The following is a 132,635-nucleotide window of genomic DNA, read 5'->3' as shown; positions in this document are numbered from 1 at the left end:
CATCAGTATGTGATTCCTTAGTATTATACTTCAGAAGAGTTTTTAAAATTGGATAACATTGCTATCACTGAAAGTCTTCTGTTCCATCTGTATTGTCTACTGCCATATAACAATATTACCATGAATAGAAGAGTTTGAAAGAACACATTTATTGTCCCATAATTTCTGTGGAGTCCAGGCAAGGCTTAGGTAGGGCCTCTGAAAAGTAAGGCTCTACTGGGGGAAAAAATCTGTTCCGAAGCTCATGTAGTTGTTGACAGCATTTAGTTCTTTGCAGGTTGCAAGTTTGAGGGCCTCAGTTCCTTGACAGCTGTCACCTGGAGGCCCCTTCATTTCCTTGCTATGTTGTCCTCTCTGTAGGGAAGCTCACAATATAGCAGTTTGCTTCTTCAGAATCAGTAAACTGGATAGTCTGTTCAGGACACTGGTTACTTGTTTTAAAAAAAAAAAAAAATTTAAGGCACAGTATCTCCAGGCCAGCCCTGACTCAAGGAGTTCTGCCTCAACCCTGAACTGGGACTATAAACAGGTGTCACTAAGCCTGGGTTGGTTACAGTCTTTTGTAACATAATCATGTACACATAAGCACACAAGGCCCAAAGCAAATCACGGGCCTCATTTACACTCAAGGGGACAGGACCACACAAGGGTATGAACATTAAGAAGTAGGGATCATATGGGTCTATGTTAAAATCTGTCTACCACATCATCTATTTATTTATGCAAATGATATTTCCTACAAGTTCAGCCTCTTCTCCAGCAGTGTACTGTGTTTCCTTTCAGGTTCCCTTTACCTTTTTACTTAAGGGAACCTGGATTTTCCCCTGAGATAGCTGCTGCCCCTTCCACTGCTTATATAGTGGCAACTGTGTTTTCAGCCATTTAAATGTTTTCAACCATTGGCTAAGCCTCTTAGCCAATGCCTAGAGGTAAAGTAAGTCTCTGCTCCTCAACAATCTTGTTATCCAGGACCCCTACCAGTGCCCTCCCTCATTCCCCTTTTTTCACCATCTGCTGCTTTCAGTTACTAGGTGCCACTTCTGTCCTAATCCTAGGGTAGTTATAAAGTATACTTAAGGGGCTGGGGATGTGGCTCAAGCAGTGGCGCGCTCGCCTGGCATGCATGCGGCCCGGGTTCGATCCTCAGCACCACATACAAACAAAGATATTGTGTCTGCCGAAAACTAGAAAATAAATATTAAAAAAAAAATTCTCTCTCTCTCTCTCTCTCTCTCTCTCACACACACACACACACACACACACACACTATAAATAAATAAATAAAATAAAGTATACTTAATTGATATTCCTAATGCCCCGGTCTCTCAATTCCTCGACTTCTCCAAGGATCTTGCCCTCTAGCCTAACTCAGCCACTCACTCCCTAGGTCATAGCCATGAGAGCCTTATCAAACTCTGCAGCTTTTTCATAACCATAGTTCCAAACATCACACACTCTGATCACCATCTCCTATTTCTGGGTCACTCTGTGTAGTACAATAATCCTTCAGCTTTCACCTCTGCTGCCTGTCATTCTTATCCATCTCAAATCCCTGGCCAATCATTGTAATAACTCTTACACCTACCCTCAACCCCCCTTCTTCCTCCCTGTGTCTTCATTGCTTGGCAGAACCACCATCCTGATTCAAGCCAGCTCTCCACAGATTTACTCCACACCAGCACCCATGGATCTGAATATGGCTAGAGAAAGACAATCATACTGACTTGTTTCACTTGAATTTCATCACCATGAACCTTGAACCTTAGTGCCATCCAGCAATCCTACTTCCGTCCTCCATTCTTTCTAGATTTCATATTTTCTCTTTCCTCTAACCTACACATCCTCTCCTCCATCTCATTCTCAAAGAATAACCTTACTTCCTGTTTCATTGACAGCATTGAAACAATGATACAAAAACTACCACAATTCTACAATCACATCCACCCATACCCAGATGTCAGCCTCTTCTCAGCCTCCCCCTCCATTACATAGTTGAATTTCCATGGTGCTACCTAAGGTCATTCCATCCACTAAGAAAATGTGTTCCAATCCTTCTTGTCTAATCCAGATCATCACCTTCACACTATTTCCATATCTACTGGGTCATTCCCATAACCTTGCAAATGTTATTTCTCCAGTCCTAAAAAATTTCTTTGTCCCATTTCCACTGTCAGCTACTACCCATTTCTCTGCTTCCTTTGCAACAAAATTTCTATAGGAATTCTAATATTTTGTCCTAGTTCTTCTACTCTGAAGCAACATACACACAATATGATTCTGTTTATATAAAGTTCAAAAACATGTCATACACTATTTGTACATGCAGAACACACATACATGTAATAAAATCATATGAGGTTACATATGGAACATAAGTTATCAGGTGAAGTGGTAGGTCTCCCACCATCTCTTCACCCATTCCATCATGGTTTCCTCCTTACTATTCTATGAATATTACTCTTTTCGAGGTCAACAACAAAAATCATATTGGCTAAATCCAATGACCTGGTCTCAACTCTCATCTCAACTGACTTGTCTTTAACAGTTGACATAACTAATCACTTGATTCACCCCTCCCCCACCATCTTGGTTTTCCTCCTCCCTGATACATCCTTCCCTTTCCTTTTCTCTCACACCCCTTAGTCTTATAGTGAGTGACCCAAGACTCATTCCTTGGTCTTGTCTTTTTTAATCTATACCTACTTCCTTAGTGATCTCCTCTAGACACCTGACTTCCAGTGCCATCTAAGATATATGTTATTGAAGCCAGATTTAAAATTAGGTAGTCAGTGTAGTTAGGTAAATCGGGTGTAATATCGAGTGAAATCTAAAATGGAGGCCATGCTGAGAATGAATTCCGGGAAAAGTTGAGCAACTCCTGGAATGTTAATGAAGTCCAGGAAACAGCCCCCAACAGATTTAAAGATAGCCCATCCCAAAGAAATGTTAATGAACAGCCCCAGCAGATTTGAAGACAGCCCATCCCAAAGAAGTGTTAATGAAGTCCTTCCTGCCCAGATTACTTCTTTGGCCCACCTGTGTCCCATCCCTCGGGCCTTCCCACCTACCTTCCATCACCGAAAATTATAAAATGGAGAGACAACCGCACTTCCACAGATTCCACCTCTTGGGTCCCCTTCTTCCTCCGGGAGAAGTCTTTTCTGCTGTCCTTTAATAAACTTCTAATTTCTACTCTGACCTTGCCTCAGCGTGCTTCTCTGGTGTTATTCTTCAACATTGGGGAAGCAAGGACTCACCAGTCAACAGCAGTAACATTATCATCATTATGATTACAACTCCCAAATTTTTATATCCAGCTCCAACCTACCCACACCCCAGACTCTGATATCCAGCAGTGTACTGTGTTTCCAATACTTAACATATCACAAACTGAACAATATTCTCTCGAACCTTTTCAATCCACCAGCTTTTCTATCTCAGTTGATGACAACCCCATCCTTCAAGTGGCTCAAACTAGGACCCCTAAAATCTTACCCCTAAAATCATCCCTCTTTCTCCTACATTCCACATTTTGTTCCAAATCTGAGCATCCTTCACCCCTTCCCTGCTACCTCCTGGTCTCAGCTACTATCATCTCATACCTGGATTAGTCCTCTCAAAGTTTTCCCTGTTCTGTGCTTGCCCCCTCTCAATCTAATAGCTTGAATGACCCTCTGAAAATACAAGTCATCCCTGCATTAAATGCTGCTTATTTCATTCAGAGTAGGAATCAACTTCTTTACTATAGTTCAAAAGTTTTTGTAAGATCACCACCTTACCCAGATCATTACCTGTCCAGTCCTATTCTCCTCTCCTCTCACTCTGCTCCAGACTTTCTGACCTCCTTTTTTGACACGGGAGGATGCCACATATGTTTCCATGGCCCTCTGGTACACATTTCTCCCAGAAACCTTCACTGCTAACTCCTTGCCTCCTTTGGTAAAAAGTCCACCTTTCAATGTGATCCATCATGACCTTCTGAAAATCACAACTCATAACTCTCACTCTGTGCCACAAATCTGCCTTACCTAGCTCTCTCTTTTCCCATGGAACTTGTTTATTATTGCCTACCACTCCTGCACGCTCGAATATAGGCTCTAGGAAGGGATTCATCTGTAGTGTTTACCAATGTATCCCAAGTGCCTAGAGTAACTATTGACATATAGGAGGTCCTCAATAAATATCTGTGGAATGAATGAAGACTGTTTTTATACTTCTATCTATAAAAATTAAAACTAGGAGTAGAGTTGACTGGATACTATTACACTTGGGCAAAGATACTCTATACTTTTAATTTTAACAATATATCAAAATTTTTAATATTTTATATGATTTAGGTCGGTTAGGAATTTTTATATTAATTATACAACCAAGATGGGTTTCTTAAGCTTAAGAGACTCCATTTTAAAAAAAGAATTTTGTGGAGAAATATGATAGGCTAATCAATAAAAAACATTCCAGCTTAAAATATTATACTAACATACTCAGGGACAAGTGTAATGAAAATACAAGATAAGGGATGAAACAGTGATATGAAATTTCTTTTAAAGAACAGCTTGTTCATGTATTTTTTAAGTGGATGATAGATGCATTAGGATATTTAGAATCCCTTGGATACACTTAAAGAATGATGTAACAATCTTATTTTTAAATGCCAATACTTAGATTAAGACAGAAATAACAATAGCTTGCCATTATTTAAACCTATGATGAAACATTTTAGATGTAACCTTTAAAGGTCCAAGAAGAAACAAAGTTTTTCAGATTTCTTTTAGGAGGAACGCAAGCAAGAAACGTTGCAGACCACAATCCAAAGCACTGGAAGTGAGCCTCAAACTACCTTCTGTCCTGGGGCTTGTCCAAATGGAACATCTGGATTCCCACATGCTCTCTGACCTGGACAGGCAGAGGCTCAAAAGCTTTCTTTTCCTTTGTTTTCTTTAGAGGCTCCACCTCCCAGGAGTAGGAGCTTTCTTTCCCAGGGTGAGGGGAATGCCTGGCATTAACTTCTTCATCCCAAGGGTTGAAGAGTTCCCATCTCCAGCCCTGCCCATCTAGGCAGGACTAAAAGGAAATATTCTGTGGAAACCACCTAGCCATTGACAGCTTCAGGCACTCATGATATTTTAATGTTAACACATAACACTGATTAACTAAACGCTTCAGAGTTTTTCCCACAGTCCTAAAAGCAAAGTAATAAACTGTCATCACCTTTGGCTTGACATGTAGAAGTAATATTTGAGAATAACTTTGATGTACATTTGACCATGAAGCTATTTGTCTTCTTAACTTTAGAGGCCACAGATCTGATGAAGAGAGAACATGGGTGGAGCTAGGTCTCCATTTTTATTTTTATTTTTATTCTTTTTTAAAAAAGCTATAAGAGCTGCTGTCCAATGCCAGATCCAGCAGAGGCTGCAAGGCAGCTGTGGACAGAATCCCAAGGGGGGAAAGGGGTGGACCAGGAAGGAAGGAATTAGGTGGGTGGGGAGGGAAAATCCCAGCCCACCTTTGTCCTGCATCAGTCCTCAGTGTTCACAGAGGCTGGGAGGCCAAGGACAGTGAAGGATGCTGCAGTTCCACACCCCTGGGTGGACCCCAGTCCCTCCATTCATGCAATACCAGTGCCTACAAGGTGCCAAGTTCTGAGGGATTCAGAGAAAAATCTCCTGCAGCATATGTCCTTAGGCAGCTCCCAGTCTAGTTGGGGAAGAGAAGGATGTTAAAAAAATTAAAAATTTCTGAAGATGTGGGAGTGGAATATTTCCAAAAGTAAAAAGGGAGTGGGGAAGAGAGAGAAGGAATCTGGCCCAAGGGGGTTCAAAAGTCTTCAGAGATAGTAACATTCCAGCTGGATCTTGAAGTGAAATAGGAATTGACCAGCAGAAGAGAATGGAGTGGGAACTTTCATGGCAAAAGAAACAGCCTGGAGATATGGACACATTGTATTATTTGCCATAACAGATATACAAAGCTCAACTGTTTATCAAAAAAGGGAACTATACTTGAATATGACATATCTATAAACAGAAAACTACATAAGATAAAGATGTTCTCTGTTACCATATGGAAAAGTCTTTTTTTTTTAATATTTTTTTTTAGCTGTTGATGGACCTTTAAGGTTTTACTACCAACTGAAAGAGTAGAGTCCAAGAATAATGCAGATATTATGCTATCTTTGTATTTAAAAGGAGGAGAAATAATATTTATTTATAACAACTATAGTTGTACAAAGTGGGATAAGAACTGGGCCGATAGGGAAGGGATAAGAAAATTTTTTTCACTGTATAATTTCTTTTTAAACCATGTAAGTGCATTACCTTTTTAAAAAAATTGATGGAAACTTGATTCAAACTTGAAATTCAAAGTTCCAGATTGTCTGCAATACATATTCTTTCTTGGGGGGAGCGGGGGATACTGATGCTTGAACCCAGGAGGACTTAACCACTGAGGCATACTTCCAGCCCTTTTTAATTTTGGAGACAAGTTGCTTGGGCCTCTGTAAGTTGTTGAGGCTGGCCTAGGGCAACACATATTCTTATTCCTCTTTGTTAAGACTCAGAGAGCCTCAGGAATGGCTGATGTTTATGAGAGTTGGCTACCCTTCCTCCTGCTCCAGACTCTGGCTCCCTAATGACAGGTCCTCCTTCACCTTCTCCAGGTCCTAACACCAGGCTTGTGTGCAGCAGTGTCAGACAATGCTTAGTGAATGAATGTGTGGAGCAGAGAAATGGGAGATGAGACTAGGAAGACAGCTTTGGGGGAAGACATGATGATGAATTGAACTCCACTTGGGCCAGATATGTTTGCGCATCTTGAGTTTTATTGAGATATAGTTTACATATTTAAAACTTTTTCAGTATTTTATTGCATTTCAATAAATGAATATGCCATGTAACCACCACCACAATCAAGTTCAGAGCACTTCATCATCCCCAAAAAGCTTCTTATGTCTCTTTGCAGTCAGTGCCAACCCCATCATCTGATCTTGCTCCCTGTTCCTAAGATTTGAGTTTTTCTAGGATTCCACAAAAAATGCAGTCTTACAGTATGCAGTCTTTTGCATCTGGATTCTTTAACTCAGCATGTTCTGAGATTCAAAATGCTGTGTGTATCAGCTCCTTTTTATTGCTCAATAGTGTTCCACTGTATGTGTATACAAACCATAGAAAAAGATTCACAGCTTGGTTGTTGTCAGAGAATGAGAGTAGGGAAATGGGAGATATAGTCTCCCCCCTGACACTCTTTCTTTCTTTCTCTGGTGCTGGAGATTGACCCCAGTGCCTCACATATGCTAGGCAAGTGCTGTACCACTGATCCACACCCCCAGCCCTATGGTCTCTTTTTTGGGTTGATGGAAATGTTCTGGAATTAGCTAGTGCTGATGGTTATGCAATATTATGAATATACAAAAAGACACTGAATTATATACTTTTGAAATGGCTAAAAGGGTGGGTTCTATGATATATAGACTTTATCTTTAAAAAATTCAAGCATGATTACTGAACAAACAGTCTTTGTAGGCAGACTGACATGGTTGGGGTCCGTATTTCATGAGAACCTGGCAAAAATTCTAAGTCTCCATTTCTTCATCTGGAAAAATGATGGTAAAAATAGAGCCCATCTCACAGGGGGTGGAGAGGACTGAATGAGGGGACGGATGCGTGCAACTAACTCCACATGGTACTGACAAGTGCCTAATCGGTGGCAGCTACTCCTTAAGCCACCTACACCTGCCATATGTCAGGCCTGTCACATGTCTTATTTGATCCAGCCTGAAGCAGGGACTATTCTCAATCGACAGGTGGTGAAACTGAACCATGAAGAGATTAAAAAGTAACTTGTTCCACATTGGGGGACATTCTATCACTGGTCTATAATTTTCAAAAATGTCAGTGCCATAAAAGATAAAGACAGACTAAGGAACTGTTCCAGAGTGAGGAAGATTAAATAGATATGACAATTAAATGCTCTGTATAATTCTGCAGTGAGTCTGAGGGAAAACATTTTTTTGCTGTAAAAGACATTATTGGGACAATTGAGAAAATTGGAAAACGGACTATAGGTTAAATTATAATATCGAATGAATTTGATAACTGTGGCAGGCAGTGCCAGGACTGCAGTGAGACAAGAAAGACTCCTCAGGTGCAGAATCAAAGCACCCCATAGAGACCTTCCTTGCCTCCTCTGGCTCTTACTGGGTGGTGTGGTTGTCACAGAATGTCCTGTTCTTAGAAAGTACACATTGGGGTTTTGAGTGTAAAGTCATACCAGTGTAGGCAACTGGCTCTCCAAATAGTCCAATAATAATATTGATGGAGGCGGAGAGAGAAAATGTTAAACCATGTGTGGCAAATGTTAATAAATGATGAATCAAGGTTAAGGGTATACAGAAGTTGTACTATTCTTGCAAACTTTAAGTTTCAACTTAAAAAAAAAAATTTAGGTCACTTTTTAGGGTAATCAAACCAAGGACTCCTGCAAAGCCCACACTCTTCCATTCAGCCACATCCCCAGCCCCAGAGCTGGAAATGAACTCTGCACAGCTCCAGCCTTCTACTCTGTACCCCAAATAACTGTAGCATGAAGCCAGGGCCTCAGAGGGCCTCCTGACAGGTGCTTCAGAGCAGCATTTCTCCAACTTTAACATGCACACAAATCGCTTGGGAATCTTGTTGAAAGGTGGGTTCTGATGCAGTGAATGGGAGGTCATTAAGACTGGAGAGTCTATATTCCTAACAAGCTCCTTGAATGAGGACAATGTTGCTGGTCCCTGGACCGTGTGGTTCCAGAGGCAAGGCTCTAGACTATGGCCTATACCTGTAGGGCTTCAAATACAAAATGTATTGGGGAGGGAAATGAAGGAAAGGAAATTGAATGATACAGGAGACACTCCACTTAAGATGCTTTTTGATGATAAATTGAGCTTTCTTTTTTCTTTCTTTTTTTTTTTTTTTTTTAGTTACAGATGGTTTATTTTATTTATTTATTATTATGTGATGCTGAGAATTGAATCCAAGGCCTCACAGTGCTAGGCAAGTGCTCTACCATTAAGCTACAACCCCAGCCCTGAGCTTTCTTTTTTCATATGCTCTATCATTCTATAAACATGCAGAGTGAGCCCACCAGGTGCATAATTTAGAATCAGAACCGGATGGTGACAAACATTAATTGAACCAGTTATAATTCAGCCAGTCTTTCCCTTCCCCCAGGAGTCTCCAAATCAGTCTCCAAGCAGTTTTTAGCCCAACGAGTGAACCTGGCAACTAGCAGTCACAAGAGAGAACATTGCACGCAGGGAGTGCTGAAATGACAAGTTCATCAAGAACAACAACACAAAATTAAAAGTTGGCAATTGTGCAACAGAATCACGTTAGTGATTAAAAGATTCTTCTAATGGGGATTTGTCTTGCATCTCTTTTGTTTTCAACTTTCAGGGGGAAACTATCCTAACACTGCTGAATTCCTTTTTTTTTTTTTTTTTTTTTTTGGCAGCAGTGGGTATTGAACCCAGGGGAGCTCTACCACTGAGCTACACCCCCAGCTCCTTTTAAAATATTTTTTAGTTGTCAACGGACCTTTATTTTTTATTTATTTATATCCAGTGCTGAGAATCGAACCCAGTACCTCCACACATGCTAGGCAAGCACGGTACCACTGAGCCACAACCCCAGCCCTTAAATTATATTTTAAGACAGGTTCTTGCTAAATTGCTGAGGTTGGCCTGAAGCTTGTGACCCTCCTTCCTTAGCTTCCCAAGTAGCTGGAAATACAGGCGTGTGTCACCCCGCCAGGCTGTTTTCATATTTTTAAAATGTTATTCTTGGGAGATAAACCTGAGGAAAATAATTAACTTAACTTAGGACCAAAATCACAATCACATTTTTTTTAAAGATCCAGGGATAATCCAGGGCCACACTTTAGCAGTGGAAATTGGGCCCAGCAGACAGGCACTCAAGAGAGATGGATACTGAGAGCATCCAAGCAAGCTTCTACATCTCACCTCCTCAGCAGGCACTGCAGGAAGGGTGATGGGTGGTTTTAAGAGTCCTCAAGAAAAGGTGGCTTGCAGAACCCTCACCTCCCTGAGCCCCCAGGACACTGACCTCTCTGAGATCGTCTGTCCCTTTCTCTCCACAGCTGCTGCCTATCTGCTTTTGCTTCTTCCCCTTTCCTCTCCGTGGCTGACTTTCACTTCCCTGGCACTTCTGACCAGCTTCACCAGCTGCTGCCTTTGAATTTGTCCCCACACTTCCTTCCCTCTATGCTGCCATCGCCTGCACCATCCAAGGGAGCCAGGTTCTGAGAAGAGCTGGGGCCTAGGGAAGAAATGAGAACAACATACCCCCAGTCCCCACCTCCACTCCAAGGCCACTGACTGTGGCTATTTTCCTCTCTCCATTTCAGGGAGGCTGATTCCCAGGTCACCTCCCACCTGGTTTAACAGTAACACTGAACCTCTTTAAGAGAAATGCCCCGGTCAAAAGCCCTCTTTCCCAGCACACAGATAATTGACATCACCAAGGAGTTGTGAAATTGGTCTGAACTTAACAGAGGCTATATCAGTTAAAATGCAAAGTTGGATTCCAGTCTGAACCACAGTCCAGCCTCCTTGGAAAATATTCTTGGTTGGAGGGTTTGACACAAAGATCCGGGAATGTGGGTTTAGGAGTCCTGCCCCTACAGCCTACTCTCCATCCTCACTGCTCTGCTGAGGGGAAAATCCAGATGGGAATCTTCAGCCAAGGCCAAAGCCACAGAGGACAATCACAGGCCCAAGCTTGGGGGGAGAGGAGAATTGCCTTTCCACCCTCCTCCATCTGTCCAAGTCTCATTCATCCATGAGGCCCAGCTCTCCTCCTACCGATGACTCCTTCCACTGATCTCACCCAAACAACCACAAGCCACTCCTCAGGCCCTTGATTCTGCACTGTCTTATCTGTTTGTATTCTACTTCATTAGAAGACAGTAGTGCAGAGGCTAAGGTTACACATAGGCTTTGAAGTCCAATGGACGAAGCCACTCAAATCCTTGCTCCATTGCTGTGTACTCCTGGGCAAGTTACTGACCCTAGCTCAGATTCAGTGACTTCATCTGTATAAGTGGGTATCGCAACACGAGTTAATTTATTTTCCCCAGGGGTTAAATAACACTCCCAACAAAAATGTATTGAGTGTCTACTGTTTTCCAGACACTACCCTAGATGGGGACAGTGCATATGAGGCAAATGCCCTACCTATAAAGAGCTTCCATTCTAGTGGGCGATACATATGATAAGCATGTAACCAAATGAAAAATATAACTAATCATCTACTATTGCCATTTTTGAGACCATAGAGTGATTATTATATTTGGAGGAAGAGTAGAGTGCTATTTAATATAGGACAATTGGGGAGGTTCTCTGAGGTAACATTTGAGCAAGAGCCTGGATGATGTAAAGGAGTGAGCTATGCACAAATCTGGGAAGAGCAGATGTAAAGATCCTGAAGTAGAAATAAGCTCAGTGTATTCACAAACCAGGAAAAAGGACAACACGGTGAGGGCAGGTCAAGAGAGAAGGAGCCGGGGAGGAGGTGAGAGCAAAATAGACCTTAAGGTAGAAAACATCATAAGGGACAAAGAAAACTTTATATACATTACAGATTATGAACTATATCCACCCAATAATAGAGCTTCAAAACATATAAAGCACCGATAGAAAAACCAACAAGTGTAATTGGAGAAATTAATAAACTCCCTTAGAAACTAACAGATCAGTTTTTAAAAGTGAAGATAAAATGGTTTTGAATGACTCTTTTGGTAAGTTCAGTCTAATAGGTTTGTTTGTTTGTTTGTTTGTTTGTTTCATTCTGAGAAAATGTAATTTTTAAATTTAAAAGACCTTTGGTTTTGTTGCTGTTGTTGTTCTTATTAGTTATACATGACAGTAGAATGTATTTTGACATATTATACATATATGGAGTATAACTTTTCATTCTTCTGGTTGTACATGATGTGGAATTATTTTGGTTGTGTGTTCATACATGAAGATAGGAAAGTAATGTCTGATTCATTCTACTACCTTTTCTATTCCCATTCCCCCTCCCTTCCTTTCATTCTCTTTTGTCTAATCCAAAGTTCTTCTATTCTTTCCTAACATCCCCACCCCACCCTTATTGTAAAGTAAGTATCCATATATCAGAGAAAACATTTTGGTCTTTGGTTTTAGGGGATGGGTTATTTCACTTAACATGATATTCTCCAGTTCCATCCATTTACCGGCAAATGCCATAATTTCATTCTTTTTTATGGCTGAGTAATATTACATTGTGTATATATACCACATTTTCTTTATCCATTTATCTGTTGATGGGGACCTAGGCTGGCTGCATAGTTTAGCTGTTGAAAATTGAGCTGCTATAAGCATGGATGTGACTTAGTCACTATAGTGTGCAGATTTTATTTATTTTTTTATTTTTTTAAAATATTTATTTATTTTTAAGTTTTAGATAGACACAATATCTTTATTTTACATTTATGTGGTGCTGAGGATCGAACCCAGTGCCTCGTGCATGCTAGGCGGGCGCTCTACCGCTGAGCCACAACCCCAGCCCCTAGTGTGCAGATCTTAAATCCTTTGGGTATAAACTGAGGAGTGGGATAACTGGGTCATGTTTTCTGAGGAATTTCCATACTGCTTGCCAGGGTGGTTCAAATGAAGAATATTTCTCTTGTTCAAGAACACATGGAATAATCACAAAGATCAGTCTTTTTTTTTTTTTTTTCAGAGTAGAAATTAGAAGTTTATTAAAGGACAGCAGAAAAGACTTCTCCCGGAGGAAGAAGGGGACCCAAGAGGTGGAATCCCAAGATCAGTATTATATTAGTCATTTATCTCAAAAAATCCCAAAGTCTTAATATCATATAGCCCATATTTTCTGACCACATGCAGTAAATTTGAAAACCAATAGAAAAATTAAAAACTTTGAATGTTTTTCTCCTTTTGTTTTGTTTTGAAAAACAACAAATAGGCAACTGTAAAAAAAAATTTTAAAGAATAGCTTAAAATTCAAAAACGTTTGGAAATGTAAAAAAAACTACCACTTAATACTGAAACAAAGAAATTATAATAAATACATTCTTACAATGAAATCTTCATGTGTCAAAGTGTATTTAAGTTTGTATATAAAGGAGATTTATAGCATTGCATATGTTTATTTATCAAATAAAAATCTCTCAAGTCAAATGAGCCAAGTGGTCAGTGCAAACATCCCAAAGAAGTAAACGGGAAGTAAAAAATAAAGAAGGAAAAAAAAAATCAATGATATAAGGTACTAGGGTAGGGGAGAGAAAAGCAATAAAGAAGTACAGCCAAGAGTGGTAACACACTCTTGTAATCCCAGCTACTCAGGAGACTGAGGCAGGAGGACCTTGAGTTTGAGCCCAGCTAACAACATAGTGAGACCTCCATCTCAAAAATAAATAAATAAAAAGGAAAAACAAAATCAGAAGATGGGGTGCTGGGATTGTGGCTCAGTGGTAGAATGCTTGCCTAGCATGCATGAGACACTGGATTTGATCCCGAGCATCACATAAAAATAAATAAATAAACACAATAAATGTATTTTTAAAAATGACACCATGTTTAAAAAGAAAAAAAAAAAAAAACAGAAGATGTTTGTTGCAAACACTACTAAAACTGACCAGCCTCTGATAAGACAGATCAAAAACAAACCAAAAAAAAAAAAAGTAGGAAAATGTATACAAGTAAACAATGCAAAATAAAAAATAATTTACAGACAAAATTGTCATTTAAAAAATTATAAACTACTGTATGCTTGTGTATTCAAAAACTAGATGATAGGGATACATAGTTGACAAAGTTAAAAATAACTAAATGGCACAAGGAAAAACAAATATTGAAGAGAAGAATAACCATTAAGTAACTTAAAATCATAACATTAAAAAATAATGGGAGATTAAACCCATAAAATTAAAAAAAAAATCTTGTGGAAAGGAATGGGACAGGGACAGTTCTCTGAATGTACTTTGTTTTATAGATTTTACATTACGTAAATATTTTGTAATTATGTATTTTGTATTACATTATGTAAATATTTTACATTATGATAAATTAAAATTAAATTGAGCCAGGCGCAGTGGCTCACACCTGTAATCCCAGAGGCTCAGGAGGCTGAGACAGGAGGATTGTGAGTTCAAAACCAGCCTCAGCAATGGCAAGGTGCTAAGCAACTCAGTGAGACCCTGTGTCTAAATAAAATACAAAATAGAGCTGGGGATGTGGCTGAGTGGTTGAGTACCCCTGAGTACCCACCCCACACACACACAAAAAAATTAAATTGAAATTGAAAAGCAATCCCTAAAAAGTTAAAATTATGCTACAGGCCCTGACTTCAATCCCCAATATCAAAACAACTAACTAAATAAATAAATAGAACAAAATGAAATAAGTGAAAACTCCATATCACATTGGCGGTACATAGAGAGGTGCTATTCCAAATGACTTTAAAACAAATAATTCAACTCTACAATTCTAGTGAGACATATCCAAGAACAAAAGAATGGTAATACACATATACATATATGTGTCTCTCATATATATATATGTATGTGTGTATACATATATATACATATGTATATAAAACTTTTTATAATATCATTGGTAGAGTTTTGATATTGTTATTCAGTGAGTGTTAGTGTGTAGAAAAGAATAAAGCAATGAGTAATTATATTGGCATTACTGAGAACATTTTTTAAAAATATTTATTTGTAGTTGTAGATAAATACAACACCTTTATTTTATTTATGTATCTTTATGTGGAGCTGAGGTGTCAAACCCAGGGCCTCACACAAGCTAGGCAAGCACTCCACCACTGAGCTACAGATCCATCCCCTTATTAAGAACATTTGACAGAATATTTTGTACTGGCTTATGTTAAGACCTCACCCCTAGAAATATGGAGGCAGATGCTTTGACTAAGTTGTATGCCCTGACGGAGGACCTAACCCTATAGGTATATGGAAAGAGTAAACATGAAAGTGCTAAAGTAGGATGGAACATAGTTTAGGAGACAGGAATGCCTCAAAAACATAGTGCCTTGGTTGATGGCATCTGTGTTTTTACTCCTCCAGAGTGACTGTATTGATTATATTGACCCTTTGCCAAACAGTAAAGAACATCAATATGCTTTGACATATGTAGGCGGAGTTCCTGGCCTTATGCAAGCCTTTCCTAGCAAGAGAGCTAACCAAACTGCTACTGTCAAAGCTTTTGAGAAAATGGGTATAATGGCATATGCCTGTAATCCCAGCAACTCAAGAAAGGAAAGGCAAGAGGATCACAAGTTTGAGTCCAGCCTGGACAACTTAACCAAGGGTCCAACAGGATCAATGGGGACCAAGGTAGAAGGGTCACGTCTGTGGACTAAAGAAAATACCTCAGGGCATTACAGCCAGCCTCTTGGTCTGTCATGCCATTGGCTGACAGTTTTAGAAATCACTTGTGGATGTTGGCCATATCATTGGCCAACATGTAAATATGCTCCACCACATCAGCCCCCAGCTGCTGCCACCGTGTGGTCTAACAGAGACGATGACACTAGGATTTATCTTGCTGGATGGTGCAGATGGACCTTTACAAGGCCCTAATAAACATTTATTATTCCGTCTCTAGCTGCAGCCTTTTTGCTGTTTTTGCCATTTTCTCTGAAACCTATGCTTTTATCAAAACTGAATAATGTATTCATAAACTTGAGACCAATGCTAATATATTTGATTTATGTCACATATAAAAACTCAAAGTAACTCCTTATCTGATCCTGCCCTTTCTATAGGGGACATACGAGGCCTGTTTAGTTCCTGGATCTCCTGGTGGGAAAAACTGGTTGCTATTTTCATTTGTGTAGCTGTCCTCTCTTTTCACTCCCATGTGGACCCTACAAGCCAGACAAATGGCCTCACGCTGAAACCCCTTGCAGGCTCACGGCACATCACAGAAAAGGAAGCACATGGATTTTAAGAGTCAGATACAAGGGATGGAACATAGGGGTTCAGCTTGACCCACTGCAGCCATCTTGATGCCTAACCACCATGATTGCCTCTGTGTAACTTTAGTCTATTTCCCCCCAGTTTCCCAGTACTATAAAAAAACATACCACTAGAATGGCAAGTGGAACTTTACACTTGTACCCTGGCACCATCAGTGCCAGGAATGTGCCTGACATCTTTGATATTAGCTTGAAATAAACCAAGTACATTCTGACTTAAATGTGCTTTTATCCTGATGACTTTAGAAGCCCCCTACTTTTATCTATCTATCTATCTATCTATCTATCTATCTATCTATCTACTTATTTATATGCAGTACTGAAACCAGGAATGCTCTACTACTGAACTACATTCCCAGCTTTTTTTTTTATTAGGGTCTCAATGAGTTGCCCAGGCTGGCCTCAAACTTACTATCCTCCTGCCTCTGCCTTCTGAGTTGCTAGGATTAGAGGTGTGTGCTACCATACCCAGTCTCTAGAAGCTCCCTCCTTTTGACCCAAGGCATAGGAATTAACTGATCTTGCTGCCACTGAATACCACACTTCTGTCAATAAGTCCCCAGTATATTGCACTCTGTACAATTCTGGAACTGTCTGCCTCTTTCTTTGATCTCAGTACCTGGCAACAGTTTTTATGTGCTGGGACTGGGTAGCTCTAAAACACTTCTTATAAAAAGGACACAGGATGAGTCAGAGTCAGAGAAGGACTTGATATGGTGATGAAAGCAGAGATTGATATGATATACTTCAAAGATGGAGGAAGGGACCATAAGCCAAGGAATACAGGCAGCCACTGGAAGCTGAAAAAGACAAAGAAATTGTACCTCTAAAGAGGAAAGCAGCCCTGTCAGCAAGTTGACTTTAGGACAGTGAAACTACTTTTGGATTTCTAATCTCCAGAACAATAAGATAATAAATTCATGATTTGGGGGTTTTGGGTTTTATTTGGAGGGGTACTGGAAATTGAATACAGGGGAACTCAACCACTGAGTCACATGCCTAGCGCCCACCCCCCTTAAAAATTTTAATGAACACAGTACCTTTTTATTATCTATTTATTTATTTTTTACATGGTGCCAAGGATCGAACCCAGTGCCTCACATGTGACAGGCAAGCACTCTACCACTGAGCCACAATCCTAGCTCCCAGCGCCCCCCCTTTTCCCCTTTTTGTATTTTATTGGAGACAGGGTCTCACTGAGTTGCTTAGGGCCTCACTAAGTTGCTAAAGCTGGCTTTGAATTTATGATCCTCTTGCCTCAACCTCCCAAGCCACTGGGATTACAGTCGTGTGTTACCATACCTGGCTTTCATGTTTTAAGTCACTAAGTTTGTTGTAATTTGTGATGGTAGCAATAGAAAACTAATATACCTGGGGTTCATTATTGCATATAAGCATTTTCATCCCTCTCCCCTGTAAATTCTGAACCCATAGGTCTGAGTTGGGAGTACAGTCATCTGTTTTATAACCCCAGCCAAATTCTGCACCACTGCTTTTCTGATAACAGACCTCCATCTGTTTTGGCTACAAGTGTGGAGATGTGATTGGCCACCCTGGCACTCCATTGCCCTGGAGCTTGCACCTGGTCAACATATGAACCTATGGCTCACATTGGCCAATCACAAGCCTTTTCTGGGAATTTATATCTGAAAGTCAGAAGAGATGAGTGTTGTTTCTTTGGGCTGGAATTTGGTTGAAGACTCAAAGATACCATGCTAGGACTGTCTGCTGTGCCTGGCAGTGATCTTCTCTGACTAGATGGAGAAAGCAAATCTGCAGTGGGAAAGAAGATAGATAATAAACAGAGAGAAGCAGAGTTGAATGTTAGAGAGAGAGAGAGGAAAAACCTTAGTCCTTTGATCTTCTGGACCCAGTTGCATGTGTTACTGATACTATCCCTATTCTTTTGACCTATGAGAAATCAATAAACCCTGCTATCATTCATGTTCATTGAACTGGTTCTTAGTTCCTTGAAATATAAAGACTTCACCTAGTCTGCCTTTCTCTCCACCTACTTCTGTGTCCAACATCAACCACTTCGTCCTTGACTGTGCTAGTGTACCCTAGTCTTATCAGAATTTATATACAAATTGTGTGGAGATTTTAGTCTTTGGTGTCTGCCACTCATTCTAGTGCCTTTGCAGAACTCTTTCTGGCTCAACCACATACACTTTCCAGCAACTGCATGTTCAGGCTGACTTCTTCTCTTCCTCCTTCACTACCTTCTACTCCTCCTTCTTTTGTGTTGCTGAGGATCAAAACAGGGACCTTGTGCAGCTAGGTTCATGCTCTAGCCCTAAGCTACATTCCCAGCCCCTCTTTCTTCTTCTGATTCTTACTCCTTTACATCTATTTGATGACAAGAAATTCTGAAATTCTCTTCCAGTGAAAACAAATGCTGCAAAACCCATATGATTGCTTTTGTTCAAGGTTTTGTTCTACAAAATACCTTCAGTTTTACATTTTGTGGGGGGTTATAGGCATCTTTAGCTTGAAGTGAATAGTAAAAAGGTTGAGTATTAATTAGAAGATTCTCCCCCACTTACTTCTAGTAACTTCCAGTTACTTCATTGATGATTCTTGCCTGTCTTTCATTTCTAAAGTTTCTGAGCTCTAGAAGATGCAGGTAATCATACACTATTATCTAAAAGATTTGCCTGGTGTAAATCCTCATTTCCAGGAAGATGGGCCTGTAGCACATACAAGGTGGGATTTACCATAGACTTTACTAAAGGCGGTCTTTGCTAATACCACCATTTGTAAGTACTACAAGTTCTTTCTTGATTTGGGCTGTAAAACTTGGTAAAAGTAAATGGAAATTCCTATTATTTCCCTCTGCAAATAAAATGGAAAGGACACTTGGCGACTAATCAGGACACATGAATATATCAGGTTTATCATGATTTATCACAATTTACAATTTATCACAATTTAGTAAATGTACACAGGTCAGTTAATACCTATTGCTTCTAATTTCTTCATCTTTAAAATGGAATTTGTGATATTCCCCTGCCTATTTAACTGACTGAGTGGTTGTAAACATTAAACAAAGTACATAAATGTAAGTTGTTATTATGTACTATAAGAATGTAAGGTGAAATTATAATGCCCTAGTCCTAGACATCTTTATTCAAGCCTGGGACTATAGTATTGTGTCTTTCCTACCTACCAAGATTGAAAAAGTAGAGCCAGGCATGGAAACTCACACCTGTAATCCCAGCAACTTGGGAGGCTGAAGCAGGAAGATGGCAAGTTCAAGGCCAACCTGGGCAAACTTAGTGAGACCCTATCTCAAAACAAAATTTAAAACTGGCTGAGGATGTGACTCAGTAATAGAATGTCCCTGGATTCAATCCCTACAAAAAGAAAGAAGGAAAGAAATGCTTCTTATAAACCAGTTAATCAATATCCATACATCATAAGTTAAGAATTGTGCAAGCCTACATATTCAGCAACAGCAAATTTGTAACATTAGGATACTACTATATGCAAACGGTTGAAGATTCAAAGTAGGGAAGCACATAACAATCTAAATAGATGCTACAAATTTCTGCAAAACATGACTAAAAATGCTCTTCAGCAGATGCTTCAAAAATCTCTCTGAATTACAGCTTTTGAACAAAACAGAAAAAAAAAAACCATTAGATTTGGACCACAGATCTCTAAAATTCCCTCCACCCCCACAACTGTCTTTACTTAGTACTAAATTTAGAGCAGATGGAGAAACCAGCAAGCAAGACAATGCTTGCATCTGCTAATAAATTAATACTGCTGAGCCAAGCAAGTAGAAAAATCTCAAGGGGTCTGTACATGTTAGCACAGCTACAAATAATGCAAGCATTCCTGCTTTTGAGGAATTTATAATGTATACAATTTAGACATAATAGTGTTTACTAATACTTATTGAGGTCTTTGCTAATACTTATTAAGGACTTCTCAATTCATTGAAGCTTCCCAACAACCCTGTAAAATAGTTATATTATCCAGTTTATATAGAAAGTATTAATTCTCTTAATGTGCATGTACATACATTAAGTGTCTTTGCCCTCCAATCATATGGGTCATAACAGAGTTGGGATTTTGAAGCCCATGCTCCTAATCATGATGCTACTCTTCTAAAAAGAAACAGAGCTAGGAAGGAATGCAATGTTTTATGACTTCATTTTATACTTATCATGTATTCCTTATTATTTTTTAGAAGTGTAACATACTCCAGTTATAATTCTCTACAGGTCTGTATCATAGCACTTATGGTGAGCCTTGCACATGGTAGATGCTCAGTATACATCTATTTGATCATGGAGATATTATTTTGGATACTTAGGTTACTTTGAATATAAAATCACCACAAAAACTTATGGAAGATGACCAAAGTCATGAGGGATGTGCCATAACTCTGAATTCTGGCAAGTCCCTGCCTGATACAAGTATTTATACTGTACCGTATGGTCATTTTCCCTTCTTGAGGACAAGGGGAGTTTCCAGGTCATCACTGCATCCTCAGTCACCAGCCCAGCACCAATGTATCCTATTAGTGAGGAGTTTTCATTGTGACAGGAACCCAGCTAGCATTTGGTAAAGCAGAGGGAGTGGGTTGAAGAATGCTGGTGGAGCTTGTGGGTTGAAGAAAGAGCAAGACTTGTGGGAAGCAGTGGTGCTCTGGAAATTGGGTTCCAAGCTACTGGAACTGCCTTTCCATCAGTCCACAATTTTCTCTGCCTGGGAAAACAGGTATGTAGGCAGCGTGCATGTGTGCAGTGCATGTATACACACACACACACACACACACACACACACTGAACCCTTAATTCTTGGCCTTCTAGCTGAATGATGTGACACAAGTCAATGGACTACTTTCCCTCCACCAGCTCCGATGAGAATGATCCAAAGGAAGTCATGGATTGGCCAAGGGTAGGTCAACAGCTCATCTCTGACCAAGCATTCTAATTCCAGTTGGTCTTGCCTAGAGTGTGTGCCCACCCCTGGGGGCGGAGAGTCTCCTACCAAGTGAGATTAGGTGAAAGGATGACATTGAAGAATGCCAACCAAGCATCCCAAAACAATAACTACCATGTACCAAGTGGGTTCTTGAGAATGATAATTGGAGAATACAGGCTAGGGATGTGAATTATTTCCTTGAAGAATCTATTCCATACTGAAAAATAATAAGGCTTTCATGCAACACATATTCATTCACGCATTCATTCAACCAGGACATTTTGAGTGTCCATCAAGGGACAGGCCTTGTTCCAGGTATATTTATCAGAAACAAAACAAGTCCTTTCTGAATTTTCCATTCTAAAGAAGAGAGACAAACAATCAATAAACAGAAATGTAAACACATAAGTTCATTATGGTGAGTGCTGTGGAGACAATTAAAACAGAGTAAAGAGAACAGGAAGTGCAGGAGGAATAAGTGCTTTTTATAGGAATATCAGCCCAGGCTGCTCTGATGATGAGACATTTGAACAGAGACCTGAAGATGAAAGAGTGAGCTCTCTGGATAAATGGGGATGGAATATGTCAAGACCAGAAGAGCAAATGGAAACACCCTAAGATGGGCACCCATGTGATGCTATGTGGAAGAGCAAGGAGGAAGAAAAGAGTGGGGAGGGCCTGGGAGTACAGCTCTGTGTAGAACCCAGGCACAACACCCTGATTTGGGAGAAGTAATAGGCAGTGAGGTCTGAGTAGGGGAGTAAGGAGGAATTTTACATCAAAGCCAAGGGAGCTTTGGGAGCTCCCTCAGTCCAGGCCAAGGTTCCTGAGGTTGTGGAGGGTTCTAGATGGGTTTGGGGAGCCAGGTTGAAACCTGGAAGCATTTCTCCATGAACATGTCTGGTAAATTGTGTAGAGTGATCAGAAGAAAGGGACCTGAACTTCAAAGAGTCCAGTAAACCATGATTTATTTTCTCATCCTAAATTAACATTCAATTATTCACCAATTTTATATTTATAATTTTATAGTCATAATCCCTCTTTTCCTTAGCAAGGACCCACATCATTCTCCTCTTTCCCCACATGATATAAGCTTCAGGTCCACCAAAATCTGGATCTGACCATGAGTGGGCAGACGGGGTATGAGGCAGGGGAGGCAAAGTTTGATCCTGTAGGACCTAATAGACTTGGTGGGGATTTTGATTTACTAGTGAGATGCAGTGAGTAAGATGCAGAGGATTTTGAGCAGAGTAGTGACATGATTTGAATTATATTTCTCGAGGAGCACTCTGACTGCTAGCATTGAGACAGACCATCTTAAGCAGCACTGTCCAGTTGAAATACAATGTGAGCCACTCATGTAATTGTCAATTTTCTAGTAGTCATATGAAGAACCTAAAAACCGACAGGTGATGGGCTGGGGATGTGGCTCAAGGGGTAGCGCGCTCGCTTGGCATGCGTGCGGCCCAGGTTCGATCCTCAGCACCACATACAAACAAAGATGTTGTGTCCGCCAAGAACTGAAAAAACAAATGTTAAGATTTAAACAAAACAAAAAAAATTAAAAAAAAAACCAAAAAACCGACAGGTGAAATCAATTTTAATAAAGTATTTTTATTTAACTTAATGTATCCAAGCTATCATTTTAATACAAAGTAAATATTTTTAAATGATTAAACTATCTTACATTCATTTTTTCATATTGTCTTTGAAATCCAGTGACGATTTTACACTTATAGCACATCTTGGTTTGAACCAGCCTTATTTTAAGTGCTCAGTAGCCACATGTGGTGTAGTTAATGGCTTTAACACATATAGAAAGCATGTGTCCTGGTCCTGCCTCCCAGAGCTGGGAGGTTATAGGTACTCCCTACCACACTTGGGCTGGTGGAACATTATAAGAGCAGTTTCCAAAACTCCATGAATTAAAACTCATCTAAATGATGAAGGAATACTCCAGGCTATCCAAAACTATTCAAAACTGAATAATGATAATGTCTGATCTGTATATAGCACTTTCTGTTCTAAGTGCATTACATATATCATTTGATTGTCATATAAATTATTCATAAAATACTATTACTACTCCAGATTTACAGATGAAGAAATTGAAGCATAAGAGAGAGAAAGCAGGGGCTAGGGATATAGCTCAGTTGGTAGAGCGCTTGCCTTGCATGCACAAGGCCCTGGATTCAATCCCCAGCAACACACACACACACACACACACTCACAAAAGTAAAAGAGAGAAAGCAGCTGGGCGCAGTGGTGCACTCCCGTGATCTCAGCGGCTGGGGAGGCTGAGGTAGGAGGATCACAAGTTCAAAGCCAGCCTCAGCAAAATCAAGGCATTAAGCAACTCAATGAGACTGTGTCTCTAAATAAAATGAAAAATAGGGCTGGGGATTCGGCCCAGTAGAGTGCCCCTGAGTTCAATCCCTGTTACCCACCCCCACCCCTCCAAAAAAACCAGAGATTTTTCCAAGGTCCCATTACAGTCTTATTTTGGTCTGTATTTTAATCTATTACACTAATGGCCCTTATATTTTTTGTGCATGTGCCCTCAGAAGGAATTTTTTAAATATAGACCACCCCCAGGCATCTTAAAGGTGATGATCCATACTTTTCATCATAAATCATAGTTGTTGCAAAAGATGCAATTTCCTGAATGTTTATTATTGAGGTATAAGAATAAATTTTATTTTATTTTTGAAGTACAGAGATTGAACCCAGGACCTTATGCATATAAAGAAAGGACTCTACCACCGAGCTATACCACCAGTCATTAATTCTACTTTGAGACAGGGTCTCACTAAGTTGCAGGATGGTTTCAAACTTGGAATCCTCCTGCCTCAGCCTCCCAGGTAGCTGGGATTAAAAGCATGTGCCACGGTGTCTGAAAACATTTATTTTCTTTACATTGACTATGTATTGAGTGGCCTTGCTAAATTCCTTTGTAAATCCTGACAGGTTATATGTTTGCTCTTTTGGATTTCCTATGTACATAATCATATTACTGCTAATAGTGAGTTTATTTCTTCCCTTCCAATCCTTGTATATTTCATTCATTTTTCTTGTTTTGTTGCATTTGAAACCTTCAAAGGACTATACTACCTAAGTGGAGCTGAGTGAGCATCCCTATCTTTCCTAGCTCAGAGGAAAAGCTTTCAATATTACTAAGTATAACATTTACTCTATTTTTGCAGATATATATCAGAATAAGTTGAAGAATCCTTCTTACTCTTAATGTAAGAGTTCTTATTATAAATGAGTATCATATTTATCAAAAAATGTTCTGTATTTGTGGAGATCATCCTACCACTTTTTTCCCTTTTTTTTATTAATGTGGTGAATAATACTGATTTTTAGGGCTAGGGATGTGGCTCAAGCGGTAGCGCGCTCGCCTGGCATGCGTGTGGCCCGGGTTCAATCTCAGCACCACATACAAACAAAGATGTTGTGTCCACCGAAAACTAAAAAATAAATATTAAAAAAAAATACTGATTTTTAAAATTTAACTTTGCATTCTTGGAATAAACTCCTGGAATAAATTTTATGAAAATGTCTTATTCTTTTATATTTATAAAATATAAAAAGTTTTACATTTTCTTTTTATATTTATGTCACTGGATTCAGTTAGCTAATTATTTTCTTTAGAGATTTATGAGAGATTTGTATGTAATTTTTCTTTCTTTTAATGTCCTCAACTTTTGTCATTAAGGTTATGCTGACCTCATGAGTTGGATCATTTTCCCTCTTTTTCTACTTTCCGGAAGTGTCTGTAGGAGGAGTGTTTTTTTCCTTAATTGAATTGTTTAGAATGATTTACTAATTAAGGGATGGAGAATTTATTTATTTATGTATTCACTACTTGGAACTTTAAGACTGGGCTGAATTCCCAGACCTTTTTGTTTTTTATTTTGAGACAAGGTTTCACTAAGTTGCCGACGCTGACTTTGAATTTGCCATCCTCCTGCCTCAGCCTCCTGAGTTGCTTGTATTATAGGTGTGTGGCAACATTCCTGATTTTTTTTGTGTGTGTAAAGAGTTATTAATTACAAATTCAATTATTAAGTAGAACATTTGTATACTATTTTTTCTTCTTGTGACAGTCTGGCAAACTGTGTTTTGGTTTTCTTTTTTTTAAATAGGGTCTCACTGTGTTACCCAGGCTGGCTTTGAATTCCTGACTCAAGAAATCCTCTTGCCTTAGCCTCCCAAGCTACTTGTATTATAGCTGTATACTACTGTTCCTGGCTAAATTGTGCTTTTTGTTTTGGGTTTTTTTTTGTTTGTTTAGGGACTGGGATTGAACCTAGGGATTATTTACCCGCTAACCACATCCCCAACCCTTTTTTATATTTTATTTAGAGACAGAGTCTTGCTAAATTGCTTAGGCCCTTGCTGAGTTGCTGAGGCTGGCTTTGAATTTGTGATCCTCCTGCCTCAGCATCCTGAGTTGATGGGATTACAGGTGTGTGCCATCATGCCCAGCTCCAGTATGGGTATTTTAAAGAAAATATTTTTAATAATCTATCAATGGATCAACTGATGCCAACTGATGAATAGATATAGTATATCCACACAATAAAACATTATTTAGCCATAAAAGGAAACAAAGTACTGATACGACATGGATACATCTTGAAAACAATCTAATAAATGAAAAAGGTCAGTTACAAAGGAGCAGCTTGTATGTTGTACAATCCCATTAATATGAAATGTCCAGAATAGATAGATCTATGGAGGCAAAAGAGCAGATTAGTGGTTGCCTAGGGCTAGGTGGAGAATGGGAGTGACTGCCAAAGAGCATGGAGGATATCTGTGGGGGATAATAAAAATATTCTAAAATTAGTAGTGGTGATAGCTGTACAACTCTGTGAATATTTGAAAAAAAAGTGAATTTTGTGGTATGTGAATTGTAGCTGAATAAAGTTATTTTAAAAATCTATCATTATGGGTTCAATTCCCAATACCCTCTCCCCCGCAAAATAAATAAATAAATAAATAAATAAAAAATAAAACATCTATTGTTGGATAAATTCCTCTCTCAGTTTTGTTCAAAACAACAAATTGGTGCTGGCATTATGACTCAGTGGTGGAGCACTTGCCTAGCATGTGTGAGGACCTGGGATCTATCCTCAGCACCACACAAAAAAGAAAGAATAAACAAATAAAGTTATTAAAAAAACAACAACAACAAATTGAAAACTGTCTAACTTGCATGAGAATTTGTTACCTAATCATTCCGGTTTTTTTCAACTTCATTACCAGTATTTCAATTATCCCTTTCTTTGACATCCTGGAGGTGTTTCATTCTGGAATGCTGCACAATAGTATCAGCAAGATACTGACTACACAAGTTCTCAGGAAGATCAATTTTAGGAAATCTTCCATATGACAGTATGCCTGTGTATCCTTAGAAAAAAGTCTTTGCACATTGCTAGAAGCACATACGCAACTTTGAAGCCCACTGCATTAGGCTGCACTGCCCATCAGGATGGCGTATGGGGAGGAAACAGATCATGTTCTAGTCTGTTTGCCGCTTGGCAAGTCATTTAGCGTCAGCACTCAGGTTGCATCCCCAGACCTGGGTATTTCTACAAGGTCAGCTCCAGTTCAAAACATGTGACAGAGATATGGTCAGACAAGCCTATCATCTCTGGAAGCCACAACAATATAGAAAACAACCTAGACAAGATAACCTTGTTTTCATTTGGTGACACTGAACTAAATGTTGCTTAGCTCTGCCTGAGGTTGCCTGAAGCTTCTGGCAATTAAAGGGGGATTTATATAGCTGAAAAACTCAATCGCTCACCTTTCTGCTTTTACTTTTTTCATGGGTGAATTTAATCTTTGTACCTGCCATGTCTGCTGAGTGTATAATTAGCATGCTGACATCTGAGCAGCGTGTTTCTCAGTAAGCTTTATTTAGGGGTGGAAATATTTTTTACTTTGCATAAACTTAGTTACCCCTCCTGCAACTTCCTTATTGTCCTGAATATGACAGAATTTTAACCCTTGGAATATGCCAAGGAAACAGAAGATCTGTGATCTGTGTTGATTGGAGTTATTTTGTCCTTTAGGATGAATATGAGCTGGGCGAGGTGGCTCATGCCTGTAATCCCAGCCACTTTGGAGGGACAGGAGGATCGCAAGTTCAAGATCAGCTTTAGCAATTTAGCAAGGCCCTAAGCAACTTAGTGAGAACCTCTCTCAAAAATTAAAAAAAAAAAAGGTTGGGGTTGTAGCTCAGTGATAAAGAATAAAGCACCCCTGGGGTCAATCCCTATTACCAAAAAAAAAAAAAAAGATGTACATAAAATTGGCTCAACTCGACTCCCCTTCATTCCATGGGCTATATAAATTTCAGTGCCCTCCTATCAATTTCCTGAAAATGTCTTGAGTTCCTTGGTCACCGCTGGCTTCAGCTTCTGTGAACTGTATTCCTTTAGGAATTATCCACTCTTCCCTCCTGCTGTCCATGCCCTCAGATCAACCCAGCCATGGAATTCAGAAGTTATTCTCATTTGGTGATGTTCAGGGTTGTATCCCCCCCACCCCAAATCATGTGCCTAGCAGACTTTGGAGAAAGTATGAGGAATGGGGACTTACTTCCAGGCAATAGGACCAGCATAAAATCTAATTTGTATAAAGATTCTCCCACAATTCTCCTACCCACCTAGGGCTCCGAATTCCTACTGAGGCCCCAAATCTTTCCACTCCTTTCTTACATTTGCTTTGATATTCCCATACATAGCAAAAGTCAACATCCAACTTTTTAGGCAGGAAAACATTTTCCCAATCTCTCCCCAGCTCTAGTTCTGTCTTGTTTATCTTAGGACATTAAATTAGAGTTTTAAAACTATAAGGATCTGCCCCATAAAGTCACAGGCAACCATTTTCCTTCTCCTCAGTTTTAGTTCAGAGATTAGGGAAGTGGATTTTGTTTGTTTTTAATATTAATTAGGAAAAAAATCCCTAAGTTTTGCATATTGATAGAATAACAGAATGACAAGGAAATTTGAGCCAGTCAACACTATTTATTGAGCGCCTAATTTGTTCCAGGCACCAAGGGAAACACAAACAGACATAGTTCTGCTCTTGTGAGAATTACAGAGCTGGTGGGAAAGAGAAACATCAGTCAAATACTCACAGAAGCAAAATGAAGCTATGTGCAATGAGCACCAGGAAGGTCAAGTGCAGGTGCTGTGGGAGTAATATGCTACCTGGTAAAGGACCTGACAAGCTTTCTGTGAGACTGTAACAGCAGAGTGGTGATCTAAGACCCAGTGAAAGTCACCATAGGAAGAAGGGAAAGAGCATTCCAGGCTGAGGAAGCAGGCCATGCAAAGCTTTGTGACAACAGCAAGCCCTGTCAAAAGACTGACAGAAGGCCCATGTGGCTGGGGCTGCAAACATGGGCAGCACTGTGGAGTAAGTTGGAAAGGTGGGTAAGGCAAGACCATTAACAAGTTTCAAGCAGGGAAAGTGAGGTGGCTCAAATCTGCATTTTGGAAAAAAAAAAAAAATCCCTCTGGCTACAGGATGAATGGATTGGAATGTTACAAACACTTGAGAGGAACTGTCAACTGCCTAGAGCGCCCATACGGAGAAAAGAATGATTATTGATGACTGAGAGCAGCGTCTTACATGTGTTTTAATGTGATTTTTACAGTAAATTAATATATACAAATAATTCAAACTATCCAATAGTACTAGTACTGTAAGCCTTATAAAAGACAGCAGTCCAAGGAGGGCATGGTGGCGCATGCCTGTAATCCCAGTGGCTCGGGAGACTGATAGGAGAATTGTGAGTTTGATGCCAGCCTCAGCAACAGCAAGGCCCTAAGCAACTCAGTGAGACCCTGTCTCTAAATAAAATACAAAATAGGGCTGGGGATATAGTTCAGTGGTCAAGTACCTCTGAGTTCAATCCCCAGTATCCTCCCCCGCCCCCCTCCCCTCGTCCCAAACAGCAGTCCAGCCCTCCTCAAGCCCCTTTCTCCCTCATTTTAATTTATTATTTTGGTACCAGGGATGGAACCCAGGGGTGCTTAACCAATGAATCACATCCCCAGCACTTTTTATTTTTTGAGACAAAGTCTTGCTAAGTTGCTTAGAGCCTAAGTTGCTGAGGCTGACCTTGAACTTGGCAATCCTCTTGCCTCAGTCTCCTTAGTTGCAAAGAATATAGGCATGTGTCACTGTGCATGGCCTCTCCTTTAAAAATCCCTTTTTCTTAGGGGTTGGGGATTTTTGCCATGCAAGCCCCTAAGTTTAGTCCAGGGGGGGAAAAAAGCCCCCCTCCACTCTTAACCATTCATCTGATAAACTGGTATTTTCTTCCCTTCCTCTTGCTTTTTAAAAATTTTTTATTTTTTGAGGGGGGAGGGGGTAGTGCTGGGAATCAAAACCCAGGGTCTTATGCATCCTAAGCTACATTCCCAGCCCTCCCCTTGATTTTTAGAACATAATACGCTTAAAGTGCTATTTGTTTTTCAGACACTATTTACTTCCTATTAGAAAAGAGTTTCACTCTATTATCCAACTCCCATCCCCAAATCTACTCTTGGTTATTTATTTATTTAGTTAGTTAGTTGTTGATGGTTCTTTATTTTGTTCATTTTTATATGCAGTGGTGAGAATCGAACCTAGTGCCTCACACATGTGAGGCAAGCGCTCTACTGTTGAGCCACTACCCCAGCCCCCCAAATCTATTCTTACCTTATCAATAAAGCCATGATCAGCTCTTGCTTTTTAGTATGTCCACGTTAATAAAAACATTCACTCGTTCATTACCTGAAAAATCCATCAATCAGTAAAGATAGACCTAGTATATTTCACTAAAAATTCATATCTTTGTGAGGACAAAAGTACCATCACTGTACATTTTTCATCAATATACCTGAAGCAATAAAAGGATTTTTATCCTTTCAGTATAGTAAAAACTAGCAAAATCTTAAGTTGGCTTAAAAATATTTAAGGAAATCACAATTGAATTATATGTGCCTAGTTAAAAGACATAACAAAGTTATTTGTGCTCTGAGGGCAAAAGTAATCTTTGTAGGACTGATGTCTTGGGAAGGAAGTATCAGAGAGGATATGAGTCAACAATAATCCATGTAATCTATCAATGGAGCAAGGAAAACAGGCCTCAGCTATACGTCTCTAGGAATGCAAATGAACATAAAAACAAGCAAGTGATTTCTACTTGGGGCCTAAAAACCTAAGCCAGATGTTTTGAACCTCACAGAAATCAATTCCAAGGAAGGAAATACTCAGAAATACAAAGGTTTGTGGACAAGAACATTCACAAGTAGTATAATTTATAATCATGGAAAACAATCTTTATGTACCAAAATAGAAAAATTGTTAAATGATACTAGATCTGTAGAATCCAATTATATAAAATCACCAAATTCATGCTTTCAGAGAATACTTAATGCTATGGGAAAATGCTCATGAAAAAAAAATTAAGGAAGGTCAGCCTACATGTAAAAATATGCATGTGTATATAATATATACACATATGCAAATACATGTATAAGTATATATAAAATATCTATACACACCCCAACTTAAGTTCACAGGAAAAAGACAACTTTTTTCTCCTGGCTGGTCCACCATCCTTTTACTTCAGAATCACCTGGGGGGCTTATTAAAAATGAAAATTCCCTATTGACTTAGGAAGCAGAACCTAAGGATCTCTGTCTACCTATAGACACAACTCACACCTCAGTTTGAGACCCCTGGACCCAAAACACTAGCTCTCTCTGAGCAGTGGAATTATGAATAATTGCCTTCTTTTCTTGAATCTTAATAAACAATTCTTTACTGAGCAAACATCACTTTTATGATTCAAAGTTTATTCAAAGCACATTAATGAGGCATGAGTATTAGCAACAGTTGATTTAGGTTCCATTTGAACAAGTCTAAACAACTTCTGAGAACTAGAAAGTGCATTTTTTTTAACCTAAAATAAGTAGGTATCTATGAATTCCTGGCAACTGAAAGTCAATGTAGGACAAAGAAAGCACTATACCAAGTGTAGATATGGAAATCATTACCTCCATAAATCGAGCTGGTAAAACATAAAACTATAATCATTTTAGAAGTAATAAGGAATAGTATTTCTCAATATCCCAAGATGTTCCTTGGCAAAAAGAGGGTTCAGTGATCAAATAAGCTTGGAGGAACATGGCACATTATTACCCCTCTTCCCTCCTACTAATGTATCACCAGGAGTAGATTACAGGTTAAGTTGAACATACACTTCATTCTTAATTCTAGCTCCAAAAATTCTTAGAATTCTCCTAGCATTAAAAACAAACTCAAGGCCAAAAGAGGGTCTAGAAAGAATTCTCACCATGGAAAACAACATCTCAATTCCTTTCCTTGGTGTTGGAGGGCTCAGCCCACATACATTTATAAAGCCTGAGTCTAAGAGCATGGCTCAAGCTAGCTACCAAATAAAGCCCAGAAGCAGCAAAACTAAGCACCAGGCTACTAGATATTTACTTTTGTTTATTATCCACCCTTACACTATGAGGTCAGGGCTAGAAATGTGTCTCCTTTTGTCTACTCATTTTATGTACACCCAACACAATAAAGCTTAGCACTTGTTTGGTACTCAGTGAAGCGGGCGCACCTACCAGGTGGTTTAAGTTCCTGAAAAGTACAGTAATGAAATGAGCTTGGCACATAAGTATGTTCTAATTTGTGCACTCTCATGACATCAAGGCTTTATTCATTCAGAAAACATTTCTGAGTGCTCACTGTAGGTAGGCATTTCTAAAAATATAGAGGTGACCAGGACATAGTCTCTACCCGTAAGGGTTTCGTGCAGTGGAGATACTAGTCCTAGGCTTTCCCTATGTACAGGTTTGGGCTCATAGTAGATGTCTAATTAATGCTTGTTTAGAAGCAAAGATACACTATGCTGATCAAATTTGGGCACTTTGGGGGCAAAGTCTAGTCAGAATCCAACCATTCTAGAGATGCCTGAAAACTGAAGCAGAGCTTTTTTTTTTTTTGGTACTTGGGATTGAACTTGGCCCTTGTGCATGTGAGGCAAGCACTCTCCCAAATGAGCTATATCCCCAGTCCCAAGCAGAGCTGTCTTGATCATCACTACTATGCCATCTCCATAACCATCCAGGAGTCAAAATTTTTGACCAGAGAAACCCGAGAACCCAAAGAATTTTGAGAGAACACACTCTGACAATGTTTCTAAATTTGTGTAGCGTAAAGCTCTTTAGGTTCTTGTGATGTTAATACACAACATTGAAAAAGGAGTTCATAAAAAGTTGACAGCCCTCTACTGCAGGCCTCCTCAATGCCTTTACCCAATGGGCTCCTTATCTGCACTGTCACATGTAATCGTCACAACAATCCTGTCAAGCAAGTCTCTCCATCCCCATTTTGGAGATAAACAAGCTCCAGAAGTTAAGAGAGAATAAGTAATCTGCTCTAGACCACACAGAGGTGCTACACAAAGTACAAAATGGGACTCTAAAATCAGGTCTTTCTTGCACCCAACCTGGTTTGTGATCATTCCAAAGAATACTGTTTTTAATAGGTTGATGGGCACGAACCCAGTCCCAGAGGGGACACAGAGCATAAAACATTCCCCAAACTGATTTAATTAGGGAGCCCTTTTGAATGAATCAGCATTCTATATTAATTTTCCACAGAACATAAGATCATAAGGAAAGGCTATTCTACGAGGAACATTTATTAAGTTTGTGCTCAAAGAATTATTCTCTCCTTATTCTGTATGTTAGGAATTTTCATTATAATGTGCCTTGGTGTGGATCTCTTGTGATTTTATACATTTGGTGTCTTGTAAGCCTCTTAAATTTGATTTTCCAATTCATTCTTCATGTTTGGAAAATTTTATGATATTATTTCATTGAATAGATTGTTCATTCCTTTGGTTTGGAACTCTATGCCTTCCTCTATCCTGATAACTCTTAAATATGGTATTTTTATGGTATCCTATATTTCTATTATTAATGGGGACATGTAAATTAAATCTCAGTAATAAATACCACTTTTTACCCCCAGATTCATAAGCTTCACTTGATGACTCATTTCTTTCAAAAAATATTTGATAGAGCATTCCAATTCTGACATATTCAATCTTCAGGATCTGTTGTTGGATCAACTTACCTAGTAATTCAACTCAATATGTCACTAATTTTGGTAAAGCATATTCACATTGGAAGTATAAATTTTAACTTGCTGTATAACTCAACAGGCCTGCAATATGCATTTGGGGATGAGGTTATTCTACAGGACTAACCCAAACTTTACAGGGCATCTAGCATTCCTGACCCCTGCGGATTAAAACCAGTAATATTATCACTACCACCCCTCTGTCATTGTGAGAAGAAAACATTCCCACAATTTCCAAATTCCTAGGACAGTACTCAGATGAGAATTGTGGGCTAAGAGCAAACCAAAAATTTCAGCAAAACACTAACATATCACTTAGCCCAGCCCTGAATTCAATAATCCAGTAAAACCACTGCATGCTATTGGTAATATTACATATACAAAGTCTTGTAACTCGCTCTTTCTCTTCTGTTAATAACATGAGCAGATTCAACACAAACTGACAAAATACCATTTCTAGCCAAGAGGCCGATTCCAGTGTACTTTGCCAATTACTACAATAAAGCTGGGCAGAAGCTAAGCCCAGGACTGCATGGCTTACATCTGTGGCAGTAGTCAGAAAATGAGAAGAATACCTGCAAAATCTATCTTTTTGTCAAATATGCACTTTAAGAAGGATGCTGGGTGGTTTTTTTTCTTCTTCTAAAAATGATTTATTATCAAAAAGCTTGCTCCCTCTCACTAATGAGTCAGATCAATAATGCAGCTCCATCCTTTTTAGGATTATCAGGGCCAAAATAATTTCAGACCAAAAACAAAAACAAAAGAAAAAAAAAATCTGGACTGTAGGTTCAGTAACATTTACAGACATGTCAATATGTTTCATTTCTTGATTGGAATGCCAATCACCATAAAATCTTCTGCTAGAGTCACTTCTTGGAGATCTAACACTGATTCTGCTTGCTTTTTCAGTTCCGCAATGCCATCTGTTTCTCCTTCTCTGGCCAAGGCAACTGGTTTGTACCTCTGACTGAAATGAGTAAGAACCAGCCTCTTTGCTTGGCACATTTTTGCAAACGTTGCTGCCATCTGAGGTGTGCTATGGCCATGCTCCTTTGCTTTGTCCATCTGGGTGTCATCCAGGGTTGCCTCATGGATCAACAGGTCTGCTTCAAAGCACAGTTTCACTCCTCCATCTCCTACAACCCCAGAACAATCACCCAATATGCATATTTTTCTTCCAACAATAGGCTTTTTTAAGACATCCTGGGGAGAAATTGTAATCCCATTTTCCAGAACAACAGAGATCCCATTTTTCAGCTTCCCATAGGCAGGACCTGGCGGAACACCTAATGATGAAGGCAGACAATGTTACATCATGGATATGGAATTTATGACTGTTTAAAAGAGTCTATTTTAATAGCATAGCAAATAGAAGATGGAAAAGGCATCAAATTCTTTTCATAATTATTATAAATGTTTTACTACTGTGGAAACTCGAATATTTATACATTTTAAAAGTTCAGTGTTGACTCCTAATACAATGTCTTTATATTTAAAACATTTCTCATGCACATGTACCAGATGTCTTTTAAACTCCTAAGTCCCTCTAAGATTTTGTTATAGTCAAGATAAAAGTTTTGATTCTCTGCTGTGCATAGGAATTACAGCTTTTAAGGGTATTAAATAAATTAAATATATCATATATTAAATATAATAAGGTCATCTTTGGGTAAAATTAGAAAAGTCATCTAAATAATGACATAATCAATGCTAGTCAAGACAGGTACCTACAAACTAACATAATAAAAATGTGTTAGAGAGAACTGTTGGATCACAAGATCAATGAGCATTTGGACAACTGTACACAATCAATCTTCTTCATGAGTTGGTGAAGTCCTATGTTTACCAACCTGGAATTAAATCTCACATCAGTTTAGAATAACATCTGATCATCATTCTGGACAACTGCTTACAAACAAGTGTAATGATAGTGATAACCAATTCCAACACTGATCATGTTTAAAATTTCCAAATATAACAGTATTTCCATAGGCTTTTAGATAATGAAAATAACTTTGACCTAAGTTACTTTTCCTCATCTAGCATCTTATTTAGAGTGGAGAAGAGACTGCATATGTAAAGAGACAAACATAAAAAATATCATCATGCTTTTTATAGGCACAGTCACACCATGTTAAGGAAGGTAGAGATGGAGGCAGAATGGACTGGGCCTCTGCTCCCTAAGAGGTATTAAGGATCCCCTCATGCATGATGGCTAGTTGGAGGAAGTGTGAAGCCTTCCATGGCCCTAAGACCATCTTGGTGTACTTCTTCCCCACTGTGATGAACCCTGGTATGTAAAACTGGTTGAGGTGTAATATGCTAAACACCAAATTAATCAAGGTTGCATGAGTAGACAAAGTAGATTGAGCAGGAAACCATGGAAGTACTTGGTTGCAGTTTAAGTTGTAAGGTTAAGAACCAAGGAAAAAAATTCTCAGATCAAAGATGTCACTGAAAACATACTTCAAAAGGAAGCCATGAGGGTTAGGGAATAGCTTAGTGTTACAGTGTACAGCATTTACCTACCATATGGGAGGCCCTCAGTGCTTAAAAAAAAAAAAAAAAAAAGAAAAAAAGAAAACTGAAGACAAGAGACCTAAAACCATCACCATTACCACCACCTAAACCATCTTACCAACCAAGACAGTACAAGGCAGATTAAGAGTGTGGATCCAGGCAGGTATGGTAGCAGATCCCTATAATCCCAGTAACTCAGGAGGCTAAGGCAGGGGGACCGCAAGTTAAAGGCCAGCCTTGGCAACTTAGAAAGACTCCATCTCAAAATAAAAAATAAAAGGGACTGGAAATGTAGCTCAGTGGTAAAGCAACTCTGGGTTCATTCTTCAGTACCAAAATAAAACAAAGCAAAAAACAAAGGAATATGGCTCCAGGAAGTTAAAGAGAGAAGGATTCAAATATACTACATATTTGACTTTTATTCTGAATAAAATCTTATGGCCCCAAGGATTTTCCTTAATAAACAAACTTTGGGCAAAGGAAGTGAGTACAGAAAATGTAAGTTTCAGGCCTGAGACACAGGAAAGGAAGTTACTATGATACTTCTAATGGCTTCAGTAAAAAACAGTTCAATTGATAAAAAAAGAAAAAACACGGGCTGGGGTTGTGGCTCAGTAATAGAATGCTTGCCTAGCACAAGTGAGGCACTGGGTTCGATCCCCAGCACCACATAAGAAAACTAAATAAACAAAATAAAGGATTGTGTCCATCTACAGCTAAAGAAAGAAGGAAAGAAAAAACAAAGCAAAACAAACCACTTACCAAGGTCTTTCAGCTTCTGTGCATTGAGTTTACCTGGGCGTTTCTTTTCTACAACTGAAAACCCAAAGGAGGGAATTCTGTGAAAGAGGCGAAATGCTTTTACAACAAACTGTTCATCATCAACCAGAAGGTATGAGTTTTCTTCTGAATCTAATAGGATCGTTCTTCCTTGTCCCTCTTTGGGAGAGGGGGGGCTCTCTGTTGCTTTATCGACATGTGAAGATTCTTTTAGTACTTCTGTAGGACACTGATCTTCTGTGGGCACCAGCTCATGGACCACGTAAGGGAACACCAACTCTGTGTGAGAGAGCTCCATGGTTCGCCAGATAAAGTCTCGAAGTCCTACAGGGCCATAGATTTCAATTGGCTGTTTGGTGACCACAGAGCCACTCTGCAGGCTGATTGTGCAGAGGAGGCCGGGAAGGCCAAAGAAATGGTCTCCATGAAGATGTGTGATGAAAATCTTGGTAATTCTCCCTTTTGATTAAGACAAAGAAATATATTTGGAAATTTTTAGAAGTAAAACCTCAGACAAAACTATTTGAAACAAACCAAACGACTTACATAAAAGCAGGAAGTTGAATTTACAAGTTCTATTTACCATCATAAACTTATTCCTTTACATTATACGACATGATTCCAGAAGTAAGACAGTCTTTATTTCACTGGATGGTTTTAAATAAGATGAACTTTTTTTTCCACAAAACATTTTCAAATTACATAAGTTTTACAGTATTTTCCTATATATGTTCTCTCATTTAAAAACAAGAAAGAAAGAAAGAAATGAAATATGTGTACCAAAATAATTCACTTAACTAGATGGGACTAAGTGTCGAAAGCATTTGGCAGTCACATTGCCCCCTACTGCCCCCTCTGGGAACAGGGAATGTGTATTCCAACAAAACAAAATGTTCCACCAACTACTCTGAATGATTGGACCAGTGCCCGAACCTAAAACTGCCTTTTAAGGACTCTACTCTGGACAGGGATTAGCCAACCAAGTCAGGGCCTGCCTATGCGGGTGAGCTTGTAGGAAAAGGAGAAAAAGGATGGGGGTGGGGGGTACAGGAGGGGGAGAAAAGGAGGAAGAGAGTAACCGAGTAAGAAACAGGGGAAGAAGGTGGGCAACTATAGATGCCACAATGTAGACTGGAGAGCAGGTCCTCTGGACCTATATCTTGGACCTATCTCTTGCTTTTAGTCTGAACGAATACAATAGCTTTTTCAGTGCACTATTGGCTAGGTTATAACTTTATTTAGCCAATAGTAAACTGAATTTACTGCTGGTATGTGGCAGGATGCCACATCACCATTTTCTGAGGTGCACCACAGGCATTTTGAAAGTAACAATCACAACTAGCACATTTCCAGTATAACAGGCTTTTGGGCCTACTTCAAGACCCACCTATTTTAAATATTTGATACCATAAAAGTACAGGATCTCTTTATTGATACCATAAAAGAACAGGAACTGTTTATTGCAATGTGATTTGTGCTACGTCAGCAAATGGTCTCCAGTTTCTCCATTCTAGACTCTTCCTAGAACGACTCCGCCCAACCCAGGCTGCAGTGGCAAGTGGCAGAGAACAATGGATTGGGCAGAAGTTGATTTTGGACCCTGAGAACCCCCTGGAGGCATTCTCTAACTAGAAATCTCAAAATGCTCCTTTCTCTTTTTAGTCCTTGTTGTCACTGTTTATGACTTCGAGAATCCTTTCATTTCAACTACCTGTCTAGGCTGCCAAGCCACCTCCAAGTGGGACCTGAAGACTACACAGACATAAGGATGGCAGCAGCTAAGCCCAGATCACACGCTGGCCTCAAAACTGTTAACATCAGACTTTCTGGGTCCTCTCCTATCTACTCCAAAACAAAGCCAGAGTAGAACACCAAAACAGCCTGTGAACCCAAAGCACGCAAGACAAATTAAGTAAGTGGAAAATTGCTTCCCACAGTTATCACAATTTCAGGGAAGATAAACATTTCATTTTTCAAGAAACTTGATTTTAGAGGAAGAAGTAACAGTAACCACAATTATCAGAGGTATGAGGAAGCTATCAAATGAAGAACACATGCATTCCCTTTCATTTGAGAACAAGGAAGTGATGGAGAAACACTGCCAAAAACAGTAGTGGAATACAAAGCATCCCCAGAAAAGAATGATAATAAACACCCTCTGAAATAATTATTCTTACAGCAATTAAAGTCATTAATTTTCACAGGAAAAGTTCTGCAACAGATTGTATGTATATATGCTCAGCTAAAAAAAAAAACAGGTTATGCAAAGTACAGTGTGATTCCATTTATGCAAAACGACACATACATACATACAAATATACCCATACCGTTACAATATCTGTATGTATAGAAAATTTACCTATGGGAAGAGGACTTGGGTTTCTCTTCTTTACACTGTTTTGTTTAAACTTCTACAATAAGCATATTTATACATTTATTATTGTTTTATTATTATCATTTTATTTATTTACTTTTTGGTGCTGGGGATTGAACCCAGGGCCTCACACATGCTAAACACGTATTCCACCACTAAGCTATATCCACAACTCCTTTTAAATTTTTATAATCATGTTAAAAGCATGTTTTTGTAATCCTTTTTTCCCCCAGTACTGAGGAATGAACTTAGGAGTGTTCTACTGCTTAGCTACATTCCCAGCCCTTTTTATTTTTTCTTTGGAGACCCAGTCTTGCTAAGTTTCTAAGACTGGCTTCAAACTTGCGATACTCTTGCCTCAGCTTCTCGAGTTGCTGAAATTACAGGTATGTACCTGTGTGCCCAGTTGTAATACTTTTGAATAATCATTTTATGATCATTTTATTTTATTCTGTTGGGTTTTTTTGGTGGTGCTAGGGATTAAACAAAGGGCTTCCTGCATGCTAAGCATGTGCTCTACCACATTTAGTACTTGAAAAATACTTCCATTATTCTACTTATTATAATTACAAGGTTGATGACTATCTGCATCTCCATTTCTGCTACTCCACTTCTGTCATTAAGAGATCCTGGGACACTAGAAGTATCTTTCCTTTTGTCATCAAGTTACCACACCCTGTGATGAGTTGTGGGAATTACTGCACTAACTATTTATCAAGACCTAAAAAATAAGATGTAGGTTGCTCAATGTCTTATCCATTCACAAACTGAACAGATATCTATTGGGCATCTACTAGGTACATAAGTGATCAGTGAACTTAGTTTATTATATAGGAAGATAAAGAACACAGAAAAAAACTATTTCAATAACTTAATTTCAGATACTGATGATGCTAAGAAGTTAATAAAAAGAGGAAGAAATAATAGAATGGGGTAAGAAAGGGAATACTTAACTCAGAAGGTCCAGAAAGCCTCTGAGAGCATCTTCCTCCTCTGAACACCTGCTGCCCTTTGTATTTCCTCATGACAACTATCCCCTCATGGAACTGAATATGTCCACTGTTCCTTGCCAGGGCAGTGTCCATCTAATATGTCTCAGGTAGCTCTCCCATCTTGCACCCCCCAAGTCTATAAAATTCTTACTCTTGACATTTATAGACTAAATGAAAAGCAAATAAACAAGTACATGGAGTGGTAATGGCAGGGTGCCTGGGGGCCTCCCAAGTCTGGCCAGAGCTCTAGCAGGAAGTAGGATCACAACTGGTAGGGCTGTTTCTGAACAACAGGCCCAATGAGAACTAAGATAATGACAGAGAACAAAAAATAATCTTGATGAGACACTGACTGCACACTAACCTGCCTTCAGTTGGCTTTTCATAAGCTGTGTCTGTGTCCCCTCTCCACAGTCAAAGAGCCAGCATTCGCCTTCACACCGAAAGACCACAGCAGAGGCACCCCGAGTAGGGGATGGATATGCTGCACCAGTCCCAAGAAACGTCACATCCATAGACATCTTCCACCCTGCAACAGAAAGTTCACCTGATTATTTCAAATTACTGTTCCGTGTGATTTACTATTATTTATTTATTTTGGGTGCTGGGGATTGAACCCAGGGCCTTGCACTCGGTAAAGTCGCTCTCTAAGCTACATGCTCAAATCCTATTTGTTTTTTGATTATGAGCCCTCCCTACCCTGAGTGGTGCTGCGGATCAAACTCAGAGCCTCATACATGTTTGGTAAGCACTCTACCACTAAGCTACATCCCAAGCCCTGGTTATAACTCCTAATTGAACTAAAACAAGTCAACAAACCTTATATTGACTGTTTACATATACAAAATTAAACCTAGCTAAAGTAAATCAATTCAAAACTGTAACTAAGAGGCTGGAAGTATAGCCTACTAGTAGAGTGCTTGCCTAGCATGTATGAGGCCCTGGGTTCAATCCCTAGCACTGAAAACAATCAAACACCACAGCTGAATTTCAACTACATAGCATTTCCAAAGAAAAACTATGGGACAGTAAAAAGATCAGTGCTTGCCAATGCAATGGAATAAGGAGGGAAGGATCAATAAATACAGCACATGGGATTTTTTTAGGACAACAAAGCTATTCTGAATGCTACAGTAAGAATAGACATGTCATTATACATTGGTCACTTATACACAGAATGTACCACACAAAATAAAGCCAACTTTAGTTAATCATCGTGTGACAATATTGATTTATCAAAGGTAACAAATATGTCATAGTAATGCAAGATATTAATACAAGAGAAACTGAGGGGTGAGTAGCGAGAGGGCCTATAGGAATTCTGTAATTTCTATTCATTTTTTTTAAAGTTCTAATAAACACTAAACAATAATAATCTAGTTGAGGTTCTGGGTAAGAGGTGGTATTTAATATACTCACAAGCAGTGCTTCTGGTGCCCATGGTGATCAGTCCTTCCTCTGAACTATTATGAACAGTAATGTTCTATATTACTCTACAGTAATGTTGATATTTCATTGTAATGCTGAGCAAATGTCTCACTTCCCTAAGTGACTGGTTATGGGGTTCTGATCTTTTAAGTGATCAATAACCTGTGAATATTTAGATTTCTACCAACTCCTGGCACTATCGCTTTCACTATTTATGGGCATAACTGCCATCTCTGATATATTTCTATTATGGAAGATGTGTGTCAAATAGAATAAATATTGACACTTATACATAACCAAATATAGATTATCCACATTAATCCACATTGTTGGGTGGAGAGGAAAACAAATAATTTTAAGAAAAACTACTACAGTAAGAAAATATGACCAAAAGTATTGATAGCTTTTCTTGGTCCTAGGAATAACCAGATAAAAACAGAAACAGGGGAGGGGGAAAATCCCAGTCATAAGGGCATAAAAAAACCCCCAAACCTTATAAATCACCAGAAATAGTTAGCAGGACCAGGACCTAAATGATTCAAATAAATGGAGAAACACACTATGTGCCTTGATAGGAAGACCTGATATTACATAAATGTTCATTTTTTTCAAAATTAATGTGGATGTCTTTAGTGTAATTTCTATCAGATTTCCAAGAGATTGTCTTAGAACAAAAACAATCCAAAGATCACTTGGAAAAGAATAAATGTCTGAGAATGGGAAACAAAATTGCAAAAAGTAGTGAGGAGTGACTTGCCTTTTCAGATGACACTTATTATGTTAAACAGATATAATAAGAATAATACTGGCATAAAAACACAGGTAAAGGAAATGGAAGTCCAGAAATTAATATGTACAGGAATCAATATGTAACAAAGGCATAAAAGGGTGGTTTACTTATTGAATGGCACCAACAAAATTGGCTATTCTTGCAGAAAAAAGCAAAGTCCCTGTTTTACATTGTATGTAAAATTCCATTCCACATGGGTTAGCAATTCAAACCTTTAAAAATCCAATTTTTTTTTTTTTTTTTAATTAGAAAAGGGCTGAGGGTATAGCTCAATGGTAGAGCACTTGCCTAGCATGTGTATAAGACCCTGGGTTTGATCCCCAGCACTTGGGGGAGAAAAAAAACAGAACAAGAGAATATATGTATATAACCTTGGGGATGGGAAAGCCCTTTATTATCAAGACAAGAAGCCAAAAAATTTAAGGAAAGATATTTTCACTGTATTTTAAAAAATATTTTTTAGATGTAGATGGACACAATATCTTTATTTTATCTATTTATTTTTATGTAGTGCTGAGGATCTAACCCAGGGCCTTACATGTGCTAGGCAAGTGCTCTACCACTGAGCCACAACCCCAGCTCTTTCATTGCATTTTATATCGTTTTATAACTTTATATATGAAAAGACTCAAAAAGTCAAAGGAAAAATAATGGCTAGAAAATTGGTTTGCATATCTTATGACAAGGGATTAATGTCCCTTTAAAGAGTTTATACAAATGGATTTTTTAAAAAAAATACTGACCCAAAAGAAAAAACGGTAAAGGACACATCCCAAAAGAAATTCAAATGGCCAATAAGCATGAAAAATGCTCAGTCTCTAGGTAGGTAGTAGGAATTCAAATTAAAGAAATAAAGAGACACCATTTTCCACATAGAAGCTGGCAGATATCAAGGAAGCAATGCTGGCCTTGATATCCATTATCCAGGATGAAGTGAGATGGACAAATGGGTGCTCTCAGAAGCTACTGACGGTGGAGGTGTAAATTGCAATTAAGACTTGGGCGAACGATGGGAGAATACATATTATCAATAATAATGTTGCTGTTGATAACAAACCAGTTATCTCATTTCTACCCTACAAAAATAAAGGATCTACATACAAAAAAAAAAAATGTTTATTTACTGTGGTGCTTTTAGGTGGCTAAAATAGGAAGGCAATCTAAATATATGCCATTATGGAAATGGTTTTATTAATATTCCTAGTAATATATGATTAACTATTTATTCCATAGCTAATAAAAACTCAGGTCTGAAACTATCATCCTAGAAGGGTAAGAATGATAAAAGTTAAAGTTATGGTATAATCTCATTTTTGTAATATATTCTCCAAACCCTTATATTTATGTAAGACAGAAAGTCTGGTATGGAAGGATACACATATACTGGTTATCTCCAGGGTGATTAGAATGCTGGGGCAGAGAAAGGAGATATTAATTTTCAAATCTTTGGATTGTTTTCAGTTACAACTGACAGTATTTTATTTTTATTTTGTATTTAATTGTGATTCTATTTTTAAAATGGTTAATACAGCCATACTTTTCTAAGTAGACAGCATCTTGTTTTCCTTTCATTTCAGGAAACAGTCAGCTCTCTACTCCCTTTACCCTTTACACACAAGGCAGCACATTTTATCTCGGACCAAAGCCTTGAGGTTAGTGCTAGTGGCCGTCTGTATGTTCCACGTCTTCACCTCCAAGATTAAGCCTCAATCTAACAGTTAAGCAGCTTCCCTACTGGACTGCAGATTGCAAAAGGTGAGAATAAACACAAAGTTAAAACTTTTTACAGTTAATAAAATGCAGAAGGAATAACAGAATATAGTCACTTTGCAATCCCTAACAAACAATGCACCTAGATCAGTGGTATGGAAAACTGAGAGCATATCAGAATCACCTGGAGAGCTTTTAAAACATATTAATGATTAGGCTCCATCTTAGAACAATTTAACAGTAAATTCTGTGAGACATGTGTTTTGATATTTTTAAAAAGGGGCAGGGATATTCTTCCCCTGTAATTCTAACAGAGTTAGATTTATTAATAACTTAGAAATAAGGACAAAGGAGAACTATAATTAATTGATCATGCTGACCTAAACTCATTAGTTAATCTTTAATTTAAAAAAACATTTTATTAAGAAAAATTATCCCAGCAATTTGGAAGGCTGAAGCAGGAGAATCACAAGCTCAAGGCCAACCTCAACAACTTAGCAATACCCTCAGCAACTTAGCAAGACCCTGTCTTAAAATAAAAAAATAAAATAAAATGGATGTAGCTCAGTGGTAAAGTGCCCCTGGATTCAATCCCCAGAACTAAAAATGAGAAAAGAAAAATGCAAACACATATGGAAATATATCAGCATAAGGAATGCACTGCCACATTTCCATCACTGAGCCTCAGCGATTATCAACTTATGGGCAATCTTGATTCATCTATTCCTCCACCCTACCCCCACTGCTCCAAGAACACTTGATAATTGGTATGAGGTACTTTCATTTGGCTGTCTTTCTGACATCAACATCAGATCCATCATTTCATTAGGAGTTGCCAAAAGGTGTTATTATTCTCTTATTCCTTCTGCAGTTATTAGCTGGTATCCTTCTATAAATCCCTGTTCAATTAACTAGTTATCCTGCAGTGTAATTTGTACATAAAAGGTCTACAAAGAGACGAGATATTATCTAACCCCTGATGATGCAATATGAAATATAGTCAGCAGCCTTCATGAGGTTTTCTTGCCAAAAAAATAGAATCAAAACCTGAAAAAGCCTGTAGGTCTAAATACCAGTTTATTAAAGGAAACCACAGGGATGGGGAAAGCAACATGCAGGCTGCAAGAAACTTTACAGGACAAATGACATAGTCTTTTTCTACAAGTGAAAAACAAGGAAAAAAATAAAAAAGATTAAATGAGATCTTAGAGACATCAATCAAATGTAAAGTGTGTAGCTTGTCTGGATCCTAATTTGGACAGACTGGTAAGGGGAGAGTCAGGGAAGAGACAATCGGGGAAATGTCAACACTGGATAGATGATAATATGAAATGCTAATATGACTGATAATGGCTTTATGTTTAAAAACAGAGTTACTGTGTTTCATTATTTAACCGATGGAATGATACATTTCAAATTTGCTTTAAATAGTACAGTGGAGGTAAGAGATGAAACAAGATTGATCATGAGTTAGGAGTTGAATATATTATTCTATTTTCATGTATGTTTGGAAGTTTCCATAACAAAAAGTTTAAAAACAAACCAAATAATCAAAACCCTCCCACTAGGTCAGAAAGCAATTAGAAATTCATGTAATCAATGATGCATGTTCTGCGACATGCGCCATTCCAGGTACCAGGAATTAAAAGCGGCCAAACCAGATTAGGTCCCCGTCTTCTTGGACAAAAAAAAAAAAAAAAAAAAAAAAACACACAACAAAAAAAACCCAAACAAACAGATGTTGGCCTTGTCAAGACTGTGATCCACCCTCGACGAAGTGTACATTCTGGTGGTGACCACAGTTGTCACTCTGGGCCCGCGTTTCCCGGTCCCGGCTGCAGATCACAATCCCTGGAGACGATGGGGCTCACACTGGGAAGGCTTCCCAAGTGATTCTACTGGCTGCCCAGTGGAGAACCAGCGCTCCCTAGTTTCCAGACAGTCACTGTCACCCCTGCAATCACCGAGTGGTGTAGGTAGGGCAGATACTGCCGTCCTCCATCTTAAAGCTGGAGAACTGTGGCTCTGAGGGAGAGTGAGTGGCCAAGCAGAGGCCAGGCCTCCGGCGACCAGCGAGCCCAGGCTCCCCTACCAGACCGCGTCAGTTTCGCAAAAGGCGGGCCGGGCGGCGGTAGCAGCGCCAGGCAGCCGAGGCTCCGGCGGGGATAGTGACGAAGCGCGTCCTCGCTACCGGGGCCCGGCTCCTCTGCACCAGACTGGGCCAGGCCGAGCCGAGCCGAGCCCGCGAGTCCCGAGGAAGCGCGCCCGCCCTGCTCCATCGCACCCTACCACACTCACCCTCTCCCCGAGGCCCGCGCAAGAGCCGAGGGAGGTGCAGGCCCGTTCCGAGGCCCAGCAGTCCGCGGGGCAGCGACGCGTGCGGGCGGAAGTGCGCCGCCGACAGGGTCCCACGCGGCCGCTCTAGGGCGCGCGGGAGGTCCGCGCTCGATGGCGCCCACCCGGGGCCAAGCTCCTAGAGCTTCCTAGCTCCTGGCGGGGTCGCCGGGCAAATGCCAGCAGGTGCCCGCCTTCTGTCAAGGTCGCTATAAAATGGTGGCCGTGACGCATGAAGGCCAAAACGACTGCATCAAAATTGAAAATGTTTATTCTGGTTTTTGCTTTCTTTTGTTTCCCGTGTCATGTTTTTCAGACAAGAATGTGCTTCCTGATGTTTTGCCCAAGCATGTGTTTGTGTAATTTTGTCTTTGGTTGGGACAAATCTTTCAACACTAAACCTGAAAGTTTAAGCTTGTAATACCTCAAGAAAACTCAGGGACCTTTGAACCAGAGTTCATTATCAGAATGATCATGTGCCTTTATTCCAACGTTAAACCTTAGCATTTGCTTAGAATCTGAAGCTGGTTGTGTGTATTTGCCCCACGCCTTGCAGACATTTCTCTTCGTCATGCGGGAGTAAAAAGCCAGAGTCCGCAATGTATAGAATGGTCGCATAGTGATTACAAACCACAGAGAAAAAAAGTAATAGGAGTGGGGTTTTTAAAAATTGTAGAGCTTTTGGAAACTACCAGAAGAGAGACATCAAGAACCCCCATTTTCCGATCTCCACTTCATTCAGAAACCAGCTCCCCCGTAATTTCAGTGGCTGGGGAGGCTGAGACAAGAGGATGGATTTCAAAGCCAATTTCAGCAACTTAGCGAGTCCATAAGCAACTCAGTGAGATCCTGTCTCTAAATAACATACAAAAGAGGGGAGGGGGACCTGGGATGTGGCTCTGTGGTTGAGTGCCCCTGGATTCTATCTTCCATACCAACACACAAAACATTGATCAGTCTACTTTTTGGACTTTTGGAAGATTTATTTATTCATGTATTAATGAAGTTCCAAATCTGTGGTTTGTATTAATTTTGGTGCTGAGGGAATTTTTAAGATGCCTTGGCAAGCAATAACAATATGAGGAACAAATAAAAAAGCAAAGGAGTGGTTAAGATTATATGAAAGTGGCAGGTGGATGGGAAACCCAAAGACTAGGGAGGCTGAGGCAGGAAGATAGTAAGTTAGAGACCACCTTCAGCAATTTAGTGATACCCTGTCTCAAAATAAAAAATACAAAGGGCTGGGGATGTAGCCAAGGTTAAATTACTGTATAGGAAATAAAGAAAGAAGGAAGGGAGGGAGGGAGGGAATATGGGAATGGGCTTGGGTGTAACTCAGTGGTAGAATACTTGCCCAGTATGTGAGAGGTTCTGGATTCAGCCCTCATCACTAGCACGTGGGAACACACACGCAAAAACGAAAGACAGGGAAAAGGGAGATCACTATCCAGGAAGAGGAAGGAATTGAGCTGGATAGAGTAGGAAAAGACAAAGAGCCTAGGACACTGGCACATGCCTATAAATCCCACTGGCTCTGGAGACTGACAGGTGGATCTCAAGTTCAAGGCCAGCTTCAACAACTTAGACAGGCCCTAAGCAATTTAGGAGACCCTGTCTCTAAGTAAAAATATGAAACAACGGCTAGGGATGTGGCTTAGTGGTTCAGTACCTGTAGGTTCAATACCCCCCACCCCCCACCCTGGTCTTCTACATATGATATATAGTGGTCTTCTACATATTGCCTCTTCCACAGAAGTAACAGACTTGGAATTAAGGGGGAAGGACAGTGCCAATGATTATAAATTAGTAGAAGGTAGTGGGCAAGTTCAGAGTCAACAAAGTGCTAACTTAACTACATTTTCCTTTTTTAAGTTATATTCAGAAAACATTTGTTGACTGTCTGATTATGTGAAACCAGTGCTTTCTATACCTATGTAGAGAAAGAGTCCTGAACGTGGTGAGAAAGACATTTTGAGACTACAAAATAAGACTTGACCCCCACTTCTCCTGTCACAGGAGGCGCCATGTGAATGTGATGATGGGTTTCAGAGCACAGCATTTTAGGCTGGTAGTAAGTTACACTCCTAGGAGTCAGAGATTAGAGAGGCATATTCTCATGGTTGCTTACTTTGCAGTGTCTTAAGTGTAATTTTAACTGTGTGTGTGTGTGTGTGTGTGTGTGTGTTGCTGAGGACTGAAACCAGGGGCATTGTACTACTGAGTGACATCTCCAGCTTTTTTTATTGTTTTGAGACAGGGTTTCACTAAGTTGCTGAGGTCTTGAATTTATGATACACCTGCCTCAGTTTTCTGAGTCACTGGGACTACAGGCATGTGCCACCACATCTGATCTTTATGTATAATTTTTAGACCAGCTTGAGAAAGAAAATTATTTGTGTTCAAAGTTGCCTTCCAGTTGAGACCCAGAGCAGATGGTACTTAAGATCCACACTGTTTAGTGTTCATGAACTGAGCCACCATTCTTACTGTTTCTGAGTGTTAGTACTTTGACAGGCAATGGAAGGTTTTTATTGGTCTACCTACTTCAGCTAGAATAATGAGTTAAATAATGAGCTAAAAGTGACCCTGCAAAGTGACCTATAGCCTCAAGGTATCTTAAGGATGGGGGCTATCACAGGAAAGACCAAGGCAGGATTAGAGGGTTAGGACATTGAGTTCCACCCCTGAATGCTGGAGATAGGAGAGCTGAAGGTTGAGTTTATCACCAAGTTGGGTATTTATTACTTATTGCAGCAGAGGAGGATACAGGCCATGGGGAAACGTGGGGCATCTCTGTAAGTGGGTGTTAGAAAATACTTTTGTAGGATTTGGATTTGTTTGGTTTAGTGATTTTGCAGAGGGGCCATGGAATTTGACATTTATTTTGGAACGGACTAGTGGGTGAGTAGGAACAATTCTATGACTGGTAAATCTTTAGTGATATTTATCACATTCAATAAACTACAGAGAGTACTAACTAGAGTGAGGCTAGAACTATAATTGGTAAAAATCAGCAGTCAATCATTTACTAGTCAGGATTCTGGGGATGCTGTTTACTTTTGTGGTTTGGACAGCATCCATATTTTATCTATAGATGTGGATTGCAGAGTGGCTATTTAAAAAAAAATACATTTATTTATTTATTTTTATGTAGTGCTTAGAATCGTACCCAGTGCCTCACACGTACTAGGCAAGCGCTCTACCTCTGAGCCACAACCCCACCCCAGAGTGGCCATTTTTATCTGAACCCATTTGGTCACAATAGCCTGAGGTTGGTGTTCTGTGAGATGGTTCACACTCAACAGGACACCAAGGCCCAGCCAAGTTTCAAGCTGGCTTTCATCACCAGTGAGGGCAGCTGGTGCTGTCAGGGTTGTAGCCTTTCACTTTATCAAGGCAGCTGGGCCAGTGCGGGTGGGAGAGCCTGAGTTCTCTTCTGATGATTCTGTTTTCTGGAGATTGGAAACAAGGCATCTGCTGAGCTTGAGGTTGCAGAAGAAATGTTAGAGATTTGACAGCAAAGATTTCAGATTCACCTGACAGGAAAATGCCAGGAAACAAACAGAGTAGGAAGTTGAACATAAGGAAATAAAGAGAAAAGATGAGGAGCACAAGGAATACTTCATGTCTGAATTTAAGTCTCATAATAAATTCCCAGGTCAAGTGTGCATTTGTTTTAAGGGGATAATGCCAAGTTTTTAAAAATTCCTCTACATAGTAGTCTTTAAAAAATGAGGTCATCAAGCATGTTTTATGCATAGGAAAATTTTACTAAGAAAATATAAGAGCATACATCTCATTACAAGTAATATATCACAAAAAGAGAAAAATAATTCACATAACTATGATGTTTTTAGACTGATCCTTGGAACCATCTGTAAGAAAATCTGGTATGTCTGTATGAGAGGCATTCCTCTTAAACTACTATTCCCACAATTACCACAAGACTAGTTGTTCTATCATTTTATCTTAAACACAAAAGTGAGAAAGGCCAAGCAATGAGTTGCAAAGTGTGGCTTCCTTGAAGTCAATGATTAATGCCTGCGATGTTATCAAAGGGAAGAGAAAATACTATCAATTGCAAAAATATGTTTTTAATTTCAGTTGATTTTAAAGCTCCTTGAAATACAATAAAACATTGGGCAGAAATTTTGTCAAATATTTACCTAAAATAGTTCTCTAGAAGTTTCTTATTCCACACACAAATTTACTTTTACTACTTTCTGACTGTTCTTACCTTTTTAACAGAAGTTATATATGCAAATAGCACAACAGATACCATTTAGAATACACCTTACAATGCAGATGTACATTGATGTGTAGATTAACAAACTGAATAGTACAATATATAAGTGCACTTCAAATTGATTTGCACAGAAGTTATAGTGGTTGGCAATTCTATGACTACTACTAAAATAAAAGGCATTAGTCAACTATTAAAATCTTTAGTGATATTTATCACATTCAAAACCAAATCCTTACACATCTAATACTTAAAATTTAAAGATTAACAAGAGGTTTACATTGTATTTAAATTATAAATGGGAACAAAGAAAAATCAAGTGAAGTGGTAAAATGCACTAAGGATGACTTAAGAATTTTTTCCTGAAACTTCTTTTTTCTTCCCCTTTTCGTACCAGGGATTGAACCCAGGAGTGCTTGACCACTAAGCCACATCCCCAGCCCTTTTTATTTTTTAAGATAGGGTCTCACTAAGTTGCTGAACTGGTCTTGAATTCCCAATCCTCCTGCCTCAGCCTCCCAAGCTGCTGGGATTATAGGAGTGAGCTGTCACACCCAGCTAAACTGAAACAATTCTTGAAGATTCAGGTAAAGTCACCTATAGAGGGCTTTCTTTCCTAAGATGGGTATGAACTAAGAGTCCCAGCTTTGCCACTCATCATGAGATATTCTGTAAGTCATTCAACCTCTCTGTGCCCCTCTCCTTGTCTATGAAACAGGGATAGAAACAGGTTTATTGTGGATTAAATATACAAGATGCTTGGAACACTTAACTTCTGAACAGTGTAGGCACCACCCATACAATCTAGTTGGTTATAACTTGCTAACTGTATGCCAAATGTGTTGGTGATAATTCATCAACTATATAGGAATCAATGATTTGCAAGAACATAGACTTAAAGTTAGGAAAGGGAAAATAATTTTTCTGGAACATAAAAGGAAATCTGAAAACCGAGGAATATATAACCATACATTTTCTTTACTTATTATTTGATACTGGGGATTGAATCCAGGGGCACTTATCTGAGCTACATCCTCAGCTCTTTTGAGACAGGGTCTTGCTAAATTTCGGAGAGTCTCATTAAGTTGCTGAGGCTGGCCTCAAAGTCACCATCCTTCCAAAGCTTTCCAAATTGCTGGGAGTACAATTGTGTGCCACCATGTCTGTTTTTCTGTTAGTCTTAAAACTTACAGTACACTGAATGTAGAAATAAAACTTTGCTTGGGAAACAAAAAGAAAGCCAAGACTTAACAGCCATGTGAAAATGTTGTTTACCCAAAGATACCATACATTCAAGTCATTTGACTCAATGTGTATATTGTGTGCAATAAAACTATGAAAATGTTTCCATATTTACTTTTCTCTTTGGGTGGCACAGTTTTCCTTATTTAAGAAAGAAAAATAATGCCTCAAAATCTAGCACTACTTAAACTCTCAGTAAGAATTAGTGAATTAGCAGTTTAAGAGTCATGTCTTACTTGAACCTACCTGAATGTACTAAAATTTGAAAATAAAGGATTAGGTTTTATTTCTCCTCTCTGCTTACATTAAAATCTCTCTCAATTTCAGGTGAGGAGAAAGTTTTCTATAGCTAAATTATCTTGAATATTTTAAATATTAAATCTTACTTTATTTCATCTGCAGTTTAACACTTACATGCTAAAGTGCAAATCACAGAGAATCAGAGACCATGAATCTGTGCAATGTTCTATAGCAAGCAATATGCCTGCAGCTGTACCCACGTGGTCATCTTGGATGAAAATATGGTATTGGGGTTATTTCATTCTTTAGGACTTCCTTTAAATGGATCCCAGTGGAGAGTTTTGAGACTTGTATTACTGTTCTCAATATTACATATGCCCAATAAAGCTGATTTTATTTTGGTGAGTCCAACAGAACACTGAAGATATTTGTGAAAAAAAAGTTATCTTTAAGGGAGACTGAATGAGCCGGAGGAAAAAATCTTACAGTGGCGCATGTCTATAATTTCAGCTATCTTGGGAGGCAGAGGCAGGAGGATTGCACAAGTTCTAGGCCAGCTTGGGCAACTTAACTTAGCAAGACCCTATCTCAAAATACATTAAAAAGGGCTGTGAATGTAGCTCAGTGGTAGAGAGTTTGCCTAATATGTGCAAGGCCCTGTATTTAATCTTCAATACTGGGAGGTGGGGGAGCCACAGGAGTACCTGGATGCCACCCCAATCCTTAGCCCCATTCTCTTTGGGTCTTCTGTTATCTGGGAACAATGGTTAATGCTCCATACTTATAACATTGTATTTCAGTCTTAATTCATTCATCACTCTTTTGCAGAAAATGAAAATACTATTTCTCCAGAGGCTGATAATTTAGAGAAGACAAAGTACAAGGTAAGTTCTATCATTAGGGAATGAATAATCAAATTAAAAAACCTCACAAATATCCATTTGTTAGCTAATCTTTTATAAGTGAAATTTGGTTGCTAGGTTTCACTTAAGTATGCTACAAATCCAGAATTTAAAATCACACAGTATTCTAGTTTTTATGTATTCTCAGGAAAAAAACTATTTAAAGAGTTCTATATTAATTTTTCTTATAAAAACTCTGATAACTAAATATAACAAAACTAATGACAGCTACTCCATGTAAGAGTTTCAGTTGATCTTTTTCATATATATAGAAGCACATAGTGTATAAACACTAGGCTGAAACAGCACACCACTTGCAATACTGTGGAGCAATGCCTGTTTTCTTTAACAGCAACACAGGTGGTACCTGGAAGCTCATCAGAAATGCAAACTCTCAGGCCTCAACCAGGACCTGCATCAGCGTCAGTCCTCAGCATTGGTTAGCTCTCCAGATGATTCCGATATCTGCTTTAAGGCAGTTGTAAGGGCAAGTATATGTCTGTGTCAGAACCACCTTCAAGAACTTGCTCAAACTATAGCTGCTAAGGGTCTGCCCCTAGTGGCCTGGGGCAGGGCCAGGGGCAGGAATGGAGGGAGTTGGGGCAGAGGCATCTCTTATTTTATTGTTTAGTACTGTGGATTGAAGCCAGAAGTAGTCTACCACTGAGCTACATTCCCAGCTCCCCCATTTTATGAGACAAGATTACTATTGTAGAATGAACATTTAAAAGTTTTGCTTCTTGCAGCACATAAGGCAGACAGATACTATAGCTATACCACCATATTTTAAGATGCTTCTGGATCTTCCATTAAAAATCTCTAATATGTAAGCTACACAAGAAACTGGTCTCTTTAGCCAGTTATTATCTATTTTACTGGGATTAAAAATGGCATCTCCTGGTCTGAACACCTTCCTTATTCATCCCTACTTAGCTTTGAAAAGTAATAAATTCACCTTTAATAGAGAAAGAGTTGTCACCACTAACAACATTCAAGGGAATGCATTGTAGGAGAATCCCAAAACTATTTTGAGTAATAAAGAACCTCAGTTGGATAGGGTATAGTTCCTCCAGTCAAATACAGCTCATTCAGATGTAAACCACTACTGATTTATTTTAAAAAGTACATGAGATTAGCTGTAATGTATGCTTTAGGCATCCTATATGCCCTCAACTAGAAATTAAAAAACAAAAAAAACAATGTATTTTCATTATAAGCAAACCTACATTTCTAGTTGGGCAATAAGGTAGCATAACTGAAGCAATTAAGTTTAAGACATTACTTTATTAAATAAAAATCATTTTTACACACTGTTGCAAAAGACTGCTTTGTCTAAAGGCAATAATAGTTCCCATAACTCTCTCCTAATGTTATAGTTATTTTTTTTTTTTTTTTTTTTAGAGAGAATTTCAATATTTATTTTTTACTTCTTGGTGGACACAACATCTTTGTTTGTATGTGGTGCTGAGGATCGAACCCGGGCCGCACGCATGCCAGGCGAGCGCGCTACCGCTTGAGCCACATCCCCAGCCCCCTAATGTTATAGTTAAACCTTGATTAGTTCCAGAAAATAAGAAAAAGGGAAAAAATTTTATTTCCCTAGATCTGTGTATTATAAAAGAATTTCAGAGCATAAGGTAAAATGAAGCAGATAAAGTTTTACATACTGACAATTTTCTTTGAATTTTGTTTAAAATTTGGCTGCTTTGCAAAATTTGCCCTCATATCCACAGAAATAAACTTCTATTTTTGTAGAACTAACCGGATGATGGAAGATTGTTACCTATAACAGTAAATAACAAATACTTTGGCAAGCAGGACCAAAAATACAAGTGAAGACATCCATAGACACATTTTAAACATCTCTTGGGTGTTGTATGGCTACAAATAAGGACATTAAGCATTATGGTTGATTGTAGGGTATTGGTGGACCTTAATACAGTCAACACATCCACCTCCAACAGACATGGACATACATGGGATAAGTCAAGTAAAGTAGTGGGGGAAGAAAAAAAATACAGAAACACCATAAATCTGATAACATCTCTCAAAAAAGGAGCTTCCCTGAAGCATGGGAAATATTTATTGGTGTGAGTGCTTCTATTCTGTTATCTGGGGAGGTCTTGATGCAGATTCTGGCCATTCATACATATCGGGCAGCAAGGAATCATATTCACTTCGCCATATTCTTTCTTTAATATACTTGGTCTTGTCTTCAGGTTCTGGGTATCGGAAAGCCATTTTATTAGCATATAGGTATTCTGTAACCTGAAAAACAAAGAAGATTATTGTATAGGCTCTCATAGAAAATATTACAACACAAGAAATAAATTTAGAAGAATAGTATTTCTTCTTTTTAAGAATAAAAAAAAAATTACTTTGACTTACTTCAAAACATTCAGAAACTATTCAAAGTTTAAAAGACAAATAAACCAGATGTGGTGGTACACACCTGTAATCCCAACAACTCCAGGGACTGAGGCAGGAGGTTCCCAAGTTCAAGGCCAGCCCTAGCAACTTAACAAAGCCCTAATAAATTTAGTGAGACCCTTTCTTAAAATAAAAAAATTAAAAGGACTAGGGGTGTGGTGCAGTGGTAAAATGTCCCTGGGTTCAATCTTCAGTGCCAAAAAAAAAAAAAAAAAAAGACTTGTCATCTTACAATGTATTTATAAAGTGTTTTAATTACAGCCCTGACCAAGAATTATTATAGCACTTCCCTAATAGTGCAGTCAAAAAAAAAAAAATTATCACTTCAGTAGACACACCTGGGTGATCTGTCCAGCGCATCACTCCCCACAGCCCTACTGAAAGAGCAAGCTTAGGGAACGCCAGAGGTGTAGGACTTTACTTCCTAGTCATAGCTGACTTGACAGAGGTGAAAACCTAATACAAAGCAAGTCAGATGTCTTTGTTTTAGAATATGGATTGAGTCACAGATATAATAATCAGGTGTTCAACACCAAAAATAAAGTGCAATGAATGGATTTCTGATCTCTGAAACCAAGCTAAGTACCATAGTAAGCGGTGAGGATAAACCCTCTAGCTTTAGTCTGATAAAATGAGGAATGTAAAAAGCTTCCTCACAGGGAGCTTGCCATCCAGTTATCACGTTATGGTTTCATTTCAAATTTTGAAAGCATTGTGACACATGGTAAAATAAATCCAAACTTCCTTCTCCTCCTCTAAAAATAATCTATGAAGTCAGGTATGATGGTGCACACCTATAATCCCAGCAACTCAGGAGGCTGAAGCAAAAAAAATCTTGCATTTAAGGCTAGACTTAGCAAGACCCTGTCTCAAGATAAAAAATAAAAGAACTGGTAATATAGTGCAGTGTTAAAGTGCCCATGGGTTCAACCCCAAGTACCAAAAAAAAAAAAAAACAAAAAAAAAACAAAAAACCCCAAAAAACTCTGGTTACAAGAGCTCAATCTCTAATGTTATATTATGTAATGGAAAATGTGCTCATGTGCTCTGTCTATTGCCCAAACTGTCCTCAAGTTTTTATAAAAAAAAGGAAAAAAGTTTTCTGCTTCTAGGAAGAGAAAACAAAACATACTTTCCCCCTATCCCGCCTGCAAAGTACAACCAAAAATGCTTGACACTGAACATGAAACAACCGTTAAGACAACTCTAAGAGGAGGAGAGAAAAGGCAGGCCAGCAAGGAGCCTAGAGACATGAGGAACAACACAGTGGCTTCATGTATCCCAGATTTTTAGATGAAAAAGCCAGCAGCCCTCATACCCCAAGAGATGCAGACAAAAAACACCTCAACAAATGGCTGCTTTCTCTAGCTGAAGGACCAGAAGGCCAGCTTAACAGACAGAAAACTTTCAGTCAATAGCCATTCTACTCCAGTCAAACACCACAGAAAAAATTTTGGTCCCAGCCTACCTCTGCTAACAAAAGGTGAGTGAGGAGTTTAGACTTCCATCAAGGCTATAATGCGGTACCACAGGAGCCCTACCAGGGTAGTGTCAGAGCCAGGATTTTTATCCCCACTGGTCAGCAAGAAGGACCTTATCTCCTCGTCACCCTGCTGCCCACACTGTCAGTGGAGACCATGTGGAAAACTTCTATCCTTAATCAGTCACCTCCCCGGTGCCAGGCCACTGGATGGTATCAGAGAAGGACTACAGAACACTTGGGACCTTGTTCATTGTCCTGTGGTAATGAGGTCACCAAAGTGCAGTGTCAGGACAGAGTATTACTGATGGGGAGGCTCCCCTCTCAGGAGTCAACAGAGGAAGTGGGAAACCTGCAGTGAAATGAAGCACATACCCCAAAGCAGTATCAGAGAAAGTCATTTATAAAGAAGATTTAAGAAATATTTAGACTCTAGGTCTCAATTAAAAGAAAAAAAGAAACAAAAAACTAAAAAGTACTTATCATACCAAGAATCAGGAACATATCAAACTAGGAAAAAGAGTCAGTAGATGTTAAAACCAAGATGGCAGAGATGTTAAAATTATCTGACAAAGATTTTGAAGTAGCCATGATAAAAATGCCTCAGAGGAGCCAGAGCCAAGGTGGAAAGCTGCAGGCACTGGGAGGGCAGGGATGGGGTGGCTGGAGTTAAAGGCCAAGTGTGGGAATGTTTATTGAAAAGAACGTGCTGGGAGAACCCAGCCCTCACACCTCGGGGATTTCGGAACTGGCCGTCTGCAGTGGAGAGCCCTGCCAGATGAGTTCAGCCGTTCCCACTTCATAAAGTTCCTGGTGCAAAAATGAATGGCAAACCCAGCCGTGAATGTGACTTCTTAAAGAAGATTATTGAAACAAATGGTCCTGCTTTTTCAAATCTGCCCTGGAGGTCAGGAGGAGGAAAGTAGGGAGGAAAACTCCCTGGTCACTTGCAAACATCCCTGTCCAGCTTCAGAAGACACTAGTGTCTAATGGCACCACAAGAAAACGTGTGTTGTTAGATTTCTCCCCTGAACGGAAGATTCTGGATCTGGTTGCCAGCAGATATTGCAAGAGTGTCAGGGATCGTGAAAGGGAAGAATCATATGTTTCTGACCCCAAAATAACACGACCCCAGACTGTCCCTGGGCTGTAGAACTTCAAGGCACATGTTAGATAGGCAGCTCGAGGAAGAGACACACTGATTACATATCTCATGGGCTGTCACTCTCTTCACTTCATAACATCACATATGTCATGGTGATTTTTCGGATTACTCTCAACCTAGATACCCTAGATATTCAGATCTCGTTTCCCCAGTGACTCTGCTGGCATCTTCCCTTGGAACTAGTTTTACTTCCTCACTTGCTGTTGGCATCACTTCTCAGATCTTTGCCATGGTATCTGGGTGCCTCCCAAACCCCCAAGTCTACAGAAGCTTTTCCTAGACTGCGGAGTCCTTGGGCCTTTATATCTCCTGATCACTCAAAATGACATCAAACCTCACAAGATTGTCTGGCCTTGCTGCTTCTGGATCTACTATCCGGCCCAGCTTTTACCCCTTGATCTTTTCACTGTGTTCAAGGCCAGGGCAGGTGAGATCATTCCAGTTGCTCTTTCATGCTTAAGGAACTTGATAAATGAAGTTGGGTCCTGGCAAGCAATACATTTGAGCAGAGTACAGTGGCCATCTGTGGACCAGTCCCTTATCCCTTTTTAAAAGTACATACTCAAAAAAAAAAAAAAAAAAAAAAACCTCAGAAAGCAATGTTACACATGCTTGACACAAATGAAATTAGAGCCTCAGCAAACAAAATAGAAACTTGCAGTAAATTTAAAAGAGATATAAGGACTCATATGAAAATTTCAGTTCTAAAAATATGTGAATAACTGAAATAGAAAATTTAATAGATTAGGGCTGGCGTTGTGGCTCAGTGGTAGCGCGCTCGCCTAGCAAGTGCAAGGCCCTGGGTTTGATCCTCAGCACCACATAAAAACAAATAAAGGTATTGTGTCCAACTACAATTAAAAAAGAAAATAAATATTAAAAAAAAGAAAAGAAAATTTAGTAGATTAGATTCACAGCTGAATGAGGGGAACAGAGGAAAGAAATCAGTGAACTAGAAGATAGAAAAACAGAAATTATTCAATTGGGAAAACAAACTTGGAAAAAACAAATCCTCAAAAGCAAAACAGCATGCCACAGACCTATGTAACAAAAGATCTAAAATGCAAATTATCAGAGTCTGGGAAAAAGAGAAAAGGGTTGAGCACTGCTGATAAATATTCAAATGACGACTGAAACCTCCCAAATTTGGCAATAAGTATAAACTACAGATTCAAAAAGCAAATTCCAAATATGCCAAAGGAATCCACACTAAGAAGCATCATAATTAAATTTCCAAAAAATAAAGACAAAGAAAAATTCTCTTTTTTTGTACCAGAAATTGAATTCAGGGGCACTTAACCACTGAGTCACATTCCCAGCCCTTTTTATTTTTTATTTTGAGACAGGTACTTAATAAGTTGCTTAAGTCCTTGCTCAATTGCTGAGGCTGGCTGTGAACTCATGATCCTATTGCTTCAGCCTCCCAAGCTGCTGGGATTACAGGCATGTGTGACCGAGCCCAGAATGACAGTGGGTTTCTCAACAGAAAACATAATGGCAGAGGGAAGTAGTAAATTCTTCGAGTGCTAAAAGAAAAGAATTGCTAATCTAGAACACTATACCTACTAAAAATATCTTCTAGAAATGACAGGGAAATCAAGACATTCTCAGAGTGAGGAAAACTAAGAATATAAGGATGACTAAAAGAATTTCTCTAGCTTGGCATGGTGGTGCACACTTATAATCCCGGCAATTTAGGAGGCTGAGGCAGGAGGATCGTAAATTCAAAGCCAACCTCAGCAACTAAGGGTGGGGATGTGGCTCAATGGTTTAAATGCCCCTGGGTTCTATGCTAGTACCAAAAAAGAATTTATCTAAACACAAAGGGCATGACGGAGAAGAAACACTTCGAAACATCAGGAAGGAAGAAAGTATGGTGAACAAAAATAAGGGTAAATTCAGCCTGGCAATAGTAGCAGAATGTAATTGTTAAGTATGTAATACTATAGTAACCACCACAAAGCTATACAAAGAGATTGGCTAAGAAAATTCTATAATGGTTGGGCTGGGGTTGTGGCTCAGTGGTAGAGTGCTGGCCTAGCATGTGTGAGCACTGGGTTTGATTCTCAGCACCACATAAGCAAATAAATAAATAAATGTCTATCAATAACTTAAAAAAAAAAAAGACACGTAACCCTAAGTGTGTATGTACCCAACAAGAGATGCATAATATGTGAAGCAGGAAGGAAACAAAAAAAGAACTGGAGAAATAAATCCACGACTATAATTAGGAGTAAAACATCTCTCTTTCAATGATTTTCAGAACTACTACACCAGAAAATCATCAAAGATACAGAATACCAATATCACTATCAACTAGTTAAGAATCAACTAGTTAAGATCTAATTGAAATTTGTACAATATGCCATCCAATAATAGCAAAATACATATATACCCATCCTAAATGTAGGCACTAAACAAAAAAAATACTAGAACCAAACAAACTCAGAACTACAGCTAGTCAGAGCCATGATAGCTTAAAATACATTGTCTGGTTCTGCCCATAAGTGGCTTGCCACTGCCCTCAGAATGAATTCCAGATTTATTGATGTGATTACAAAGATTCCCCCCAACCTTGCCTCCTCCTCTTTTTCATTTCAAAATTCTCTCCTTTTTTGTGTCCATTTTCTAGACACATGAGACTTTTTCCAGGATCACATATATTCCACATTCTTTTTTGCCTTTGAGTCTTTGTATATACAAGTCCCTCTGCAGTAACCTCTTGTTTCCTAATCTAGGTAATTCCTTAGTCCTATGATATATGAGATACTAACAGGACATCCATCAGTATATTAGCTCCCAGTTAACTCAAAGTAGAATGAAGATCTCCATGTCATTGATATTCAAAAGTTCTTGGACCATTAGCATAGCATTACCAAGAAACTTGCTGGAAATGCAAATTCGTGGACTCCATCCCAGACCTACAGAACCTCTCTATTCCAGACTATACAAAGTCTGTTACTATTAGAGACTGGTAGTAAGGTCCTGGAGTCTGAACAAGTTCTCCAAAGTTGGGCACAGTAGTGTACACCTGCAACCTCAGCTTCTATCAACTGAGCTATATCCCTAGCCCTGGCCTCAAACTTGTGATCCTCCTGCCTTAGCCTCCAGAGTTGCTCAGATTATAGGTATGTACCACTATACCTGGCTACAAGCTGACTATAAACTTTCAGATCTTCTCTTATGCCATTTTCCTCTCTGTACCTTAGATACCAGCTCAATTGCACTGGCTGCTATTTCCTAAAAATAATATCCATTACCAATTCCCAATCTGTGCTTAGGCTATGAGCATCAAAATACTGTAACAATAATATTAAAAGGGCATAAACTTATGATTGTCTATTGCAAGTTGAATATGTGGCTGGAAAATTCCACATCCAATCTTGATGTTTAAGAAAATCTTAGTAAACTAGAATAGAAGCCTACCTTCTTTAGATATACATATTTAAAAACTACATTTGCAGATGATTTGAAACTAAGAAATTCCAAAGAACCGAGAAACAATTAAAACAAAGTTGAGCTGGGCGGGCTGGTGCACGCCTGAAATCCCAGCAACTCAGGAGGATCATGAGTTCAAAGCCAGCCTCAGCAACGGTGAGGCACTAAGCAACTCTGTGACACCTGTTTCTAAATAAAACACAAACTATGGCTAGGGATGTGGCTCAGTGGTTGAATACCCCTGAGTTCAATCCCTAGTAACCCCCCACAAAAGAATTAAGGTTGTTCAGTAAACAAACTGGTTATCAAGCAAATCCAAGTATTCATTCCTTTCCTCTATATAAGAAATAATCAGTGAGAAAAATATATATAGGAAAAAACATTTTTATACAGAATAACAAAAATTTAAAAATATTTAGAAAAGAATACGCTATATGTTATATTCAGATGAAGAAAAGAAAATTATACTGAAAAGCTTTTTAAAAAGAATTTTAGAAAGAGATATTGATTGAGAATCCTAGGTATTCCAGAGGTTGAGTCCAGTCTGGGCAACTTTGTGAAACCCTGTCTCATGAAAAAAGGGCTGGGGATGTAGCTCAATGGGACAGTACCCTGGGTTCAATTCTCAATACTGCCCCTACCCCAAAACTCCAAATAAAGAAAGATACACTCATATCTAATAGTTCAATGTAAATTAGTACTTTTTCCTCTGAAGAAACATTTGACAATGAATATTAGAAATCTTAAGCATGTTAATATGATTTATTCTTAAGATTAGAATTCATCCTAAAGCCATCACAGGATGGGGATGTGCTAAATGGCAGAGTGCTTGCCTAGCACGCATGAGGCCCTGGGTCTGATTCTCAGCACCACAAAAAAAAAAAAAAAAAAAAAAAAAAAAAATCATGAACACACACAAAGATTTATCTATAAGGATGTTCAGAACAGCCTTATTACTAACAATAAGAAACTAAAAATGCTTAAATATTCAAAAATAAAGATGATCAAACATTATAATACAATAACAAGAGGATACCAATCAGTATTAGTGACCACACATAAGACAATTTATTGACTTACACAGAAAAGCTTATATTAAATGGGAAAAGTACAGTCAGAAATCAATTATTAAAAATAGACAGAGGTGATTATATGCATGTATGTATGAATGTATGTGCTTACAAAGAAAGAAAGAAAGACTAGAAGGCCAAAAAAAAACCTCTAACATAATAATGTATATAATAATGTATATTATATTTTGGTAATAAAAAATATGAAAAATTTCTTTGCATCCTTCTCCATGTTTTGAATTATCTCTAACAAAATTATATTACTCATACAAGAAAATGTCATTACAATTTATGAAGAGGGGGCTGGAGTGTAGCTCAGTGGTAAAGCGCTTGCCTAGCATGTGTAAGGCACTGGGTTCAATCCTTAGCACCACATAAAAATAAATAAAATAAAGACATTCTGTCCATCTACAACTACAAAAAAAAAAAAAATTAAAAAAATTTATGAAGAGGTATAAATTACTTACTTTAATAGCAATGTTAATAGAAACTTCTTGAATATTAGCAAGTGGTGGGTAAAGTCTCCCCTGAGCTAACTCTTCATCTGTCAATTGACTTGTCAGTGCCTGAAAAGAAAAGCATAACTTTACTTCTGTTAGTTTAAATAACAGAAAGATCTATTAAAATGAAAAAAAATCAGTGGAGAAAGAGAAAAGCATAGGTTACAAAATTCTTATTTTTTGCAGGAATACATAAACCTCTACAGAAATTAAAACTGTTTATACAAGAAATAAAACAGATTTTTTTGATGCATTCTACCCAATACATAGAAAGCCTGGCAAAATTACAATATCTATTAAGAAAATAGACATCAGTATTTGTATTAATGTGATTTCTTCAGAATTTCTATTGCAAAATCCAGAAGCCAGAATTCCAAATAAACTATCTCCATTAAAAATATGGAGAGGGGCTGGAGTTGTGGCTCTGCAGTAGAGCACTTGCCTAGTATGAGCAAGGCCCTGGGTTTGATCCTCAGTGCCACATAAAAATAAATAAATTAATTAAAGATATTGTATCCAACTGTAACTAAAACATAAATAAAAATACTAAGATATTTATATATTTATATCTATATTGTCATGGTACCTTTATATTCTCTCTCTCTCACACACACACACACGCGCGCATGCACGCAGAAGTTTTAAACATCATAAATATGAAAGAATTCATAGTTTACAACCAAATGTTTAAAAGTAGACAGGCAAATAAAAAAAGCCATGGGTGGTAACTTCCCTTTCATTAATAGGGCAGAGTTAAACCATTCTCTATTTTAAGACCCATTCATCTTTATAATTATTCCTTTATAAGATAAACATTTTAAACTTACCTTTGCAGCTTCTAGGAAAACATTATCACTGATATGTCGAGTTTGACAGAGAATAACAGCTAAAGCCACACCTGAAAGAAATTTTGAGTACTTTATTTAGTAAGGTCACTTTTCAAATTATGAAAGGGGCCAAATTCCTATAAAAAAGTACAGAAGTGGTAATTTACTCCCATCCCAAACAACCCCCAAGAAAAAACAAAAATCTGAGCTAAAATCAAACCAAATGATTTCTGTTAACTTACAATTCTTATTTGCTTAAGGATGTTATTTTAGAAATAAATGGCTTCTCAATTTAATTTTTAAGTTCACCAAAATTACAAATGCATGTAATCCATCAATATTAATTACAAAAAACACCAATTTCCAGTCTACCTCTAGCCCTCCACTTCTTGCTCAAGAAAAGGAACTACTTTCAATTCATTATTTTAATATTTCTCTTACCCTTAAATAAATTGCTTATATTTCTTCTTATTTGGGGGTTCTAGATATTATTGATTCTTTCTGGGAAGCAAATATCTAGCTCTCCCCATATTTTCAGCTTTTTCCCTTCTTCCCAATATAACAAGCACAAGTTTGGTTTAATGGACCCTCAAAATTTATGTCATTATGGGGCTGGGGTTGTAGCTCCATGTTAGAGTGCTTGCCTATCATGTGAGGGGCACTGGGTTTGATTCTCATTTATATTTATAAATAAATAAATAAATAAAATAAAGGTCCTTCAACAATAAAAATATTTTTAAAAATTTATGTCATCATGACTTCATAGGCACTGTTCACATCCAAATGCTGTATCATGATTACTTTTGCTCTTCTGTATAAAATTCTGTTTCCCCTGAAGTTAATTATTGTCCTGTTTTCCCCATTATTTTGACTTTTCAGTACCTAATTTCATCCTGCAACTCTCCCCCAACTGAAAGAAATCTATTCTGGCTCCCTTGTATATTCTCTAATTTCATACTCTAGCATAAACATCTGCTGAAGCTCTATAGTCTGGTCAGGTTGTTCTCCATTCCAGATGGGGAACTGTCGGTCATCCTGGAAACCCTGGTATCAGCATGGGGATTCTCTTTGCTTTTGGGACCATTTCCTATCCCATTTCTTCCTAGTGTTTTATTTATTTATTTATTTTTAAAAACTCTTTCAGGGCATACTTTCCATGGGTTTTCTGAAAAACAGTGTATGAGGGATACATTTTTTTGAAACTTGGCATTTCTGAAAATGTGCATGCTTGTCTACTTCTTTCCACTTATTTCATTATCTAGGTTTGGAATTTTGCTTAGAAATAATTCTCTCCTAGAATTGTGAGGTATCATTCCAATATCTCCTGACTTCCTGTGTTAGTGACAAGTCCAGTGTCAACATGATTCCAGACCCTTTCTTTTTGTTTCATCTCTAGAAACATATAGGATCTTTGTTTTTGTACCTCTGTTCTTCAATTTTATAACACCGCCTTGAGGTACACTTTTGCCCACCATGGTTAACACTCAGTGCTAAGCCATTCCTACCTGAAAACCTGAGTCTTTCTGTTTGAGGAAATGTTCATGAAGTCTTTGAAGCCCCCTCCCTGATCTTTTTGTTCTCTTATCCTAGAGTTTCTCATTACCTCCTGGACTAACCCTTTAATTATCTTTATTTCCCATGTCTTGTCCTTTGCTCTATTTTGAGGTGACTTTCTTAACATCTTCTCTAATCTTTCTACTCACATCCTTTTTTTTAAGAGCTTGTTTTATTTCCTAATTTTTTAAAAAAACAAATTGTCTTGTTTTGGAACATAATCTTTTTGTCTCCATGACAATATTGAAAGTCGGAAAAAACTTTCCACCTCTTATCACAGTCCTTTTTTTTTTTTTTTTTAGAGAGTGTGAGAGAATTTTTTAATATATTTTTTTTTTTTTAGTTTTCGGCAGGCACAACATCTTTGGTTGTATGTGGTGCTGAGAATCGAACCCGGGCCGCAGGCATGCCAGGCGAGCGCGCTACCGCTTGAGCCACATCCCCAGCCCTCACAGTCCTTTTTTGTCTCCAATATGCCCTTTTCTGCTTATCTGCTCTGGTTTCTTATTTTCCTTTAATGACTAGAAATCTGAACATTTCTAATGTTTAAAGTGGTACTTATGAGCACAACAGTGGGGTTCACCCTCTCTGAGCACAGCTGTAGAATGATGTGGCTTTCAATCATCCTACTGAAGAATTAGAAGATTGACACCTCTGTTCTCAGCTGTATCTGGTGACTCCCATTTTAGATACTGTTTTATTTATTCCAATAATATGCCATCATCATTGCAGAGATGGGAAGAACATTCATTCAACTACCAAGGGAAAAAAAGAGGATCACATAATTAGCAGCTGCCTTATTTTGTGTGTGTGTGTGTGTGTGTGTGTGTATGTATGTATGTATGTGTATATATATACATACACATATATATATATATATACACACATATATATATATATATCTTAAAACTTCTTTTTAGTTGTAGATGGACACAATATCTGTATTTATTTATTTATTTTTATGTGCTGCTGAGAATTGAACCCAGTGGAACTGGTGAACGTCTCACACTTGCTAGGCAAGCACTCTACCATTGTGCCACAACACCAGCCTAGTACATATATTTTTAAAGTAAAGCATATGATTCATGTATATTTTTTTAAGTATCTTTTTAAAAGTATTTTTTAGTTGTTGATGGACCTTTATTTTATTTATTTGTATTTGGTACTGAGAATTAAACCCAGTGCCTCACACGTGCTAGGCAAGTGAGCCACAACCCCAGCCCCATCATGCAGATATTTAAATGTTTGGGAGTAAATCTACTGTCTTCCTATATTTGCCAAGTCCAGTATATATTCATTTTTCTGGGTTGTTTAATAATATTGTTTTACCCCCTAATAAATTTTAACTTATCGTAAATTTTAAGTTTTTTCTAGTTTTTGAGTGGTTATCCTAAAATTTAGAACATGTCCATAAGTAATCAAAACTCCATATTAATTTTAATTTTTCTACCAGAGAATGCAAGTCCCTCATAATAGTTTAATTCTAATTAACCTAAAAGCATTCTTGTTATTTTATATCCATGTATTTTTCTAAATACCGTGTTGTTACAGTTGAGCGCTCTGTACACAATACTGGTTTTGTTTTACCTGCATATTCACAACTTTTGCTTTTCATTCTTTCCTTCATCTTTAAGCTTCTATTTGGGATTTTACTATTGCCTAAGGAACAAGATTTCCCTTCCTTTCATACAAGTGTGTAGGTGGTGAATTCTGTTTTCTGAAATGTCTTCATTTTGCCTTAATTCTTCCAAGATTTTCACTGTGATGATCTAGGTTGGCAAGTATTTCCTAGAAGTAAAATAAACATATAATCCCACTGCCTTTCGGCATATTGTTAAGGAGTCCAATGTCAGCCTAAGAGTTGTTCCTTTGAAAGAAATATTTTTGATCTGGTTGCTTTCATATTTTCTCCTTGTTGTGATTTTTCTGAAATCTCACAATGAGGTTCCTGAGTAGATTTTTTAAAACCTATCCTGTATAGGTTTCAATGAGCTTGACTACTGTCATTTACCAGTTCCAAGAACTTCTTGGCCAGAGGCCTGCAAATGTTGACTCTGATTTATTCTCACTTTCTTCTAGGACTTCAGTTAAAAATACAACATTAAAGATATATCTCTTACCTATTTTTTTTTTTGTATTTTCCTTTCTATCTTTGTGCTTTGTTCTCTATTGTCTCTTCTCAGATAGTTTCTGAGTTGACCAATTCTCTTTGGTCAATTCTCTGCTATAAGCCTCATTTACAATTCAGTTCTTTACTTATTGTTATTTTTGAATTCTAGAATTCAGTAGTTTTTGGCTGAGGTTTTCGAGCTTGGCTTTATCTCTATAAACTTAATAAGCATTTTGGTTTTGGTTTCTTAGCACTTGTCTTATATGTAGAATTTTAGCAGGTCTGTTTTTCTTGTGGTCTCTGCTGGCTTTGGCTTGTGTTGTCATGTCTCTTTACGTGTCTCATTATCTTTCGAAAAATAATCTGAAGACTTAGAATACTGTTATTTCAGAGAAGGTTTGTTTGCTTCTGTTGGGCCCTTGCTGGCACTGGCAGTCCAGAACAAAGGCTTGAGGTTTTCTAGATCACCCACTGCCACTGCAAACCATAACCCCATTCCAAAGTACAGCCCTTTTGGGTTTCAGACTGGAGGGGGAAGGGTTCTTTCCTGAATTTTGATCTGGAAAACATTTTATTAGAGCCAATGTCTGATTAGCCTATTGACCCTTTTAAGGTTGTTTTGTTTTTACAATTTCATGCAGTTATTACAGTGACTAGACCACTAATTCCAAAACAATCAGAGCCTTAAGTTTTTAGTTGCTTTACATACAGACTCTGAGACAATCTTCCTGTTTAAAGGCCATTTTTATCTCCACTGCCAGGTCATTTTTCATGTTCACATTTGTGGTGCTAATAATTTTTATTAATAAAGTTAGAATTTAAAAAAAAATTTTTTAGTTGTATATGGACACAATATCTTTATTTTATTTTATGTGGTGCTGAGGCTAAAACCCAGTGCCTCACATGTCTGAGGTAAGCACTCTACTACTGAGCTACAACCTCAACACAATAAAGTTAGAACTTTAAAATGCTGTATAAAAAGTAATCAACTACCAAACTCCTTACTAGTCAAATATGATATTAAAGTAGTTTTAGTAAAATAAGCAGAGATGTGTTCCCTTCCCATTTCCTCATGCATTTATACTACAGAAATACTACTGAAGCTGGGCATGGTGGGGCATGCCTATAATCCAGTGGCTCAGGAGGCTAAGGCATGAGGATCATGAGTTCAAAGACACCCTTTGCAACTTAGCAAGACCCTGTCTCTAAATAAAATATAAAAAGGGCTGAGGATGTGGCTCAGTGGTTGAGTGCCCCTGGGTTCAATCCTCAGTACCAACAAACAAAAAAAGAAACACTACTAGATAGAAGAGGCTAATTTCGAACATTATCAAGTTCTACAAAAACATCATCGATGATGGGAGTTTCTATTACAGATGCCAGGTCTCAAGAGACAACAATAACTATACTGGAAGAACGTTCTACATAAAAGCACTGGCATACTTATTGGCTAAATACATCCTTATTGTGACAATAGTAATAACATGCTTGTCTAAGGTGTGCTATTATGTGCTTTGCATCTACCTGCATCTTAATGGGAGGCTGCTGTCAGCTGCTAAGGGTAAGACCCACAGGGGAAGGAAGACAAAAGTGCAAAGGAATTCATGCCAAATCCCTGTACTGCTCAATATAGTCATTCTTAAAAAGAAACTGACAACTAAGGATAATCATAAATTTATGGGGAGGGAAACAGCACAAAGGATAAAATATTGCAAGGAAGAAAGAGATGAAAGAAAATCTAAAACTTTTTTTTTAAAGAAACTATTAAATTAATTCTAGAATAAGAAAATATTAAAGGAATAAAAAATTGTTCAACTGAATGAATTGAAGATATATGCTATTAAGCATATTGGGCAATTATTATTAATTCCTTTGGTATGATAATAGTGAGGTGGTCATGTTTTAAAATTCAAAAATTTAGCCAGGTGCAGTGGCGCTCACCTATAATCCCAGCAGCCTGGGAGGCTGAGACAGGGGAATCTCGAGTTCAAAGCCAGCCTCGGCAAAAGCAAGGCACTAAGCAACTCAGTGAGACCCTGTGTCTAAATAAAATATAAAACAGGCTGAAGTGTGGTTCCGAGTTCAATCCCTGGTACTCACTATTCCCCCTCCAAATTCAAAAACTTAATTTTCTGAATATACACTGAAGTTGTTATGCATAAATTTATACTATGTTTCCGATCTCCTTTAAAAAGACTTAAAAAAGCCACACTAGAAGTGCCAAAAAAACACTTAACAGGCATTGATGAATGAGCAAATATCACAGAAACCTTCCATGTTATGAGATAAAATGGCAAAGATGAAAACAGGAAATAAAATTTTGAAGTCAAAGACAGGAGAGAAAGGATTCTACCCATGATCTAATGTAAGCTTTGTAAGAAAAAAACTGAAGTTCTAGAAGGAAAGAAATGGAAGGAAAAAAAAAAGTTAAATGGGAATAAACCCAACCTAGATACATTTTAGTAAACTTTCAGAAATATAAAGAGAAAAGTGTGAAGACTCTGAGAGAAAAAAGTTATTATGCATAAAGGGATGTGATTCCTTTTATCAGATTTCTTATCAGCAACACTAACCTTAACAAAAAGTGAATGGTCTTCAAAGGTCTGATGACAAAGACTTTGACTTTACCCAGCCAAACCATCAAGTGAGAAGACAAAATAAAGATAATTTCAGATCTGTAAAACCTCAGGAAGATTTCATACGTTCTTTAGGGAAGGAAAAAAAAAAAAAAAAGAAAAAAAAATCTTTAAAGATGTATCCAGAAACACAAGGGAGACAGAATAGAAAAAGAAGACGGGACAGAATAGTTTACTCTAGAGTAAGATCAAGGAAGAAAAGAAGAAATTCATTATACTTGATAATACTTGAAATATTCTGAACATCAAAAATTAATGATACAGGGGCTGGGATGTGGCTCAAGCGGTAGCGCGCTCGCCTGGCATGCGTGCGGCCCGGGTTCGATCCTCAGCACCACATACAAACAAAGATGTTGTGTCCGCCAAATACTAAAAAATAAATATTAAAAAATTCTCTCTCTCTCTACCTCTATCTCTCTCACTCTCTCTTTAAAAAAAAAAAAAAAAAAAAAAATTAATGATACAGAACTATATCTTCTAGTGTATTTGTCAAACCACACTGTAGCTGGTGAATAACATTTATATAATCATGGGGTTTTTTTTTGTTTTTATAATTTTGATTTTGAATATTCACAATCTATAGCGGAAGCATGGAAAACAAAAGAATACAATGTATCAAAAAAATTCTCTACAATGTAGAAATATTGACAAATAAAACTGAAAAGTGGAAAAAGAAAGTAACTTAAGATTTTTTTCATTTAGCAAGCTAATAAAAACTCAAATTGCTAACAAAAGCTTGAAAAGCTCTTTAAGTAAGTTACATAAAGATAAAAGCAACTACTTAAGAAAACAAACAGTAATAAGACAAATTGAGTGGTGGATGAAGAAAGGTATCAGAAGGCATGTGTGCGCTATTACTTGTATTTCATAGTGGAAAGTTCAAACATACAGTTGAGTTACAAGAACTCTGATAAAAGGAGATGAGTGGGCCTGATGGTGACTGCCAGAAAAAGTCAGAACCAACTGGTGGTAGTTTTATCTGACAAGTGTGGTTAAGAAGACACTAGGGGGACATACAGAGGGTTAAGCAATTTTCTACCACTTTGTTCCTTTGCATTTTTATGAACCACATACTATATTATTTCTATAATAAAAACAAGATTAATATGAATAAACAAATTTTTAGGGGAAAGAGAGCAAATTGGAAGTTACTGAATTCCTTGAATTTCCCTATACATTTGTAACAAAATTCTGCAAACACCAATGTTTATTCCAAAAAATTTCAGGAAGTATTTTTATGTAATTCCTTATTGCTTTGTAACAAAAATAATGTATTGCTTTGTAACATAAATAATGGTGACATTTACCTGGAAAAATATATACATTATTTCCTTGACCTGGTGTAAAGACTCGCCCATCTTGGAGTTTCACTGGCCCAAATGGACTACCACTGGCAAACAAACACCTTCCCTGTAAATGAAATGAAATAATCTCAACTTTGTTCCTCTACATGGATGAGAAAATTGAGGTGAATTCATATAAAGTTAAGTCCTCTGGTAAATCAGACCAATAAATCACCTGGCAACAAAGCATCATTTACTGTATAACAAATCCTTTTATTAGGATAAGGACTATTTTATGCATAGTATTTCATTCGAATAAACCTGAAAAATGTCCATTAGAGTAAACTTAAAAATTCTGATACTTCTAGTTTCTTTATAAAAATGAAAATGTGAATGGTCCACAAATATAATCCCAATAAAGATGGATATAAATTGTGAATGAAGGAGGAAATGTCACAATTAATTTACGACCATTTACTGTATATCTCCTGTTTTTGGTTCTGTACCAGGTGTTTTATATGTTAATTCAGTTAACTTAGCTCTCTTGAAAACTTTATGAAATTATCATCATCTTCATTTCACTGATTATTAAAAAAAAAAAAAAAAAACCCTTGATAAAGTACTTGGTAAAAAGTTACACATCAGGGCTGGGGCTGGGGCTCAGTGGCAAAGCACTTGCCTCGCACAGGTGAGGCACTAGGCTTCAGCACCACATAAATAAATAAACCAAATAAAGGTACTGTGTCTATGTATAACTAAAAAATATTTTTAAAAAAGTTACACATCAAATTTGCAGCAATTAAACTTGACTTGAATTTTTTTATAACTCCAAAGGTCAGGTCTATTATGCTATAATACTCTCTAGCAGGCAATTTATAAAATAGCATTGTACAATCACACTGATTCCAGAAAAAAAACTGGTATTTTACCTTGTTAAAGAAAATATTTCGCTAAACACAAGATATTGAAAATACTGGCTGGGCACAGTGGCACACACCTGTTATCCCAGCAGCCTGGGAGGCTAAGGCAGGAGAATCCCAAGTTCAAAGCTACCCTCAGCAACTTGGAGAGGCCCTAAGCAACTGAGCAAGACCATCTCTCCAAAAAATAAAAAATATAAAGGGCTGGAGATGTGGCTCAGTGGTTAAGCACCCCTGGGTTCAATCCCTGGCACAACAAAACAAAACAAAAACAAAAACAAAAACTAATCTGTTAAAGTCTCCACATATTTTGTAGTCATCTGATTTAGTTCTGCGATCTATAATGGCATATAATGTTACTAGCATCTTCATTACTTCTAAAAGAATTAGATGCCTATATAATTGAAAATACTAGAGATTTAATTTATAAAACAAAATCCTTTACATATCATTCCCCATTCCCACCTTCTTCTCCCTCCCTCTCAAAAAGACAAGAAGAAAACAATAGTGCTCAAACAGAATACTCTATCTTGTAATACTCAGGAATAACTAAAATAAGCCACGGGTCATTAGGTTAAAAGATAATTTACAGAAGACTGAAGGATGGACAAACTACCATGACACCTGAACATTCAACCAAGTTATAATAAGTGTTTGGACACTGCTTTATCTTCTTTTTCTCAGATTTGAAAATATATATTATATCAAGAATAATGATTATTCTTCAGAATAGATCTGGGCACTAGTGAATTCATTAACATTCAAGAATTTGACTCTAGGCAATTTGTCCACAAATTTATGTTAAACATGTGCAAGGCTGCAGTTTTCAATTTCAAAACGATACAAAGTTTAAGTGTGAAAGCAAGTTCACTATGGTAATGGTGGCCCACCTGACTAGTTTGGATTTGCAACTCCATACAGCTATGTAATTTTTCTACTCACTCTACAGATAGTTATTATAATCCTCTACTTGTCCTAAACATAGCTCTACCTGTGGCAAAAAAGTTTTACTTCTTTGATGAGTAATGTCACTGTATGTCTTAGGTCATATGTTACCAAACTAACATATACAGAATATTTTTGTGGCACCATTAATTTTAATAGCCTTATTAAGTGGATTATACAATATAACACTTTACAGGAAAAAATGTTATGCCTTCACAATATCAGTCAGTTTTCAGACTTAGAAAGATTTTAGGAATGTCTTAAATGGAATCTACATTTTCTCCAGGCCACCTTTATCTTCTCCCTCCCCCGAAATCAAAATGGAGCTTAAACATAGCCAGATCTTAATGATAACAGCATTCTCATTCTGAAGTCAACCTGGCCAATCTGAACAAATGGCCATTAAAACATGAGACATTTGGGGCTTTTTTTTGTTTGTTTGTTTTAAGTATTTTTCTCACTGAGCAGCAGAGGGTGTTAGAGTAACACTAAGACATGTCTCCACTGAACAGGACACCAAGAGTTGACTGCAACCACATAGAAACTTCTGCCATTATTTCATGTAGCACTAAGAATTCACATAAAGTTGAAACTATGAGTCAATGCCTTCCTATTTCTTGGTAAGAGACAGGATGACTTCAAAGTTATAAAAATTGCAAAAAAAATTTGCATCTTAAAACTGCTGAAATGCCCAGGCATGGTCACACATGCCTGGAATCACAGTGGCTAGGGAGGCTAAGGCACTAAGCAACTCAGTGAGATTCTGTCTCTAAATAATGTACAAAATAGGGCTGGGGATGTGGCTCAATAGTCGAGTGCCCCTGAGTTCAATCCCCAGGACCCTAAAATAAAAAACCCCTGCTGAAATGCAGTATATCAAACCAGTCTCCCTTCGGAATTTTAATATTCATACCAATAATGTATACTTTATCAATAAAATTTATTCAAAAATTCTTTAACAAGTAGAATACACTACTACTGCTCAATACATTCAATTTTTTTTTTTTTTACATTTTAGAAATGCCAAACCCATAATACATTGAATATATGTACCAAAAAGTCATTATGTAAGATTAAGGTTTAATTTTAGGGACAAAAGCTATCCATTTTATGTAAAACCTGGCGGATAGGATAGGCAATCAATCTAAAAGTAATACATATTTAGCAAAAAGATCAGGCAGTACACTGAGACTGATTCTAAAAACTATGATGAGGGGCTGGGGATGTGGCTCAAGCGGTGGCGCGCTCGCCTGGCATGCGTGTGGCCCGGGTTCGATCCTCAGCACCACATACAAACGAAGATGTTGTGTCCGCCAAATACTAAAAAATAAATATTTAAAAAAAAATAAAAATAAAAAAAAATAAAAACTATGATGATTCTGAAACTGATTTTCTTTCTTTATTTAAAGAGATGGGGCCTCATTCTGTTGTCCAGTCTGGTTTCAAACTCCAGATCCTCCCACTGCAGCCTCTGAGTTGCTAAGATTACAGGTGCATGCCTCTGTGCCCCATGCAATTAATTTTTAAAAAGGAGGAAGTGCCAGATGCAATGGGGTACATTTAATTCCAGCTACTTGGAAGGCTGAGGCAGAATGAGCACCAACTTTGAGGACAAACTGGGCAATTTAGTAAGCCTCTGTCTCAATATAAAATTTAAAAAGGGCTGGGGACATAGTTCAGTGGTAGAGTGCTTGTTCATGCACAAGACTTTAGGTTCAATTCCTAGCACTGCCCAAAAAAAAAAAAAAAAGAAAGAAAGAAAGAAAGAATGAATGAATTTCAATAACTATTGTGTTTATTGGATGTCATCACAGAGAAAAAAACAGAATAATAAAGATGTAAAGACATAAATATTATGTCCAGAAAGTTCTGAGAAAGTGCAGCTTTAATAATAATCTTCTAGGTTGCTTCATACTAACTTTCTCTAAGGTTACAATTAAAAAAAAAAAAAATCAATCTATCCATCCATCCATTTTTCAGGACTAAGGATTAAACTCAGGGTTGCTCTACCATTGATCTACATTCCCAAGCCTTTTCTATTCTTTCCAAGTAGCCTGGATTATAGGTGTGCATCACTGTACTTGGTTAAAGTAAATGTATTTTTAAAAATGTTCTTTGGGCCGGGGATGTGGCTCATGCGGTAGCATGCTCACCTGGCATGCATGGGGCGCTGGGTTCGATCCTCAGCACCACATGAAAACAAAGATGTTGTGTCCACCGAAAACTAAAAAATAAATATTAAAAAATTCTCTCTCTTTAAAAAAAAATGTTCTTTTTGTTAATATTTTTAAAACGTTCTTTAAAAAAAATGAAACAGAGTATTACCAAATAGTGAAAGTGTGGTGTTAGGGGTGGAAGGGGGATGGTTTTTAATACCCAAAAGAAGAGGAAAGCAAGATATAAGGCCAAGCTGGGCAAGGTGGCGTATGCCCATCATCCCAGTGGCTCAGGAGGCTGAGGCAGCAGTATGGTTCAAAGTCAACCTCAGCAAAAGTGAGGTGTTAAGCAACTCAGTGAGATCTTGTCTCTAAATAAAATACAAATAAGGCTGGGGATGTGGCTCAGGGATCGAGTGCCCCTGAGTTCAATCCCGGTAAACAAACAAACAAATAAATAATAAAAAGGGCTGGAGATGTAGCTGAATGGTAAAGTATCCTTGGTTAAATCCCCAGTATAAAAAAAAAAAAAAAGGAAAAGAAAAAGATATAAGGTCAGTAATTAAATCTTTTCCCCTCAACTGGTAATTTCAAAGGCAAAAACTGTGGCTTTTACCTGTGTAACAGATATCAGGAATTTCATGATGACATAGAAAAACTGAAGTTCAGGGACCACTAAGAATGAAGGTTGCTGGTAAATACTTCAGGGCTTTGGAGCCATACCCAAAGGGGTACACATTTGGAGGAAGAAGAAACTGGAAACAGACTAGGCCTCACCTAGACTGCATCCTGGTTGGATTATGATGATGTACCCCATCCTAATAGTCACCAGAGGATACATGAAGCCCCTCTGGAGGAAGAGAATGTCATCCAGACCCTCAAATGATTGTTATAATTCCTCACTCATACTATCCAGCACTCAATAAAAAAAACAAACAACTAGGCTTATGAAATGACAAAAACTATTTACCCAAGGAAAAAAAAAAAGGAGACATAATAAAAGTGGACTTACATAAATTGAGATATTTGCTATAATCAGAACCTTCAATTGTAATTCAGTGCAATCCCCAGTACCACCAAAAAAAAAAAAAAAGAGAAAGAAAGAAAAAAATATCCTGTAATTGTAATTCATATATATTCAAGAAATTATTTTACCCAACTTTATCACAGATTTACTACTTTATTTATTGTCAAGGGTATGACCTAACAATCTGCTGAACACCATTATAAAGAGGCCTTTATGGGCCAGGTATGGTGACCCACACCTGTAATCTCAGTGGCTCCCAGCAGCTGGGGAGCTGTGTCAGGAGGATCACGAGTTCAAAGCCAGCCTCAGCAACAGCGAGGCTCTTAGCAACTCAGTGAGACCCTGTCTCTAAATAAAACACAAAATAGGGCTGGGGATGTGGCTCAGTTTAAGTGCCTCTGAGTTCAATCCCTAGCACCAAAATGAAAAGCCCTTATATTCATTCTCTGGAGGGGCTGGAGGTGTAGATCAGTATAGAATGCTTGCCTAACACAAGCAAGATCCTGAGTTCAATCCCCAACAGAAAGGAAGAAAGGAAGGGAGGAAGGGAGGAAAGAAGGAAAGAAGGAAAAAAAATCACTTTCTAGAGCCACTTAAAGATCAATTACAAGAATAAAGGAAGTGATTTTGCTATGAAGATTACAAGTATAGAAAGTATAGAACATTAGGGAGGAAAAAGCCAAACAGAACTGTCTTAATGGTATATAAGCAGGTATTTGTAATTGAGATATAACCTTGTGACAATATTAAATAATTTGAAAGTACTAAATCTCAAAACAATTTTAAATAAAAATTTGTTACAGGAAGCTATCAGTCAACTCAAAAAAATGACCTAGTAAAGATAAACACTGATGGTGAAGTGAGTAAAAAATAATTGCTTCATAAAATATGGGGGAGGAAAACAGAATCTATAAACTGATAATTTCTGCGATTTTAAGTCTGTCATTAAACTAATCAATTATAAAAGAAACAGAAAGTCTACAAATGAAAATAATGCAATAATTAAAATTAAGAACCTAAACACAAACTAGTACAACTGGAAAGAGAATCTGCAAACAGGAAGAAGGTCCAAAGAAAATCATCAGGCTGAAACACAGAGCAAAAAGGATGGTATATACAGAAAACAATGTAAGGGATAATGGAGATACAGTGAAGTCTGATTGTGCAACTGGAGTTCCATAAGAGGAGAGAGAGATTATGGCCAAAGCATAGGAAACCGAAAAACAAAACAAAACCAGATATCAAGCCACACATTCAGGAGCCCTATAATCTCTAAGTGGAATAAACACAAAGATACATTATTGTAAAACTGCTAAAAACTCAAGATGAGGAATCAAAAGAAAAACAGAAGTCAGAAAACAATACTATCTTCAAAGGCTGAAATAATGTAACCACCAACTTTTGCTTCTATACAGAACAAAAATATACTTGTAACAACAAAAAAATTTTTTTAAATAAACCCTCTAGCTTCACTTGCTATTAGCTAACAAGAATGACTCACTTGGAGGCCACATGGCTGGAAAATACATTGTTAATATTCCACTAGCTTTGCTCTAAGTAATACCTCTGACGTGGGTTATGATAATGATTGTCTACATTATTTTTCATGGACTTGAGGCCAGTTTTGCTAAAAATACTGACTCTTCTCTTGGGCCTAAAGATGTGTGACAGGTGACTACTATGAGATGAAAAGGCTCAGCCTATCTGTCTTTATACCACATTTGTCTCCTTTGTTGCCTTAACCTTTGTGTCAGACTCTACTTAGCACTGCATGTAGACATGGTAATCATCTGGGAAACGTTTTGTCCAAAACTATAATATAGGGTTAACTTGGCCTAGACTTGCCCAGTCTCTCTCCTCTCCACTTCAAGGCTAAAGAGACCCACCAGTCCTCATAATTGGAAACACCAGACCACGAAAGGAGTGAAAAGAGGTGGTACATGAGTTCCTGTAAAACCTCACCTATTTCCAGAAAAGACTTGAATGTTCCTCTCCTTTATTAGCCTCTAACTACATTATTATCCATGTAATTGAGAAGCTGAGGTGTGAGTATGGGCTCCCACTTCTCTACTCTTTGGCCATCAAATAAAGCCTTTCTTTTCCCCTAATGGTCGTTTCTCAGACATTGGTTTTGCTGTGGATGAGCCTCCAAACCTGGGTTTGGTAACAAGTCAAAAACGAAGGCAAAAAATTATCAAGAGAATTCACCAGACTCACTTAAGGAAAGGAGTTATTCTAGTAGGAGAAAATGATCCTCGACAGAAGCACAGACATGAAGGAAGGAAAGAATAAGGACAGAAAAAAATAAGGTATAGGTCAAATCCAAATGAAAAATTTATATAGAAAAATAATAATGCCCTTTGGGTTTAAAATGTACAGAGAAAAACAATAGTGCAAACAATGTAAGGGACTTAAAATGGGAGTTATATAACTGTTTTCCAGAATTGATATAAGCCATTTATATCACCCTGATGACCCATGGATGTATATTATAATCTTCAGTGAAACTGCTAAAAGAAGCATGCAAGAATATGTAATTAGTAAGTTAATGGACGGAGAAAACAAAACATAACCAATTCATATAATTATTATTAATACCTCTGTAAGTGTATACGCTTCTTCAGGTGTGCACTCAGCCTTTGTTGTAGGATTACTTAATGCAAATATTATAGGCCTTTCATTGATACGGGCCATGGCTTTGATTACAGCAGGAGTAAAAAGCCGGCCAGCACCTGCAACTCCTGCAATAAATAAGGGGGAAAAGTAACTTCAGCAGAGATATAATTAAGAACTTACCAATAGCATCTCTACAATAGGTCAACCATAACAAAACCATATATAATCTCATTATAAAGATAAATTTTGCATTGCTAATACTCTGAGAACACAATCTTTAAATCTGAAAAGAAAAACAATGAAATGCTGAAAATTCTCATCTAAATATTTATTATAACCACATGCATAGCAAATTATAGAAGATTAAAGAAAAACAAACAAAAAAAGGATAACATTATCTATAGCAGCCAGGTGTGATGGTGCATGCCTGTAATCCCAGCGTCTAGGTAGGCCAAGGCAGGAGGATTACAATTTTGAAGCCAGCCTCAGTAACTTATCGAGGCCTTAAGGAACTTATTTAAGACCTTGTCTCAAAACAAAAAATAAAAAGGTCTGGGGATGTTGCTCAGTGGTTAAGCACCCCTGAATTTCATCCCCAGCACCAAAAAAAAAAAAAAGAAAGAAAGAAAAAGATTATCTATAGCACTCTAAGACAAAACTTGTATGAACCTTTTAATGAATTTAATGAATGAACTTCAGAACATTAAGCTAAATAAAATGTACTAGTGACAAAAAGACAAAAATTTTATGTTTTCATTCATGAGGTACCTAGCGCACAGAAAGTAAAATGCAGTTGCCAGGAGCTGGGAGAATGGGAATTATTGTTTGATGGGTATTAAGTTTTAGTGTCACAAAAGAAAAGAATCCTGGAGATGGCTAGACAACAATGGGAATATATTTAAAAATGGTTTGGGATGGCGAATTTTGTGTATATTTTACCACAGTTTAAAAAAGTTAAAAAAGACGAGAAAACCTGTCTCAATTGTTAAATTGTTAAAACTCTGTGGCACTCATTACAAAATAAAAGAAGTTCAGAAGAGATAAAAGATCATCTTGATTACTAAGCAATCAATATTTGAATACAGTTTCAGTTGAGTTTTTAATGTCCCAGACACAGAATGGGGCCATAAAGATGCAAAAATGATTATAATGCAGGTAGGTTACAGTTGAGGAAAAAAAAATCAAGAAAATAAACTGAAAACAAAACATTTTCAATGGTTGTTAGGAAAGAACAAGTGCAAGGTTGGAGAAGCACACACTTAGGTCGTGGTAGGAAGTGGAGACAACTAAAAATGCATCAGCTGAGGTCTTTTTGCTTCCTTAACCCTCTGGAAGTAGAATGAGTCAGTGGATAAATTTCTAGGTTTCCATATGGAGTTCTATTTGCAGATGACATGATTCTATACCTAGCAGACCCAAAAGGGCCTACAAAGAAACTATTAGAGCTAATAAATGAATTCAGCAAAGTGGCAGGATATAAAATCAACACGCATAAATCAAAGGCATTCCTGTATATCAGCGACAAATCCTCTGAAATGGAAATGAGGACAACCACTCCATTCACAATATCCTCAAAAAAAATAAAATACTTGGGAATCAACCTAACAAAAGAGGTGAAAGACTTATACAATGAAAACTACAGAACCCTAAAGAGAGAAATAGAAGAAGATCTTAGAAGATGGAAAAATATACCCTGTTCATGGATAGGCAGAACTAACATCATCAAAATGGCGATACTACCAAAAGTTCTCTATAGGTTTAATGCAATGCCAATCAAAATCCCAATGGCATTTCTTGTAGAAATAGAGAAAGCAATCATGAAATTCGTATGGAAAAATAAAAGACCCAGAGTAGCAAAAACAATGCTAAGCAGGAAGTGGGAATCAGGCGGTATATCGATACCAGACTTCAAACTATACTACAGAGCAATAGTAACAAAAACAGCATGGTACTGGTACCAAAACAGGCGGGTGGACCAATGGTACAGAATAGAGGACAAAGAAACGAATCCACAAAATTACAACTATCTTATATTTGATAAAGGGGCTAAAAGCATGCAATGGAGGAAGGATAGCATCTTCAACAAATGGTGCTGGGAAAACTGGAAATCCATATGCAACAAAATGAAACTGAATTCCTTTCTCTTGCCATGCACAAAAGTTAATTCAAAATGGATCAAGGAGCTTGATATCAAATCAGAGACACGCCTTCTGATAGAAGAAAAAGTTGGCTACGATCTACATACTGTGGGGTCGGGCTCCAAATTCCTCAATAGGACACCCATAGCACAAGAGTTAATAACTACAATCAACAAATGGGACTTACTCAAACTAAAAAGTTTTTTCTCAGCAAAAGAAACAATAAGAGAGGTAAATAGGAAGCCTACATCCTGGGAACAAATCTTTACTCCTCACACTTCAGATAGAGCCCTAATATCCAGAGTATACAAAGAACTCAAAAAATTAGACAATAAGATAACAAATAACCCAATCAACAAATGGGCCAAGGACCTGAACAGACACTTCTCAGAGGAGGACATACAATCAATCAACAAGTACATGAAAAAATGCTCACCATCTCTAGCAGTCAGAGAAATGCAAATCAAAACCACCCTAAGATACCATCTCACTCCAGTAAGATTGGCAGCCATTATGAAGTCAAACAACAACAAGTGCTAGTGAGGATGTGGGGAAAAGGGTACACTTGTACATTGCTGGTAGGACTGCAAATTGGTGCAGCCAATTTGGAAAGCAGTATGGAGATTTCTTGGAAAGCTGGGAATGGAGCCACCATTTGACCCAGCTATTCCCCTTCTCGGTCTATTCCCTAAAGACCTAAAAAGAGCATGCTTCAGGGACACTGCTACATCGATGTTCATAGCAGCACAATTCACAATAGCAAGACTGTGGAACCAACCTAGATGCCCTTCAATAGACGAATGGATAAAAAAAATGTGGCATTTATACACAATGGAGTATTATTCTGCATTAAAAAATGACAAAATCATAGAGTTTGCAGGGAAATGGATGGCATTAGAGTAGATTATGCTAAGTGAAGCTAGCCAATCCCTAAAAAACAAATGCCAAATGTCTTCTTTGATATAAGGAGAGTAACTAAGAACAGAGTAGGGACGAAGAGCATGAGAAGAAGATTAACATTAAACAGGGATGAGAAGTGGGAGGAAAAGGAGAGAGAAGGGAAATTGCATGGAAATGGAAGGAGACCCTCAGGGTTATACAAAATTACATACAAGAGGAAGTGAGGAGAAAGGGAAAAATAATACAAGGGGGAGAAATGAAGGTCAGTAGAGGGGGTAGAGGGAGGGGAGGGGAGGGGGGATAGTAGAGGATAGGAAAGGCAGCAGAATACAACAGACACTAGTATGGCAACATGTAAATCAATGGATGTGTAACTGATGTGATTCTGCAATCTGTATACGGGGTAAAAATGGGAATTCATAACCCACTTGAATCAAAGTGTGAAATATGATATATCAAGAACTATGTAATGTTTTGAACAACCAACAATAAAAATTAAAAAAAAAAAAAAAAAAAAGATCTTTTTTTTTTTTTTTTTTGTACTGGGGATTCAACTCAGGGGCATTCAACCACTGAGCCACATCCCCAGCCCTATTTTGTATTTTATTTAGAGCAAGGGTCTCACTGAGCTGCTCAGTGCCTCACAATGAATAAGGCTGGCTTTGAACTTGAAATCCGCCCGTTTCAGCCTCCCAAGCCACTGGGATTACAGGCATGTGCCACCGTGCCCAGCCCAGCCCAGCCCATATTGAGTTTTGGGGGGAATGAAAATAGAGTCTTTTTTTATTTTTATTTTTTTTTAAAGAGAGAGTCCAGAGAGAGAGAGAGAATTTTTAATATTTATTTTATTTTTTTTAGTTTTCGGCGGACACAACATCTTTGTTTGTATGTGGTGCTGAGGATCGAACCCGGGCCGCACGCAAACAGGCAAGCGTGCTACCACTTGAGCCACATCCCCCGCCCGAAAATAGAGTCTTTAAGCTTTCTTCTCACTATAAAAAATTAAAAGAGTTGTTGAGCATTTAGTTAAAAGATTTGTTTCTTATACTTTTAAGTGCTTGTGTACTCTGCAGTTGAGCTACATACTCAGTCATTACCACCCTAGCCACTTTGTAAAACTTTTGAGACAAGATCTTGCTGAGTTGCCCAGCTGGCTTAGAACTTTCCATACTCCTGTCTCATCCTCTCCAATAGCTGGGACTACAAGTATGCATCACCATGCCCCGCCAAATACTCCTTTTTTAAAGACACAATTTCTCTGCTGAGAATTCAGGGCTATGTTGGCAACTTATGTCAGCTGTGCAAAGCTTGACTCAAAACACTTGAAAGATTTCAACTGTGTTGCTAATGAAATGCTGCATTGGATTATCCCAAATAGTCTGTCAAATGAACTACATCTTTTTAAGTTTTGAGCATGACCACCCTAACTATAAAAACAAAGCACAATAAGGAGCAGGGTGGGCATGCACACACATGCCTATAATCTAGCTACCAAGAAGGCTGAGCCTAGGAGATTAAGACCAGCCTGGGCAACATAGTGAAACCCTGTGCTTAAAAAAAAAACCAAAGAACAGCAATCCCTTAGGGAAGGAGGTGAAGGAGAGGATACAAGCAAAGTATAATCAATTGCAGAGCACACAGCATTTAAAAGTATAAGAAACATCTTTTAACTAAATGCTCAAGCATCATGACCAAAAAGCTGTCTCAGAAAATGTGAATCAACTCTCTGTATTTGTGGGGTTCTACATATGTGAATTCAACCAACTGCAAACAGAAAATACTTAAGGAAAAAACTGTGCCTACACTAACTAGCATGTACAGACTTTTCCTTGTCCTTATTCCATAAATAATACAGTATAACAACTATTTACAATGTATTAGGTATTATAAGTAATCTAGAGATACTTTAAAATATATAGGAGAATATGCATAGGTTATATGCAAATACCACACCTTTTAATATAAGAGACTTAAGTATCAGATTTTGGTATCCATGAGGATCCTGGAACCAATCCCCCCAAAAGGCCAAGGGATAACTGTATATGTTAAAAGCTAGGCAGAAATGTTAATTCATTCTTAGTAATCTTACAGAGTAGTTACAACTGGTAACAGTTAAGTAATAGAATGATTTATCAACAACTTTACTTACCAATTATAGTTGAAGGCTTAATTATATTTACTGCATCTTCAAAAGTATCAGGTGTGCTTTCTGGAGCTGGGTGAGCAAATGGTTCCTGATTACTATCTATTTTAGCACTCCGCCCCTACATTTTTTGATAAAATACAGTAGTTTTTAGTGAGTGCATAATGAAGATTAACAGAAGACAACATTTTATGAGTTACATACATATTATTTCTACAATAGAAATGTCTTTTCATTTACTGTTCTTCTTAACTCATTTATTTCATTTCCAACTTCACAGTGTCCGAATATATATCAAATTCCATTATGCTCAGAAACTTTCTAGTCTCTTTCAAAAACTCATTTATTCTATGAAGTATACCAAAATTAAATATGGCACAAAGGCCTACAACCCTTTATCTGAGCAAGCTGAGTTTTGGAATTAAGAATTTCTCATATTTAGGAATGCAATTTGGCATTCTAACAAGTATTATGAATATTCCCTGACAAATGGGCACTCTACAATGGAACAAACTTAACCAGTCACATCAAGTAAAAAGGTGTATTTCTTTATTTACTTTTTGCAGTGCTGGAGATCAAACCCAAGACCTTGCACATTTGAGGCAAGCAATCTAAAATTGAACTACATATCTCTATATTCCCCCATATTTGCTCCCCTTTTTGTGAAGCAGAAAGTTTAAGTCTATAAATAGCCTCTCCTAAGTTCAGGTCAGGTTTTGCTACCAGATAAATTCAGATCAATTAAATCTGTCACCAAAATGAATTCAGAAAAAAGCTCTGAGATTTCGGAGTTTTAAGATTTCAGAATTGCAGAAAGACATCATGGGCTTTTACTACAAAGAGTACAAAAACAAGAGGAACAGTGAATTCTGGTTCAAGATGGCTAAACAAAAAAACATCTTTCTAATTCCCAGGGATTAAAAAAAAAATAAAATAAAAACTTATAATGCCATAAAGCCAAAAAAGTAACATTGACAGCCTATGACAATGAATTTCTAAGATTTAAAGCACACAAAACATACCAAGCACCAAATCAACAAGCTGAGAAACCTGCATCTTTATTTTAGTAAAAGAGAAGCCATCTCCCCACAATAGGAAAAGTTTTTCATCAGAACTCCAGAACAACCAGGCAAGAACCAGAAGGGGCTGGGAAAAAAGTGGGCCATCACAAGTTGGCCAAGCAGTTAATTAAATGACTGAAATACAACCTTATTGGTCTGGTTCTCAGAACACTGTTTTCTTATTCTTGGCCCCAGGATTTCCAAAGCTCTCCAGTTTGAGGGTTTAACAGAAAAACTCTCTAAATGGACTACATTGTTTAGGGTCACCAAAAGAGACTAGGAGCCTAAAACCCAGAGTTTAAGCTACAAGCACATCCTAAAATAAATACTCTGAACCTGAACAGGAATTCTCACTTGCTACTACCACCACTGTTCATTGGATCTACTGTTATAATCACAAAACATCTGACAAAAACCAACATTACAAAATAAAGCAGTAGAAATAGGTAATCTATGTACCAGTAGAAAAATGTAATCTCCCTCCATAACCTTCTAAAACTGTGATGGCTTATAAGCCTTGCACTTTACATACTAGCAAATATAGTAGTTATGCTCCCCTTAGGGAATAGCATGGTTTAATGATTCAGAGCATGGGCTTTACAATCAGACTTCTTAGGTTTAAATTATCTCCATCACTTATAAACAAATGACCTTGGAAAAGTCCCTGACCATTTTTAAAATTCAGTTTCCTCAATTATAAAAATCTTCACAGAAGAAACAACAAAAAACCAACCACAGGAGTTTTGAAAGAACTAAAGATAATAAGCTCTTATCACAATGTCTGGTAATTACTGTTATTTTATTTTAAATTACATATAATTTAAGCCTCAAGGTTATTCATTCATATGTTCTAATTGTTCATTTTATTTTTTGTTTTAATAGAATGCTGATATTAATTAAGAAGAGATATTAAGAAGAAGAGAGGGGTAGGGGCTGTAGCTCAGTGGTGGAGTGCAAGCCTCACATGTGTGAGGCACTGGGTTCTATTCTCAGCACCACATAAAAATAAATAAATAAATAAAGATATTTAAAAAGAAAGAAAGAAAGAAAGAAAACTAAATCAAGCTTAAAGAGAAAAAGAAAAAGAGAATTGGAGCAAAGTACACTGAGATGGATTGTACTATAGATGTAAATGGCAAGTAACTGCTATGCCATTCTGATGTGCATGCACCAGGCACAGCTGAGCACACCTGTAATACCTGGAACCTAGGAGGCTGAGGCAGGTAGATCACAAGTTCAAGGTCAGCCTCAGCAACTTAGCAAGGCCCTAAATAACTCAGCAAGACCCTGTCTCAAAATAAAAAATAAAAAGGGTTGAGGATGGAGCTCAGTGGTAAAGCATTCCTGGGTTTGATTCCCCATAGCAATCCCCAAATACAACCTTGTACACTAGAAAGTTTCAACTATGGAACAATTTACCTGTATTAATGTTACACAGTGTAAGATCTATGACATTCTTAAGTTAATAAAAATAGCAACCAACTTACATAATACAGGAAGGCAGGCAGTCCAAAGGGTACTAAAATAACCTGGGAGAGCTCTTTATTATCCATGAATTGGTTTTAGAAACATGCTCTTTTAGATTGGTATGGGGGATTATGATATCCAAAGGAATAAAGAATTTCTGCTCAAATATCAGGTGTACAGCTAATAATTTGGGATGTTTTGGGTTCTCATTAAAAAACTTAGTTTTAAGGCTGGGGATGCAGCTCAGTGATATCAGTGCTTGCCTAGCATTACAGGCTCTTGATTCCATCCCCAGCATCACATAATAAATTTTAGTTTTATCAGGGTTAAATACAATCATACAGAATGTCTATTTGATTTCTTGCCCAGAGAGCAAAGCAAGAAAGGGTAAGTCTGCTGCCAACAAAGAAATTATAATTTAAGTACAAAGCAAGAGACTTTATAAAGATAATACGATAGAAGAATCTCTGTTGATAATACAGTGAAAGATCCACAATTGGTATAATTTGGATAGTTCAATGAGATACAAGATTTTAAAAAATCATATTTTAAAAATCCAACTAAAAATGTCATAACAACAATGCTCTTTTGCTTCTCCAAGTTTTAAACATCTTACCTTGACTAATAAACCAAACTTGTCAAACATCCAGATTTTCTTTTGTGCCTCTTCTTCTGAAAGGCCATTTTCTACCATAGACATAACTATAAGATTTGCAATTCCAAGAGCAGCCTATTAACAAAACACAGATTTTAAAAATGAAAACTAGAGAATGAGAATTGGAAAGTTGCTTTATAATGGTCAAGTTGCTTTATAAATGAAGGTTGTTTGTTATGAAAAATATTTAATTTGTTCTTCCCTTCAAATCACAGAAAAATCAATTCTTTGTGATAATTTCTACAAACACACTTTAAATTAACTATTTTATAACAGGAGTCGTGAATTTATACCCTGTATATTTCGACAAAATTACAAGCTCATTATGCTCATTTATGAACACTATCATTGTGTCCTACTTTCCAATTCTAAAGGATTGTCGTTTTTAAATTCTAAAAAGCTTAACAAAAACTTACCTCTCCTGCTCCAAGAAATAGAATCCTGTGTTCTGAGATGGGTTTATTAATAACTTTTTGGGCTGCGAGAAGACCTGATAGAGCTACTGAAGCTGTCCCTATTAAAAAAACAAAGATTTTTAAAATTAAAAAAGGTCACATCATAGATGATTAAAAAATAGATATCAAGAACCTAAAGTTCCCTTTTTGCTTTACCTTGAATATCATCATTGAAGGTACAATATTTTTCTCGATATTTTCTCAAGAACCTAAATGCATTATGATTTCCAAAGTCTTCAAATTGAATAAGGGTGTTCCGGCCATATCTAAAACCAGCAAAAACCATAACGGTTGTATTAAAAATACCACTATTAAACAGTTTTCCTACTTAATATTCCTTACGACAGCTTTAAAAACAATGTATTATATTAGTTCAGGGCCATCTAAAAATTTTCAGAGTCTGTGAAAGATTAGACCCAAAATGTAGAAATCCGTATCTTAAAAACAAAAATGTGCTGGATGCAGTGATGCATATCTGTAATCCTAGCAAACAGGGAGGCTGAGGCAGGCAGGGGATCCTTAAGTTCAAGGACAGCCACAGCAACTTAGTGAGACCCTATCTCAAAAATAAAAATAACAACAACAAAATGTATGAGAGTTTAAAAAGAATGTCGAAGCATAATGGGCCCATGAATAACAATCTATGAAAACTATTTCTAAGAGTTTAGGGGGGTGCCCAGCACATAAGCAACTAAGTAACTTCCTAAAAAGGAAGAGGCTAAGTCTCAAAAAGTATGTATTTGATATACATTCTCATTACTTTAACAATTAAATGGTAAAATAAGAAAGTATATTAAACAAGTAGTTAAAAGTAATTGATATGTAGTTGGCATCCCAGCAAATGGGGAGGCTAAGGCAAAAGGATTTCAAGTTCAAGGCCAGCCTCAGCAACACAGCAAAACTCTGTTTCAAAATATAAAGGGCTGGGAATGTGGCTCAGTATTAAGTGTCCCTGGGTTTAATTCCTGGTACCAAAAAAAAAAAAAAAAAAAAATTTGCTTTGTGAGTTTACCAACATTTGGAGAGAGATGTTAGTCATCTAGGTAAGTAGTAGTAAGGAGGAAGGCTTGAAAAGGAGGTAGGATTTAATCTGGGAAAGAAGAACAAAAAGCAAAAAGGTAGGCAAAACAAAGAAAGGTTTTGGTGACCCTGAATTTTCAGCAATCTGGGTATACATGTCAGGAGTTAAGCTGGGTATGGGGTCCCACACCTGTAATCCCAGCTACTCAAAAGACTGAGGCAGAAGGATCACAAGTTCAAGTTCAGTCTTGGCAACTCAATGAGGCCCTCAGCAACTTGGCAAGACACTATTTCAAAATAAAAACCAAAAGGGATAGGGATGTGGCTCAGTGATTTAGTGTCCCTGGGTTCAATCCCCAGTACCAAATAAATAAATAAATAAATAAATTAGGGTTTACATTAAAGAATAGGGAGAAGCTGGTAAAGGTAAGCTGGGGGGCAAAGGTGGGAGGCTTTTTTTTTTTAAGTACCAGGGATTGAACTTGGGGACACTGAGGGCTAAGTTGCTAAGGCTGGCTTTGAACTTTGCTGCTATTCTCTTGCCTCAGCCTCCAAGCTGCTGGGATTACAGGTGTGTGCCACCACACCCACCTGGTGGGAGACTCTTAAGTGATGAATTAGTGAAAAAGGACTTGCAGCTGGGCGTGGTAGTGCACACCTGTAACCACAGAGGCGCCAATAACTCCAGAGACTCGGTGACCCCAGAGGCTCAGAGGCTGAGGCAGGAGGATTTCAATTCAAAGCTAGCCTCAGCAACAGTGAGGTGCTAAACAACTCAGTGAGACCCTGTCTCTAAATAAAAATACAAAATAGGTCTGGGATGTAGTTGAGTGCCCTTGAGTTCAATCCCTGGTACCCTTACCCCGCATACCAAAAAAAAAAAAAAAAAAAAAAAGAAAGAAAAGAAAAAAAGAGACTTGCTTCTATGTCCCATTGGGAACCACTGTGGCTGCAGACAAAGGAAGAATTCACATAAGTCTCCTGTCCACAGAGATAAACCTGCCACTGATGTGTAACACATACTGGAGTCTGGAGAGATGAAAACTACAAGAGAAGCAGCTAGGAGGCTGCTATGAGATTTTGATGCAGAAGGCAAAGACACAAGAAGGGACAACTATACAATGCAAAGACATTTAGAGCAAACATATTGGTGATGAGGACCAGCTGGAAAGTGAGGAAGAAACTGTTACAATGCCAAGACAACACTGATGACTAAGAAGATACTGTGTGGTGGCCCAAGGCAGGGAAGTGAGAGGAATAATTGGGGAAGACAGTATCTGGGAAGATTTAAAAGTTCAGCTTTGGATTTGTCAACTTTGTCTCTGAAAAGGAAATAAAATTTTGAGTTCTTCCAGGTGTCAGTAATTTAAAAGGTAGACAGCTAGATTCTAAGGGTAAAGAGTTTGGGTTTTATCTTGTGGCAATAAAAAATTATTCAGATTCAGTAAAAGAATGAAGTACATGTTTACACAGATTAATCTGGTCTTAAAATGAAGATGAACCAGAAAGAAATTACAGGAAAGTTTAGAAGAATTCAGAAGAGATGTGGTAATGGAAGGTTGTGATAATGGAAGAGATGTATTTATGAGGGATGTAAGTGAGAGTGCCAACTGGATGTTGAGGAATATCTGAATGTATGCATGGGTGGTTGATGGAGAGAAGAATTATTAAAGACGACACTAAGAATGAAGGTTTGTCAATAGGGTGAACAATATTGCCATTGACAGTGGGTGGGAAGATAAAAAGCTGTTTAGAAAAAGAGAGTTCAGTTAGACATGAATTTGAAGCAGCAATAGAATATCGTAATGGGGGATTCTAACTATTAGACACAAGACTACTAGGATGGGTTTCCATGGGTCACAGTGTACAAAGCTCAAAGAAGACTACTAGTCAATCATATTTAAAATACACAGAGAGCAAGAAGAACTAGTGAAAACGACAGAAAAGAAACGCAGAAGAAAGACTAAGTTAGGAGTATTTTAGTAGCAAAGAGAAAGTCTCAAGACTACAGAAGTGGGAAAACCAGGTCACAAAGTGCAAGACAGAAAGGGAAGAAGACCAAATGGTCTGAGAAATTTAAAACATGAAAGCTGCAGGAGAGCTTCAGTGGAGGACTGTCAAAGGCTGAAAGGAGGATTGAGCAGTGAGGGTTTGATAAGACAAAGTACAGACTTCCTCCCAGATATCAGGTAGGGCAGGGGTGCCATCTTGCATTAGCCCATCTTATCAAATAAGAAAGAACAAAATTTCCCCAAATTTAATTTCTTCCTGCTTATCTTCATCAGAGATAAAGAAAAATAAAACAGAACTACAGCATCCCAGACCCCAAATTAAAGGTGCTTTTATCTTTCACATACTTAAACTTTTTAAAAAGTACCTGTCAGTAATTGCTTTCATAAACTCATCAATCAGATCATCATAAAGCTGTGAACGATCTCGTTTTTGATACAAGCCCATGTAAAATGGATCCTTTAAGAGTGCCTATAAAAGAAACCAAATGTAAGAATAAGATCTTTTATTACATTACTGGTCTAAAGCTATAAAACAAAACTGTACTCTTTCAAGAAACTTTTAGTAGACTTAATTTACTATTGTTTGTACACATATTAAAAGTGGGGCTTAAGAAAAAGACTAACATCTAAGCATAAGATTTTCCTTTCTTAAATCATCTTCAAAAGATGAACAATTAAAAAACAAACACAGGAGAAACAGCAAAGGAAGAAAACAGTAGTACTCACTTGATTATCAGTTCCCACATCAATACACACAGGCAGACATCTATCAGGCCGTATTCCTGCACAAGCTGTGTACAAGCAAAGTTTTCCTACTGGAATTCCCATTCCATAGACGCCCAAATCTCCAAGACCAAGAATTCTCTCTCCATCAGTCACCACAACAGCCTTGATTATAAAACAAAGGGAAAAAAAAGCAAATTAAAAGTTGCCCCAAAAACAGGGCACTAAAGAAACACATTTAAAACAAGATTCTCCTCAGATATTTTCACTTTCACTTTTAAAAATAAAATTGCTTTTTGACTAACTTCCAATGTATTCCAATGAAGCATATTTAATATAAGATTTCTCCTGAATGCTTCCATCTGAAGAACCAATTCAAACATTTTCAGAAAGATTAAATGTGGGAGAAGTGAAAAAAATTCTGATGAAGATATTACCATTAAGAAAAAACAAGAGTTTAGAAATAAGCAGCATGCTACTCCAATACAATAACCTTGGTTCAATAAGAAAAACCTTAGCAATAGTAAAGGAGGAAAAGATCTAGAATAAAAAAAAAATACATACCCACAAATAAGGTTTTAAGACAATACTGTGAGTTTAATTACCACACCAAATGTATTCTATATTACCTGAACTAATATGATCAATCATCAATGCTTATTTTGGTAGGGAAGATATATGCAATAAAGGTAAGATTACTGCTTGTAACAAACAAAAGTGTACCAAAAGATCTTGATGTTATTGCATTTCATTTCATGAAAGATAGCCACATTGATAACGATTTATATTTGCTGAATTTAAAACTTTTAGGAGCTTTCTATTTTCTAAGGATCTAAAGCTCAGATTAAAAATTTTTAAAAAGATAGGCATAACAAATCTCCAACACTCTCCAGAGTAAGTTTTTATGGTATTTGAATGATTTTTTTCAACCTAGAATAACATTAGTAACAACAGAGGGCTCACCTTGCATTAGCTCCAATTTTTTTTCAAGCTCTTTACTAGTAACCCATTTTAGAACTATTATTATTATTATCATTTCCTCAGATGCAAAGCACTAAAATCTGTATGTATACAAATGCAAAATAATCAGAGCAACAATGAAAAACCATTCATGGCAATTTAGAGACAACTTAAGGGAGAAAAAAAAAACATTGTGAAAAGGAGGGTTGTGCTATTAGTACCTTAACATGATTTTCTGGCCAGTTATCCACAATTGATCTAACATGACCTCTGTCTGAGATTGAAATAAATAATCCCCTGCAACAGAACAAAAACACCTTTGCATTTCATGACAGTTTTTAGTTTCTAAGTTTTGTCCATAAGTCGAATACTTAGATATTTTAATAAAACACCAAGACATAGTATAATTTCCAATCAGATTTAGCTTAGTCATGTAGGTTTATTTTTGATTATTTCAAATTGTAATTACACTGTTCACATAACTGCAACAAAGATTACTGTTAAATGATATGATCATTTTACTCAAGAAAAAATATATCCACATGACATGTTCAAATATACTCAATACTTCTCCAGTAAAAAACATAACAAGTCACCAATACAAAGAAGCTTATTAATAAGTTCAAGTGAACTGTTAAAACTCAGTGCAACTGAAAATTTGAAAGAGCAGGAAGGAATAAAATTATAGTAAATTCACATAAAAAATGACATACTTGAAGCACTGGGAAAAAGTGAGGTTATTTTCATTTAAATTTTTATTTAAATGTATAATTTTTTAAATTAACAAAAACTATCATACACAACATGGAGTTCTAAAATATGTATAAACAATGGGGGGACTAATGAAAAGTTAAACACAGTATGCTGTTATCTAATTGAGATAAAGTTTTCAAAAAAGAAAGATAGGAAAAAAATACATGTTTCAGAAAAAAGGCTGAGGCATAGATTGTCCCCAGTGCTTCTGAACTTATTCTTAACATTCAACTTTTTCACTGGTATTCGAAATTTGGCATTACTATTGTATATCAAATCAATGTAGTCCAGCAATTTCTTAATCATGGCTATGTAATCACCTGATGAGCTCTTAAAAAGGTCAAGTCCCATCTCCAGAGATTCTGATTTGATGCTTAAGAGTTTAGATTAATCAACCAATCAAGATTAACTGATCTCTTTTTAAGTATCAAACAAAACAAACCTTTGCGGATGTAGTATATTATACAGTAATGATATACAGTATCGACTCTCACCCCAAACCATGCTCTTATGTCTCATGTCAGTTCTCATTTCCGTGTGCACGTGAGAATGAAAATTGGGGCTTTTATGAGACACCCATACTTGGGTCCAAGCCTAGACTAAATGAATCAGAATCTCTGGCAGTGGGGCCCAGGCAGCCTTGTTTTTAAGTTTTCTTCTATTTTTTCAGTCTGGCTTGAGAACCACAAATCTTATAAGAAACCATAAACATGATGCTTAGCTGGATTATGTCACAGAAAGTTTTAGATACATTAATTGTTCCTCAGTATCCTACAGGAAATACCTGCAACACAATCACAGAGGGTGTTCACTAAACTATAGACTGTCATAGCATTTTTTTTTCTATCAGAATCTTGGGGATGGGAAGAAACGAGGTAAGTTGGCAGGATTCAATTATTTTTAGTAAGTCCAACAGGTGCTTCTTATGCAAATTAAAATTTGAGAGCCATCAGATCAGATGAAGGGAGATTGAAGATAAATGCTATTCTATCTTTTCTCAATTTCAACATTTATACCAATATGTTAGATGGACATGGGAAAAAATACAAGGACTGAGGAAAATAACAGGTAGAGGAGGAACAAGACAAATATACATTAATTAAAAATAGCATATGTGTAATGCTTGTAAGTTGATAAAGAACAATCATATCAGTTTCTTCTCAACAGCTTCTTAACAGGTGTTTTTACCCCTATGTAACATTTGAGAAAACACATCCAAAGAGATTGCTTGGTTCATTCAAGGATTTGAGTCAAGAGCCCAATCCAGTACTCCTTCCACTTAAAATGTCTGGAAGTATAAGAACAATTTGAAATAAAAGTTCATTAAAAACAAAAAAGAGAGAACAAACAATAAAAACTAAAAATGAGATAGAATCAATCCCTTAACTTGGGAAGATTGGTAAAAGCTACTGATAATTATGGAGAATCTACCACTAGGATTAATTCCATTTTTGCAGGAAGGATAAAGGTTTAAAAAGCACACAGTTGCTCCAACAATTACATTTTAAGGTTAAAAATGAATTACACTATTTTTAAAGAAATAAAAGACACAACATGTTGATTTTTTTAACTGACATCTTTTAATCCAAATCGAGCTTTTCTGGGGTGGGAAACATGGTTGGGATAAAACTAACAAATCTAATAGGTGTTATGGAATGATTTTTTCCCCCTTATACAACAATCATCTACATACATATTTAAAAATAAGCCTTACTTGGGTCTTCTAAAGATGTGTCCATACTGGGAACAGGCAAGACCAACTGTTGGTGTATATACAATTGGCATTAGACTTTCAATATCATCTTGTAGTATTCTATAAAACAGTTTCTCATTTCTTTCTTGTATTCCCATTATATAGATGTACCTGAAATTAAGCATAGTTAAGCAATGTCTGACTCATACTATGTCACAGCTGAGTTTTAGCTTTTGAAATCAAACCTAAATGTCTAAAATTGGGCCCTCCCCACTTCTATACCCTCTTAAAATACAACACACACACACACACACACACACACACCAAAATCTTAAATTATTACTATTCAACACCTAAGACAAAAAACTAGCAAAAACAAATGTACTTAAGTGGTAGATGATAATGAAGAAAATAACAACAACCACCCAAATTTACTAAGTCCTTACTATGTCAGGCTCTGTACAGAACACTGAAAAATGCAAAGATCACTAGAAGCCTCTACCTTTAAGGAGCTAATCTTCAGGAGATTGACATGTAAATAAGGAAGCAAAATGAAGTGACAAACATTCAAATGTTTACTAAACACTAACTGCGCTAGGCACTATTCTGAATTCCAGGGACATATGTTGTAACTCCTGCCAAGAACTTTATAATCCAGTAGGGTTTAAGCATTAATATAAAGAGAAGCACAAATAAGGCAATGGTTTATTCATGGGACTAAATACATAAATAACTTCCAACAAAGAATTAAGTTTAAAGAATAGGGAAATACTGAAATCAGAAATCATCTGGTCTAACAGACTCATATCTTCCTCCAAACTTGTTTCTCCTCTGCTATCACCTAATGGGAAACCCATTTAGTTCTTGATTTTTTTTCCCCCGTCTCCTCTCCTGTCCTCCCTTAACCCAAATGAGCAAATCATCAAGTCCTACAGAGTCTACCGGTAAAATATTTCAATATATCCATCTGCTCCTTCCACCTGCAGCTGGTCCAAACCACCACCATTTCTCACTTGGCCTTCCAACTCAACTTTATACATATAATTTTCCTTCCCTGTTCCAATTCATTCTTATCTTAAAAATATTAAATATGGTCATTTTATTCTCCTTAAGTGGCTTTCAGATGCCAGGAAAATAAGGCTCAAGCTCCTTAAACAGTTAATAAGACCTCTGCCTACTTTCCAACCACATTTCCATACTTATCTACTTCATTTCCTCAAGTGCACAGGTGTTGAACCTAAGGCCCCTCTGCCTGATTACCCGTACCTGACATCGTCCTATACTCATGTCTCTTAATGTAGCTCAGAGGCTCAATCTTGGGGGTCCTTTTCAGTCAACTCCCCTTTCCCACCACAAATAGATACATGTTAGAGTTCCCTGTTTTCAAGTCCCACCATACCCTACTACCTCTTCTGCATTCAACTTTCCATCACTTTTGTACCATTTTAAAGTAAAAAAAATCCTACACTGAACCATCAAAAGTGAGGACTATTTGTAAATGGGATAATGTACACAGGTTATATGCAAATATTATGCCATTTTATATAAGAGGCTCGACCACACTGATTTGTGTCCATAGGAGGGGACAGGTGTTCTAGAACCAAACCCCTACAGATACTGAGATATAACTGTACTTCAAACTTTAAATTTCAATATATTCCTGTGACAATGTAGTAAAATATTCTCATGATCCTGGACAGATGAGCCAGTCATAGCTCCCAACCACCCATGTAATCAAGAAGGTCAATGAGTGATGCTGCACAAGCATACTGTGTTGTTAAGCTATGATGAGTGGTAGGTGGGTTATTAAATGCATTTTCACCTTTTTTTTTTTGCAATTTATGATGGGTTTATTGGGATGTAACTGCATTATAAGCTGAAGGTTATCTGTATTTGCCTATTTCCAGGAGCTAGCAAAGTATATGGCATCCAACTGGTATACAAATACTTGGTGAATACGCAAGAGAAGAGAAACATTTAAATAATGAATTATATTTTCTGAACAGCTATGGGAAAGAAATGACATCCAAAGGTAGAAATTACAGGAATGCAGATTTCTTCTCACTATAGGGAAATAACTGAACAACTGGGCTGTGAAGATGGAAAAAAACAAGGGCTGGGGCTGTAACTCAGGAGTAGAGCACTTGCCTAGACATGTGAGACAGTGGGTTCGATCCTCAACACCACATAAAAATAAATAAAATAAAGGTAAAAAATAAAAAAGATGGAAAAAACAATTTTGTGAAGAGACAGCAGGAATGTTAAGGAAAGAAGAGCTGACATATGACTTATCAGGCATGTGACAGAGAGAGGCTGTGCATTTCCTGAAGCTCCCTACATTGCTGTTACTTTTGCCTTCACTTCACTTCAGCCATTCTTTATACCTCACAGTGATCCTGTTGACTTCACCTAAACTGTTAAAGCTCAGAACTGGCAAATGCCCTTATTCCACTCTTAGATCACAATCCTACACACCATTTGACCATACAAAGACTTGCTTCATTATTCTTTGAGGGATCTCAAGCTTCTTAATTACTCCATTCTCTCCCCTTCTATCTCCCCCTTTGGGCTCCTCTTCATTCCCTATTCTAGATCCCAGGATCAATGCTCTTATTCTGTGCAAATCTTTCACCAATCTTACCATTTAAAAACTTCTACATATCTTTATCACTGCACCATTCTTCCATAATGCCTGCCTTTTCCACCATACAGTGAACACCCTGAAGGAAGGGTGGGGTTTTTTTTTGTTTTTTTTTTTTCATTTTTTTATAGTATAGGAGCTTAGAACAATGCCTGGCACTGAACAGCCTAGAAAAAACAGCAGATGAATGTTTCTTCTTTCTCTCTTTTCTCTTATGAATGTCTGTCTCTCTGTCTCTCTCTCTCTCTCCAGGGACTGAACCCAGGGCAGCTCAACCACTAAGCCACATCCCAAGCCCTTTTTATTTTATATTTTGAGACTGGGTCTCATTCGGGGCCTCACTAAATTGCTGAGGCTGGCTCTGAACTTGTGATCCTCCTGTCCCACCCTTGTGAGCAGCTGGGATTCAGGTATGCTCCATCTCCCAGACTAGATGAATGTTTCATTGCCTTCCCAGCAAACTCCAAACCCAAATTAATGTTACATTTCTCCCTTTCTGTGGAAAAATAATATTGACTATGCAGAATGGCACCTGGACAAGCAAGATTAAGACTACGAGGGTCTACTTTCATCCTTTTAACCTATCCAACCATGTTTGGTCTTACCTCACAATCAAATCACTCTTCCTAATATTTATCACTACCCTCGTCAACTCTATTCAACATTGGCCCTTTTAATCATAGCTGTGATTCCACATTCTGTTATAAAGAAATCAAAGACGTTAGGCATGATGAGATCTCATGACCTCTGCTCCACTGCCAGCATATTGAACCTTTCATACCTACCTCTCCAGTTGCCCCTGCACCTTTTCCCTTTCACTAGGACCTTGCTCTACGTGCTCTAGCAATTATCCTTTCTCCTGAGCTCTTTCCTCACAACTATAAACACGTTCAACTTTCTTGCTGTCCAGAATACTTAAACCAAAGTACCACTTTACTTATGGTTCAATGTCTTTCTTCCTCTCTTATTTGGACTTCTTGACAAAGGAGTTTACATTTTCTCCCCTCCCATTCATTCTTCAGTCTATTCCATTCTTCCTTTGGACCCATCACATCAAAGAAACAACTCTCATCAGTCACCTATAATATCCTATACTTAATAACTCCAACAGATATAGTTAGCTCTGCATTCAGACTGATTCCTCTCCCCAGAATGCCTTGTTCTCCTTTCTCATTTTGACAGCTACCATCAATGTACTACTTAAACTTGAACTCAAGCACCACTTCCTTCAAACTGGAAGAGGTGCCATCTTCATGCTTCCAGAATACATACTGCATGCAGCTTTTTCTCACTGTACTTCACACTGCAATATAGAGTACAGTGATAGTCATACTATAACTATCTGTTGAGAAGCTCCTAGAAAGAAGGCAGGGATATGTGTTACTGGATTGGTCACTGTGTGCTTTGAGTATGTCTCCCAGATTTTATGTTAGAAACACAATCCACAAAGTCATATGTTAATAGTATTTGGAAATGGGGTTCTCTGGAAAGAAACTGGGCATGACGGCTATTAAGATAGAACTCTATGAAGGATAGAACTCTCATATGAAAGAATCAGCAGGAACGTTAAAGAGCACATGACCTATCAGGCAAGTGACAAAGAGACTCTATGATTAATCCTTCACAGACCAATGGGTTATTGAAGCAATTATCAGGAGAGTGGGTGTTTGGCCATCTTGTGAGCTCCCTTCACTATATGATGCCCTGCACAGCCTCAAGACTGCAGAATCCCCATTAGCAAGAAGGCCCTTGCCAGATGCAGCCCCTCATCCTTGGATTTAGCCTCCAGAACTATCATCCACTTTATATCCCCAGCAGTTAGTAGAGTGTCACATCACATGGGTAATGAACTAAATTTGTTAAGTTAAAAGGGTATGAATCAAATGGTATCTTTTGCTTCTAAAGTTGTATTCACAAGTAAAATGCACTGATCTTCAGCATAAAAACTGATTTTGATTTCTGTCAAGCTGAAAATAGTCAACATGAGTGAAGTACTCACTGAAGAAAACAATCACTATAAAAGTAATAGTTAACAAAAAACCCCTCACAAACTTCACCATGAAACTGTGTATTTCTCAGGCCATAATTTATCTTATCAGGATATCAATAAAAAATTAGATATATAATCAATGCTTACTTTTCCAAAGGGCTATTCATTTTTTTCAAGTTTTTATGGAATCGTAAGGCTTGAATATCTTGTGTCTCTATTTTAGGAGGTAAAAGTCCTTGAAGACCAAGCATTTGTCGTTCCTGTAATGTAAATGCCATTCCCTAAAGAAAAGAAATAAAAGGATTAAAATTTACTTACGGGGTAGCAATGTCATTGTCCTTTAATACAAGTTTTAAAAATCAACAAAATATATTTGCCCAGACTTTCAAAATTTTATTAGATTGGCAACATCCAGTATTGGTGAGAATGTGGGAGGAGTTATTCCCACAGAACTTCCACTGGAAATGTAAACTAGTTTAGGCTTTCAGAATGCAATTTTAAAGTACTAAAAAAATTTTTTTTTCTTCACTGGTATAGGGATGGAACCCAAGTTCTCAGTCATGCTAAGCAAGAACTCTACCACTGATCTTAATCCCTGATCCTCTTTTATTTTCTGACAGGGTCTCACTAAATTGTCCAGACTGGCCTGGAACTTGATTCTCTAAGTTTTTTTAATGCTCATATTCTCCAATCAAGCAACATAACTTCCAAATAGCCATCCCAGAGAAATATTTATCAATTATGCAATAAGAACCTATGGTACAGGCATACCATAAAATACCACAGAAATAGTTAAATATTTAAGTCTCTAAGTATGTACAATAGTAGAAAGATCTAAAAGACACAGTTAAAAATAAAAGCAAATTGCCAATCAAAGCACACTGTTAATCTACTTATGTTTAGAAAACTACCTAAAACTACGTATTATATATAAGATGGCATGTAACACATTAAAAGTGAGATTAACAAAATAGAGTTAAAAAAAAATCTAAGTCAGAAGAAAATATTAAATTTGTTTTTCAGTTGTGGGATGTATCAAAATGATAATCAACAAAAATGCTGGAGTACAGACTTCTGAAAATTTTTTCTTCCATAAAAGCACAAGTTTTATATATAACCATAAAACTCTAATAAAAAATAGAATTAAAGTCAGCATACTGTATCAATACATGTGTACCCGTATTCATAGCAGAACAATTCACAACAGTTAAACCATGAAAGCAGACTAGGTGTCCATTAATGGATTAATGGCTAAAGAAAATGTGGCATGTGGCATATAGCATATAGCCATAAAGAAGAATGAAATTAGTTCATCTGAAGGAAAATGGATGGAACTTGGGAACATTATGGTAAGCAAAATAAACCAAACTCAGAAAATCAAGGGTCATATGTTTTCTCTCATATGCGAAAGTTAGCAAGGAAAAATGAAAATAAAAATGGGGGAGGGGGAATTTCAAGTTCAAAGGGAGATCAGTAGAGGAATGGGACCAGAGGGAGGGAAGAGAGGAAGAGAAATACTGGGGAATGATATTGACTAAATTATATTATCGTGTGCATGTAAAAGTATGTAACAATGAATCCCACAATTATAATGTACCAGTAAAAAATATGGGAGGAGAAGAAGCAACAAGAATACTGGCCAAATGATCAGAATCAACTTTTTCGGGCTTCCAGAAATAAATCAGATTTGCAACTATCAGGAAGCACTAATTCAAGAAAAAAATAGATGGACTCCAGTAAGCAGCAAGCTTACTAGCCCTATTCTCATCTCCTCTCTCTACCTATGGTGGCCTTGAAAACCAAAAGCTAGAATCACTGTGCAACTTGGCAGCCAGGAAGCTATAGAGGGGGAAGAAGGGGCTAGAGATTGTTCTAAAGCCCTAATCTCAGGGAAAATATCATTATATGATCTGTTCCCTCCATGAACCCACCTGCAAGGCTGTCATTATTTTCGGAGCCTACCCAGTACTAACAGCCTTTGCTCCATAGGTTTGTTGAAAACACTCAGAGGCAATTATTTAGCTGGGCAACTGTCTGAAATACTGGATAACCACTGGTTATAAACCACAGACTAACCAAAAGACAGAATAAGAAAAGATGAAGATCTGGGTGTGGTGGCACATGCCTATAACCTCAGCTACTTGGGAGGCTAAGGCAGGAGGATCGTTAAGTTTGAGACCAGCCTTGGCAATTTAGTGAGACCCTCTCTCAAAAAATAAAAAAGGACTGAGGATGTGGCTCAGTGATAGGGTACATCTAGGTTCAATCCCCAGTACCAGGGGGCAGGGGGTATTGGGGTGGGGGAGAAAAAGAAAAGGATAAGGAATGAGATGGTTATGTATTTGGGGGAAATCTAGAAGGGTATGTGTATGAGCTGTGAATATGTCCAGGAACGACCTGAGATGGCCCTAAGCTCTTAGCTATGACTAACCTTCAGGCCCTGTGCAAGCAGGAAGTGAGGGTAGGCAGATGCTTAGTTGTAAACTGCCTGCCTCAGTGTTAGTCATGCCCCAACATGCACACAGACCCCTTGCAAAGAGTAGAAGACTTACTGGTTCTGGCTCCAGACCTTTAAGTCTCTGGTTAATCATTAGTTGACAAAACAAACCAGAGAATTCAGTAGGCATACACAACAAGAACATAAAATAATTAGTTCAGAACTGCCACCTTAGTGCATGGGAATGTAGCTCAGCGGTAAAGCAGGTACTTAGCATATCCAAAACCTTGATGCGATTTTGTGGGGTCATGGAGAGTTCTACTGAGATTTCAGAGGAAAGGTTGGGAGGCCAGGCATTGTGTGGAAAATTCCAAGTCCCCACAAGCAGGACCTAACAGGGCTATTCATGGAGCAGGGAGAGTGAAACTCCAATGGAGATTCAAGGAAAGGAATATCAGGAACATGAAATGTCAGCTGAGGGATTCTGCAGATAGTATGCAAAGCCAGCCCAAGAGTGTGGCCATGTGGGTTGCAAACATGAAAGTCATAGGGGTAAAGCTGATCAAGCACTTGGTAGCCCACATGATGTCACATGTACACTGGATGCCAGACAAGCAGATGTAGGATTTAATGTTTGCTTTCCTAAGTTTTGATCTTGCTGTGGTCCAATTCCTCCTTTCCGGAATAGGGATGTTTACCCTTTGCCATTGTATCTTGGAAGCATGTGAATTTCTTTTTTTATTTTAACAAGGGCTCACAGCTGCGTATACCCTGAATCTCAGAGGAGACTTTGGACTTGGACTTTTGAGTAATACTAAAATAGTTAAGACTTTTGGGAGTCTTGGAGATGAACTGAACACATCCTATACTGTGGGATAAACATGAGTCTTTGGGGTTGGAGTAGAATACTACACTTTGGATCCTAAATGTTCCCCAAAGTTCCACATGTCCCAGAGTGGAACTATGGGAAGTAGTAGTACGTTTAAGAGGTGGGGCCTAGTGGGAGATCTCCAGGTAACTGGGAACATGCCCTCAAGAAAGATTGTGGGGCTGGTATTTCAGTGCATGCCTGTAATTCCAAGAACTTGGGAGGCTGAGGCAGGAGGATTACAAGTTGGAGGCCAGTCTCAGCAACTTAGCAAGGGCCTAAGCAACTTAGTGAGACCCTGTTGCAAAAATTAAGAGTGAAGGATGTAGTTCAGTGGCAAAGTGCCCCTGGGTTCAATCCCCAATACAAGAAAAAGATTGTGGGGATAGTGGTCTCTTCCTTTCCCATGGCAGATCTGCTGTGCTACGGGTGATTATCTCAGTATTACTATAGTAATGGAAAGTTATCACATCCACATACATCATTATTGAAAAATTCCTTATCCAGATTCTTGAACATACAGGTAAACATGCTAGGAGCAAAGAAGAAGCTTCTTCTTATAAGCTTCCTGTAAGAAATTCTTTCCAGAATTATATTCACTTACTATTTAATAGACACGAATTTTAAACTAGAGTTAATATTTTATTTATTTTTACTGCTGGGTGTGCTAAGTACATGCTACTACTGAACTCCACAGCCATCCATTATTTATGCTTTTTTTTTTTGGGGGGGGGGGTACTAGGGATTGAACCCAGGGGGTGTTTCACCACTAAGCTATACCCCTAACCCTTTTTATTTTTTCTTTGAGACAGGATCTCCCTAAGCTGCTTAGGACCTCACTGAAACCTCAAAAACTATGAGCCAAAAGAACCTTTTTTTCTTTTATCTCAGGACCTCATTTAGTTGCTGAGGATGACCTTGAACTTGTAATCTTCCTGCCCCAGTCTTCCCAGTTGCTGGGGTTACAGTCAGGTGCCATCACACCCTGATTATTTATGTATTTCTTAACCACGTACCAAATACTGTGCTAAATATGTCAAAAATTTTACTTCATTCAATATGCAGAAAGTATCATGAAGGAGGAACTATTATTTTTCCTATTTTTCATATGACTTCAGATGAGCCTCTTAGAGCTTTGTCAGATGTCCAGAGTGTCACAGTAAGTAAGGAGAAGTGTTGGAACTGAAGTCCAGACTGTGAAAATGCAGTCAGATCCTCTTAACTATCATGTTTATTATTTAATATTGCCACTAAAAAATAAAGGGCTTTGCTCACCAAACCCAGCTCAGCCAAAGAAAGTCATGACTGGAACTCAATACTGCCTAACACATCTGTTCTAATAACAATAATAAAAGTGTCAGGTAATGCTTTCCTTTGAAGCATTACCCCCTAACTAATTATTTGTGTGCAAAGATTTGTGTCTAAAAGCCTTATGGAGATGGGGTGGGTTGGACTTTAAGCAAAGGTTCATTTCACAATTTTGACCTCACACTCCAAAGGCCTAATGATTGGTCTAGCTTTGAGCTGGGTCAATCGATCCCGTATCTGGCTAAAAAGTCCTGATAGAGTGCTGTTCTGAGATATTTTTCCATCTTTTCTTTTTAGCTAGGAAGTGAAAAATCAAGTCTTCTCTGGTGGTAAAAGTCGTGAAGAAAAAACTCTGGCAGTAAAGAATGAAAGTTCTTATAGAATGAATGAAAAGTTCATACAGAGAAAGCAAATGCCTCTGAAAAGTCTTAGTATAATGCTAATGAATGCAAAATTTTCTTTTTTTCTTTTTTTTTAAATTTTTTATTGTTGGTTGTTCAAAACATTACATAGTTCTTGATATATCATATTTCACACTTTGATTCAAGTGGGTTATGAACTCCCATTTTTACCCCGTATACAGATTGCAGAATCACATCTATTACACATCCATTGATTTACATGTTGCCATACTAGTGTCTGTTGTATTCTGCTGCCTTTCCTATCCTCTACTATCTCCCCTCCCCTCCCCTCCCCTGTTCTCTCTCTACCCCCTCTACTGTCATTCATTTCTCCCCCTTGTATTATTTTTCCCTTTCCCCTCACTTCCTCTTGTATGTAATTTTGTATAACCCTGAGGGTCTCCTTCCATTTCCATGCAATTTCCCTTCTCTCTCCCTTTCCCTCCCACCTCTCATCGCTGTTTACTGTTAATCTTCTTCTCATGCTCTTCAACCCTACTCTGTTCTTAGTTACTCTCCTTATATCAAAGAAGACATTTGGCATTTGTTTTTTAGGGATTGACTAGCTTCACTTAGCATAATCTGCTCTAATGCCATCCATTTCCCTGCAAATTCTATGATTTTGTCATTTTTTAATGCAGAGTAATACTCCATTGTATATAAATGCCACATTTTTTTTATCCATTCGTCTATTGAAGGGCATCTAGGTTGGTTCCACAGTCTTGCTATTGTGAATTGTGCTGCTATGAACATTGATGTAGCAGTGTCCCTGTAGCATGCTCTTTTTAGGTCTTTAGGGAATAGACCTAGAAGGGGAATAGCTGGGTCAAATGGTGGTTCCATTCCCAGCTTTCCAAGAAATCTCCATACTGCTTTCCAAATTGGCTGCACCAATGTGCAGTCCCACCAGCAATGTACAAGTGTACCCTTTTCCCCACATCCTCGCCAGCACTTGTTGTTGTTTGACTTCATAATGGCTGCCAATCTTACTGGAGTGAGATGGTATCTTAGGGTGGTTTTGATTTGCATTTCTCTGACTGCTAGAGATGATGAGCATTTCTTCATGTACTTGTTGATTGATTGTATGTCCTCCTCTGAGAAGTGTCTGTTCAGGTCCTTGGCCCATTTGTTGATTGGGTTATTTGTTATCTTATTGTTTAATTTTTTGAGTTCTTTGTATACTCTGGATATTAGGGCTCTATCTGAAGTGTGAGGAGTAAAGATTTGTTCCCAGGATGTAGGCTCCCTATTTACCTCTCTTATTGTTTCTTTTGCTGAGAAAAAATTTTAGTTTGAGTAAGTCCCATTTGTTGATTCTAGTTATTAACTTTTGTGCTATGGGTGTCCTATTGAGGAATTTGGAGCTCGACCCCACAGTATGTAGATCGTAGCCAACTTTTTCTTCTATCAGAAGGTGTGTCTCTGATTTGATATCAAGCTCCTTGATCCATTTTGAATTCACTTTTGTGCATGGCGAGAGAAAGGGATTCAGTTTCATTTTGATGCATATGGATTTCCAGTTTTCCCAGCACCATTTGTTGAAGATGCTATCCTTCTTCCATTGCATGCTTTTAGCCCCTTTATCAAATATAAGATAGTTGTAATTTTGTGGATTGGTCTCTGTGTCCTCTATTCTGTACCACTGGTCCACCCGCCTGTTTTGGTACCAGTACCATGCTGTTTTTGTTACTATTGCTCTGTAGTATAGTTTGAAGTCTGGTATCGCTATACCGCCTGATTTCCACTTCCTGCTTAGCATTGTTTTTGCTATTCTGGGTCTTTTATTTTTCCATATGAATTTCATGATTGCTTTCTCTATTTCTACAAGAAATGCCATTGGGATTTTGATTGGCATTGCATTAAACCTATAGAGAACTTTTGGTAATATCGCCATTTTGATGATGTTAGTTCTGCCTATCCATGAACAGGGTATATTTTTCCATCTTCTAAGATCTTCTTCTATTTCTCTCTTTAGGGTTCTGTAGTTTTCATTGTGTAAGTCTTTCACCTCTTTTGTTAGGTTGATTCCCAAGTATTTTATTTTTTTTGAGGATATTGTGAATGGAGTGGTTGTCCTCATTTCCATTTCAGAGGATTTGTCACTGATACACAGGAATGCCTTTGATTTATGCGTGTTGATTTTATATCCTGCCACTTTGCTGAATTCATTTATTAGCTCTAATAGTTTCTTTGTAGACCCTTTTGGGTCTGCTAGTTATATAATCATGTCATCTGCAAATAGTGATAATTTAAGTTCTTCTTTTCCTATTTTGATGCCTTTAATTTCTTTCGTCTGTCTAATTGCTCTGGCCAGTGTTTCGAGAACTATGTTGAACAGAAGTGGTGAGAGAGGGCATCCCTGTCTTGTTCCAGATTTTAGAGGGAATGCCTTCAGTTTTTCTCCATTCAGAATGATGCTAGCCTGAGGCTTAGCATAAATTGCTTTTACAATATTGAGGTATGTTCCTGTGATCCCTAGTTTTTCTAGAGTTTTGAACATAAAGGGATGCTGTACTTTGTCGAATGCTTTTTCCGCATCTATCGAGATGATCATATGGTTCTTATTTTTAAGTCTACTGATGTGGTGAATAACATTTATTGATTTCCGTATATTGAAACAGCCTTGCATCCCAGGGATGAATCCTACTTGATCATGGTGCACAATTTTTTTGATATGTTTTTGTATCCGATTCGCCAGAATTTTATTGAGGATTTTTGCATCTAGGTTCATTAGAGATATTGGTCTGTAGTTTTCTTTCTTTGAAGTGTCTTTGTCTGGTTTAGGTATCAGGGTGATGTTGGCCTCGTAGAATGAATTTGGAAGTTCTCCCTCTTTTTCTATTTCCTGAAGTAGCTTGAAAAGTATTGGTATTAGTTCCTCTTTAAAGGTTTTGTAAAACTCTGCTGTATACCCATCCGGTCCTGGGCTTTTCTTAGTTGGTAGTCTTTTGATGGTTTCTTCTATTTCCTCAATTGATATTGGTCTGTTTAGGTTGTCTATATCCTCCTGACTCAATCTGGGCCGATCATATGACTTAAGAAATTTATCGATGCCTTCACTATCTTCTAATTTATTGGAGTATAAGGATTCAAAATAATTTCTGATTATCTTCTGTATTTCTGAAGTGTCTGTTGTGATATTGCCTTTTTCATCCCGTATGCTAGTAATTTGAGTTCTCTCTCTTCTTCTCTTCGTTAGCATGGCTAAGGGTCTGTCGATTTTATTTATTTTTTCAAAGAACCAACTTTTAGTTTTGTCAATTTTTTCAATTGTTTCTTTTGTTTCGATTTCATTAATTTCAGCTCTGATTTTAATTATTTCTTGCCTTCTACTTCTTTTGCTGTTGTTTTGCTCTTCTTTTTCTAGGATTTTGAGATGAAGTATGAGATCATTTATTTGTTGGTTTTTTCTTTTTTTAAGGAATGAACTCCAAGCAATGAATTTTCCTCTTAGAACTGCTTTCAATGTGTCCCATAGATTCCGATATGTTGTGTCTGTGTTTTCATTTATCTCTAAGAATTTTTTAATTTCCTCCTTGATGTCTTCTATAACCCATTGATCATTCAGTAACCTATTGTTCATTCTCCAAGTGATGCATGCTTTTTCCTTCCTTCTTTTATCGTTGATTTTCAGTTTCATTCCATTATGATCAGATAAGATGCATGGTATTATCTCTACTCCTTTATATTGTCTAAGAGTTGCCCTGTGACATAATATATGATCTATTTTTGGAAGGATCCATGTGCTGCTGAGAAAAAAGTGTAACTGCTTGATGTTGGGTGGTATATTCTATATATGTCAATTAAGTCTAGGTTATTATTTGTGTTATTGAGTTCTATAGTTTCCTTATTCAACTTTTGTTTGGAAGATCTGTCCAGTGGCGAGAGAGGTGTATTGAAGTCTCCCATGATTATGGTATGGTGGTCTATTAGACTCTTGAACTTGAGAAGAGTTTGTTTGATGAACATAGCTGCACCATTGTTTGGGGCATATATATTTATGATTGTTATGTCTTGTTGGTGTATGGTTCCCTTGAGCAGTATGTAGTGTCCCTCTTTATCCCTTTTGATTAACTTTGGCTTGAAATCTATTTTATTTGATATGAGTATGGACACTCCTGCTTGTTTCCGAAGTCCATATGAGTGATATGATTTTTCCCAACCTTTCACCTTCAGCCTATGTATGTCTTTTCCTATCAAATGCGTCTCCTGTAGGCAGCATATTGTTGGGTCTTGTTTTGTGATCCATTCTACTAGCCTGTGTCTCTTAAATGGTGAGTTTAAGCCATTAACATTTAGGGTCATTATTGAGATATGGGTTGTTCTTCCAGCCATATTTGTTTATTTATGTTACTAAACATGGTTTGTTTTCCTCTTTGATTATTTTTCCCCCCTTTAGTGTCCTACCTCTCACTGTTGGTTTTCATTGTTATTTTCCATTTCCTCCTCCTGTAATGTTTTGCCGAGGATGTTTTGAAGAGATGGTTTTCTAGCTGCAAATTCTTTTAACTTTTGTTTATCGTGGAAGGTTTCAATTTCATCTTCCATCCTGAAGCTTAATTTCGCTGGATACACAATTCTTGGTTGGAACCCATTTTCTTTCAGTGTTTGAAATATGTTATTCCAGGATCTTCTAGCTTTCAGAGTCTGTGTTGAAAGATCAGCTGTTATCCTGATTGGCTTACCCCTAAACGTAATCTGCTTCCTTTCTCTTGTAGCTTTTAAAATTCTCTCCTTATTCTGTATGTTGGGCATCTTCACTATAATGTGTCTAGGTGGGGATCTCTTATGATTTTGCACATTTGGCGTCCTGTAGGCTTCTAGGATTTGGGATTCTGTCTCATTCTTCAAGTCTGGGAAGTTTTCTCACATTATTTCATTGAATAGATTGCTCATTCCTTTGGTTTGAACCTCTATCCCTTCCTGTATCCCAATGACTCTTAAGTTTGGTCTCTTTATGTTATCCCATATTTCTTGGATGTTCTGCTCATGGTTTCTTAACAGTCTTGCTGAACTGTCTATGTTCTTTTCAAGTTGAAATATTTTGTTTTCATTGTCTGATGTTCTATCTTCTAAGTGTTCTACTCTGCTGGTAGTATTCTCAATTTAGTTTTTAAGTTGGTTTATTGCTTCCTGCATTTCTAGGATTTCTGTTTGTTTTTTATATCCTCTATCTCCCTGTATAGTTGATCTTTTGCTTCCTGGATTTGTTTATGTAATTCATTGTCGAAGTGATCTTTCATTGTCTGATTTTACTGTCTGATGTCTTCCTTGAGACTCCAGATCATCTGAAGCATGTATATCCTGAATTCTTTATCTGACATTCCATCTGCTGCAGCTGTTACCTCTTCTAAAGTTGAGTTGACCTACATTGATTGTGGTCCTTTCTTTCCTTTTCATACTACTTGCGTTTCTTTCTGCTTGGTGAAACTGTTGTGTTTTTGAAAATTTTTTTCCCCCTATATATTTATATTGCTCTTGTATAGTTGAAAAGCCTCCCTTGCAGGGTTGGGCGGCGGTCTGCCTACCTTGCAGGCTCGGGCGGCGGCTCTGCTCTGCCCCTCCTCCAGTTGGTGTGATGTGTCTACCACGCCCGCGGACCCCTGGGCCTGTTATGCGGGTTGGTCCCAGGTCTGCCTACCTTGCGGGCGCGGGTGGCGGCTCTGCTCTGCCCCTACTCCAATTGGGGTTACTTGACTACCACGCCGGCGGGCCGCTGGGCCTGATCAGGGTGCGGGCGAAGGCTCTGCTCTGCCCCTACTCCAGTTGGGGTGATGTGTGTATCACGCTGGCAGGCCGCTGGGCCTCATCCGACGGTCTGTCACAGGTCTGCCTACCTTGCAGGCGCGGGGGGAGGCTCTGCCCTGCCCCTCCTACCACGCCCGCGGATCGCTGGGTCTGTTCTGCTGGTCGGTCGCAGGTCTGCCTACCTTGCGGATGCGGGTGGCAGCTCTGCTCTGTCCCTACTCCAATTGGGGTCACGCCAGCGGGCCGCTGGGCCTGTTCCGGGCGCGGGCAGCGGCTCTGTTCTGCCCCTCTGGCTTGATGACAAAGTGAGAGAGACTCGGGTGTTTGTGACTCACTTTCTTTACCAGGAGACCAACTGTTTCTGTCGCCGCTGGTATCGATGAAGTTCTCTCCTCCGCCGCTTTCTGATGACATCAGATCTCTGCCATGTTGGTATCCCATGCGAATGGCAGCATTTCGTTCCCTTTGCCGGGTGACCAAAGCAACGGGTGAGTCCTGACCGGCCCTCACAAGCCCCGTCTCAGACCTGTTGCCACTGCCTATGAAGGCTCGGTTGGTATTTACCTCCACAGTATTCAGCAGGACCCGGACCGAGAAGCAGTTTCCGCGGGTTCTTTAGCCCTGGGCCAGAGCAGTTCGGGGAGCCGGAATTCGGCCGCTCCAGGCTCGGTGTAGGTTCTGATAGGAGCAGGCTCCAAGAAGCAGTTTCCGCGGGTTCTTTAGCACTGAGCCTGAGTAATTTGTCTGCAAGCCGCAGGCGAATGGCAGCCTGAAATTACTTGTTCTATGGCTGAATGAGCTGCAATCAGTTGAAAACAGGGATGGTGACGTCAGCTCTCCAAGATGGTGGCCGCTGGCTTCCTCTGTGTTCTGACCAGTGTGGAGAACCGAATTGGACCGCTTCCTTCCCCCGTCTCAAACCCAGAATTCAGCACTGAGTACGGTGATTGCACAGCTGGCAGAAGCCTGTGGAAACTGCAGCGCTGTATCTTTGCATTGCTATCTCCTCGTTTCCCAGCGCGCGCCCAGACTCTAGCCGCGGGGCGATTTGCTGAATAAGCAGCGTGACCCTCCGTGCGGACAAATGTCTCGCGTTTGAGCCCCTGTAGCTGATCCTCGTGCGATGGAAATCCTTCCTCTAGGTTTTGGAGCACCCCAATTTTGCTGGAAATTCCTAACAAGATAGCTTTTAGCCTTTCAAACTCGTCATTCTCCCGCACAGTGACAGGGTACACAGGGGTAATGCTCTCACTTCGCCGCCATCTTCCTATCCACCCACAAAATTTTCTTAACATCATTCTAAAATATCAAACCTTTATCAGGAAGAGAGAAAATTTACATTGGTATGAATGTTACTAACCTTGTTTGTTCTTGGATTCAACATGAGTGGCTTGCCTTTCTCTTTCCTGTGCAAATGACGACATGCCACCGAACAAGGAGTGGCAACTGCTCTTAACCGGGAAAACATCTTTTTCTTTCACCTGTCAAAAAATGAAGCAAATAAACTGATGAGAAAAATATTGTAGAATTCCATGTACACAACATATCAGCTTTCAAAAGTAGATTTAGAATCTTTCCACATGTGAAAATACTCTTTCAAAACGCATCTACTTTTCCTCAAGTTCTATCAGTTGGAAAAGGGCAGCCATATGCTGAAGGTGAAGACTGAACTTTCCCGATAGCACTCTTAATTCTTGTATAATAATCAATGTTATATTTTATATACAACCTTCCATATGCCAGACCACATACTGAACGTTTAACTTCTTTCTAATCCACACAAATGTGACAAGGTATGTGTCTCCTATTCTGAGAAACAAATTGAGAGGTTAATAAACAAGGATACATCTAAATAAACAGCAAAGTGGGTTCCATTTAATGGGCCTGTAAGTCAATTTGAAGGTGGAAAAGTAAGTCTAGGAAAGCGGAACATTTACATTGATGGATGAGAAGCTACACAAATTCTTTACCTAGAGCTAGAATTCTAATGTTCTCCATTCAATGCTTAAATTTAATGTACTAGTTTGCCTTTAAAAAAACCTGTTGTTTAATATAAAAACCATGTAAATTGGCTAGAAAACATATTACGCAACGGTTGTCCTTTTAGACCTATCATAAACATATGGAAAACTACACATTAAACCCTAAATATTTAGTGGAGATAATAGATTCTTCTGCTTAATCAATTCTCCTACAAAGAACTAGAATTTACAATATCCATTTATGTTTTTAAACTTTACAATCATTGCAATTATCACAAAGTGATTTTTTTATTTTTAATTTTTGGCAGCAAATTTTTTTAATGGAATTTCTAGTTGATGAGAAATCCATATATGGTGGCAGTAAAATCATTTACAAAAGGACTTAAAAATTAATTTCTGAGAGGAAACACATAAAAGTAACAATTTCATTTTATTTATTTATTTTTGTTTTCTTTTTTTGGTATTGGAAACTGAACCAAGAGGTACTTAACACTGAGCCACATCCTCAGTCCTTTTTATTTTTTATTTTGAGACTGGGTTTCCATAAGTTCGTTAGGGCCTCGCTAAACTGCCCAGGCTGGTCTCAAACTTGCAATCCTCCTGTTTCAGCCTCCCAAGTTGCTGGAACAACAGGTGTGTGTGTGACAGTAACTATCTTAAAGTGAACAATTCAGAGGCCTTTATTAACATTTTGCCACCTCCATCTAGTTCCAAAATATTTTCATCCCCTATAAGAAGACCCCATACCCATTACCCAGTTATTCCCTCTGCCCCTCCTCCCACCACCAATCTTCCTACTGTCTCCTTTTGCACTATCAAGAGACAAGCACTAGAAAATAACTGATCTGTTTTCTTAAAAAAAAGTCACTGTCATGAAAGCAAAGATCAAGAACTACTGGAACTTATAAAAAACTAAACTGATAATAACTAAATGTAAAGCCCGATTATAGACTAAAATAATATTTTAAAAATGCTTCATATAAAGACACACTGTAGATGACAAAGTATTATATAAGTTGAAATTTTCTGAATTTGAAAACCATATATAAGATATTCTAGCCAAGGACTGTGGTGCACATCCGTAATCCCAATGGCTCAGGAGACTAGGGCAAGAGGATTGTGAGTTCAAGGACAGCCTCAGCAACTTTGTGAGGCCAAAGCAACTTAGCAAGACCCTGTCTCTAAATAAAATAAAGGGCTGGGGATGTGGCTCTGTGGTTAAGCACCCTTGGGTTCAATCCCCGGGCCAAAAAAAAAAAAAAAAAAAAAAAGATATTCTTACTCTGAATACATACTCTGAAGTACAAAGGGCCAAAGGAATGTGATCTTTGCAATCTATTTTCTGAAATTTCTCAAAGCAAATTTTAAAAGATAGAAATTTACACAGTAGCTTCAAGTATACTAACAAATGCTGGAGTAGTGATCTAAATGTATGATAAAACCTCAGTGAAGACTGAAATGGCATTAAATTTTAGATGTAAATTTTTAGCGATGTAACTACTGATGTTGTGAGAAAAGCCTTTTGGCTTCACTCTTCATTTCAAACTTTGTAGCAAAGAGGAACAGCCTCTGATAAACAGAAATTCAAAGCCACCAAAGGATTGCTTAAAAGTCCACATTAAAGGCAAAATGTGTATACTGTTAGGCTGTATTTGTTCATTTAAAAAAAAAAATATATATATATATATATACACACACATATATATCTTGCCTAAAAGAAATGCCAAAAAAAGATATCTTCTAAAATAAGCTTTTATTTTCCAATAATTTTAGATTTAAAAAACATTACAGACAGTACAAGAGTTCCCATGAACACTCAGTTTCTCCTGAAGCTTCGGAACAGATGTTGAAGGAATGAGTTATTTCTAGGAAAGAAAAATGCCCCACCACAGCTTAAATTTCATCATCAGCCAAGACACTGACTTTAAAGTCTCAAGACTGAATGGTTTCATGGGCAAAACAAGACTGTTTTATGATGGTGCTGTTTGACACTCAGAGACCAGTAAGCTTTTCTAAAATGTAACAAGCTGTGACCTGTTTTGATATGGTGCTTGACTGAAGGATGTTTTTTACGTTTTTATAAGGTTGCAAAAGGAAAAATGTACATGACAGAGATGCATATGGTTCATAAAGCCTAAATATTTACTCATGGTCCTTTACAAAAAATTTTGCTGATCCCTACTTCAAATTCCTATGATCTGAAAGCCAAGATATAAAATCTCCTGTGTTTTACAGAAAGATGGACAGAGAGAGACACACACACACATACACACACGCAAGGTTCCAGTGGTGGCAGCATTTTTTCTTCTTTATTCATGTCCAGAGGTCAGCATGGACTTCAAATAGTGCTGGGAGCCATTAGCCAAGTAGGTATGACAATTTCCTTGCCAGCGTACCCCATGTTGCTGACATGTTGCAGTGACATTGAATGTAGGTGACCTTGCTCAAGGACCAAGGCAGATTAGGGTGTTCCATGTTTTAAGATAATAGTGTTTAGGGCGTTCCCAGTTTAGGTTCCAGGTTTAAGGTTTAAGATTATTCCTGCTGGGAATAGGGCGTATCCTGCTGCCTGAGTTCCCCTTGAGTTCTCACAGGATTCAGACAGTATATTTTGGAGATAGAAGCCCAGTGGAGGTGGATTTGGGCAGAGAACGTGGATTTCCCCAGAACGTGATTGTAGACGGCTGGTGTGAGTTCGGGAATAAAGAGTTGCTGTTTGAATCTACAAGCTGTGTGGTGGCTCGTGATTGTGTGCCCAGCCAGACTGCTGCATTTGTGCCCAGCCAGACTGCGGCAAAATAGGGTTGTTTTGAAAGTGTTACTGATTATTTATTCCTGGGTACCTGAATATTCCAGTTTTCAATAACTATGTTGAAGTTGTTTTCTGCCATCCATGAACCTCAGAAATAAGGTATAATGTACTTGATGTTTCAAAAGCATTGCATAAGACTTAGTGTGTCACCAAAACACGCAGCTGTGGATGGTGATCTTGATATGAAGATATCAAGCTGTGTTGGAAATTCTTTAATATTGCCAAGAATGTTTCACTCATTTTAAAAAGCCATGAAACCAATTAAGTTTTAAATAGTCAAAGCACATTGGGAAAACAATTAAAAAAATGTATGAATAATTTGAAAGGTTTTCTGCTCTTTGAAAAATGTGGACCTGAGAGGCTGAGGAAGAAGGATCATATTCGAGGCCAGCCTTAGCAACTTAGCTAGGCCCTAAGCGAGATCTAAATTAGGAAAAAAGAAAAAAGAAAAAGAAAGAGAAATTGGAAAGCACTGTACAGTACAGGTAGCTAGGTCAAAACAGGAAGGATGGTATTATTCATAACTTCAAGGAAGAAATTTAAGAATTAATTGTGGGCCTTAAAGAAAATGACAAAGAATGTGGAATATGGGAAGAACAAAAGAATAGTGACTAAAAGGAAAAGCCAGCAATGAGAAATCTTCATAATACATTGTTAAAAAATAATTCAAGAGCTGGGCATGGTGGCCCATGCCTGTAGTTCCAGCTACTTCAGAGGCTCAGGAAGGAGGATCCCTTGATTCCAGGAATCTGAGGTCAGCCTGGGCAATAGGGTAAGATTCCCAACCTTTAAGAAAGACAAACAAAACCAAAAGAAAATGTACATGAGTTTTGGGGCTAGGGATGTAGCTCAGTGGTAGACTGTGTATGCACTAGGGCCTAGGTTCAATCTCCAGCATCCAAAGTGGGGAAGCTAAAATATTTGTACAAAAAAAGACACCATAAACAAAAATAAATGACAGCACAAGAGAAAGTATCACTTCATATCTAAGGATCCTATTTAGAATAAATGAAGAGTCCCTACAAATTTAAAAGACAAACTCACAAAAAACCAGCAAAGAAATAAGAATAAATAACTCAGACAATAAGCAATTTAGATTATCCTCAGTAGTAACCAAGGAAATACAAAATTTTAGTTTTTACCCATATTGCCAAAAAAATTTTAAAAATTAATATGCAGTATTGGTGAAAGTACAGAAAACAAGAATCTTTAATAAGAATACAGCTGGATACAGTGGTACACACCTGTTATCCCAGCTACTCAGGAGACTGAGGCAGGAGGATCAAGTTTCAAGCCAGCCTCGGATATTAGCAAGGCCCTGTTTCAAAAAAATAAAAAGGGGCGGGGAGCTCAGTAGTAGAGAACCTTTTGTTTCGATCCACAGTATTGTAAAAGAAAAAAAAATTCATAGTCTTCTAGATGGAAATTTAGCCATGACTATAAATTTTGAAAATAATTCCCTCATTCTAATAATTCCAATTATAGAGTATGCTAGAAAAATGCTCACAGAAGAATATAAAAAAATCTAGATGAAGATGTTCAAACTAGCATTAATAAAAAAAAAATGGTATCAACAGTGCTTCATGAAAGGTTAAATAAGGTATAACATCCATATCACAGAATATCACGTAACAATTTAAAGAGGGTAAGAACTACACAGGCTTTCATAAATATTATTTTAAATTAATTCGCTTTTTAAACCCGAATAGACCCATTTATGAGTCAATCCAATCAGAAATTAAAACATTAAATGCAATTCTAATATAACTTCTTTTGAGAAAAAAATGAGAAAAGTCTCTAGATATTGACACTGTTAATATTCCCTAAAATACTGTTTAGCGCAAGGAGCAAAATCCAGAATATATATGGCATGAAAAACTTATGCTTTTTTAAAAAATGTATTTATTTACAACTTACATATAAATGTATAAAGATCTGGAAAGATAGAGAAGGACAAAGAGAAAGGACAGATAATGTGAAATGTGACTTTAAACTTTGACTTGACATAATTTGTATTTCTTCCCCCCAGCTACTCACTCCCTTTCTTTGAAAGCAAATATTATAACCAATTTCTTGTCCTAGACTTGTTTTAAAGTTTAAGGAAACAGGAAACTGGGGAGTGGGGGTTAATGGACCTACTGCCTATGGATAACATTAATGAACAAAATCTTCTATTCATAAATAAAACAAGTATTTTTTCACTCTACTCACACAACAGTTCAGACACAGATTCTGTGAAGATGTACTTACTGTTTCTTTTCCAATACTCTGTACACTGCCTACTTCTGTGACCAGGTGTATATGGGATTTTCTCTGCACATTAAACAATTCTCTAGAAGATACCAACTAGGTGTCCTATAATTCAATTCAATACAATTCTGACACCACCTGGAGATAGTGTCAGATGCCACAAATTAAGTGTTCAGTCTCACAAGACTGCCCTTACTTCAGATGCCAACTCTAAATAGTAAGTTGTCAACTATACTTCTAACAAACCAGTGCACACAGTGGGGTTCCCACGACTTACTTCTGGTTTGATAAAGAACGATTCCCAGATCTCAGAAGAAAACTTTTACTTATATTTACCAGTTTATTACAAAGGATATACAAAAGATACAGATGAACAGCCAAATAAAGAGGCACACAGGACAAGGTATGGGGGAGAGGAGAGCTCCCAGCACCTTCGGTATTAGGCAACCCAAGAACCTCATGATATCTTCTCTAAGAGCTTATTGTCCAGTACTGCCCTTCCCAGAGGTCAAGAGCGGGGCTGAAAGACCGATCACCAGGTCTTTCTAGTGACCAACCCCATCCTGGAACTCCCAAGGGGTCTTATTCTAAGTCACCTCAGAAGTACACATTCAGAGATAATCAAAAGGGGCTCATCATAAATGACAAGAGACACTCCTATCAGGAAATTCCAAGAGTCTCAGGAGCTGTGTGTCAAGAAAAGGGGCGAAAACCAAATACATCTTGTATAACACTACACTATTTTAATATGTAATTATGACTCTGATATTTACAGTTTCCTTCATAAAGTAGAAGATACGATATATCAATTTATCTATAATATCTATAATCTCTATGTGTGTGTGTGTGTGTGTGTATTTACTGGACAATAAGCTCTATAAAAATTCTTACACAAGATTTCATGAGGATGGTGGGTTGCCTAATCCCTTAGGATGCTGGGAGCTCTCCCCTCTCCCATATTTTGCCCTAATGCCTTTTCACCGGTGTCTTTTGTTTATTTCTATAAAAATTTTTCCTGTATAGTTTATATACACAAGCCCCAAGCTAAACTGTTTTATTCTAATTAGTGGATTTACATACTTTAAACAGACTTTCTGTGAATAACAGTAAGTTATTATAAGTATTAGATATCAGCTAATTTAAAACTCTTATTTAAATAAAAAAAATTAAGCTCAAAGATAGAAATTGGTACATCCAATTTTACTCAGGTAGTTAGTAGTCCAGGGTTCTAAATTGATTTACCTTTCTTAATCCAACATTTTTAGCTCCTGAGTTTTAGTTATGCTGCTCCTCTTTCTTAGATGCAAGACAAAATTTAATTTACTAAATAAACAATTTATCCACTTCATAGCATTTTAGTTATCAATTTCAGATATGCCATTTTTTCACTTCAATTATTTTATGTATAAATTTCAGTTTGGATCTTTTACTATATACATGTGTTCATGTTTCATAACTTAAAAAATCTTGGTTTCATTAAATATTTGTTCTGAAGACCTTTCCAAGACCTTCCCAAGATTAGTATTCTAAAGTCTTTAGTGCCTAGATATCTATCTATAAGCTCATTATTTTGAAAACAGCAATCTTTGACAGCACTCCCTACATGTTGTGTGCTGTAGAAAGCAACATTTGGAGACAGTTTTAAGTTTGCCTTTATAAAATCCAGAGGGTTTACAGGCTAAATCCAGTTTCTAAATTAGTTTCTGTACTAAATAGTAACACACCTCAGGTGAAGAATTCCAAACCCAAATTCAAATGAGTAAAAGATTTAGGATTCTGTTTTTGGTGTGGAGTGAGTGGCACAACTCTCACCTCCATGCCAGGGAAGATACAGATTTCCCAGTGACCCCCTGCCACTCCACCAAGAGGGCAGTGCTTTTTTATGAAGTACCATTAATTTGGGATCCCAATGTCATACAGACTTGGGAAATCAGTTTCCATCTCCTGGTGAGCAATATTACTACTTCAGACCCTTCCTAGTATTTATTGTTCCCTGTCTACCCACGGGACACTTCTCTACCACTCCAGCTCACTGCCAGAGGTTGTATCTTCATTTCTGCATGTGCAAATTTCCCTTTCTTGCTTTCAAACCTGGCTCTGTTTCTATTTCAGTTACCATTACTGTGTTTCTAGAGTAAGAAAGGGAAATTCCAACATGTGACTAATCGACCACCTTAAAGTTGAAGTTGATACAGTCATCACTTTGAACATATGTTATAATTACTTAGTCATCTATTGTGCCCCTACCACATAACAGGGCCAGAATGAGATCAAAAGTTAGTACTGCTCACATATTTCTACTTAAAGCTACAGCAGTCCATGTCTTTCTAGCTATTATGAAACTTACATTTGATAGAAATTTATCAAATCACCACACGTACTACTCTCTTAATGTTCTACTGGTATCTATAGCTCTCCTTTATGAATTAAAAAATAAATAAATAAAAGAAAGAAAGAAAGAAAAAAAAGCCCAGAGCAGTGGCACATGCCTGTGATCCTAGAGACTCAGGAGGCTGCGAAGCATAGCAAGTTCAAAACCAGCCTCAGCAACTAAGCAAGGCTTTAAGCAACTTAGCAAGACCCTGCCTCAAAATAAAAAATAAAAAGGGCCGGGGATGTGGCTCAGTGGTTAAAACTACAGGCTTTCCCCAAGTTTTTTCTTTCTTTTTTTTTTTTTTTAATAACTTCTATGTACCTATGAATTATCTCCACTACCTCAATAATTAGGTATCTATTAAAAATGTACACTGCAGAAGAATAAACAGGAGCCTGCTTTGAGAAACTTCATTGATTTTAATTTTAAGAGAATCTGCTTTATAAGAGATTATTTACTCAGTTTCTTTAATTAGCAAGTTCTTGAAGTCTACTTTTAAGTATAAAATGATTCAAATCTGACTTCATATCTTTTAGGATTATATTGTTTAGAAGGTCCATGCCACTTTACATTCATTAACATACTGCAGAAAGCACTAACCACTGACTCTAGATTCTGTATACGCCAAGTTTCTGTAATCCTTTACAAAATTAGCCAAACAATATAATATTATTAGTAATATTAATTACAGCAACAGCAGCAGAGAAATATGCACCAGGTAGCTTCCCCTCCACTACAATAGTATTAAAAGAGGGCACCCAGGTGAAAGGAGGAGAAAACCTAAATTTTGGCATTGTTATTTAAAAAAAAAAAAGAGTCTTGAAGGACAACTTGATCACATGTGTACGTGGTTCTTTCAGGGGTAACATCATTACTTACCATAATAAAAACTTTGGTACCCAAATATTATAATATACTGGTGAGGTAGGCAAATTTAAAGGTAGTATGGATACATTTTATTTTAAATCAAAGGCAATCTGAAAAAAATATCTTTTGCAATCAGCAGTTAACTTAATTAAGACCAACATTTAAAATATGAAGTCTCATATTTTCAGCTCTAATTTTGCTTCTATCAAATACTGAATTCAGCCTGTATAATAAAGGTTACATCACCTGTCACAGATAACTGTGATGATCAAATAATAAAATATATGTAAAAGAGTATTATAATTTATAAAAATGCTCTATCATTAAATTACTCAAGTAAAATAAAATATAAAATAAAATTTAATAGTGTTTTTTGTGTTTTTTTGGTATCAGGGCTTGAACTCAGGGGCACTCGACCACTGAGCCACATCCCCAGCCCTATTTTGTATTTTATTTATAGACAGGGTCTCACTGAGTTGCTTAGCACCTCACTATTGCTGAGGTTGGCTTTGAACTAGCGATCCTTCGGCTTCAGCCTCCTGAGCCACTGGGATTACAGGTGTGCACCACGGCACCTGGTTTAATGGTGTTTTTAAAACAACAGGCATGAATAAGAAAATAAATAAATAATAAGAAAAATACCCAATCTTTGCCAAAATTAGAATGCAAGACAGTTACAAAGAGAAACTGACAGGTGGAGTTATTATCAGCTGGAGACACATAAAATGAGGAAAACCACACCTAACTCCTTGTTTTATAGTAGGACAGAAGAATAAAAGAAGTAAAAACAAGAAACAAGCCTGGGTGTGGTGGCACACATACCAATAATCCCAGTGGGAAGCTGAGGCAGGAGAATCCAAATTGAAGGACAGCCTCAGCAATTTAACCAGAATCTGTCTCAAAATAAAAAATAAAAAAGGGGGTGGGCAGGGCTGGGATTGTGGCTCAGCGGTAGAGCACTTGCCTAGCACGGGCGGGACCCAGGTTTGATTCTCAGCACCACATAAAAATAAAGGCATTGTGCTGTGTCCATCTACCTAAAAGATCCTCTCTTTCTCTCTCCTTTAAAAAAAAAAAGGGGGGGGGGTGGGCAGAAGGCTGGGGATGTAGTTTCGTGGTAAAGGGCCCTGGATTCAATATCCAGTAGAGGGGAGGGGTGAGAAAGAAAAGAAAACCAGGAAACAAAAGATGGTTGAGATTCCAACTTTAAATAAACATGCTAAATCAAGCTACTTACTCCACAGTTTCTTGGATACCATTAGGACATACCTCATTTTTCCCCTGGTGTGTCCGTGTCATTCAACCATACCTGGTCCTTTCCAAAAGTAAATTTTGATAAAGAAGGGGGTTCTTGAACTGGGAGGCAATGGAACTCCCTCTCCATGGTGTTTACAACCTGGACTGGGACTAAAACTGTTACGTCATTGGCTGCTGGAAGTCACCCTCCCCAGGCCTTTACCCAGGAGGCAGAAAAGAGTTGGTTAAGACCTGGGAGAGACCAAAATACTAGACACTGTTCACTAAAGAGAGGTTTTGGCTAATTATCAATTAAGAATCTGTTGTCACCTGTGTTCCCAAATGATCTGGTGTTAGTATGGAAGACATTTTCACTGGTCTGTAACCAAATAAGAATCTAAGACAATGTAATATATTCATAATACTAAACTATTTTTTTGTTTTTATGTCATAATTATGACCTTTCTACCTTTTGGATGGTAAAAATATTCTCTTTTAGGAAAGGATGGGGACAGTAGATTGCAGTAGTTTTTAAGAAGGTCCTTACTCTTGACAGAATTAAAAACTGGCAGTCTTACCTCTGGTCCCAAATTTCCCACCCCCATAAATATATTTTTAAAAAACTTGTCTATAAAGTCCAATCTGGGAACCACTAAGAAGTCTCATTTTTTTCTCATCAATAAAACAGGGAAAGGGAACTCTGTTTTGCAGAATTGTGTATAGTAATGATAATAGATATATAAAGCATCAAAAACTTAGAGCTTTATAATCTTAATTGTCATAATTGTTGAGCTTGATTGACTTGAAGGTTTATTCACTAAAACATATACCTAGGTTGTCTAGCAAGAGTGGTCAAAGAGCAAGCTCCAGAGTCAACCTGTCTGAACTTCAAATACTGGCTTTGCCATTTGCTACACTGGCGATTCTGAGTTAAGCTACAACCTCCCTGAGTTGCAATTCTTTCATTACTCAAATGGGGATGAACAAGAAAAGCTATTAAATAAGGCTGTTTTAAGAAGTCAATTAGATAATCCATTTAAGATACTTATCACAGTGCTCTGAGTGCTTTGATGAGTGCATTGATTATCAGTCATTCAAGGTGGTCATAAGTTGCTTTCTAAATGCCTGCTAGTTTCTCCATCAACATCTTCTAAAGATGAAATCCATACTAAGAGGCTGTGAAGATAATCATGACTAACATTCATTTAAAGCATTTCTTCAATTTAAATCTCCAGATCAAGAATGAGAATTTGGCAACAGATCCAGGCAAATCAAACATCTCTATGGAGTTGATTCATTACTTCTGAAATCTGTATCATGTTCACCAAACTAAGTATAACATGCAGCCATAAAGCAAAAGACTTTCAAACAAACTAACTAACCTTTAATAAATTCACCAACATATTAAAATTTTAGTTTAACTTATGTAAACTTTAATATGGATTAGAATAGCCTCTTTATGTGAAATTAAATGCAAATTAGACACAAACAGCATTATAATAGCGTTTAACTTACCAAAACCAAAAACAACAAAACCCAACCCTAAAATGGTAAATAAGTTTTTCCTTTATAATTCTCACATGTATTTTCATTAAAAAACAGAAACATACAGAAACACCTTAGAAGGGTGAAACCCACAAGCAGCTCTTTTTCAGTAACAACTATTAAGCATGAGTATGTTACTCTCAAGAGAATGAAGAACGTCTACAAAAGCATTACCCAACATTTTCTATTAATGCCTGATAAAGGTTATATGATAAAGCACTTCTGGCCTCTATATAGAATTTTCAAGGCTTTTTAACTATCGTTAAGAGTCAGGTACAAGTTACAAATCAGGCCAAAAGTTGATTAAAAGTCCAATTTAAAAGACAATGAGGTATATGGGGTAAAAATGGGAGCTCATAACCCACTTGAATCAAATTGTGAAATATGATATATCAAGAACTATGTAATGTTTTGAACGGCCAACAATAAAAAATTAAAAAAAAAAAAAAAAGACAATGAGGGCTGGGCTTGTGGCTCAGCCCTAGAGCATTCACTTAGCATGCGCTTGCCCTGGGTTCGATCCTCAGCCCCACATAAAAATAAATAATGTGTCCGACTACAGCTAAAAATAAATATTAAAAAAAGACAATTAAACCTTTGTTCTGTATTTCTGCAAGCTGTGTAACATAACAATATATAATCAACTAGTTATATACTCACACAAAAGATACATCTATTTGTTTTGGGAAAACGACTTCTCTGACTTCCAGAATATTTTGAAACTAAAGCTGAATATTTATGACATTACTTTGCAATTAGTTCAACAACAGGTACAAGTCGTTAAGGGAACACACACGTTAAGAGGGGAGAGTGGAACTATGAAGTTAGACTGCTTGAGTTTGAATCCAGGTTTTTAACTTAACGTTCCTAACTAAGCCTCGGCTTCTTCGTTTGTATACTGGGAAGATAATAACAGTACCAACCCCAAAGGGTTATTCTGAGATAATCTACTGAGAGGAGTGCCCCGCCCATCAGGAACAACAGAGCTTCTACTGTTATCCCAATTACAACATTAAAAGAAATAACAATGCCATTAACTGCTTTGCTTAGAAGTGATTGCCACAAGCCTCAGGAAGACAAATCCACAGGTATGAGATGACAAAACGTTTCTTAAAGAAGCACTTCGGTCGAGGTTATTTTGATCTCGCCTTTCACAAGCCACGTTAACTTTCTAGACTAATCTTCAGAACCAATAAATAAATAAATAAATAAATAAAGTCAAATCTAAGGTCACAAATGCAACACCACAGGCAGAGCTGGTTGTCGCGAGCGTTAAAGAAACACCTGCCAACCCTGGTGCACAGATGCTATTTCAAATGAATGGACTGAACCACTCCGGAACCACTCGGATCTTAGAACTTTCTAGTCTGCAGCAACTCTCTTTAAATGAGGAACACAAACACTGCCACTCCCTCCTCCCGGCTGAGAAAAATATTCTGTCTAAGGGGTTTCCAGCCACAAAAATCGGTCTTGACCGGCTCCAGAGGAGGAAAAGAAAAGATGCCCGACCCCCGGGGGTGGGGTGGAAACCCCGGCACCAGCGAGCGTGGAAACCGGGAAAACATGCCCCAAAAGCGTGCGCCGGATCCGACCAGCCCCACATCCTCAGCTCGGGCTGCGCCGGCCGCTTACCTTCATCCCGGCGCGCATCGGCCAGACGCGGGCCGCACGCGTGGAGGCCGCGCTCGGCTTCCCGGGCCGGTCCCGAGAAGGCCGGCGCCCGCTCCCCGCCCAGCCCCGCAGCGCCAGGCCGCCCTCAACTGCGTACCGTACCATGCCTTACCAGACGTTTCACCCAGCGACAGGTGGTGCTTCGGACGGAGAGGCCGCGGCCCTGCAGCTCGCTCCGCGATGCTCAGCCCCGGCGCCGCCCGGCCCTTCTCAGCTCCGAGTTTCTGAAGCCTGCACCACCTCTTGCTTGCACTGGCCTGGGCGGCCCCACGTTCCGAGGTAGCCAGGAAAGCGGCGCCGGCCCATGGGCGGACGGACGGGAGCTCGGACCAATGGGAGGCAAGGAGCCGGCCGCGGGGCGGGGCTCCGCCTAGAGGCCTCGCCGCCGGGCGCTCCGGTTCCGCGAGCAGCACCTTCTTCAGCCCGAATCCACGAGGTTAACTGTTCAGAGGCCACGCACGCTTGTGTGGTGGCGATCCCGAGGACGGGAGAAGGACCCCGCAGAGTAGGAGGAACTCGGAGGTGCGCCTCCGTGAAAGAGCTGAGGTAGATTAACGGCGGCCCACGCCGGTCCCTCCTGGGGTCTACCGGAGTGTGGGGGGTCGGGGCCGAACGTTCGCGCGAGAAGAGGCTCTGCGCAGGCGCGGGCGGGGTTATCTGCGGGTACCAGTCTTGGAGTCCCCGGAGAAGAGAGGAAGCTGAGGTGTGGGTCCCTCCTGCACGATCCGTAGAGGATAGGAGACGATGGAGCTGGATACAGGGCAGAAAAATGGAAAGGGAGAAGGGGGAGTGCCCAAGAAACACTAGGCTCTCGCACTTGAGGAACTCTGTGTTTCGGAGCTGTTTTTATCAGGGTGTGTAAGACTGGCTCTTCCTCAAAATTCTGTGCCACTCTTCACCGCTGGTGACACAGTTATGGATCCGCAGGGGATTTACTAATCATCCCTACCACCACATAACCATAAATAGATATTCAGTGTTCTCGGGAAAGCGCCGGTGCGCGAAATTTTCATGTCCTTGAAAGAGGCAAGAACCACGCCTTCCCACATCTGAACACACCCACGGTTCGGGTTTAGGAGGATGTTTATTCATTCTTAATTCAGAAATGTTGCCACCAGAAATTCCTTACAGTATTCGAAGTTTTATACTCTTAAAATGGTAATGACAATTTAAGAAATAAGATGCAAGGCATATGGAATAAGCAAATTAAAAGAGATGGAAATGTAGGATGGAGAAAATTGAGGAGTACCAGAGAAAAACGAATCATTCCCTTCCAAAGTCTGACAATTATGTAAATTCTGGAGCAACCGTGCCACTCTGAACTTTGAAGGGTGGGGCAGGTGAGAGAACACTGTAGTTAGATTACAAATGATAGGTATGGCTCCTATAGTAACCACCGCAGTAAAAAAAAAAAAAAAAAGGGCTATAAATAAGCGTGACCTAAAATAACCCTGCTAGCCAGAAATTTTCAAGATGCAGCAAGCTGAATGAAGGAAACTTCAAAACTTCAACTGCCTTTGCAGATGCTTCATCAATAGAGAAATAAGAGGCAAGGCATAAGGAATAAATATATTCTTTTTTCTTTGAAATTTTGTCCTATGCTAGAATAATTCCAAGAGAAAGGGTTGTAGAGAGCTATCATGGGTGGGACTTATTTTGGTTTAATTGAGGTCAGTTCATCCTTATTAAATGAAATGTCTGCTAATGTCAAGGAGGCAGATACCTGTTTGGCTGGTCGACTACAATCCACTTATTTTTTTTTTTTTTCTCTTTAGACACTTCCAGTGATTGGTCAAAGGCTTCTTGTGAAAAAACATACTACTAATTCATTATTAGAAAAACAGGCTTTTTCTGCTACTACATACACCCTCATCAGTATGTTATAAAGGATGTTACTAAGTATGTTGATGAACAACCGGATGGAAAACATGCATGGGGCAAGGTATATGAGAAGGGATGTGGAGACTCCTTGTCCTCTCTGGCCATGCCACCCTCCAGGCACCTCTGCACTTTCAGCAATCAGGAAATTCTCAAACCCTGTCCTCTAGGGTTTATGGAGGTTACGTTACATAAGCATGATAGATTTCATCTTTGACTGCTGATGATCGATTTAACCTTCAACTGGAGGTCAATGGTAGGTCTGAAAGTTCTAATTCTAATCACATGGTTGGTTTTCCTAGAACCAGCCTCCTTGGTCCTGAGGCTATCTTGGAACCCACCGAGTGTTCCCTCATTAGAGCAAAAATTCTCTTATCACCCCAAAAATTCCCAGAGATTTAATAACTCCATATCGATGTTATCACTCACAGTTACAAAAGTCATGAACTCTGCATCATGAGCTGGGGATAGAGACCAAATGTTAGTACAGAAGATAATCATAGTGCCCAATCTGCAAAGATTTTAGGAGTTCTGTCTCAGGAACCAGGGCAGAGACCAAGTAGATGTTTCTTGTTATATCATAGTATCGCAGGCTTCTTATCCAATATGGTGGTAGGGCTATGGAACACTTGAAAGGTGGCTAGTTTTAAAGGGAGATACATCCTGTATTTGAAGTAATTAAAAAACTGTAAAATATATCAAGAACATTGATCACATGTCAAAGCAATAATTTGGATATTCTGTGTTAAGTGACATACATTAAAATTAATTTTATCTCTGTTCACTTTTTTAAGTACTGGGGGTTGAATCCAGGGCCTCACACATGCTAGGCAAGCATTTCGCTACTTATCTATATCCCCTTTTTTCTTTCTTTGTGCCGCAGAACATTTAAAATTACATTTTGGGGTGGCTGGGGAGTACAGCTCAGTAGTAGAGTGTATATCTAGCATGAACAATGCCTGGGATTGATCCCTAGCATAAGAAAGAGAAAGGAAGGGAAAGTAGGAAGGAAGAAATATGTAGCTCCTATTTGTGGCTCATATTTTATTTCTGTTGGACACTGCTGGTCTAAGAGGACCATGTTAGAACCACAAGGGAAGCAGCTGGGTGGAGCTTCTGGAAAGGCTTAAAGACTCGCATGTGCCTTTGTTTTCTTTTCCTTTCTTCTCTTTTTTCCCTCCATTCCAGTTCTTTTTGCCAGAAATGTTTGGAGGCATGGCATCCATCACTGGGCCACATGATGACAAGCAAGAACATGGAAGTCCTGCACTCTAAGGATTTTAGCAATGTGGAAGAACTTGAGTCTCTCTCTTCCAATGCATACACATGTGTACTTGAAAAATTAATATAGCAACCTAACATATTCCTTTGTGTAACAAGTACTTGGTGACATATTATTTATGTTAGGGATCTAAACAAGGAAAGGATGGGAAAAGACATGTAATTGGAAGATATGAGTAATCTTTAGTGATAACATGACACCTAAAACCCCCTCTGCTAGTTTCAATAGACAAGAATTACACTAAAATTAAACTCCCAGGAATTATATCCTTTAAAAGGTCTTTAAAGTATATCCTCTACATCCTTTAAAGTAAAATGGTCCCTACCACTGATCATGCTTTTAATTAATGATTGAAAACAGATGCGTGGAAAGTGAGTCACATACTTGAAACAATAATCATCTTAAACTGAAAAATCCTGAACTATTTTGAATTTATTATTTAGCCTTTACCAGTTCAGTATTGCTGGAACTGAGTTATTTCATCTTTCAGTGATGCTGTTATAGTGAGACACTAAGATGTCTCATTGGTTAATATTTAAGAGGCCAAAGGGAATCAATAGAAATAATGCAAGTGTGTAGATATTTTTTAAGTCTAGGAATTCTTAAAAATGATTTTAAAGATCTTATGTCTAATAAATTAGGCCAAGAGCACACAGAACCAAAGTACTATTATTATTATCATCATTGCTACTACTAGATCTGACATCGGCAGTTTGACCTAATAGGAGTTATAAGCTAAAGAAAGAAGTATAAATTAAGTTATTATGATAGGAACAAGACTTGTACATTTTAACAGTAACTGTTAGAAATGATTTTTAGGCACAGACAATAAAAAACCCTATTAGAAATAGTTTATCCCAACAGAGGCTTATTTTTCAAAATAGGAAATAAATAAGTAGGGCCTGGCACAGTGGTGCATGCCTATAATCCCAGTGGCTCTGGAGGCTGAGGCAGGAGGATCGTGAGTTCCAAGCCAGCCCCAGCTTTAGTGAGACATTGTCTCAAAATAAAAAATAAAGAGGTCTGGGGATGTGGCTCAGTGGTTAAGCGCCCCTGGATTCAATCCCCAGTACCAAAAAAAAAAAAAAAAAAGTAACATAGGAGTAGGGTCCAAGGCTGACCAGGACTCAGTCACATCCTGAACGTTCCCTGAGGGAGTGAAAAAGACAGGTCTTCCAATGAGTGGAGATAGATCCTGACAATCCTTGACCAGAAATAAGGCTCAACTGAAGGAGAATGGAGATAACCCATTTATGGATAATCCATGAGTTTGAATGTGGGCTGGGGCTGCAAATATTCTGGACAAATGCCTCAATTTTTCATCAATTTTTTTTTATTGTTTACTTGTTTATGTTGAAGTAAACAGTATACTTTGAGTATACTTTGGACATTTGGAATACTTGAATTCTAGAGCTCTCTTTCACACTTTTTTTTTTTTTTTTGGTACTATGGATTGAACTCAGAGGTACTTGACCACTTGAGCCACATCACAGCCCCATTTTGTATTTTATTTAGAGACGGGCGTCTCACTGAGTTGCTTAGCACCTCTCTGTTGCTGAGGCTGGCTTTGTACTCACAATCCTCCTGCCTCAGCCTCCTGAGCTGCTGGGATTACAAGCCTGTGCCACCATGCCCAGCTCTCACACATTTCCCCCCCACACACATTCTTTTAGTAAGGCACTGGGCATCTTTTTCTCCTGTCAGTGGGCAGGATTAAATTTTTGCTACCTATCTCAAAAAGCATTGAAAGGAGATGAGGTGAAAATGTGCAAGAGTTTTGTAAAGTTAGAAGGATGAAATGCAAACAAAGAATTCTCATTCAGGCTCCCTGCCTGGAATGTAGATGAAGTTCAGTAAATATTAATAACCATTCATTAAGCAGTTAATATTTGCTAAGCATTATTCTAAGGCCCCTCCTGTATATATTAAAATAATTTAATTATCTTAACATTATGAGGTAAGTATAATTATTATCCCATTTTAAATGTGGAAAAATTGAGGACTTAGAGGTTGATTTGTACAAGGGTACCACCGATAAATAAGTGATACACAATATTTTTTGTGTACAGTTCAATGTCTTTTAAAGATAAGAAAAAACCTGTGGAGCACTATGTCAGGCCCACCCCCTCCCTCCTTGCCTTCTCTGCCTGGGAACCCCATCCCCATCATTGTAAGCTGTCAGTTAAAACCCCCTTTATGACTCAAGGATAAATTCTAAACCCACCTCTTCAGTGGCCTGTGGTATGTATAAAAGTATGTAAATGCACACTGGAATCAATGGAGAACTTTCCAAAAATTGTTATCTATCCTATACCAATAAGAGTCTTCTTTTTTATTTATTTTTATATATATATATATATTATAGTACTAGGGATTGAAGCCAAGGTTGTTCTACTACTGAGCTACATCCCCAGCTCTTTTTAATTTTGAGACAGAGTCTTGCTCTGTAGCTGAGGCTGGCCTGGTAATTGCAATCCTTCTACCTTAGTCTCCTGAGTAGCTGATTGTAAGGGTGTGCCACCACACCTGGCTATTTTATATACTTCTAATAAAGTATATTATAAATTCCATGAGAGTAGGAATTTATAAAAATTATTTCTTCTTGTATTCTTCTCAAGTTCTCACAATTAGTGCTTGATTATATCACAAGAACATTTGGTTTATTTGGGCAGGATAATCACTGTCAATATCAACTGCAGGAAGTTAGAGATCATCATCATCATCACCAGGAAACTTGTTAGAGGTGCAAATTCTTTTTTTAAAAAATATATTTTTAGTTGTAGATGGACATAATACCTTTATTTTATTGATTTACTTATTTTTATGTGGTGCTGAGGATCAAACCCAGTGCCTCATACATGTGAGGCAAGTGCTCCACCACTGAGCTATAGCCCCAGCCTCTAGAGATGCAATTTCTAACCCACACACCACTGTTGTAGGGACAAAGGAGGCAAGGCACCGAAGATAGCAGGAAACAGTTTTATTTGGCTGCAGCCAGGTTCAGAGGGTACAGCCTTTGCTATAATCAATCAATCCCCTGAACCCCGAGTTCAGGAAGTTTCAGAGTTTTATACCCAGCATGTAAGGGGAGGGGCTCAGAAGTTCACAGTCTGCAGAAGTTCACATAAAAGCAGGTTTTTCTTTCACTGTTTTGGGCAAGTTAACCCTTCAAGGACAACACCTGAGAAGGGGGGAGCTTCATCTCCCCTTTCTTTCCTCCCCTGCCAGCTCTTACCACGGAGCCCAATTGTAACTTATCTTAAAAATGTAGACATCTCTGTGAAGCCCAGCTCAAGGCCAGAGGCCTTGTTTGCACATTTCTTCAAAGTATTGTACTGGATACGTTTGTGAAAAACTAGTAAGGGGGTGTCCAGCACCTGGAGTGCTGGTATCTTCTCAGCCAGTGGCCAAGTAAACAGGGTGACATGAAGATAGGAAGTTCATCTACAATGGACTCTTTTGCTGACAGTCCTAAAATCAGCTATGGTGAAGAGGGCTTTTCTGTGGAGAAAGGGGGGTGCCACTTCACCACCACTAAATCAGAAACTTAAGGCTGAGACCCAACAAATCTTTGTTCTTTGCTGTGCTGGGGACAGAACCCAGGGCCTTGTGCCTACCCACTCTACTACAAAGAGTTTTGTTTTAACAAGTTCTCCAGGCGATTGAGATACAAGCTATAAGCTTAAGTTTAACAGCCTTTTTTTTTTTTGGTACTCGGGATTGAACCTAGTGGTGCTTAACCACTGAGCCACATCCCCATCTCCTTTTATTTTTTGTTTTGAATCAGGGTCTTTCTAAGTAGCTTAGGGCTTTGCTAGTTTCCTGAGACTGGCCTCAAACTTGCAATCCTCCAGTTTTAGCCCCCCCACCCCAAGTTGCTAGGATTGCAGGCATTTGCCACTGTGCCTGGTTGAACCACTGTCCTTAAAATGGAGTATTACTCATCCATAAAGAAGAATGAAATTATGGCATTTGCTCCTAAATGGATGGAACTGGAGATTATCATGCTAAGTGAAATAAGCCAGACTCAGAAAGCCAAAGGTCAAATGCAAAAGCTAGTCCAAAATAATGTGTAGGGGGCAGGGTAGAAAGGAGGGAAATTCCATTAATATCGAGAAAATATGGGTAGACTAGATGAAGGGGAAGGGAGAAGAACAGTGGAATGAATCTGACCTAACATTCCTATGTACATGTATGAGCATTTCACAGTGAGTCTTACCATCATGTATATCCACAAGAGGCTAACTAAAACAACAACAACAAAAGTAAATAGCAGAGTCAAGAGAAGGGAACAGGAGGAGGGGAAGGAAAAGGGGAAGTACTAAGGACTGAATTTGAGCAAATTATATTCCATGGTTTTATAATTATGTCAAAATGAACCCTAATGTTATGTATAACTAAAAAGAACCAATTAAAAAATTTTACAGGGAATAAAAGAAGAAGAACCACTGCCTGGTGCTTTGTATTGATCAAGCAATCCTAGGGGCAT

General features: G+C 38.0%; 2 protein-coding genes across 4 annotated transcripts; both read right to left on the bottom strand.

Annotated features, from left to right (window-relative positions):
• Window positions 1-30,829: 30,829 nt before the first annotated feature.
• Elac1 (elaC ribonuclease Z 1) lies at window positions 30,830-46,199 on the bottom strand. The gene is made up of 4 exons (XM_046419465.2): window positions 46,057-46,199; window positions 40,195-40,359; window positions 36,447-36,923; window positions 30,830-34,450 (listed from the first exon to the last, which is right to left on the bottom strand). Exons 2-4 carry the CDS (start codon window positions 40,349-40,351, stop codon window positions 33,984-33,986), a joined length of 1,101 nt encoding a protein of 366 aa, XP_046275421.1. The 5' UTR covers window positions 40,352-40,359; window positions 46,057-46,199; the 3' UTR covers window positions 30,830-33,983.
• Window positions 46,200-53,983: 7,784 nt separating this feature from the next.
• On the bottom strand, window positions 53,984-125,246 carry Me2 (malic enzyme 2). 3 transcript variants are annotated; one of them, XM_046419466.2, is made up of 16 exons: window positions 125,099-125,246; window positions 111,610-111,730; window positions 99,635-99,768; window positions 94,878-95,027; window positions 92,632-92,707; window positions 91,454-91,615; window positions 91,093-91,196; window positions 87,852-87,961; window positions 87,657-87,754; window positions 87,202-87,315; window positions 84,064-84,178; window positions 78,859-79,001; window positions 71,237-71,339; window positions 63,630-63,700; window positions 62,770-62,868; window positions 53,984-54,987 (listed from the first exon to the last, which is right to left on the bottom strand). In XM_046419466.2, exons 2-16 carry the CDS (start codon window positions 111,715-111,717, stop codon window positions 54,820-54,822), a joined length of 1,755 nt encoding a protein of 584 aa, XP_046275422.1. In that variant the 5' UTR covers window positions 111,718-111,730; window positions 125,099-125,246; the 3' UTR covers window positions 53,984-54,819. The 3 variants fall into 3 exon arrangements, with proteins under 3 accessions (XP_046275422.1, XP_046275423.1, XP_046275424.1); XM_046419467.2 differs by having other exon boundaries at window positions 125,089-125,225; XM_046419468.2 differs by lacking the exon at window positions 125,099-125,246 and adding an exon at window positions 116,288-116,382.
• Between the last annotated feature and the right edge of the window lie 7,389 nt (window positions 125,247-132,635).

The sequence above is a fragment of the Marmota monax genome, unplaced genomic scaffold (genome assembly GCF_021218885.2).
Source record: "Marmota monax isolate L192 unplaced genomic scaffold, Marmota_monax_Labrador192_F-V1.1 WCK01_AAM20220418_F8-fsc00088, whole genome shotgun sequence".
NCBI classification, from domain to species: domain Eukaryota; kingdom Metazoa; phylum Chordata; class Mammalia; order Rodentia; family Sciuridae; genus Marmota; species Marmota monax.
This window is presented reverse-complemented; position numbering and strand designations above follow the sequence as displayed.

Bases quoted from the DNA above. Each gene is read 5' to 3' on its own strand.
- Elac1 (XM_046419465.2), bottom strand. From the start codon at position 40,351: ATGTCTATGGATGTGACGTTTCTTGGGACTGGTGCAGCATATCCATCC. The intron at 36,924-40,194 runs GTTAGTGTGCAG...CTTAATCAAAAG, and splicing joins GAAAAGCCAACTGAAGGCAG to GGAGAATTACCAAGATTTTC. The intron at 34,451-36,446 runs GTAAGTGGTTTG...CTTCATCATTAG, and splicing joins ACAGAAGCTGAAAGACCTTG to GTGTTCCGCCAGGTCCTGCC.
- Me2 (XM_046419466.2), bottom strand. From the start codon at position 111,717: ATGTTTTCCCGGTTAAGAGCAGTTGCCACTCCTTGTTCGGTGGCATGT. The intron at 95,028-99,634 runs GTAAGCATTGAT...GCTTAATTTCAG, and splicing joins ATGAATAGCCCTTTGGAAAA to GTACATCTATATAATGGGAA. The intron at 87,962-91,092 runs GTACTTTTTAAA...TGCTGGTTTTAG, and splicing joins ATGAAAGCAATTACTGACAG to ATATGGCCGGAACACCCTTA.